The sequence below is a fragment of the Rhea pennata genome, chromosome 18, assembly GCF_028389875.1.
Source record: "Rhea pennata isolate bPtePen1 chromosome 18, bPtePen1.pri, whole genome shotgun sequence".
NCBI lineage: Eukaryota > Metazoa > Chordata > Aves > Rheiformes > Rheidae > Rhea > Rhea pennata.
In genome coordinates, this window is record NC_084680.1 from 977,301 (window position 1) to 1,115,252 (window position 137,952).

Genomic DNA, 137,952 nt, shown 5'->3' on the forward strand with positions numbered 1-137,952 from the left:
GCCACGGGGCTGCTTCTGAGCACGGAGGCACGCCTACAAGCCAGCTGAGATGGGCTTTGCCTAAGAGTCAGGGAAGTGGCGAGCGGAACAAGGGATGTGCTGCACAGCTTCCCTCGCAGGCAGATTCCCTCCTGGGGCTCTTAGTTCTCCTGCCTTAGTGCCCTGCTTTGTTTGGAGGCTGTTTGCAGACAGCAGCACACACAGCGGGAAGGTGTGCGCTGACCAGCTCCAAGTCTCGGCACATAGAAGCGCAAGCCAGGCACCTGCTCGCAGTTTGTCCCGGGCATGGGAAGCAGCATGCTGCGTGCCCAGAAGACATCCCGCACTGTCCTGCCTGCCACGGGGCTGCTTCTGAGCACGGAGGCACGCCTACAAGCCAGCTGAGATGGGCTTTGCCTAAGAGTCAGGGAAGTGGCGAGCGGAACAAGGGATGTGCTGCACAGCTTCCCTCGCAGGCAGATTCCCTCCTGGGGCTCTTAGTTCTCCTGCCTTTGTGCCCTGCTTTGTTTGGAGGCTGTTTGCGGAGAGCAGAACACACAGCGGGAAGGTGCGCGGTGGCCAGCTCCAAGTCTCGGCAGATAGAAGCGCAAGCGAGGCACCTGCTCGCGGTTTGTCCCGGGCATGGGAAACAGCATGCTGCATGCCCAAAAGACATCCCGCACTGTCCTGCCTGCCACGGGGCTGCTTCTGAGCACGGAGGCACGCCTACAAGCCAGCTGAGATGGGCTTTGCCTAAGAGTCAGGGAAGTGGCGAGCGGAACAAGGGATGTGCTGCACAGCTTCCCTCGCAGGCAGATTCCCTCCTGGGGCTCTTAGTTCTCCTGCCTTAGTGCCCTGCTTTGTTTGGAGGCTGTTTGCAGACAGCAGCACACACAGCGGGAAGGTGTGCGCTGACCAGCTCCAAGTCTCGGCACATAGAAGCGCAAGCCAGGCACCTGCTCGCAGTTTGTCCCGGGCGTGGGAAGCAGCATGCTGCGTGCCCAGAAGACATCCCGCACTGTCCTGCCTGCCACGTGGCTGCTTCTGAGCACGGAGGCACGCCTACAAGCCAGCTGAGATGGGCTTTGCCTAAGAGTCAGGGAAGTGGCGAGCGGAACAAGGGATGTGCTGCACAGCTTCCCTCGCAGGCAGATTCCCTCCTGGGGCTCTTAGTTCTCCTGCCTTAGTGCCCTGCTTTGTTTGGAGGCTGTTTGCAGACAGCAGCACACACAGCGGGAAGGTGAGCGCTGACCAGCTCCAACTCTCGGCACATAGAAGCGCAAGCCAGGCACCTGCTCGCAGTTTGTCCCGGGCGTGGGAAGCAGCATGCTGCGTGCCCAGAAGACATCCCGCACTGTCCTGCCTGCCACGGGGCTGCTTCTGAGCACGGAGGCACGCCTACAAGCCAGCTGAGATGGGCTTTGCCTAAGAGTCAGGGAAGTGGCGAGCGGAACAAGGGATGTGCTGCACAGCTTCCCTCGCAGGCAGATTCCCTCCTGGGGCTCTTAGTTATCCTGCCTTAGTGCCCTGCTTTGTTTGGAGGCTGTTTGCAGACAGCAGCACACACAGCGGGAAGGTGTGCGCTGACCAGCTCCAACTCTCGGCACATAGAAGCGCAAGCCAGGCACCTGCTCGCAGTTTGTCCCGGGCGTGGGAAGCAGCATGCTGCGTGCCCAGAAGACATCCCGCACTGTCCTGCCTGCCACGGGGCTGCTTCTGAGCACGGAGGCACGCCTACAAGCCAGCTGAGATGGGCTTTGCCTAAGAGTCAGGGAAGTGGCGAGCGGAACAAGGGATGTGCTGCACAGGTTCCCTCGCAGGCAGATTCCCTCCTGGGGCTCTTAGTTCTCCTGCCTTAGTGCCCTGCTTTGTTTGGAGGCTGTTTGCAGACAGCAGCACACACAGCGGGAAGGTGTGCGCTGACCAGCTCCAAGTCTCGGCACATAGAAGCGCAAGCCAGGCACCTGCTCGCGGTTTGTCCCGGGCGTGGGAAGCAGCATGCTGCGTGCCCAGAAGACATCCCGCACTGTCCTGCCTGCCACGGGGCTGCTTCTGAGCACGGAGGCACACCTACAAGCCAACTGAGATGGGCTTTGCCTAAGAGTCAGGGAAGTGGCGAGAGGAACAAGGGATGTGCTGCACAGCTTCCCTTTCAGGCAGATTCCCTCCTGGGGCTCTTAGTTCTCTTGCCTTAGTGCCCTGCTTTGTTTGGAGGCTCTTTGCGGACAGCAGCACACACAGCGGGAAGGTGTGCGCTGACCAGCTCCAAGTCTCGGCACATAGAAGCGCAAGCCAGGCACCTGCTCGCGGTTTGTCCCGGGCATGGGAAGCAGCATGCTGCGTGCCCAAAAGACATCCCGCACTGTCCTGCCTGCCACGGGGCTGCTTCTGAGCACGGAGGCACGCCTACAAGCCAGCTGAGATGGGCTTTGCCTAAGAGTCAGGGAAGTGGCGAGCGGAACAAGGGATGTGCTGCACAGCTTCCCTCGCAGGCAGATTCCCTCCTGGGGCTCTTAGTTCTCCTGCCTTAGTGCCCTGCTTTCTTTGGAGGCTGTTTGCAGACAGCAGCACACACAGCGGGAAGGTGTGCGCTGACCAGCTCCAAGTCTCGGCAGATAGAAGCGCAAGCGAGGCACCTGCTCGCGGTTTGTCCCGGGCATGGGAAGCAGCATGCTGCGTGCCCAGAAGACATCCCGCACTGTCCTGCCTGCCACGGGGCTGCTTCTGAGCACGGAGGCACGCCTACAAGCCAGCTGAGATGGGCTTTGCCTAAGAGTCAGGGAAGTGGCGAGCGGAACAAGGGATGTGCTGCACAGCTTCCCTCGCAGGCAGATTCCCTCCTGGGGCTCTTACTTCTCCTGCCTTAGTGCCCTGCTTTGTTTGGAGGCTGTTTGCGGAGAGCAGCACACACAGCGGGAAGGTGCGCGCTGGCCAGCTCCAAGTCTCGGCAGATAGAAGCGCAAGCGAGGCACCTGCTCGCGGTTTGTCCCGGGCATGGGAAACAGCATGCTGCATGCCCAAAAGACATCCCGCACTGTCCTGCCTGCCACGGGGCTGCTTCTGAGCACGGAGGCACGCCTACAAGCCAGCTGAGATGGGCTTTGCCTAAGAGTCAGGGAAGTGGCGAGCGGAACAAGGGATGTGCTGCACAGGTTCCCTCGCAGGCAGATTCCCTCCTGGGGCTCTTAGTTCTCCTGCCTTAGTGCCCTGCTTTGTTTGGAGGCTGTTTGCAGACAGCAGCACACACAGCGGGAAGGTGTGCGCTGACCAGCTCCAACTCTCGGCACATAGAAGCGCAAGCCAGGCACCTGCTCGCAGTTTGTCCCGGGCGTGGGAAGCAGCATGCTGCGTGCCCAGAAGACATCCCGCACTGTCCTGCCTGCCACGGGGCTGCTTCTGAGCACGGAGGCACGCCTACAAGCCAGCTGAGATGGGCTTTGCCTAAGAGTCAGGGAAGTGGCGAGCGGAACAAGGGATGTGCTGCACAGGTTCCCTCGCAGGCAGATTCCCTCCTGGGGCTCTTAGTTCTCCTGCCTTAGTGCCCTGCTTTGTTTGGAGGCTGTTTGCAGACAGCAGCACACACAGCGGGAAGGTGTGCGCTGACCAGCTCCAACTCTCGGCACATAGAAGCGCAAGCCAGGCACCTGCTCGGAGTTTGTCCCGGGCGTGGGAAGCAGCATGCTGCGTGCCCAGAAGACATCCCGCACTGTCCTGCCTGCCACGGGGCTGCTTCTGAGCACGGAGGCACGCCTACAAGCCAGCTGAGATGGGCTTTGCCTAAGAGTCAGGGAAGTGGCGAGCGGAACAAGGGATGTGCTGCACAGCTTCCCTCGCAGGCAGATTCCCTCCTGGGGCTCTTAGTTCTCCTGCCTTAGTGCCCTGCTTTGTTTGGAGGCTGTTTGCAGACAGCAGCACACACAGCGGGAAGGTGTGCGCTGACCAGCTCCAACTCTCGGCACATAGAAGCGCAAGCCAGGCACCTGCTCGCAGTTTGTCCCGGGCGTGGGAAGCAGCATGCTGCGTGCCCAGAAGACATCCCGCACTGTCCTGCCTGCCACGGGGCTGCTTCTGAGCACGGAGGCACGCCTACAAGCCAGCTGAGATGGGCTTTGCCTAAGAGTCAGGGAAGTGGCGAGCGGAACAAGGGATGTGCTGCACAGCTTCCCTCGCAGGCAGATTCCCTCCTGGGGCTCTTAGTTCTCCTGCCTTAGTGCCCTGCTTTGTTTGGAGGCTGTTTGCAGACAGCAGCACACACAGCGGGAAGGTGTGCGCTGACCAGCTCCAACTCTCGGCACATAGAAGCGCAAGCCAGGCACCTGCTCGCAGTTTGTCCCGGGCATGGGAAGCAGCATGCTGCGTGCCCAGAAGACATCCCGCACTGTCCTGCCTGCCACGGGGCTGCTTCTGAGCACGGAGGCACGCCTACAAGCCAGCTGAGATGGGCTTTGCCTAAGAGTCAGGGAAGTGGCGAGCGGAACAAGGGATGTGCTGCACAGCTTCCCTCGCAGGCAGATTCCCTCCTGGGGCTCTTACTTCTCCTGCCTTAGTGCCCTGCTTTGTTTGGAGGCTGTTTGCGGAGAGCAGCACACACAGCGGGAAGGTGCGCGCTGGCCAGCTCCAAGTCTCGGCAGATAGAAGCGCAAGCGAGGCACCTGCTCGCGGTTTGTCCCGGGCATGGGAAACAGCATGCTGCATGCCCAAAAGACATCCCGCACTGTCCTGCCTGCCACGGGGCTGCTTCTGAGCACGGAGGCACGCCTACAAGCCAGCTGAGATGGGCTTTGCCTAAGAGTCAGGGAAGTGGCGAGCGGAACAAGGGATGTGCTGCACAGCTTCCCTCGCAGGCAGATTCCCTCCTGGGGCTCTTAGTTCTCCTGCCTTAGTGCCCTGCTTTGTTTGGAGGCTGTTTGCAGACAGCAGCACACACAGCGGGAAGGTGTGCGCTGACCAGCTCCAACTCTCGGCACATAGAAGCGCAAGCCAGGCACCTGCTCGCAGTTTGTCCCGGGCGTGGGAAGCAGCATGCTGCGTGCCCAGAAGACATCCCGCACTGTCCTGCCTGCCACGGGGCTGCTTCTGAGCACGGAGGCACGCCTACAAGCCAGCTGAGATGGGCTTTGCCTAAGAGTCAGGGAAGTGGCGAGCGGAACAAGGGATGTGCTGCACAGGTTCCCTCGCAGGCAGATTCCCTCCTGGGGCTCTTAGTTCTCCTGCCTTAGTGCCCTGCTTTGTTTGGAGGCTGTTTGCAGACAGCAGCACACACAGCGGGAAGGTGTGCGCTGACCAGCTCCAACTCTCGGCACATAGAAGCGCAAGCCAGGCACCTGCTCGGAGTTTGTCCCGGGCGTGGGAAGCAGCATGCTGCGTGCCCAGAAGACATCCCGCACTGTCCTGCCTGCCACGGGGCTGCTTCTGAGCACGGAGGCACGCCTACAAGCCAGCTGAGATGGGCTTTGCCTAAGAGTCAGGGAAGTGGCGAGCGGAACAAGGGATGTGCTGCACAGCTTCCCTCGCAGGCAGATTCCCTCCTGGGGCTCTTAGTTCTCCTGCCTTAGTGCCCTGCTTTGTTTGGAGGCTGTTTGCAGACAGCAGCACACACAGCGGGAAGGTGTGCGCTGACCAGCTCCAACTCTCGGCACATAGAAGCGCAAGCCAGGCACCTGCTCGCAGTTTGTCCCGGGCGTGGGAAGCAGCATGCTGCGTGCCCAGAAGACATCCCGCACTGTCCTGCCTGCCACGGGGCTGCTTCTGAGCACGGAGGCACGCCTACAAGCCAGCTGAGATGGGCTTTGCCTAAGAGTCAGGGAAGTGGCGAGCGGAACAAGGGATGTGCTGCACAGCTTCCCTCGCAGGCAGATTCCCTCCTGGGGCTCTTAGTTCTCCTGCCTTAGTGCCCTGCTTTGTTTGGAGGCTGTTTGCAGACAGCAGCACACACAGCGGGAAGGTGTGCGCTGACCAGCTCCAAGTCTCGGCACATAGAAGCGCAAGCCAGGCACCTGCTCGCAGTTTGTCCCGGGCATGGGAAGCAGCATGCTGCGTGCCCAGAAGACATCCCGCACTGTCCTGCCTGCCACGGGGCTGCTTCTGAGCACGGAGGCACGCCTACAAGCCAGCTGAGATGGGCTTTGCCTAAGAGTCAGGGAAGTGGCGAGCGGAACAAGGGATGTGCTGCACAGCTTCCCTCGCAGGCAGATTCCCTCCTGGGGCTCTTAGTTCTCCTGCCTTTGTGCCCTGCTTTGTTTGGAGGCTGTTTGCGGAGAGCAGAACACACAGCGGGAAGGTGCGCGCTGGCCAGCTCCAAGTCTCGGCAGATAGAAGCGCAAGCGAGGCACCTGCTCGCGGTTTGTCCCGGGCATGGGAAACAGCATGCTGCATGCCCAAAAGACATCCCGCACTGTCCTGCCTGCCACGGGGCTGCTTCTGAGCACGGAGGCACGCCTACAAGCCAGCTGAGATGGGCTTTGCCTAAGAGTCAGGGAAGTGGCGAGCGGAACAAGGGATGTGCTGCACAGCTTCCCTCGCAGGCAGATTCCCTCCTGGGGCTCTTAGTTCTCCTGCCTTAGTGCCCTGCTTTGTTTGGAGGCTGTTTGCAGACAGCAGCACACACAGCGGGAAGGTGTGCGCTGACCAGCTCCAAGTCTCGGCACATAGAAGCGCAAGCCAGGCACCTGCTCGCAGTTTGTCCCGGGCGTGGGAAGCAGCATGCTGCGTGCCCAGAAGACATCCCGCACTGTCCTGCCTGCCACGTGGCTGCTTCTGAGCACGGAGGCACGCCTACAAGCCAGCTGAGATGGGCTTTGCCTAAGAGTCAGGGAAGTGGCGAGCGGAACAAGGGATGTGCTGCACAGCTTCCCTCGCAGGCAGATTCCCTCCTGGGGCTCTTAGTTCTCCTGCCTTAGTGCCCTGCTTTGTTTGGAGGCTGTTTGCAGACAGCAGCACACACAGCGGGAAGGTGTGCGCTGACCAGCTCCAACTCTCGGCACATAGAAGCGCAAGCCAGGCACCTGCTCGCAGTTTGTCCCGGGCGTGGGAAGCAGCATGCTGCGTGCCCAGAAGACATCCCGCACTGTCCTGCCTGCCACGGGGCTGCTTCTGAGCACGGAGGCACGCCTACAAGCCAGCTGAGATGGGCTTTGCCTAAGAGTCAGGGAAGTGGCGAGCGGAACAAGGGATGTGCTGCACAGCTTCCCTCGCAGGCAGATTCCCTCCTGGGGCTCTTAGTTATCCTGCCTTAGTGCCCTGCTTTGTTTGGAGGCTGTTTGCAGACAGCAGCACACACAGCGGGAAGGTGTGCGCTGACCAGCTCCAACTCTCGGCACATAGAAGCGCAAGCCAGGCACCTGCTCGCAGTTTGTCCCGGGCGTGGGAAGCAGCATGCTGCGTGCCCAGAAGACATCCCGCACTGTCCTGCCTGCCACGGGGCTGCTTCTGAGCACGGAGGCACGCCTACAAGCCAGCTGAGATGGGCTTTGCCTAAGAGTCAGGGAAGTGGCGAGCGGAACAAGGGATGTGCTGCACAGGTTCCCTCGCAGGCAGATTCCCTCCTGGGGCTCTTAGTTCTCCTGCCTTAGTGCCCTGCTTTGTTTGGAGGCTGTTTGCAGACAGCAGCACACACAGCGGGAAGGTGTGCGCTGACCAGCTCCAACTCTCGGCACATAGAAGCGCAAGCCAGGCACCTGCTCGCAGTTTGTCCCGGGCGTGGGAAGCAGCATGCTGCGTGCCCAGAAGACATCCCGCACTGTCCTGCCTGCCACGGTGCTGCTTCTGAGCACGGAGGCACGCCTACAAGCCAGCTGAGATGGGCTTTGCCTAAGAGTCAGGCAAGTGGCGAGCGGAACAAGGGATGTGCTGCACAGGTTCCCTCGCAGGCAGATTCCCTCCTGGGGCTCTTAGTTCTCCTGCCTTTGTGCCCTGCTTTGTTTGGAGGCTGTTTGCGGAGAGCAGAACACACAGCGGGAAGGTGCGCGCTGGCCAGCTCCAAGTCTCGGCAGATAGAAGCGCAAGCGAGGCACCTGCTCGCGGTTTGTCCCGGGCATGGGAAGCAGCATGCTGCGTGCCCAAAAGACATCCCGCACTGTCCTGCCTGCCACGGGGCTGCTTCTGAGCACGGAGGCACGCCTACAAGCCAGCTGAGATGGGCTTTGCCTAAGAGTCAGGGAAGTGGCGAGCGGAACAAGGGATGTGCTGCACAGCTTCCCTCGCAGGCAGATTCCCTCCTGGGGCTCTTAGTTCTCCTGCCTTAGTGCCCTGCTTTGTTTGGAGGCTGTTTGCAGACAGCAGCACACACAGCGGGAAGGTGTGCGCTGACCAGCTCCAAGTCTCGGCACATAGAAGCGCAAGCCAGGCACCTGCTCGGAGTTTGTCCCGGGCGTGGGAAGCAGCATGCTGCGTGCCCAGAAGACATCCCGCACTGTCCTGCCTGCCACGGGGCTGCTTCTGAGCACGGAGGCACGCCTACAAGCCAGCTGAGATGGGCTTTGCCTAAGAGTCAGGGAAGTGGCGAGAGGAACAAGGGATGTGCTGCACAGCTTCCCTTTCAGGCAGATTCCCTCCTGGGGCTCTTAGTTCTCTTGCCTTAGTGCCCTGCTTTGTTTGGAGGCTCTTTGCGGACAGCAGCACACACAGCGGGAAGGTGCGCGCTGGCCAGCTCCAGGTCTCGGCACATGGAAGCGCAAGCAGGCACCTGCTCGCAGTTTGTCCCGGGTGTGGGAAGCAGCATGCTGCGTGCCCAGAAGATATCCCGCACTGTCCTGCCTGCCACGGGGCTGCTTCTGAGCACGGAGGCACACCTACAAGCCAGCTGAGATGGGCTTTGCCTAAGAGTCAGGGAAGTGGCGAGCGGAACAAGGGATGTGCTGCACAGCTTCCCTCGCAGGCAGATTCCCTCCTGGGGCTCTTAGTTCTCCTGCCTTAGTGCCCTGCTTTGTTTGGAGGCTGTTTGCGGAGAGCAGCACACACAGCGGGAAGGTGCGCGCTGGCCAGCTCCAAGTCTCGGCAGATAGAAGCGCAAGCGAGGCACCTGCTCGCGGTTTGTCCCGGGCATGGGAAACAGCATGCTGCATGCCCAAAAGACATCCCGCACTGTCCTGCCTGCCACGGGGCTGCTTCTGAACACGGAGGCACGCCTACAAGCCAGCTGAGATGGGCTTTGCCTAAGAGTCAGGGAAGTGGCGAGCGGAACAAGGGATGTGCTGCACAGCTTCCCTCGCAGGCAGATTCCCTCCTGGGGCTCTTAGTTCTCCTGCCTTAGTGCCCTGCTTTGTTTGGAGGCTGTTTGCAGACAGCAGCACACACAGCGGGAAGGTGTGCGCTGACCAGCTCCAAGTCTCGGCACATAGAAGCGCAAGCCAGGCACCTGCTCGCAGTTTGTCCCGGGCGTGGGAAGCAGCATGCTGCGTGCCCAGAAGACATCCCGCACTGTCCTGCATGCCACGGTGCTGCTTCTGAGCACGGAGGCACGCCTACAAGCCAGCTGAGATGGGCTTTGCCTAAGAGTCAGGGAAGTGTCGAGCGGAACAAGGGATGTGCTGCACAGCTTCCCTCGCAGGCAGATTCCCTCCTGGGGCTCTTAGTTCTCCTGCCTTTGTGCCCTGCTTTGTTTGGAGGCTGTTTGCGGAGAGCAGCACACACAGCGGGAAGGTGCGCGCTGGCCAGCTCCAAGTCTCGGCACATAGAAGCGCAAGCGAGGCACCTGCTCGCGGTTTGTCCCGGGCATGGGAAGTAGCATGCTGCGTGCCCAAAAGACATCCCGCACTGTCCTGCCTGCCACGGGGCTGCTTCTAAGCACGGAGCCACGCCTACAAGCCAGCTGAGATGGGCTTTGCCTAAGAGTCAGGGAAGTGGCGAGCGGAACAAGGGATGTGCTGCACAGCTTCCCTCGCAGGCAGATTCCCTCCTGGGGCTCTTAGTTCTCCTGCCTTAGTGCCCTGCTTTGTTTGGAGGCTGTTTGCAGACAGCAGCACACACAGCGGGAAGGTGTGCGCTGACCAGCTCCAAGTCTCGGCACATAGAAGCGCAAGCCAGGCACCTGCTCGCGGTTTGTCCCGGGCGTGGGAAGCAGCATGCTGCGTGCCCAGAAGACATCCCGCACTGTCCTGCCTGCCACGGGGCTGCTTCTGAGCACGGAGGCACACCTACAAGCCAACTGAGATGGGCTTTGCCTAAGAGTCAGGGAAGTGGCGAGAGGAACAAGGGATGTGCTGCACAGCTTCCCTTTCAGGCAGATTCCCTCCTGGGGCTCTTAGTTCTCTTGCCTTAGTGCCCTGCTTTGTTTGGAGGCTCTTTGCGGACAGCAGCACACACAGCGGGAAGGTGTGCGCTGACCAGCTCCAACTCTCGGCACATAGAAGCGCAAGCCAGGCACCTGCTCGCAGTTTGTCCCGGGCGTGGGAAGCAGCATGCTGCGTGCCCAGAAGACATCCCGCACTGTCCTGCCTGCCACGGGGCTGCTTCTGAGCACGGAGGCACGCCTACAAGCCAGCTGAGATGGGCTTTGCCTAAGAGTCAGGGAAGTGGCGAGCGGAACAAGGGATGTGCTGCACAGGTTCCCTCGCAGGCAGATTCCCTCCTGGGGCTCTTAGTTCTCCTGCCTTAGTGCCCTGCTTTGTTTGGAGGCTGTTTGCAGACAGCAGCACACACAGCGGGAAGGTGTGCGCTGACCAGCTCCAAGTCTCGGCACATAGAAGCGCAAGCCAGGCACCTGCTCGCAGTTTGTCCCGGGCGTGGGAAGCAGCATGCTGCGTGCCCAGAAGACATCCCGCACTGTCCTGCCTGCCACGGGGCTGCTTCTGAGCACGGAGGCACGCCTACAAGCCAGCTGAGATGGGCTTTGCCTAAGAGTCAGGGAAGTGGCGAGCGGAACAAGGGATGTGCTGCACAGCTTCCCTCGCAGGCAGATTCCCTCCTGGGGCTCTTAGTTCTCCTGCCTTAGTGCCCTGCTTTGTTTGGAGGCTGTTTGCAGACAGCAGCACACACAGCGGGAAGGTGTGCGCTGACCAGCTCCAAGTCTCGGCACATAGAAGCGCAAGCCAGGCACCTGCTCGCAGTTTGTCCCGGGCGTGGGAAGCAGCATGCTGCGTGCCCAGAAGACATCCCGCACTGTCCTGCCTGCCACGGGGCTGCTTCTGAGCACGGAGGCACGCCTACAAGCCAGCTGAGATGGGCTTTGCCTAAGAGTCAGGGAAGTGGCGAGCGGAACAAGGGATGTGCTGCACAGGTTCCCTCGCAGGCAGATTCCCTCCTGGGGCTCTTAGTTCTCCTGCCTTAGTGCCCTGCTTTGTTTGGAGGCTGTTTGCAGACAGCAGCACACACAGCGGGAAGGTGTGCGCTGACCAGCTCCAAGTCTCGGCACATAGAAGCGCAAGCCAGGCACCTGCTCGCAGTTTGTCCCGGGCGTGGGAAGCAGCATGCTGCGTGCCCAGAAGACATCCCGCACTGTCCTGCCTGCCACGGGGCTGCTTCTGAGCACGGAGGCACGCCTACAAGCCAGCTGAGATGGGCTTTGCCTAAGAGTCAGGGAAGTGGCGAGCGGAACAAGGGATGTGCTGCACAGCTTCCCTCGCAGGCAGATTCCCTCCTGGGGCTCTTAGTTCTCCTGCCTTTGTGCCCTGCTTTGTTTGGAGGCTGTTTGCGGAGAGCAGAACACACAGCGGGAAGGTGCGCGCTGGCCAGCTCCAAGTCTCGGCAGATAGAAGCGCAAGCGAGGCACCTGCTCGCGGTTTGTCCCGGGCATGGGAAGCAGCATGCTGCGTGCCCAAAAGACATCCCGCACTGTCCTGCCTGCCACGGGGCTGCTTCTGAACACGGAGGCACGCCTACAAGCCAGCTGAGATGGGCTTTGCCTAAGAATCAGGGAAGTGGCGAGCGGAACAAGGGATGTGCTGCACAGGTTCCCTCGCAGGCAGATTCCCTCCTGGGGCTCTTAGTTCTCCTGCCTTAGTGCCCTGCTTTGTTTGGAGGCTGTTTGCAGACAGCAGCACACACAGCGGGAAGGTGTGCGCTGACCAGCTCCAAGTCTCGGCACATAGAAGCGCAAGCCAGGCACCTGCTCGCAGTTTGTCCCGGGCGTGGGAAGCAGCATGCTGCGTGCCCAGAAGACATCCCGCACTGTCCTGCCTGCCACGGGGCTGCTTCTGAGCACGGAGGCACGCCTACAAGCCAGCTGAGATGGGCTTTGCCTAAGAGTCAGGGAAGTGGCGAGCGGAACAAGGGATGTGCTGCACAGCTTCCCTCGCAGGCAGATTCCCTCCTGGGGCTCTTAGTTCTCCTGCCTTTGTGCCCTGCTTTGTTTGGAGGCTGTTTGCGGAGAGCAGAACACACAGCGGGAAGGTGCGCGCTGGCCAGCTCCAAGTCTCGGCAGATAGAAGCGCAAGCGAGGCACCTGCTCGCGGTTTGTCCCGGGCATGGGAAGCAGCATGCTGCGTGCCCAAAAGACATCCCGCACTGTCCTGCCTGCCACGGGGCTGCTTCTGAACACGGAGGCACGCCTACAAGCCAGCTGAGATGGGCTTTGCCTAAGAGTCAGGGAAGTGGCGAGCGGAACAAGGGATGTGCTGCACAGGTTCCCTCGCAGGCAGATTCCCTCCTGGGGCTCTTAGTTCTCCTGCCTTAGTGCCCTGCTTTGTTTGGAGGCTGTTTGCAGACAGCAGCACACACAGCGGGAAGGTGTGCGCTGACCAGCTCCAAGTCTCGGCACATAGAAGCGCAAGCCAGGCACCTGCTCGCAGTTTGTCCCGGGCGTGGGAAGCAGCATGCTGCGTGCCCAGAAGACATCCCGCACTGTCCTGCCTGCCACGGGGCTGCTTCTGAGCACGGAGGCACGCCTACAAGCCAGCTGAGATGGGCTTTGCCTAAGAGTCAGGGAAGTGGCGAGCGGAACAAGGGATGTGCTGCACAGCTTCCCTCGCAGGCAGATTCCCTCCTGGGGCTCTTAGTTCTCTTGCCTTAGTGCCCTGCTTTGTTTGGAGGCTGTTTGCGGACAGCAGCACACACAGCGGGAAGGTGCGTGCTGGCCAGCTCCAACTCTCGGCACATAGAAGCGCAAGCGAGGCACCTGCTCGCGGTTTGTCCCGGGCATGGGAAGCAGTATGCTGCGTGCCCAGAAGACATCCCGCACTGTCCTGCCTGCCACGGGGCTGCTTCTGACCACGGAGGCACGCCTACAAGCCAGCTGAGATGGGCTTTGCCTAAGAGTCAGGGAAGTGGCGAGCGGAACAAGGGATGTGCTGCACAGCTTCCCTCGCAGGCAGATTCCCTCCTGGGGCTCTTAGTTCTCTTGCCTTAGTGCCCTGCTTTGTTTGGAGGCTGTTTGCAGACAGCAGCACACACAGCGGGAAGGTGCGTGCTGGCCAGCTCCAACTCTCGGCACATAGAAGCGCAAGCCAGGCACCTGCTCGCGGTTTGTCCCGGGCATGGGAAGCAGTATGCTGCGTGCCCAGAAGACATCCCGCACTGTCCTGCCTGCCACGGGGCTGCTTCTGAGCACGGAGGCACGCCTACAAGCCAGCTGAGATGGGCTTTGCCTAAGAGTCAGGGAAGTGGCGAGAGGAACAAGGGATGTGCTGCACAGCTTCCCTTTCAGGCAGATTCCCTCCTGGGGCTCTTAGTTCTCTTGCCTTAGTGCCCTGCTTTGTTTGGAGGCTCTTTGCGGACAGCAGCACACACAGCGGGAAGGTGCGCGCTGGCCAGCTCCAGGTCTCGGCACATGGAAGCGCAAGCGAGGCACCTGCTCGCAGTTTGTCCCGGGTGTGGGAAGCAGCATGCTGCGTGCCCAGAAGACATCTCGCACTGTCCTGCCTGCCACGGGGCTGCTTCTGAGCACGGAGGCACACCTACAAGCCAGCTGAGATGGGCTTTGCCTAAGAGTCAGGGAAGTGGCGAACGGAACAAGGGATGTGCTGCACAGCTTCCCTCGCAGGCAGATTCCCTCCTGGGGCTCTTAGTTCTCCTGCCTTAGTGCTCTGCTTTGTTTGGAGGCTGTTTGCGGAGAGCAGCACACACAGCGGGAAGGTGCGCGCTGGCCAGCTCCAAGTCTCGGCAGATAGAAGCGCAAGCCAGGCACCTGCTCGCGGTTTGTCCCGGGCATGGGAAACAGCATGCTGCATGCCCAAAAGACATCCCGCACTGTCCTGCCTGCCACGGGGCTGCTTCTGAACACGGAGGCACGCCTACAAGCCAGCTGAGATGGGCTTTGCCTAAGAGTCAGGGAAGTGGCGAGCGGAACAAGGGATGTGCTGCACAGCTTCCCTCGCAGGCAGATTCCCTCCTGGGGCTCTTAGTTCTCCTGCCTTAGTGCCCTGCTTTGTTTGGAGGCTGTTTGCAGACAGCAGCACACACAGCGGGAAGGTGTGCGCTGACCAGCTCCAAGTCTCGGCACATAGAAGCGCAAGCCAGGCACCTGCTCGCAGTTTGTCCCGGGCGTGGGAAGCAGCATGCTGCGTGCCCAGAAGACATCCCGCACTGTCCTGCCTGCCACGGTGCTGCTTCTGAGCACGGAGGCACGCCTACAAGCCAGCTGAGATGGGCTTTGCCTAAGAGTCAGGGAAGTGTCGAGCGGAACAAGGGATGTGCTGCACAGCTTCCCTCGCAGGCAGATTCCCTCCTGGGGCTCTTAGTTCTCCTGCCTTTGTGCCCTGCTTTGTTTGGAGGCTGTTTGCGGAGAGCAGCACACACAGCGGGAAGGTGCGCGCTGGCCAGCTCCAAGTCTCGGCAGATAGAAGCGCAAGCGAGGCACCTGCTCGCGGTTTGTCCCGGGCATGGGAAGTAGCATGCTGCGTGCCCAAAAGACATCCCGCACTGTCCTGCCTGCCACGGGGCTGCTTCTAAGCACGGAGGCACGCCTACAAGCCAGCTGAGATGGGCTTTGCCTAAGAGTCAGGGAAGTGGCGAGCGGAACAAGGGATGTGCTGCACAGCTTCCCTCGCAGGCAGATTCCCTCCTGGGGCTCTTAGTTCTCCTGCCTTAGTGCCCTGCTTTGTTTGGAGGCTGTTTGCAGACAGCAGCACACACAGCGGGAAGGTGTGCGCTGACCAGCTCCAAGTCTCGGCACATAGAAGCGCAAGCCAGGCACCTGCTCGCGGTTTGTCCCGGGCGTGGGAAGCAGCATGCTGCGTGCCCAGAAGACATCCCGCACTGTCCTGCCTGCCACGGGGCTGCTTCTGAGCACGGAGGCACGCCTACAAGCCAACTGAGATGGGCTTTGCCTAAGAGTCAGGGAAGTGGCGAGAGGAACAAGGGATGTGCTGCACAGCTTCCCTTTCAGGCAGATTCCCTCCTGGGGCTCTTAGTTCTCTTGCCTTAGTGCCCTGCTTTGTTTGGAGGCTGTTTGCGGACAGCAGCACACACAGCGGGAAGGTGTGCGCTGACCAGCTCCAAGTCTCGGCACATAGAAGCGCAAGCCAGGCACCTGCTCGCGGTTTGTCCCGGGCATGGGAAGCAGCATGCTGCGTGCCCAAAAGACATCCCGCACTGTCCTGCCTGCCACGGGGCTGCTTCTGAGCACGGAGGCACGCCTACAAGCCAGCTGAGATGGGCTTTGCCTAAGAGTCAGGGAAGTGGCGAGCGGAACAAGGGATGTGCTGCACAGCTTCCCTCGCAGGCAGATTCCCTCCTGGGGCTCTTAGTTCTCCTGCCTTTGTGCCCTGCTTTGTTTGGAGGCTGTTTGCGGAGAGCAGCACACACAGCGGGAAGGTGCGCGCTGGCCAGCTCCAAGTCTCGGCAGACAGAAGCGCAAGCGAGGCACCTGCTCGAGGTTTGTCCCGGGCATGGGAAGCAGCATGCTGCGTGCCCAGAAGACATCCCGCACTGTCCTGCCTGCCACGGGGCTGCTTCTGAGCACGGAGGCACGCCTACAAGCCAGCTGAGATGGGCTTTGCCTAAGAGTCAGGGAAGTGGCGAGCGGAACAAGGCATGTGCTGCACAGCTTCCCTCGCAGGCAGATTCCCTCCTGGGATGCTTAGTTCTCCTGCCTTAGTGCCCTGCTTTGTTTGGAGGCTGTTTGCAGACAGCAGCACACACAGCGGGAAGGTGTGCGCTGACCAGCTCCAAGTCTCGGCACATAGAAGCGCAAGCCAGGCACCTGCTCGCAGTTTGTCCCGGGCGTGGGAAGCAGCATGCTGCGTGCCCAGAAGACATCCCGCACTGTCCTGCCTGCCACGGGGCTGCTTCTGAGCACGGAGGCACGCCTACAAGCCAGCTGAGATGGGCTTTGCCTAAGAGTCAGGGAAGTGGCGAGCGGAACAAGGGATGTGCTGCACAGCTTCCCTCGCAGGCAGATTCCCTCCTGGGGCTCTTAGTTCTCCTGCCTTTGTGCCCTGCTTTGTTTGGAGGCTGTTTGCGGAGAGCAGCACACACAGCGGGAAGGTGCGCGCTGGCCAGCTCCAAGTCTCGGCACATAGAAGCGCAAGCGAGGCACCTGCTCGCGGTTTGTCCCGGGCATGGGAAGCAGCATGCTGCGTGCCCAGAAGACATCCCGCACTGTCCTGCCTGCCACGGGGCTGCTTCTGAGCACGGAGGCACGCCTACAAGCCAGCTGAGATGGGCTTTGCCTAAGAGTCAGGGAAGTGTTGAGCGGAACAAGGGATGTGCTGCACAGCTTCCCTCGCAGGCAGATTCCCTCCTGGGGCACTTACTTCTCCTGCCTTTGTGCCCTGCTTTGTTTGGAGGCTGTTTGCGGAGAGCAGCACACACAGCGGGAAGGTGCGCGCTGGCCAGCTCCAAGTCTCGGCACATAGAAGCGCAAGCGAGGCACCTGCTCGCGGTTTGTCCCGGGCATGGGAAGCAGCATGCTGCGTGCCCAGAAGACATCCCGCACTGTCCTGCCTGCCACGGGGCTGCTTCTGAGCACGGAGGCACGCCTACAAGCCAGCTGAGATGGGCTTTGCCTAAGAGTCAGGGAAGTGGCGAGAGGAACAAGGGATGTGCTGCACAGGTTCCCTCGCAGGCAGATTCCCTCCTGGGGCTCTTAGTTCTCCTGCCTTAGTGCCCTGCTTTGTTTGGAGGCTGTTTGCAGACAGCAGCACACACAGCGGGAAGGTGTGCGCTGGCCAGCTCCAAGTCTCGGCACATAGAAGCGCAAGCCAGGCACCTGCTCGCAGTTTGTCCCGGGCGTGGGAAGCAGCATGCTGCGTGCCCAGAAGACATCCCGCACTGTCCTGCCTGCCACGGGGCTGCTTCTGAGCACGGAGGCACGCCTACAAGCCAGCTGAGATGGGCTTTGCCTAAGAGTCAGGGAAGTGGCGAGCGGAACAAGGGATGTGCTGCACAGCTTCCCTCGCAGGCAGATTCCCTCCTGGGGCTCTTAGTTCTCCTGCCTTTGTGCCCTGCTTTGTTTGGAGGCTGTTTGCGGAGAGCAGCACACACAGCGGGAAGGTGCGCGCTGGCCAGCTCCAAGTCTCGGCAGATAGAAGCGCAAGCGAGGCACCTGCTCGCGGTTTGTCCCGGGCATGGGAAGCAGCATGCTGCGTGCCCAGAAGACATCCCGCACTGTCCTGCCTGCCACGGGGCTGCTTCTGAGCACGGAGGCACGCCTACAAGCCAGCTGAGATGGGCTTTGCCTAAGAGTCAGGGAAGTGGCGAGCGGAACAAGGGATGTGCTGCACAGCTTCCCTCGCAGGCAGATTCCCTCCTGGGGCTCTTAGTTCTCCTGCCTTAGTGCCCTGCTTTGTTTGGAGGCTGTTTGCAGACAGCAGCACACACAGCGGGAAGGTGTGCGCTGACCAGCTCCAAGTCTCGGCACATAGAAGCGCAAGCCAGGCACCTGCTCGCGGTTTGTCCCGGGCGTGGGAAGCAGCATGCTGCGTGCCCAGAAGACATCCCGCACTGTCCTGCCTGCCACGGGGCTGCTTCTGAGCACGGAGGCACGCCTACAAGCCAACTGAGATGGGCTTTGCCTAAGAGTCAGGGAAGTGGCGAGAGGAACAAGGGATGTGCTGCACAGCTTCCCTTTCAGGCAGATTCCCTCCTGGGGCTCTTAGTTCTCTTGCCTTAGTGCCCTGCTTTGTTTGGAGGCTCTTTGCGGACAGCAGCACACACAGCGGGAAGGTGCGCGCTGGCCAGCTCCAAGTCTCGGCAGACAGAAGCGCAAGCGAGGCACCTGCTCGAGGTTTGTCCCGGGCATGGGAAGCAGCATGCTGCGTGCCCAGAAGACATCCCGCACTGTCCTGCCTGCCACGGGGCTGCTTCTGAGCACGGAGGCACGCCTACAAGCAAGTTGAGATGGGCTTTGCCTAAGAGTCAGGGAAGTGGCGAGCGGAACAAGGCATGTGCTGCACAGCTTCCCTCGCAGGCAGATTCCCTCCTGGGATGCTTAGTTCTCCTGCCTTAGTGCCCTGCTTTGTTTGGAGGCTGTTTGCAGACAGCAGCACACACAGCGGGAAGGTGTGCGCTGACCAGCTCCAAGTCTCGGCACATAGAAGCGCAAGCCAGGCACCTGCTCGCAGTTTGTCCCGGGCGTGGGAAGCAGCATGCTGCGTGCCCAGAAGACATCCCGCACTGTCCTGCCTGCCACGGGGCTGCTTCTGAGCACGGAGGCACGCCTACAAGCCAGCTGAGATGGGCTTTGCCTAAGAGTCAGGGAAGTGGCGAGCGGAACAAGGGATGTGCTGCACAGCTTCCCTCGCAGGCAGATTCCCTCCTGGGGCTCTTAGTTCTCCTGCCTTTGTGCCCTGCTTTGTTTGGAGGCTGTTTGCGGAGAGCAGCACACACAGCGGGAAGGTGCGCGCTGGCCAGCTCCAAGTCTCGGCACATAGAAGCGCAAGCGAGGCACCTGCTCGCGGTTTGTCCCGGGCATGGGAAGCAGCATGCTGCGTGCCCAGAAGACATCCCGCACTGTCCTGCCTGCCACGGGGCTGCTTCTGAGCACGGAGGCACGCCTACAAGCCAGCTGAGATGGGCTTTGCCTAAGAGTCAGGGAAGTGTTGAGCGGAACAAGGGATGTGCTGCACAGCTTCCCTCGCAGGCAGATTCCCTCCTGGGGCACTTACTTCTCCTGCCTTTGTGCCCTGCTTTGTTTGGAGGCTGTTTGCGGAGAGCAGCACACACAGCGGGAAGGTGCGCGCTGGCCAGCTCCAAGTCTCGGCACATAGAAGCGCAAGCGAGGCACCTGCTCGCGGTTTGTCCCGGGCATGGGAAGCAGCATGCTGCGTGCCCAGAAGACATCCCGCACTGTCCTGCCTGCCACGGGGCTGCTTCTGAGCACGGAGGCACGCCTACAAGCCAGCTGAGATGGGCTTTGCCTAAGAGTCAGGGAAGTGGCGAGAGGAACAAGGGATGTGCTGCACAGGTTCCCTCGCAGGCAGATTCCCTCCTGGGGCTCTTAGTTCTCCTGCCTTAGTGCCCTGCTTTGTTTGGAGGCTGTTTGCAGACAGCAGCACACACAGCGGGAAGGTGTGCGCTGGCCAGCTCCAAGTCTCGGCACATAGAAGCGCAAGCCAGGCACCTGCTCGCAGTTTGTCCCGGGCGTGGGAAGCAGCATGCTGCGTGCCCAGAAGACATCCCGCACTGTCCTGCCTGCCACGGGGCTGCTTCTGAGCACGGAGGCACGCCTACAAGCCAGCTGAGATGGGCTTTGCCTAAGAGTCAGGGAAGTGGCGAGCGGAACAAGGGATGTGCTGCACAGCTTCCCTCGCAGGCAGATTCCCTCCTGGGGCTCTTAGTTCTCCTGCCTTTGTGCCCTGCTTTGTTTGGAGGCTGTTTGCGGAGAGCAGCACACACAGCGGGAAGGTGCGCGCTGGCCAGCTCCAAGTCTCGGCACATAGAAGCGCAAGCGAGGCACCTGCTCGCGGTTTGTCCCGGGCATGGGAAGCAGCATGCTGCGTGCCCAGAAGACATCCCGCACTGTCCTGCCTGCCACGGGGCTGCTTCTGAGCACGGAGGCACGCCTACAAGCCAGCTGAGATGGGCTTTGCCTAAGAGTCAGGGAAGTGGCGAGCGGAACAAGGGATGTGCTGCACAGCTTCCCTCGCAGGCAGATTCCCTCCTGGGGCTCTTAGTTCTCCTGCCTTAGTGCCCTGCTTTGTTTGGAGGCTGTTTGCAGACAGCAGCACACACAGCAGGAAGGTGTGCGCTGACCAGCTCCAAGTCTCGGCACATAGAAGCGCAAGCCAGGCACCTGCTCGCAGTTTGTCCCGGGCGTGGGAAGTAGCATGCTGCGTGCCCAGAAGACATCCCGCACTGTCCTGCCTGCCACGGGGCTGCTTCTGACCACGGAGGCACGCCTACAAGCCAGCTGAGATGGGCTTTGCCTAAGAGTCAGGGAAGTGGCGAGAGGAACAAGGGATGTGCTGCACAGGTTCCCTCGCAGGCAGATTCCCTCCTGGGGCTCTTAGTTCTCCTGCCTTTGTGCCCTGCTTTGTTTGGAGGCTGTTTGCGGAGAGCAGCACACACAGCGGGAAGGTGCGCGCTGGCCAGCTCCAAGTCTCGGCAGATAGAAGCGCAAGCGAGGCACCTGCTCGCGGTTTGTCCCGGGCATGGGAAGCAGCATGCTGCGTGCCCAGAAGACATCCCGCACTGTCCTGCCTGCCACGGGGCTGCTTCTGAGCACGGAGGCACGCCTACAAGCCAGCTGAGATGGGCTTTGCCTAAGAGTCAGGGAAGTGGCGAGCGGAACAAGGGATGTGCTGCACAGCTTCCCTCGCAGGCAGATTCCCTCCTGGGGCTCTTAGTTCTCCTGCCTTAGTGCCCTGCTTTGTTTGGAGGCTGTTTGCAGACAGCAGCACACACAGCGGGAAGGTGTGCGCTGACCAGCTCCAAGTCTCGGCACATAGAAGCGCAAGCCAGGCACCTGCTCCCAGTTTGTCCCGGGTGTGGGAAGCAGCATGCTGCGTGCCCAGAAGACATCCCGCACTGTCCTGCCTGCCACGGGGCTGCTTCTGAGCACGGAGGCACGCCTACAAGCCAGCTGAGATGGGCTTTGCCTAAGAGTCAGGGAAGTGGCGAGCGGAACAAGGGATGTGCTGCACAGCTTCCCTCGCAGGCAGATTCCCTCCTGGGGCTCTTAGTTCTCTTGCCTTAGTGCCCTGCTTTGTTTGGAGGCTGTTTGCGGACAGCAGCACACACAGCGGGAAGGTGCGCGCTGACCAGCTCCAAGTCTCGGCAGATGGAAGCACAAGCCAGGCACCTGCTCGGAGTTTGTCCCGGGCATGGGAAGCAGTATGCTGCGTGCCCAGAAGACATCCCGCACTGTCCTGCCTGCCACGGGGCTGCTTCTGAGCACGGAGGCACGCCTACAAGCCAGCTGAGATGGGCTTTGCCTAAGAGTCAGGGAAGTGGCGAGCGGAACAAGGGATGTGCTGCACAGCTTCCCTCGCAGGCAGATTCCCTCCTGGGGCTCTTAGTTCTCCTGCCTTTGTGCCCTGCTTTGTTTGGAGGCTGTTTGCGGAGAGCAGCACACACAGCGGGAAGGTGCGCGCTGGCCAGCTCCAAGTCTCGGCACATAGAAGCGCAAGCGAGGCACCTGCTCGCGGTTTGTCCCGGGCGTGGGAAGCAGCATGCTGCGTGCCCAGAAGACATCCCGCACTGTCCTGCCTGCCACGGGGCTGCTTCTGAGCACGGAGGCACGCCTACAAGCCAGCTGAGATGGGCTTTGCCTAAGAGTCAGGGAAGTGGCGAGCGGAACAAGGGATGTGCTGCACAGCTTCCCTCGCAGGCAGATTCCCTCCTTGGGCGCTTACTTCTCTTGCCTTAGTGCCCTGCTTTGTTTGGAGGCTGTTTGCGGACAGCAGCACACACAGCGGGAAGGTGCGCGCTGACCAGCTCCAAGTCTCGGCAGATGGAAACACAAGCCAGGCACCTGCTCGCAGTTTGTCCCGGGCATGGGAAGCAGCATGCTGCGTGCCCAGAGTACTTCTCGCACTGTCCTGCCTGCCACGGGGCTGCTTCTGAGCACGGAGGCACGCCTACAAGCCAGCTGAGATGGGCTTTGCCTAAGAGTCAGGGAAGTGGCGAGCGGAACAAGGGATGTGCTGCACAGCTTCCCTCGCAGGCAGATTCCCTCCTTGGGCGCTTACTTCTCTTGCCTTAGTGCCCTGCTTTGTTTGGAGGCTGTTTGCGGACAGCAGCACACACAGCGGGAAGGTGCGCGCTGACCAGCTCCAAGTCTCGGCAGATGGAAGCACAAGCCAGGCACCTGCTCGCAGTTTGTCCCGGGCATGGGAAGCAGCATGCTGCGTGCCCAGAGTACTTCTCGCACTGTCCTGCCTGCCACGGGGCTGCTTCTGAGCACGGAGGCACGCCTACAAGCCAGCTGAGATGGGCTTTGCCTAAGAGTCAGGGAAGTGGCGAGAGGAACAAGGGATGTGCTGCACAGCTTCCCTCGCAGGCAGATTCCCTCCTGGGGCTCTTAGTTCTCCTGCCTTAGTGCCCTGCTTTGTTTGGAGGCTGTTTGCGGACAGCAGCACACACAGCGGGAAGGTGTGCGCTGGCCAGCTCCAAGTCTCGGCACATAGAAGCGCAAGCCAGGCACCTGCTCGCAGTTTGTCCCGGGCGTGGGAAGCAGCATGCTGCGTGCCCAGAAGACATCCCGCACTGTCCTGCCTGCCACGGGGCTGCTTCTGAGCACGGAGGCACGCCTACAAGCCAGCTGAGATGGGCTTTGCCTAAGAGTCAGGGAAGTGGCGAGCGGAACAAGGGATGTGCTGCACAGCTTCCCTCGCAGGCAGATTCCCTCCTGGGGCTCTTAGTTCTCCTGCCTTTGTGCCCTGCTTTGTTTGGAGGCTGTTTGCGGAGAGCAGCACACACAGCGGGAAGGTGCGCGCTGGCCAGCTCCAAGTCTCGGCACATAGAAGCGCAAGCGAGGCACCTGCTCGCGGTTTGTCCCGGGCATGGGAAGCAGCATGCTGCGTGCCCAGAAGACATCCCGCACTGTCCTGCCTGCCACGGGGCTGCTTCTGAGCACGGAGGCACGCCTACAAGCCAGCTGAGATGGGCTTTGCCTAAGAGTCAGGGAAGTGGCGAGCGGAACAAGGGATGTGCTGCACAGCTTCCCTCGCAGGCAGATTCCCTCCTGGGGCTCTTAGTTCTCCTGCCTTAGTGCCCTGCTTTGTTTGGAGGCTGTTTGCAGATAGCAGCACACACAGCAGGAAGGTGTGCGCTGACCAGCTCCAAGTCTCGGCACATAGAAGCGCAAGCCAGGCACCTGCTCGCAGTTTGTCCCGGGCGTGGGAAGTAGCATGCTGCGTGCCCAGAAGACATCCCGCACTGTCCTGCCTGCCACGGGGCTGCTTCTGACCACGGAGGCACGCCTACAAGCCAGCTGAGATGGGCTTTGCCTAAGAGTCAGGGAAGTGGCGAGAGGAACAAGGGATGTGCTGCACAGGTTCCCTCGCAGGCAGATTCCCTCCTGGGGCTCTTAGTTCTCCTGCCTTTGTGCCCTGCTTTGTTTGGAGGCTGTTTGCGGAGAGCAGCACACACAGCGGGAAGGTGCGCGCTGGCCAGCTCCAAGTCTCGGCAGATAGAAGCGCAAGCGAGGCACCTGCTCGCGGTTTGTCCCGGGCATGGGAAGCAGCATGCTGCGTGCCCAGAAGACATCCCGCACTGTCCTGCCTGCCACGGGGCTGCTTCTGAGCACGGAGGCACGCCTACAAGCCAGCTGAGATGGGCTTTGCCTAAGAGTCAGGGAAGTGGCGAGCGGAACAAGGGATGTGCTGCACAGCTTCCCTCGCAGGCAGATTCCCTCCTGGGGCTCTTAGTTCTCCTGCCTTAGTGCCCTGCTTTGTTTGGAGGCTGTTTGCAGACAGCAGCACACACAGCGGGAAGGTGTGCGCTGACCAGCTCCAAGTCTCGGCACATAGAAGCGCAAGCCAGGCACCTGCTCGCGGTTTGTCCCGGGTGTGGGAAGCAGCATGCTGCGTGCCCAGAAGACATCCCGCACTGTCCTGCCTGCCACGGGGCTGCTTCTGACCACGGAGGCACGCCTACAAGCCAGCTGAGATGGGCTTTGCCTAAGAGTCAGGGAAGTGGCGAGCGGAACAAGGGATGTGCTGCACAGCTTCCCTCGCAGGCAGATTCCCTCCTGGGGCTCTTAGTTCTCTTGCCTTAGTGCCCTGCTTTGTTTGGAGGCTGTTTGCGGACAGCAGCACACACAGCGGGAAGGTGTGCGCTGACCAGCTCCAAGTCTCGGCAGATGGAAGCACAAGCCAGGCACCTGCTCGGAGTTTGTCCCGGGCATGGGAAGCAGTATGCTGCGTGCCCAGAAGACATCCCGCACTGTCCTGCCTGCCACGGGGCTGCTTCTGAGCACGGAGGCACGCCTACAAGCCAGCTGAGATGGGCTTTGCCTAAGAGTCAGGGAAGTGGCGAGCGGAACAAGGGATGTGCTGCACAGCTTCCCTCGCAGGCAGATTCCCTCCTGGGGCTCTTAGTTCTCCTGCCTTTGTGCCCTGCTTTGTTTGGAGGCTGTTTGCGGAGAGCAGCACACACAGCGGGAAGGTGCGCGCTGGCCAGCTCCAAGTCTCGGCACATAGAAGCGCAAGCGAGGCACCTGCTCGCGGTTTGTCCCGGGCGTGGGAAGCAGCATGCTGCGTGCCCAGAAGACATCCCGCACTGTCCTGCCTGCCACGGTGCTGCTTCTGAGCACGGAGGCACGCCTACAAGCCAGCTGAGATGGGCTTTGCCTAAGAGTCAGGGAAGTGGCGAGCGGAACAAGGGATGTGCTGCACAGCTTCCCTCGCAGGCAGATTCCCTCCTGGGGCGCTTAGTTCTCTTGCCTTAGTGCCCTGCTTTGTTTGGAGGCTGTTTGCGGACAGCAGCACACACAGCGGGAAGGTGCGCGCTGACCAGCTCCAAGTCTCGGCAGATGGAAACACAAGCCAGGCACCTGCTCGCAGTTTGTCCCGGGCATGGGAAGCAGCATGCTGCGTGCCCAGAGTACTTCTCGCACTGTCCTGCCTGCCACGGGGCTGCTTCTGAGCACGGAGGCACGCCTACAAGCCAGCTGAGATGGGCTTTGCCTAAGAGTCAGGGAAGTGGCGAGCGGAACAAGGGATGTGCTGCACAGCTTCCCTCGCAGGCAGATTCCCTCCTTGGGCGCTTACTTCTCTTGCCTTAGCGCCCTGCTTTGTTTGGAGGCTGTTTGCGGACAGCAGCACACACAGCGGGAAGGTGCGCGCTGACCAGCTCCAAGTCTCGGCAGATGGAAGCACAAGCCAGGCACCTGCTCGCAGTTTGTCCCGGGCATGGGAAGCAGCATGCTGCGTGCCCAGAGTACTTCTCGCACTGTCCTGCCTGCCACGGGGCTGCTTCTGAGCACGGAGGCACGCCTACAAGCCAGCTGAGATGGGCTTTGCCTAAGAGTCAGGGAAGTGGCGAGAGGAACAAGGGATGTGCTGCACAGCTTCCCTCGCAGGCAGATTCCCTCCTGGGGCTCTTAGTTCTCCTGCCTTAGTGCCCTGCTTTGTTTGGAGGCTGTTTGCGGACAGCAGCACACACAGCGGGAAGGTGCGCGCTGGCCAGCTCCAGGTCTCGGCACATAGAAGCGCAAGCCAGGTACCTACTCGCAGTTTGTCCCGGGCGTGGGAAGCAGCATGCTGCATGCCCAGAAGACATCCCGCACTGTCCTGCCTGCCACGGTGCTGCTTCTGAGCACGGAGGCACGCCTACAAGCCAGCTGAGATGGGCTTTGCCTAAGAGTCAGGGAAGTGGCGAGAGGAACAAGGGATGTGCTGCACAGCTTCCCTTTCAGGCAGATTCCCTCCTGGGGCTCTTAGTTCTCCTGCCTTAGTGCCCTGCTTTGTTTGGAGGCTCTTTGCGGACAGCAGCACACACAGCGGGAAGGTGTGCGCTGGCCAGCTCCAAGTCTCGGCACATAGAAGCGCAAGCGAGGCACCTGCTCGCAGTTTGTCCCGGGCATGGGAAGCAGCATGCTGCGTGCCCAGAAGACATCCCGCACTGTCCTGCCTGCCACGGGGCTGCTTCTGAGCACGGAGGCACGCCTACAAGCCAGCTGAGATGGGCTTTGCCTAAGAGTCAGGGAAGTGGCGAGCGGAACAAGGGATGTGCTGCACAGCTTCCCTCGCAGGCAGATTCCCTCCTGGGGCTCTTAGTTCTCCTGCCTTTGTGCCCTGCTTTGTTTGGAGGCTGTTTGCGGAGAGCAGCACACACAGCGGGAAGGTGCGCGCTGGCCAGCTCCAAGTCTCGGCAGATAGAAGCGCAAGCGAGGCACCTGCTCGCGGTTTGTCCCGGGCATGGGAAGCAGCATGCTGCGTGCCCAGAAGACATCCCGCACTGTCCTGCCTGCCACGGGGCTGCTTCTGAGCACGGAGGCACGCCTACAAGCCAGCTGAGATGGGCTTTGCCTAAGAGTCAGGGAAGTGGCGAGCGGAACAAGGGATGTGCTGCACAGGTTCCCTCGCAGGCAGATTCCCTCCTGGGGCTCTTAGTTCTCCTGCCTTAGTGCCCTGCTTTGTTTGGAGGCTGTTTGCAGACAGCAGCACACACAGCGGGAAGGTGTGCGCTGACCAGCTCCAAGTCTCGGCACATAGAAGCGCAAGCCAGGCACCTGCTCGCAGTTTGTCCCGGGCGTGGGAAGCAGCATGCTGCGTGCCCAGAAGACATCCCGCACTGTCCTGCCTGCCACGGGGCTGCTTCTGACCACGGAGGCACGCCTACAAGCCAGCTGAGATGGGCTTTGCCTAAGAGTCAGGGAAGTGGCGAGCGGAACAAGGGATGTGCTGCACAGCTTCCCTCGCAGGCAGATTCCCTCCTGGGGCTCTTAGTTCTCCTGCCTTAGTGCCCTGCTTTGTTTGGAGGCTGTTTGCAGACAGCAGCACACACAGCGGGAAGGTGTGCGCTGACCAGCTCCAAGTCTCGGCACATAGAAGCGCAAGCGAGGCACCTGCTCGCAGTTTGTCCCGGGCGTGGGAAGCAGCATGCTGCGTGCCCAGAAGACATCCCGCACTGTCCTGCCTGCCACGGGGCTGCTTCTGAGCACGGAGGCACGCCTACAAGCCAACTGAGATGGGCTTTGCCTAAGAGTCAGGGAAGTGGCGAGAGGAACAAGGGATGTGCTGCACAGGTTCCCTCGCAGGCAGATTCCCTCCTGGGGCTCTTAGTTCTCCTGCCTTAGTGCCCTGCTTTCTTTGGAGGCTGTTTGCAGACAGCAGCACACACAGCGGGAAGGTGCGCGCTGGCCAGCTCCAAGTCTCGGCACATAGAAGCGCAAGCCAGGCACCTGCTCGCAGTTTGTCCCGGGCATGGGAAGCAGCTTGCTGCGTGCCCAGAAGACATCCCGCACTGTCCTGCCTGCCACGGGGCTGCTTCTGAGCACGGAGGCACGCCTACAAGCCAGCTGAGATGGGCTTTGCCTAAGAGTCAGGGAAGTGGCGAGAGGAACAAGGGATGTGCTGCACAGCTTCCCTTTCAGGCAGATTCCCTCCTGGGGCTCTTAGTTCTCTTGCCTTAGTGCCCTGCTTTGTTTGGAGGCTCTTTGCGGACAGCAGCACACACAGCGGGAAGGTGTGCGCTGGCCAGCTCCAAGTCTCGGCACATAGAAGCGCAAGCGAGGCACCTGCTCGCAGTTTGTCCCGGGCATGGGAAGCAGCATGCTGCGTGCCCAGAAGACATCCCGCACTGTCCTGCCTGCCACGGGGCTGCTTCTGAGCACGGAGGCACACCTACAAGCCAGCTGAGATGGGCTTTGCCTAAGAGTCAGGGAAGTGGCGAGCGGAACAAGGGATGTGCTGCACAGCTTCCCTCGCAGGCAGATTCCCTCCTGGGGCTCTTAGTTCTCCTGCCTTAGTGCCCTGCTTTGTTTGGAGGCTGTTTGCAGACAGCAGCACACACAGCGGGAAGGTGTGCGCTGACCAGCTCCAAGTCTCGGCACATAGAAGCGCAAGCGAGGCACCTGCTCGCGGTTTGTCCCGGGCGTGGGAAGCAGCATGCTGCGTGCCCAGAAGACATCCCGCACTGTCCTGCCTGCCACGGGGCTGCTTCTGAGCACGGAGGCACGCCTACAAGCCAGCTGAGATGGGCTTTGCCTAAGAGTCAGGGAAGTGGCGAGAGGAACAAGGGATGTGCTGCACAGCTTCCCTCGCAGGCAGATTCCCTCCTGGGGCTCTTAGTTCTCCTGCCTTTGTGCCCTGCTTTGTTTGGAGGCTGTTTGCGGAGAGCAGCACACACAGCGGGAAGGTGCGCGCTGGCCAGCTCCAAGTCTCGGCAGATAGAAGCGCAAGCGAGGCACCTGCTCGCGGTTTGTCCCGGGCATGGGAAGCAGCATGCTGCGTGCCCAGAAGACATCCCGCACTGTCCTGCCTGCCACGGGGCTGCTTCTGAGCACGGAGGCACGCCTACAAGCCAGCTGAGATGGGCTTTGCCTAAGAGTCAGGGAAGTGGCGAGCGGAACAAGGGATGTGCTGCACAGGTTCCCTCGCAGGCAGATTCCCTCCTGGGGCTCTTAGTTCTCCTGCCTTAGTGCCCTGCTTTGTTTGGAGGCTGTTTGCAGACAGCAGCACACACAGCGGGAAGGTGTGCGCTGACCAGCTCCAAGTCTCGGCACATAGAAGCGCAAGCCAGGCACCTGCTCCCAGTTTGTCCCGGGTGTGGGAAGCAGCATGCTGCGTGCCCAGAAGACATCCCGCACTGTCCTGCCTGCCACGGGGCTGCTTCTGAGCACGGAGGCACGCCTACAAGCCAGCTGAGATGGGCTTTGCCTAAGAGTCAGGGAAGTGGCGAGCGGAACAAGGGATGTGCTGCACAGGTTCCCTCGCAGGCAGATTCCCTCCTGGGGCTCTTAGTTCTCTTGCCTTAGTGCCCTGCTTTGTTTGGAGGCTGTTTGCGGACAGCAGCACACACAGCGGGAAGGTGCGCGCTGACCAGCTCCAAGTCTCGGCAGATGGAAGCACAAGCCAGGCACCTGCTCGGAGTTTGTCCCGGGCATGGGAAGCAGTATGCTGCGTGCCCAGAAGACATCCCGCACTGTCCTGCCTGCCACGGGGCTGCTTCTGAGCACGGAGGCACGCCTACAAGCCAGCTGAGATGGGCTTTGCCTAAGAGTCAGGGAAGTGGCGAGCGGAACAAGGGATGTGCTGCACAGCTTCCCTCGCAGGCAGATTCCCTCCTGGGGCTCTTAGTTCTCCTGCCTTTGTGCCCTGCTTTGTTTGGAGGCTGTTTGCGGAGAGCAGCACACACAGCGGGAAGGTGCGCGCTGGCCAGCTCCAAGTCTCGGCACATAGAAGCGCAAGCGAGGCACCTGCTCGCGGTTTGTCCCGGGCGTGGGAAGCAGCATGCTGCGTGCCCAGAAGACATCCCGCACTGTCCTGCCTGCCACGGGGCTGCTTCTGAGCACGGAGGCACGCCTACAAGCCAGCTGAGATGGGCTTTGCCTAAGAGTCAGGGAAGTGGCGAGCGGAACAAGGGATGTGCTGCACAGCTTCCCTCGCAGGCAGATTCCCTCCTGGGGCGCTTAGTTCTCTTGCCTTAGTGCCCTGCTTTGTTTGGAGGCTGTTTGCGGACAGCAGCACACACAGCGGGAAGGTGCGCGCTGACCAGCTCCAAGTCTCGGCAGATGGAAACACAAGCCAGGCACCTGCTCGCAGTTTGTCCCGGGCATGGGAAGCAGCATGCTGCGTGCCCAGAGTACTTCTCGCACTGTCCTGCCTGCCACGGGGCTGCTTCTGAGCACGGAGGCACGCCTACAAGCCAGCTGAGATGGGCTTTGCCTAAGAGTCAGGGAAGTGGCGAGCGGAACAAGGGATGTGCTGCACAGCTTCCCTCGCAGGCAGATTCCCTCCTTGGGCGCTTACTTCTCTTGCCTTAGTGCCCTGCTTTGTTTGGAGGCTGTTTGCGGACAGCAGCACACACAGCGGGAAGGTGCGCGCTGACCAGCTCCAAGTCTCGGCAGATGGAAGCACAAGCCAGGCACCTGCTCGCAGTTTGTCCCGGGCATGGGAAGCAGCATGCTGCGTGCCCAGAGTACTTCTCGCACTGTCCTGCCTGCCACGGGGCTGCTTCTGAGCACGGAGGCACGCCTACAAGCCAGCTGAGATGGGCTTTGCCTAAGAGTCAGGGAAGTGGCGAGAGGAACAAGGGATGTGCTGCACAGATTCCCTCGCAGGCAGATTCCCTCCTGGGGCTCTTAGTTCTCCTGCCTTAGTGCCCTGCTTTGTTTGGAGGCTGTTTGCGGACAGCAGCACACACAGCGGGAAGGTGCGCGCTGGCCAGCTCCAGGTCTCGGCACATAGAAGCGCAAGCCAGGCACCTGCTCGCAGTTTGTCCCGGGCGTGGGAAGCAGCATGCTGCGTGCCCAGAAGACATCCCGCACTGTCCTGCCTGCCACGGGGCTGCTTCTGAGCACGGAGGCACGCCTACAAGCCAGCTGAGATGGGCTTTGCCTAAGAGTCAGGGAAGTGGCGAGCGGAACAAGGGATGTGCTGCACAGGTTCCCTCGCAGGCAGATTCCCTCCTGGGGCTCTTAGTTCTCTTGCCTTAGTGCCCTGCTTTGTTTGGAGGCTGTTTGCGGACAGCAGCACACACAGCGGGAAGGTGCGCGCTGGCCAGCTCCAAGTCTCGGCACATAGAAGCGCAAGCGAGGCACCTGCTCGCGGTTTGTCCCGGGCATGGGAAGCAGCATGCTGCGTGCCCAGAAGACATCCCGCACTGTCCTGCCTGCCACGGGGCTGCTTCTGAGCACGGAGGCACGCCTACAAGCCAGCTGAGATGGGCTTTGCCTAAGAGTCAGGGAAGTGGCGAGCGGAACAAGGGATGTGCTGCACAGCTTCCCTCGCAGGCAGATTCCCTCCTGGGGCTCTTAGTTCTCCTGCCTTTGTGCCCTGCTTTGTTTGGAGGCTGTTTGCGGACAGCAGCACACACAGCGGGAAGGTGCGCGCTGGCCAGCTCCAAGTCTCGGCACATAGAAGCGCAAGCGAGGCACCTGCTCGCAGTTTGTCCCGGGCATGGGAAGCAGCATGCTGCGTGCCCAGAAGACATCCCGCACTGTCCTGCCTGCCACGGGGCTGCTTCTGACCACGGAGGCACGCCTACAAGCCAGCTGAGATGGGCTTTGCCTAAGAGTCAGGGAAGTGGCGAGCGGAACAAGGGATGTGCTGCACAGCTTCCCTCGCAGGCAGATTCCCTCCTGGGGCTCTTAGTTCTCTTGCCTTAGTGCCCTGCTTTGTTTGGAGGCTGTTTGCGGAGAGCAGCACACACAGCGGGAAGGTGCGCGCTGGCCAGCTCCAAGTCTCGGCACATAGAAGCGCAAGCGAGGCACCTGCTCGCGGTTTGTCCCGGGCATGGGAAGCAGCATGCTGCGTGCCCAGAAGACATCCCGCACTGTCCTGCCTGCCACGGGGCTGCTTCTGAGCACGGAGGCACGCCTACAAGCCAGCTGAGATGGGCTTTGCCTAAGAGTCAGGGAAGTGGCGAGCGGAACAAGGGATGTGCTGCACAGCTTCCCTCGCAGGCAGATTCCCTCCTGGGGCTCTTAGTTCTCTTGCCTTAGTGCCCTGCTTTCTTTGGAGGCTGTTTGCAGACAGCAGCACACACAGCGGGAAGGTGTGCGCTGACCAGCTCCAAGTCTCGGCACATAGAAGCGCAAGCCAGGCACCTGCTCGCAGTTTGTCCCGGGCGTGGGAAGCAGCATGCTGCGTGCCCAGAAGACATCCCGCACTGTCCTGCCTGCCACGGGGCTGCTTCTGAGCACGGAGGCACGCCTACAAGCCAGCTGAGATGGGCTTTGCCTAAGAGTCAGGGAAGTGGCGAGCGGAACAAGGGATGTGCTGCACAGCTTCCCTCGCAGGCAGATTCCCTCCTGGGGCTCTTAGTTCTCTTGCCTTAGTGCCCTGCTTTGTTTGGAGGCTGTTTGCGGACAGCAGCACACACAGCGGGAAGGTGAGCGCTGGCCAGCTCCAAGTCTCGGCACATAGAAGCGCAAGCGAGGCACCTGCTCGCGGTTTGTCCCGGGCATGGGAAGCAGTATGCTGCGTGCCCAGAAGACATCCCGCACTGTCCTGCCTGCCACGGGGCTGCTTCTGAGCACGGAGGCACGCCTACAAGCCAGCTGAGATGGGCTTTGCCTAAGAGTCAGGGAAGTGGCGAGCGGAACAAGGGATGTGCTGCACAGCTTCCCTCGCAGGCAGATTCCCTCCTGGGGCGCTTAGTTCTCTTGCCTTAGTGCCCTGCTTTGTTTGGAGGCTGTTTGCGGACAGCAGCACACACAGCGGGAAGGTGCGCGCTGGCCAGCTCCAGGTCTCGGCACATAGAAGCGCAAGCCAGGCACCTGCTCGCAGTTTGTCCCGGGCATGGGAAGCAGCTTGCTGCGTGCCCAGAAGACATCCCGCACTGTCCTGCCTGCCACGGGGCTGCTTCTGAACACGGAGGCACGCCTACAAGCCAGCTGAGATGGGCTTTGCCTAAGAGTCAGGGAAGTGGCGAGCGGAACAAGGGATGTGCTGCACAGCTTCCCTTTCAGGCAGATTCCCTCCTGGGGCTCTTAGTTCTCTTGCCTTAGTGCCCTGCTTTGTTTGGAGGCTCTTTGCGGACAGCAGCACACACAGCGGGAAGGTGCGCGCTGGCCAGCTCCAAGTCTCGGCAGATAGAAGCGCAAGCGAGGCACCTGCTCGCGGTTTGTCCCGGGCATGGGAAGCAGCATGCTGCGTGCCCAGAAGACATCCCGCACTGTCCTGCCTGCCACGGGGCTGCTTCTGAGCACGGAGGCACTCCTACAAGCCAGCTGAGATGGGCTTTGCCTAAGAGTCAGGGAAGTGGCGAGCGGAACAAGGGATGTGCTGCACAGCTTCCCTCGCAGGCAGATTCCCTCCTGGGGCTCTTAGTTCTCCTGCCTTAGTGCCCTGCTTTGTTTGGAGGCTGTTTGCGGACAGCAGCACACACAGCGGGAAGGTGCGTGCTGGCCAGCTCCAACTCTCGGCACATAGAAGCGCAAGCGAGGCACCTGCTCGCGCTTTGTCCCGGGCATGGGAAGCAGTATGCTGCGTGCCCAGAAGACATCCCGCACTGTCCTGCCTGCCACGGGGCTGCTTCTGACCGCGGAGGCACGCCTACAAGCCAGCTGAGATGGGCTTTGCCTAAGAGTCAGGGAAGTGGCGAGCGGAACAAGGGATGTGCTGCACAGCTTCCCTCGCAGGCAGATTCCCTCCTGGGGCTCTTAGTTCTCCTGCCTTAGTGCCCTGCTTTGTTTGGAGGCTGTTTGCGGACAGCAGCACACACAGCGGGAAGGTGTGCGCTGACCAGCTCCAAGTCTCGGCACATAGAAGCGCAAGCGAGGCACCTGCTCGCAGTTTGTCCCGGGCGTGGGAAGCAGCATGCTGCGTGCCCAGAAGACATCCCGCACTGTCCTGCCTGCCACGGGGCTGCTTCTGACCACGGAGGCACGCCTACAAGCCAACTGAGATGGGCTTTGCCTAAGAGTCAGGGAAGTGGCGAGCGGAACAAGGGATGTGCTGCACAGCTTCCCTCGCAGGCAGATTCCCTCCTGGGGCTCTTAGTTCTCTTGCCTTAGTGCCCTGCTTTGTTTGGAGGCTGTTTGCGGACAGCAGCACACACAGCGGGAAGGTGCGTGCTGGCCAGCTCCAACTCTCGGCACATAGAAGCGCAAGCCAGGCACCTGCTCGCGGTTTGTCCCGGGCATGGGAAGCAGTATGCTGCGTGCCGAGAAGACATCCCGCACTGTCCTGCCTGCCACGGGGCTGCTTCTGAGCACGGAGGCACGCCTACAAGCCAGCTGAGATGGGCTTTGCCTAAGAGTCAGGGAAGTGTTGAGCGGAACAAGGGATGTGCTGCACAGCTTCCCTCGCAGGCAGATTCCCTCCTGGGGCTCTTAGTTCTCCTGCCTTAGTGCCCTGCTTTCTTTGGAGGCTGTTTGCGGACAGCAGCACACACAGCGGGAAGGTGCGCGCTGGCCAGCTCCAGGTCTCGGCACATAGAAGCGCAAGCCAGGCACCTGCTCGCAGTTTGTCCCGGGCATGGGAAGCAGCTTGCTGCGTGCCCAGAAGACATCCCGCACTGTCCTGCCTGCCACGGGGCTGCTTCTGACCACGGAGGCACGCCTACAAGCCAGCTGAGATGGGCTTTGCCTAAGAGTCAGGGAAGTGGCGAGAGGAACAAGGGATGTGCTGCACAGCTTCCCTTTCAGGCAGATTCCCTCCTGGGGCTCTTAGTTCTCTTGCCTTAGTGCCCTGCTTTGTTTGGAGGCTCTTTGCGGACAGCAGCACACACAGCGGGAAGGTGCGCGCTGGCCAGCTCCAAGTCTCGGCACATAGAAGCGCAAGCCAGGCACCTGCTCGCGGTTTGTCCCGGGCATGGGAAGCAGCATGCTGCGTGCCCAGAAGACATCCCGCACTGTCCTGCCTGCCACGGGGCTGCTTCTGAGTACGGAGGCACACCTACAAGCCAGCTGAGATGGGCTTTGCCTAAGAGTCAGGGAAGTGGCGAGCGGAACAAGGGATGTGCTGCACAGGTTCCCTCGCAGGCAGATTCCCTCCTGGGGCTCTTAGTTCTCCTGCCTTTGTGCCCTGCTTTGTTTGGAGGCTGTTTGCGGACAGCAGCACACACAGCGGGAAGGTGCGCGCTGGCCAGCTCCAAGTCTCGGCAGATAGAAGCGCAAGCGAGGCACCTGCTCGCGGTTTGTCCCGGGCATGGGAAGCAGCATGCTGCGTGCCCAGAAGACATCCCGCACTGTCCTGCCTGCCACGGGGCTGCTTCTGAGCACGGAGGCACGCCTACAAGCCAGCTGAGATGGGCTTTGCCTAAGAGTCAGGGAAGTGGCGAGCGGAACAAGGGATGTGCTGCACAGCTTCCCTCGCAGGCAGATTCCCTCCTGGGGCTCTTAGTTCTCCTGCCTTAGTGCCCTGCTTTGTTTGGAGGCTGTTTGCAGACAGCAGCACACACAGCGGGAAGGTGTGCGCTGACCAGCTCCAAGTCTCGGCACATAGAAGCGCAAGCGAGGCACCTGCTCGCGGTTTGTCCCGGGCATGGGAAGCAGCATGCTGCGTGCCCAGAAGACATCCCGCACTGTCCTGCCTGCCACGGGGCTGCTTCTGAGCACGGAGGCACGCCTACAAGCCAGCTGAGATGGGCTTTGCCTAAGAGTCAGGGAAGTGGCGAGCGGAACAAGGGATGTGCTGCACAGCTTCCCTCGCAGGCAGATTCCCTCCTGGGGCTCTTAGTTCTCCTGCCTTAGTGCCCTGCTTTGTTTGGAGGCTGTTTGCAGACAGCAGCACACACAGCGGGAAGGTGTGCGCTGACCAGCTCCAAGTCTCGGCACATAGAAGCGCAAGCCAGGCACCTGCTCGCAGTTTGTCCCGGGCGTGGGAAGCAGCATGCTGCGTGCCCAGAAGACATCCCGCACTGTCCTGCCTGCCACGGGGCTGCTTCTGAGCACGGAGGCACGCCTACAAGCCAGCTGAGATGGGCTTTGCCTAAGAGTCAGGGAAGTGGCGAGCGGAACAAGGGATGTGCTGCACAGCTTCCCTCGCAGGCAGATTCCCTCCTGGGGCTCTTAGTTCTCTTGCCTTAGTGCCCTGCTTTGTTTGGAGGCTGTTTGCGGACAGCAGCACACACAGCGGGAAGGTGCGCGCTGGCCAGCTCCAAGTCTCGGCAGATAGAAGCGCAAGCGAGGCACCTGCTCGCGGTTTGTCCCGGGCATGGGAAGCAGCATGCTGCGTGCCCAGAAGACATCCCGCACTGTCCTGCCTGCCACGGGGCTGCTTCTGAGCACGGAGGCACGCCTACAAGCCAGCTGAGATGGGCTTTGCCTAAGAGTCAGGGAAGTGGCGAGCGGAACAAGGGATGTGCTGCACAGCTTCCCTCGCAGGCAGATTCCCTCCTGGGGCTCTTAGTTCTCCTGCCTTAGTGCCCTGCTTTCTTTGGAGGCTGTTTGCGGAGAGCAGCACACACAGCGGGAAGGTGTGCGCTGACCAGCTCCAAGTCTCGGCACATAGAAGCGCAAGCCAGGCACCTGCTCGCAGTTTGTCCCGGGCGTGGGAAGCAGCATGCTGCGTGCCCAGAAGACATCCCGCACTGTCCTGCCTGCCACGGGGCTGCTTCTGAGCACGGAGGCACGCCTACAAGCCAGCTGAGATGGGCTTTGCCTAAGAGTCAGGGAAGTGGCGAGCGGAACAAGGGATGTGCTGCACAGCTTCCCTCGCAGGCAGATTCCCTCCTGGGGCTCTTAGTTCTCCTGCCTTTGTGCCCTGCTTTGTTTGGAGGCTGTTTGCGGAGAGCAGCACACACAGCGGGAAGGTGCGCGCTGGCCAGCTCCAAGTCTCGGCACATAGAAGCGCAAGCGAGGCACCTGCTCGCGGTTTGTCCCGGGCATGGGAAGCAGCATGCTGCCTGCCCAGAAGACATCCCGCACTGTCCTGCCTGCCACGGGGCTGCTTCTGAGCACGGAGGCACGCCTACAAGCCAGCTGAGATGGGCTTTGCCTAAGAGTCAGGGAAGTGGCGAGCGGAACAAGGGATGTGCTGCACAGCTTCCCTCGCAGGCAGATTCCCTCCTGGGGCTCTTAGTTCTCCTGCCTTAGTGCCCTGCTTTGTTTGGAGGCTGTTTGCAGACAGCAGCACACACAGCGGGAAGGTGTGCGCTGGCCAGCTCCAAGTCTCGGCACATAGAAGCGCAAGCCAGGCACCTGCTCGCAGTTTGTCCCGGGCATGGGAAGCAGCATGCTGCGTGCCCAGAAGACATCCCGCACTGTCCTGCCTGCCACGGGGCTGCTTCTGAGCACGGAGGCACGCCTACAAGCCAGCTGAGATGGGCTTTGCCTAAGAGTCAGGGAAGTGGCGAGCGGAACAAGGGATGTGCTGCACAGCTTCCCTCGCAGGCAGATTCCCTCCTGGGGCTCTTAGTTCTCCTGCCTTAGTGCCCTGCTTTGTTTGGAGGCTGTTTGCAGACAGCAGCACACACAGCGGGAAGGTGTGCGCTGGCCAGCTCCAAGTCTCGGCACATAGAAGCGCAAGCCAGGCACCTGCTCGCAGTTTGTCCCGGGCATGGGAAGCAGCATGCTGCGTGCCCAGAAGACATCCCGCACTGTCCTGCCTGCCACGGGGCTGCTTCTGAGCACGGAGGCACGCCTACAAGCCAGCTGAGATGGGCTTTGCCTAAGAGTCAGGGAAGTGGCGAGCGGAACAAGGGATGTGCTGCACAGCTTCCCTCGCAGGCAGATTCCCTCCTGGGGCTCTTAGTTCTCCTGCCTTTGTGCCCTGCTTTGTTTGGAGGCTGTTTGCGGACAGCAGCACACACAGCGGGAAGGTGCGCGCTGGCCAGCTCCAAGTCTCGGCAGATAGAAGCGCAAGCGAGGCACCTGCTCGCGGTTTGTCCCGGGCATGGGAAGCAGCATGCTGCGTGCCCAGAAGACATCCCGCACTGTCCTGCCTGCCACGGGGCTGCTTCTGAGCACGGAGGCACGCCTACAAGCCAGCTGAGATGGGCTTTGCCTAAGAGTCAGGGAAGTGGCGAGCGGAACAAGGGATGTGCTGCACAGCTTCCCTCGCAGGCAGATTCCCTCCTGGGGCTCTTAGTTCTCCTGCCTTAGTGCCCTGCTTTGTTTGGAGGCTGTTTGCAGACAGCAGCACACACAGCGGGAAGGTGTGCGCTGACCAGCTCCAAGTCTCGGCACATAGAAGCGCAAGCCAGGCACCTGCTCGCAGTTTGTCCCGGGCGTGGGAAGCAGCATGCTGCGTGCCCAGAAGACATCCCGCACTGTCCTGCCTGCCACGGGGCTGCTTCTGAGCACGGAGGCACGCCTACAAGCCAGCTGAGATGGGCTTTGCCTAAGAGTCAGGGAAGTGGCGAGCGGAACAAGGGATGTGCTGCACAGCTTCCCTCGCAGGCAGATTCCCTCCTGGGGCTCTTAGTTCTCTTGCCTTAGTGCCCTGCTTTGTTTGGAGGCTGTTTGCGGACAGCAGCACACACAGCGGGAAGGTGCGCGCTGGCCAGCTCCAAGTCTCGGCACATAGAAGCGCAAGCCAGGCACCTGCTCGCAGTTTGTCCCGGGCATGGGAAGCAGTATGCTGCGTGCCCAGAAGACATCCCGCACTGTCCTGCCTGCCACGGGGCTGCTTCTGAGCACGGAGGCACGCCTACAAGCCAGCTGAGATGGGCTTTGCCTAAGAGTCAGGGAAGTGGCGAGCGGAACAAGGGATGTGCTGCACAGCTTCCCTCGCAGGCAGATTCCCTCCTGGGGCTCTTAGTTCTCCTGCCTTTGTGCCCTGCTTTGTTTGGAGGCTGTTTGCGGAGAGCAGCACACACAGCGGGAAGGTGCGCGCTGGCCAGCTCCAAGTCTCGGCAGATAGAAGCGCAAGCGAGGCACCTGCTCGCGGTTTGTCCCGGGCATGGGAAGCAGCATGCTGCGTGCCCAGAAGACATCCCGCACTGTCCTGCCTGCCACGGGGCTGCTTCTGCGCACGGAGGCACGCCTACAAGCCAGCTGAGATGGGCTTTGCCTAAGAGTCAGGGAAGTGGCGAGCGGAACAAGGGATGTGCTGCACAGCTTCCCTCGCAGGCAGATTCCCTCCTGGGGCTCTTAGTTCTCCTGCCTTTGTGCCCTGCTTTGTTTGGAGGCTGTTTGCGGAGAGCAGCACACACAGCGGGAAGGTGCGCGCTGGCCAGCTCCAAGTCTCGGCAGATAGAAGCGCAAGCGAGGCACCTGCTCGCGGTTTGTCCCGGGCATGGGAAGCAGCATGCTGCGTGCCCAGAAGACATCCCGCACTGTCCTGCCTGCCACGGGGCTGCTTCTGAGCACGGAGGCACGCCTACAAGCCAGCTGAGATGGGCTTTGCCTAAGAGTCAGGGAAGTGGCGAGCGGAACAAGGGATGTGCTGCACAGCTTCCCTCGCAGGCAGATTCCCTCCTGGGGCGCTTACTTCTCTTGCCTTAGTGCCCTGCTTTGTTTGGAGGCTGTTTGCGGACAGCAGCACACACAGCGGGAAGGTGCGTGCTGGCCAGCTCCAAGTCTCGGCAGATAGAAGCGCAAGCGAGGCACCTGCTCGCGGTTTGTCCCGGGCATGGGAAGCAGCATGCTGCGTGCCCAGAAGACATCCCGCACTGTCCTGCCTGCCACGGGGCTGCTTCTGAGCACGGAGGCACGCCTACAAGCCAGCTGAGATGGGCTTTGCCTAAGAGTCAGGGAAGTGGCGAGCGGAACAAGGGATGTGCTGCACAGCTTCCCTCGCAGGCAGATTCCCTCCTGGGGCTCTTAGTTCTCTTGCCTTAGTGCCCTGCTTTGTTTGGAGGCTGTTTGCGGACAGCAGCACACACAGCGGGAAGGTGCGTGCTGGCCAGCTCCAACTCTCGGCAGATAGAAGCGCAAGCGAGGCACCTGCTCGCGGTTTGTCCCGGGCATGGGAAGCAGTATGCTGCGTGCCCAGAAGACATCCCGCACTGTCCTGCCTGCCACGGGGCTGCTTCTGAGCACGGAGGCACGCCTACAAGCCAGCTGAGATGGGCTTTGCCTAAGAGTCAGGGAAGTGGCGAGCGGAACAAGGGATGTGCTGCACAGCTTCCCTCGCAGGCAGATTCCCTCCTGGGGCTCTTAGTTCTCTTGCCTTAGTGCCCTGCTTTGTTTGGAGGCTGTTTGCGGACAGCAGCACACACAGCGGGAAGGTGCGCGCTGACCAGCTCCAAGTCTCGGCAGATGGAAGCAGAAGCCAGGCACCTGCTCGCAGTTTGTCCCGGGCATGGGAAGCAGTATGCTGCATGCCCAGAGTACTTCTCACACTGTCCTGCCTGCCACGGGGCTGCTTCTGAGCACGGAGGCACGCCTACAAGCCAACTGAGATGGGCTTTGCCTAAGAGTCAGGGAAGTGGCGAGCGGAACAAGGGATGTGCTGCACAGCTTCCCTTTCAGGCAGATTCCCTCCTGGGGTTCTTAGTTCTCTTGCCTTAGTGCCCTGCTTTGTTTGGAGGCTCTTTGCGGACAGCAGCACACACAGCGGGAAGGTGAGCGCTGGCCAGCTCCAAGTCTCGGCAGATAGAAGCGCAAGCCAGGCACCTGCTCGCAGTTTGTCCCGGGCGTGGGAAGCAGCATGCTGCGTGCCCAGAAGACATCCCGCACTGTCCTGCCTGCCACGGTGCTGCTTCTGAGCACGGAGGCACGCCTACAAGCCAGCTGAGATGGGCTTTGCCTAAGAGTCAGGGAAGTGGCGAGCGGAACAAGGGATGTGCTGCACAGGTTCCCTCGCAGGCAGATTCCCTCCTGGGGCGCTTCCTTCTCCTGCCTTAGTGCCCTGCTTTGTTTGGAGGCTGTTTGCGGACAGCAGCACACACAGCGGGAAGGTGCGCGCTGGCCAGCTCCAAGTCTCGGCACATAGAAGCGCAAGCGAGGCACCTGCTCGCGGTTTGTCCCGGGCATGGGAAGCAGTATGCTGTGTGCCCAGAAGACATCCCGCACTGTCCTGCCTGCCACGGGGCTGCTTCTGAGCACGGAGGCACGCCTACAAGCCAACTGAGATGGGCTTTGCCTAAGAGTCAGGGAAGTGGCGAGCGGAACAAGGGATGTGCTGCACAGGTTCCCTCGCAGGCAGATTCCCTCCTGGGGCTCTTAGTTCTCCTGCCTTAGTGCCCTGCTTTGTTTGGAGGCTGTTTGCGGAGAGCAGCACACACAGCGGGAAGGTGCGCGCTGGCCAGCTCCAGGTCTCGGCACATAGAAGCGCAAGCCAGGCACCTGCTCGCAGTTTGTCCCGGGCATGGGAAGCAGCTTGCTGCGTGCCCAGAAGACATCCCGCACTGTCCTGCCTGCCACGGGGCTGCTTCTGAACACGGAGGCACGCCTACAAGCCAGCTGAGATGGGCTTTGCCTAAGAGTCAGGGAAGTGGCGAGAGGAACAAGGGATGTGCTGCACAGCTTCCCTTTCAGGCAGATTCCCTCCTGGGGCTCTTAGTTCTCTTGCCTTAGTGCCCTGCTTTGTTTTGAGGCTCTTTGCGGACAGCAGCACACACAGCGGGAAGGTGCGCGCTGGCCAGCTCCAAGTCTCGGCACATAGAAGCGCAAGCGAGGCACCTGCTCGCGGTTTGTCCCGGGCATGGGAAGCAGTATGCTGCGTGCCCAGAAGACATCCCGCACTGTCCTGCCTGCCACGGGGCTGCTTCTGAGCACGGAGGCACGCCTACAAGCCAGCTGAGATGGGCTTTGCCTAAGAGTCAGGGAAGTGGCGAGCGGAACAAGGGATGTGCTGCACAGCTTCCCTCGCAGGCAGATTCCCTCCTGGGGCTCTTAGTTCTCTTGCCTTAGTGCCCTGCTTTGTTTGGAGGCTGTTTGCGGACAGCAGCACACACAGCGGGAAGGTGCGCGCTGACCAGCTCCAAGTCTCGGCAGATGGAAGCAGAAGCCAGGCACCTGCTCGCAGTTTGTCCCGGGCATGGGAAGCAGTATGCTGCATGCCCAGAGTACTTCTCACACTGTCCTGCCTGCCACGGGGCTGCTTCTGAGCACGGAGGCACGCCTACAAGCCAACTGAGATGGGCTTTGCCTAAGAGTCAGGGAAGTGGCGAGCGGAACAAGGGATGTGCTGCACAGCTTCCCTTTCAGGCAGATTCCCTCCTGGGGTTCTTAGTTCTCTTGCCTTAGTGCCCTGCTTTGTTTGGAGGCTCTTTGCGGACAGCAGCACACACAGCGGGAAGGTGAGCGCTGGCCAGCTCCAAGTCTCGGCAGATAGAAGCGCAAGCCAGGCACCTGCTCGCAGTTTGTCCCGGGCGTGGGAAGCAGCATGCTGCGTGCCCAGAAGACATCCCGCACTGTCCTGCCTGCCACGGTGCTGCTTCTGAGCACGGAGGCACGCCTACAAGCCAGCTGAGATGGGCTTTGCCTAAGAGTCAGGGAAGTGGCGAGCGGAACAAGGGATGTGCTGCACAGGTTCCCTCGCAGGCAGATTCCCTCCTGGGGCGCTTCCTTCTCCTGCCTTAGTGCCCTGCTTTGTTTGGAGGCTGTTTGCGGACAGCAGCACACACAGCGGGAAGGTGCGCGCTGGCCAGCTCCAAGTCTCGGCACATAGAAGCGCAAGCGAGGCACCTGCTCGCGGTTTGTCCCGGGCATGGGAAGCAGTATGCTGTGTGCCCAGAAGACATCCCGCACTGTCCTGCCTGCCACGGGGCTGCTTCTGAGCACGGAGGCACGCCTACAAGCCAACTGAGATGGGCTTTGCCTAAGAGTCAGGGAAGTGGCGAGCGGAACAAGGGATGTGCTGCACAGGTTCCCTCGCAGGCAGATTCCCTCCTGGGGCTCTTAGTTCTCCTGCCTTAGTGCCCTGCTTTGTTTGGAGGCTGTTTGCGGAGAGCAGCACACACAGCGGGAAGGTGCGCGCTGGCCAGCTCCAGGTCTCGGCACATAGAAGCGCAAGCCAGGCACCTGCTCGCAGTTTGTCCCGGGCATGGGAAGCAGCTTGCTGCGTGCCCAGAAGACATCCCGCACTGTCCTGCCTGCCACGGGGCTGCTTCTGAACACGGAGGCACGCCTACAAGCCAGCTGAGATGGGCTTTGCCTAAGAGTCAGGGAAGTGGCGAGAGGAACAAGGGATGTGCTGCACAGCTTCCCTCGCAGGCAGATTCCCTCCTGGGATGCTTAGTTCTCCTGCCTTAGTGCCCTGCTTTGTTTTGAGGCTCTTTGCGGACAGCAGCACACACAGCGGGAAGGTGCGCGCTGGCCAGCTCCAAGTCTCGGCACATAGAAGCGCAAGCGAGGCACCTGCTCGCGGTTTGTCCCGGGCATGGGAAGCAGCATGCTGCGTGCCCAGAACACATCCCGCACTGTCCTGCCTGCCACGGGGCTGCTTCTGAGCACGGAGGCACGCCTACAAGCCAGCTGAGATGGGCTTTGCCTAAGAGTCAGGGAAGTGGCGAGAGGAACAAGGGATGTGCTGCACAGGTTCCCTCGCAGGCAGATTCCCTCCTGGGGCTCTTAGTTCTCCTACCTTTGTGCCCTGCTTTGTTTGGAGGCTGTTTGCAGACAGCAGCACACACAGCGGGAAGGTGTGCGCTGACCAGCTCCAAGTCTCGGCACATAGAAGCGCAAGCCAGGCACCTGCTCGCGGTTTGTCCCGGGCGTGGGAAGCAGCATGCTGCGTGCCCAGAAGACATCCCGCACTGTCCTGCCTGCCACGGGGCTGCTTCTGAGCACGGAGGCACGCCTACAAGCCAACTGAGATGGGCTTTGCCTAAGAGTCAGGGAAGTGGCGAGCGGAACAAGGGATGTGCTGCACAGGTTCCCTCGCAGGCAGATTCCCTCCTGGGGCTCTTAGTTCTCTTGCCTTAGTGCCCTGCTTTGTTTGGAGGCTGTTTGCGGACAGCAGCACACACAGCGGGAAGGTGCGTGCTGGCCAGCTCCAACTCTCGGCACATAGAAGCGCAAGCCAGGCACCTGCTCGCGGTTTGTCCCGGGCATGGGAAGCAGTATGCTGCGTGCCCAGAAGACATCCCGCACTGTCCTGCCTGCCACGGGGCTGCTTCTGAGCACGGAGGCACGCCTACAAGCCAGCTGAGATGGGCTTTGCCTAAGAGTCAGGGAAGTGGCGAGCGGAACAAGGGATTTGCTGCACAGCTTCCCTCGCAGGCAGATTCCCTCCTGGGGCGCTTACTTCTCTTGCCTTAGTGCCCTGCTTTGTTTGGAGGCTGTTTGCGGACAGCAGCACACACAGCGGGAAGGTGCGCGCTGACCAGCTCCAAGTCTCGGCAGATGGAAGCACAAGCCAGGCACCTGCTCGCAGTTTGTCCCGGGCATGGGAAGCAGTATGCTGCGTGCCCAGAGTACTTCTCGCACTGTCCTGCCTGCCACGGGGCTGCTTCTGAGCACGGAGGCACGCCTACAAGCCAGCTGAGATGGGCTTTGCCTAAGAGTCAGGGAAGTGGCGAGCGGAACAAGGGATGTGCTGCACAGCTTCCCTTTCAGGCAGATTCCCTCCTGGGGCTCTTAGTTCTCTTGCCTTAGTGCCCTGCTTTGTTTGGAGGCTCTTTGCGGACAGCAGCACACACAGCGGGAAGGTGCGCGCTGGCCAGCTCCAAGTCTCGGCACATGGAAGCGCAAGCCAGGCACCTGCTCGCAGTTTGTCCCGGGTGTGGGAAGCAGCGTGCTGCGTGCCCAGAAGACATCCCGCACTGTCCTGCCTGCCACGGGGCTGCTTCTGCGCACGGAGGCACGCCTATAAGCCAGCTGAGATGGCTTTGCCTAAGAGTCAGGGAAGTGGCGAGCGGAACAAGGGATGTGCTGCACAGCTTCCCTCGCAGGCAGATTCCCTCCTGGGGCTCTTAGTTCTCTTGCCTTAGTGCCCTGCTTTGTTTGGAGGCTGTTTGCGGACAGCAGCACACACAGCGGGAAGGTGCGTGCTGGCCAGCTCCAACTCTCGGCACATAGAAGCGCAAGCCAGGCACCTGCTCGCGGTTTGTCCCGGGCATGGGAAGCAGTATGCTGCGTGCCCAGAAGACATCCCGCACTGTCCTGCCTGCCACGGGGCTGCTTCTGAGCACGGAGGCACGCCTACAAGCCAGCTGAGATGGGCTTTGCCTAAGAGTCAGGGAAGTGGCGAGCGGAACAAGGGATGTGCTGCACAGCTTCCCTCGCAGGCAGATTCCCTCCTGGGGCTCTTAGTTCTCCTGCCTTTGTGCCCTGCTTTGTTTGGAGGCTGTTTGCGGAGAGCAGCACACACAGCGGGAAGGTGCGCGCTGACCAGCTCCAAGTCTCGGCACATAGAAGCGCAAGCGAGGCACCTGCTCGCGGTTTGTCCCGGGCATGGGAAGCAGCATGCTGCGTGCCCAGAAGACATCCCGCACTGTCCTGCCTGCCACGGGGCTGCTTCTGAGCACGGAGGTACGCCTACAAGCCAACTGAGATGGGCTTTGCCTAAGAGTCAGGGAAGTGGCGAGCGGAACAAGGGATGTGCTGCACAGCTTCCCTCGCAGGCAGATTCCCTCCTGGGGCTCTTAGTTCTCCTGCCTTAGTGCCCTGCTTTGTTTGGAGGCTGTTTGCAGACAGCAGCACACACAGCGGGAAGGTGTGCGCTGACCAGCTCCAAGTCTCGGCACATAGAAGCGCAAGCCAGGCACCTGCTCGCGGTTTGTCCCGGAGTGGGAAGCAGCATTCTGCGTGCCCAGAAGACATCCCGCACTGTCCTGCCTGCCACGGGGCTGCTTCTGCGCACGGAGGCACGCCTACAAGCCAGCTGAGATGGGCTTTGCCTAAGAGTCAGGGAAGTGGCGAGCGGAACAAGGGATGTGCTGCACAGCTTCCCTCGCAGGCAGATTCCCTCCGGGGGCTCTTAGTTCTCCTACCTTTGTGCCCTGCTTTGTTTGGAGGCTGTTTGCGGAGAGCAGCACACACAGCGGGAAGGTGAGCGCTGGCCAGCTCCAAGTCTCGGCAGATAGAAGCGCAAGCGAGGCACCTGCTCGCGGTTTGTCCCGGGCATGGGAAGCAGCATGCTGCGTGCCCAGAAGACATCCCGCACTGTCCTGCCTGCCACGGGGCTGCTTCTGAGCACGGAGGCACGCCTACAAGCCAGCTGAGATGGGCTTTGCCTAAGAGTCAGGGAAGTGTCGAGCGGAACAAGGGATGTGCTGCACAGCTTCCCTCGCAGGCAGATTCCCTCCTGGGGCTCTTAGTTCTCCTGCCTTAGTGCCCTGCTTTCTTTGGAGGCTGTTTGCGGAGAGCAGCACACACAGCGGGAAGGTGCGCGCTGGCCAGCTCCAAGTCTCGGCACATAGAAGCGCAAGCGAGGCACCTGCTCGCAGTTTGTCCCGGGCATGGGAAGCAGCTTGCTGCGTGCCCAGAAGACATCCCGCACTGTCCTGCCTGCCACGGGGCTGCTTCTGAGCACGGAGGCACGCCTACAAGCCAGCTGAGATGGGCTTTGCCTAAGAGTCAGGGAAGTGGCGAGAGGAACAAGGGATGTGCTGCACAGCTTCCCTTTCAGGCAGATTCCCTCCTGGGGCTCTTAGTTCTCTTGCCTTAGTGCCCTGCTTTGTTTGGAGGCTCTTTGCGGACAGCAGCACACACAGCGGGAAGGTGCGCGCTGGCCAGCTCCAAGTCTCGGCAGATAGAAGCGCAAGCGAGGCACCTGCTCGCGGTTTGTCCCGGGCATGGGAAGCAGCATGCTGCGTGCCCAGAAGACATCCCGCACTGTCCTGCCTGCCACGGGGCTGCTTCTGAGCACGGAGGCACGCCTACAAGCCAGCTGAGATGGGCTTTGCCTAAGAGTCAGGGAAGTGGCGAGAGGAACAAGGGATGTGCTGCACAGCTTCCCTCGCAGGCAGATTCCCTCCTGGGGCTCTTAGTTCTCCTGCCTTAGTGCCCTGCTTTGTTTGGAGGCTGTTTGCAGACAGCAGCGCACACAGCGGGAAGGTGTGCGCTGACCAGCTCCAAGTCTCGGCACATAGAAGCGCAAGCCAGGCACCTGCTCGCAGTTTGTCCCGGGCGTGGGAAGCAGCATGCTGCGTGCCCAGAAGACATCCCGCACTGTCCTGCCTGCCACGGGGCTGCTTCTGAACACGGAGGCACGCCTACAAGCCAGCTGAGATGGGCTTTGCCTAAGAGTCAGGGAAGTGGCGAGCGGAACCAGGGATGTGCTGCACAGGTTCCCTCGCAGGCAGATTCCCTCCTGGGGCTCTTAGTTCTCTTGCCTTAGTGCCCTGCTTTGTTTGGAGGCTGTTTGCGGACAGCAGCACACACAGCGGGAAGGTGCGTGCTGGCCAGCTCCAACTCTCGGCACATAGAAGCGCAAGCGAGGCACCTGCTCGCGGTTTGTCCCGGGCATGGGAAGCAGCATGCTGCGTGCCCAGAAGACATCCCGCACTGTCCTGCCTGCCACGGGGCTGCTTCTGACCACGGAGGCACGCCTACAAGCCAGCTGAGATGGGCTTTGCCTAAGAGTCAGGGAAGTGGCGAGCGGAACAAGGGATGTGCTGCACAGCTTCCCTCGCAGGCAGATTCCCTCCTGGGGCGCTTACTTCTCTTGCCTTAGTGCCCTGCTTTGTTTGGAGGCTGTTTGCGGACAGCAGCACACACAGCGGGAAGGTGCGCGCTGACCAGCTCCAAGTCTCGGCAGATGGAAGCACAAGCCAGGCACCTGCTCGCAGTTTGTCCCGGGCATGGGAAGCAGTATGCTGCGTGCCCAGAGTACTTCTCGCACTGTCCTGCCTGCCACGGGGCTGCTTCTGAGCACGGAGGCACGCCTACAAGCCAACTGAGATGGGCTTTGCCTAAGAGTCAGGGAAGTGGCGAGCGGAACAAGGGATGTGCTGCACAGGTTCCCTCGCAGGCAGATTCCCTCCTGGGGCTCTTAGTTCTCTTGCCTTAGTGCCCTGCTTTGTTTGGAGGCTGTTTGCGGACAGCAGCACACACAGCGGGAAGGTGCGCGCTGGCCAGCTCCAAGTCTCGGCACATAGAAGCGCAAGCCAGGCACCTGCTCGCAGTTTGTCCCGGGCGTTGGAAGCAGCATGCTGCGTGCCCAGAAGACATCCCGCACTGTCCTGCCTGCCACGGTGCTGCTTCTGAGCACGGAGGCACGCCTACAAGCCAGCTGAGATGGGCTTTGCCTAAGAGTCAGGGAAGTGGCGAGCGGAACAAGGGATGTGCTGCACAGGTTCCCTTGCAGGCAGATTCCCTCCTGGGGCTCTTAGTTCTCTTGCCTTAGTGCCCTGCTTTGTTTGGAGGCTCTTTGCGGACAGCAGCACACAAAGCGGGAAGGTGCGTGCTGGCCAGCTCCAAGTCTCGGCACATGGAAGCGCAAGCGAGGCACCTGCTCGCAGTTTGTCCCGGGTGTGGGAAGCAGCATGCTGCGTGCCCAGAAGACATCCCGCACTGTCCTGCCTGCCACGGGGCTGCTTCTGAGCACGGAGGCACGCCTACAAGCCAGCTGAGATGGGCTTTGCCTAAGAGTCAGGGAAGTGGCGAGCGGAACAAGGGATGTGCTGCACAGGTTCCCTCGCAGGCAGATTCCCTCCTGGGGCTCTTAGTTCTCCTGCCTTAGTGCCCTGCTTTGTTTGGAGGCTCTTTGCGGACAGCAGCACACACAGCGGGAAGGTGAGCGCTGGCCAGCTCCAAGTCTCAGCACATAGAAGCGCAAGCCAGGCACCTGCTCGCGGTTTGTCCCGGGCATGGGAAGCAGCATGCTGCGTGCCCAGAAGACATCCCGCACTGTCCTGCCTGCCACGGGGCTGCTTCTGAGCACGGAGGCACGCCTACAAGCCAGCTGAGATGGGCTTTGCCTAAGAGTCAGGGAAGTGGCGAGCGGAACAAGGGATGTGCTGCACAGCTTCCCTTTCAGGCAGATTCCCTCCTGGGGCTCTTAGTTCTCTTGCCTTAGTGCCCTGCTTTGTTTGGAGGCTCTTTGCGGACAGCAGCACACACAGCGGGAAGGTGCGTGCTGGCCAGCTCCAACTCTCGGCAGATAGAAGCGCAAGCGAGGCACCTGCTCGCGGTTTGTCCCGGGCATGGGAAGCAGTATGCTGCGTGCCCAGAAGACATCCCGCACTGTCCTGCCTGCCACGGGGCTGCTTCTGAGCACGGAGGCACGCCTACAAGCCAGCTGAGATGGGCTTTGCCTAAGAGTCAGGGAAGTGGCGAGCGGAACAAGGGATGTGCTGCACAGCTTCCCTCGCAGGCAGATTCCCTCCTGGGGCTCTTAGTTCTCTTGCCTTAGTGCCCTGCTTTGTTTGGAGGCTGTTTGCGGACAGCAGCACACACAGCGGGAAGGTGCGCGCTGACCAGCTCCAAGTCTCGGCAGATGGAAGCAGAAGCCAGGCACCTGCTCGCAGTTTGTCCCGGGCATGGGAAGCAGTATGCTGCATGCCCAGAGTACTTCTCACACTGTCCTGCCTGCCACGGGGCTGCTTCTGAGCACGGAGGCACGCCTACAAGCCAACTGAGATGGGCTTTGCCTAAGAGTCAGGGAAGTGGCGAGCGGAACAAGGGATGTGCTGCACAGCTTCCCTTTCAGGCAGATTCCCTCCTGGGGCTCTTAGTTCTCTTGCCTTAGTGCCCTGCTTTGTTTGGAGGCTCTTTGCGGACAGCAGCACACACAGCGGGAAGGTGAGCGCTGGCCAGCTCCAAGTCTCGGCAGATAGAAGCGCAAGCCAGGCACCTGCTCGCAGTTTGTCCCGGGCGTGGGAAGCAGCATGCTGCGTGCCCAGAAGACATCCCGCACTGTCCTGCCTGCCACGGTGCTGCTTCTGAGCACGGAGGCACGCCTACAAGCCAGCTGAGATGGGCTTTGCCTAAGAGTCAGGGAAGTGGCGAGCGGAACAAGGGATGTGCTGCACAGGTTCCCTCGCAGGCAGATTCCCTCCTGGGGCGCTTCCTTCTCCTGCCTTAGTGCCCTGCTTTGTTTGGAGGCTGTTTGCGGACAGCAACACACACAGCGGGAAGGTGCGTGCTGGCCAGCTCCAACTCTCGGCACATAGAAGCGCAAGCCAGGCACCTGCTCGCGGTTTGTCCCGGGCATGGGAAGCAGTATGCTGCGTGCCCAGAAGACATCCCGCACTGTCCTGCCTGCCACGGGGCTGCTTCTGAGCACGGAGGCACGCCTACAAGCCAGCTGAGATGGGCTTTGCCTAAGAGTCAGGGAAGTGGCGAGAGGAACAAGGGATGTGCTGCACAGCTTCCCTCGCAGGCAGATTCCCTCCTGGGGCTCTTAGTTCTCCTGCCTTAGTGCCCTGCTTTGTTTGGAGGCTGTTTGCGGACAGCAGCACACACAGCGGGAAGGTGCGCGCTGGCCAGCTCCAAGTCTCGGCACATAGAAGCGCAAGCGAGGCACCTGCTCGCGGTTTGTCCCGGGCATGGGAAGCAGTATGCTGTGTGCCCAGAAGACATCCCGCACTGTCCTGCCTGCCACGGGGCTGCTTCTGAGCACGGAGGCACGCCTACAAGCCAACTGAGATGGGCTTTGCCTAAGAGTCAGGGAAGTGGCGAGCGGAACAAGGGATGTGCTGCACAGGTTCCCTCGCAGGCAGATTCCCTCCTGGGGCTCTTAGTTCTCCTGCCTTAGTGCCCTGCTTTGTTTGGAGGCTGTTTGCGGAGAGCAGCACACACAGCGGGAAGGTGCGCGCTGGCCAGCTCCAGGTCTCGGCACATAGAAGCGCAAGCCAGGCACCTGCTCGCAGTTTGTCCCGGGCATGGGAAGCAGCTTGCTGCGTGCCCAGAAGACATCCCGCACTGTCCTGCCTGCCACGGGGCTGCTTCTGAACACGGAGGCACGCCTACAAGCCAGCTGAGATGGGCTTTGCCTAAGAGTCAGGGAAGTGGCGAGCGGAACAAGGGATGTGCTGCACAGCTTCCCTTTCAGGCAGATTCCCTCCTGGGGCTCTTAGTTCTCTTGCCTTAGTGCCCTGCTTTGTTTGGAGGCTCTTTGCGGACAGCAGCACACACAGCGGGAAGGTGCGCGCTGGCCAGCTCCAAGTCTCGGCACATGGAAGCGCAAGCCAGGCACCTGCTCGCAGTTTGTCCCGGGTGTGGGAAGCAGCGTGCTGCGTGCCCAGAAGACATCCCGCACTGTCCTGCCTGCCACGGGGCTGCTTCTGCGCACGGAGGCACGCCTATAAGCCAGCTGAGATGGCTTTGCCTAAGAGTCAGGGAAGTGGCGAGCGGAACAAGGGATGTGCTGCACAGCTTCCCTCGCAGGCAGATTCCCTCCTGGGGCTCTTAGTTCTCTTGCCTTAGTGCCCTGCTTTGTTTGGAGGCTGTTTGCGGACAGCAGCACACACAGCGGGAAGGTGCGCGCTGGCCAGCTCCAAGTCTCGGCACATAGAAGCGCAAGCCAGGCACCTGCTCGCGGTTTGTCCCGGGCATGGGAAGCAGTATGCTGCGTGCCCAGAAGACATCCCGCACTGTCCTGCCTGCCACGGGGCTGCTTCTGAGCACGGAGGCACGCCTACAAGCCAGCTGAGATGGGCTTTGCCTAAGAGTCAGGGAAGTGGCGAGCGGAACAAGGGATGTGCTGCACAGCTTCCCTCGCAGGCAGATTCCCTCCTGGGGCTCTTAGTTCTCCTGCCTTTGTGCCCTGCTTTGTTTGGAGGCTGTTTGCGGAGAGCAGCACACACAGCGGGAAGGTGCGCGCTGACCAGCTCCAAGTCTCGGCACATAGAAGCGCAAGTGAGGCACCTGCTCGCGGTTTGTCCCGGGCATGGGAAGCAGCATGCTGCGTGCCCAGAAGACATCCCGCACTGTCCTGCCTGCCACGGGGCTGCTTCTGAGCACGGAGGTACGCCTACAAGCCAACTGAGATGGGCTTTGCCTAAGAGTCAGGGAAGTGGCGAGCGGAACAAGGCATGTGCTGCACAGCTTCCCTCGCAGGCAGATTCCCTCCTGGGGCTCTTAGTTCTCCTGCCTTAGTGCCCTGCTTTGTTTGGAGGCTGTTTGCAGACAGCAGCACACACAGCGGGAAGGTGTGCGCTGACCAGCTCCAAGTCTCGGCACATAGAAGCGCAAGCCAGGCACCTGCTCGCAGTTTGTCCCGGAGTGGGAAGCAGCATTCTGCGTGCCCAGAAGACATCCCGCACTGTCCTGCCTGCCACGGGGCTGCTTCTGCGCACGGAGGCACGCCTACAAGCCAGCTGAGATGGGCTTTGCCTAAGAGTCAGGGAAGTGGCGAGCGGAACAAGGGATGTGCTGCACAGCTTCCCTCGCAGGCAGATTCCCTCCGGGGGCTCTTAGTTCTCCTACCTTTGTGCCCTGCTTTGTTTGGAGGCTGTTTGCGGAGAGCAGCACACACAGCGGGAAGGTGAGCGCTGGCCAGCTCCAAGTCTCGGCAGATAGAAGCGCAAGCGAGGCACCTGCTCGCGGTTTGTCCCGGGCATGGGAAGCAGCATGCTGCGTGCCCAGAAGACATCCCGCACTGTCCTGCCTGCCACGGGGCTGCTTCTGAGCACGGAGGCACGCCTACAAGCCAGCTGAGATGGGCTTTGCCTAAGAGTCAGGGAAGTGGCGAGAGGAACAAGGGATGTGCTGCACAGCTTCCCTCGCAGGCAGATTCCCTCCTGGGGCTCTTAGTTCTCCTGCCTTAGTGCCCTGCTTTGTTTGGAGGCTGTTTGCAGACAGCAGCGCACACAGCGGGAAGGTGTGCGCTGACCAGCTCCAAGTCTCGGCACATAGAAGCGCAAGCCAGGCACCTGCTCGCAGTTTGTCCCGGGCGTGGGAAGCAGCATGCTGCGTGCCCAGAAGACATCCCGCACTGTCCTGCCTGCCACGGGGCTGCTTCTGAGCACGGAGGCACGCCTACAAGCCAGCTGAGATGGGCTTTGCCTAAGAGTCAGGGAAGTGGCGAGCGGAACCAGGGATGTGCTGCACAGGTTCCCTCGCAGGCAGATTCCCTCCTGGGGCTCTTAGTTCTCTTGCCTTAGTGCCCTGCTTTGTTTGGAGGCTGTTTGCGGACAGCAGCACACACAGCGGGAAGGTGCGTGCTGGCCAGCTCCAACTCTCGGCACATAGAAGCGCAAGCGAGGCACCTGCTCGCGGTTTGTCCCGGGCATGGGAAGCAGCATGCTGCGTGCCCAGAAGACATCCCGCACTGTCCTGCCTGCCACGGGGCTGCTTCTGACCACGGAGGCACGCCTACAAGCCAGCTGAGATGGGCTTTGCCTAAGAGTCAGGGAAGTGGCGAGCGGAACAAGGGATGTGCTGCACAGCTTCCCTCGCAGGCAGATTCCCTCCTGGGGCGCTTACTTCTCTTGCCTTAGTGCCCTGCTTTGTTTGGAGGCTGTTTGCGGACAGCAGCACACACAGCGGGAAGGTGCGCGCTGACCAGCTCCAAGTCTCGGCAGATGGAAGCACAAGCCAGGCACCTGCTCGCAGTTTGTCCCGGGCATGGGAAGCAGTATGCTGCGTGCCCAGAGTACTTCTCGCACTGTCCTGCCTGCCACGGGGCTGCTTCTGAGCACGGAGGCACGCCTACAAGCCAACTGAGATGGGCTTTGCCTAAGAGTCAGGGAAGTGGCGAGCGGAACAAGGGATGTGCTGCACAGGTTCCCTCGCAGGCAGATTCCCTCCTGGGGCTCTTAGTTCTCTTGCCTTAGTGCCCTGCTTTGTTTGGAGGCTGTTTGCGGACAGCAGCACACACAGCGGGAAGGTGCGCGCTGGCCAGCTCCAAGTCTCGGCACATAGAAGCGCAAGCCAGGCACCTGCTCGCAGTTTGTCCCGGGCGTTGGAAGCAGCATGCTGCGTGCCCAGAAGACATCCCGCACTGTCCTGCCTGCCACGGTGCTGCTTCTGAGCACGGAGGCACGCCTACAAGCCAGCTGAGATGGGCTTTGCCTAAGAGTCAGGGAAGTGGCGAGCGGAACAAGGGATGTGCTGCACAGGTTCCCTTGCAGGCAGATTCCCTCCTGGGGCTCTTAGTTCTCCTGCCTTAGTGCCCTGCTTTCTTTGGAGGCTGTTTGCGGAGAGCAGCACACACAGCGGGAAGGTGCGCGCTGGCCAGCTCCAAGTCTCGGCACATAGAAGCGCAAGCGAGGCACCTGCTCGCAGTTTGTCCCGGGCATGGGAAGCAGCTTGCTGCGTGCCCAGAAGACATCCCGCACTGTCCTGCCTGCCACGGGGCTGCTTCTGAGCACGGAGGCACGCCTACAAGCCAGCTGAGATGGGCTTTGCCTAAGAGTCAGGGAAGTGGCGAGAGGAACAAGGGATGTGCTGCACAGCTTCCCTTTCAGGCAGATTCCCTCCTGGGGCTCTTAGTTCTCTTGCCTTAGTGCCCTGCTTTGTTTGGAGGCTCTTTGCGGACAGCAGCACACACAGCGGGAAGGTGCGCGCTGGCCAGCTCCAAGTCTCGGCAGATAGAAGCGCAAGCGAGGCACCTGCTCGCGGTTTGTCCCGGGCATGGGAAGCAGCATGCTGCGTGCCCAGAAGACATCCCGCACTGTCCTGCCTGCCACGGGGCTGCTTCTGAGCACGGAGGCACGCCTACAAGCCAGCTGAGATGGGCTTTGCCTAAGAGTCAGGGAAGTGGCGAGAGGAACAAGGGATGTGCTGCACAGCTTCCCTCGCAGGCAGATTCCCTCCTGGGGCTCTTAGTTCTCCTGCCTTAGTGCCCTGCTTTGTTTGGAGGCTGTTTGCAGACAGCAGCGCACACAGCGGGAAGGTGTGCGCTGACCAGCTCCAAGTCTCGGCACATAGAAGCGCAAGCCAGGCACCTGCTCGCAGTTTGTCCCGGGCGTGGGAAGCAGCATGCTGCGTGCCCAGAAGACATCCCGCACTGTCCTGCCTGCCACGGGGCTGCTTCTGAGCACGGAGGCACGCCTACAAGCCAGCTGAGATGGGCTTTGCCTAAGAGTCAGGGAAGTGGCGAGCGGAACCAGGGATGTGCTGCACAGGTTCCCTCGCAGGCAGATTCCCTCCTGGGGCTCTTAGTTCTCTTGCCTTAGTGCCCTGCTTTGTTTGGAGGCTGTTTGCGGACAGCAGCACACACAGCGGGAAGGTGCGTGCTGGCCAGCTCCAACTCTCGGCACATAGAAGCGCAAGCGAGGCACCTGCTCGCGGTTTGTCCCGGGCATGGGAAGCAGCATGCTGCGTGCCCAGAAGACATCCCGCACTGTCCTGCCTGCCACGGGGCTGCTTCTGACCACGGAGGCACGCCTACAAGCCAGCTGAGATGGGCTTTGCCTAAGAGTCAGGGAAGTGGCGAGCGGAACAAGGGATGTGCTGCACAGCTTCCCTCGCAGGCAGATTCCCTCCTGGGGCGCTTACTTCTCTTGCCTTAGTGCCCTGCTTTGTTTGGAGGCTGTTTGCGGACAGCAGCACACACAGCGGGAAGGTGCGCGCTGACCAGCTCCAAGTCTCGGCAGATGGAAGCACAAGCCAGGCACCTGCTCGCAGTTTGTCCCGGGCATGGGAAGCAGTATGCTGCGTGCCCAGAGTACTTCTCGCACTGTCCTGCCTGCCACGGGGCTGCTTCTGAGCACGGAGGCACGCCTACAAGCCAACTGAGATGGGCTTTGCCTAAGAGTCAGGGAAGTGGCGAGCGGAACAAGGGATGTGCTGCACAGGTTCCCTCGCAGGCAGATTCCCTCCTGGGGCTCTTAGTTCTCCTGCCTTAGTGCCCTGCTTTGTTTCGAGGCTCTTTGCGGACAGCAGCACACACAGCGGGAAGGTGCGCGCTGGCCAGCTCCAGGTCTCGGCACATAGAAGCGCAAGCCAGGCACCTGCTCGCGGTTTGTCCCGGGCGTGGGAAGCAGCATGCTGCGTGCCCAGAAGACATCCCGCACTGTCCTGCCTGCCACGGGGCTGCTTCTGAGCACGGAGGCACGCCTACAAGCCAGCTGAGATGGGCTTTGCCTAAGAGTCAGGGAAGCGGCGAGCGGAACAAGGGATGTGCTGCACAGCTTCCCTCGCAGGCAGATTCCCTCCTGGGGCGCTTACTTCTCTTGCCTTAGTGCCCTGCTTTGTTTGGAGGCTGTTTGCGGACAGCAGCACACACAGCGGGAAGGTGCGCGCTGACCAGCTCCAAGTCTCGGCAGATGGAAGCACAAGCCAGGCACCTGCTCGCAGTTTGTCCCGGGCATGGGAAGCAGTATGCTGCGTGCCCAGAGTACTTCTCGCACTGTCCTGCCTGCCACGGGGCTGCTTCTGAGCACGGAGGCACGCCTACAAGCCAACTGAGATGGGCTTTGCCTAAGAGTCAGGGAAGTGGCGAGCGGAACAAGGGATGTGCTGCACAGGTTCCCTCGCAGGCAGATTCCCTCCTGGGGCTCTTAGTTCTCTTGCCTTAGTGCCCTGCTTTGTTTGGAGGCTGTTTGCGGACAGCAGCACACACAGCGGGAAGGTGCGCGCTGGCCAGCTCCAAGTCTCGGCACATAGAAGCGCAAGCCAGGCACCTGCTCGCAGTTTGTCCCGGGCGTTGGAAGCAGCATGCTGCGTGCCCAGAAGACATCCCGCACTGTCCTGCCTGCCACGGTGCTGCTTCTGAGCACGGAGGCACGCCTACAAGCCAGCTGAGATGGGCTTTGCCTAAGAGTCAGGGAAGTGGCGAGCGGAACAAGGGATGTGCTGCACAGGTTCCCTTGCAGGCAGATTCCCTCCTGGGGCTCTTAGTTCTCCTGCCTTAGTGCCCTGCTTTCTTTGGAGGCTGTTTGCGGAGAGCAGCACACACAGCGGGAAGGTGCGCGCTGGCCAGCTCCAAGTCTCGGCACATAGAAGCGCAAGCGAGGCACCTGCTCGCAGTTTGTCCCGGGCATGGGAAGCAGCTTGCTGCGTGCCCAGAAGACATCCCGCACTGTCCTGCCTGCCACGGGGCTGCTTCTGAGCACGGAGGCACGCCTACAAGCCAGCTGAGATGGGCTTTGCCTAAGAGTCAGGGAAGTGGCGAGAGGAACAAGGGATGTGCTGCACAGCTTCCCTTTCAGGCAGATTCCCTCCTGGGGCTCTTAGTTCTCTTGCCTTAGTGCCCTGCTTTGTTTGGAGGCTCTTTGCGGACAGCAGCACACACAGCGGGAAGGTGCGCGCTGGCCAGCTCCAAGTCTCGGCAGATAGAAGCGCAAGCGAGGCACCTGCTCGCGGTTTGTCCCGGGCATGGGAAGCAGCATGCTGCGTGCCCAGAAGACATCCCGCACTGTCCTGCCTGCCACGGGGCTGCTTCTGAGCACGGAGGCACGCCTACAAGCCAGCTGAGATGGGCTTTGCCTAAGAGTCAGGGAAGTGGCGAGAGGAACAAGGGATGTGCTGCACAGCTTCCCTCGCAGGCAGATTCCCTCCTGGGGCTCTTAGTTCTCCTGCCTTAGTGCCCTGCTTTGTTTGGAGGCTGTTTGCAGACAGCAGCGCACACAGCGGGAAGGTGTGCGCTGACCAGCTCCAAGTCTCGGCACATAGAAGCGCAAGCCAGGCACCTGCTCGCAGTTTGTCCCGGGCGTGGGAAGCAGCATGCTGCGTGCCCAGAAGACATCCCGCACTGTCCTGCCTGCCACGGGGCTGCTTCTGAGCACGGAGGCACGCCTACAAGCCAGCTGAGATGGGCTTTGCCTAAGAGTCAGGGAAGTGGCGAGCGGAACCAGGGATGTGCTGCACAGGTTCCCTCGCAGGCAGATTCCCTCCTGGGGCTCTTAGTTCTCTTGCCTTAGTGCCCTGCTTTGTTTGGAGGCTGTTTGCGGACAGCAGCACACACAGCGGGAAGGTGCGTGCTGGCCAGCTCCAACTCTCGGCACATAGAAGCGCAAGCGAGGCACCTGCTCGCGGTTTGTCCCGGGCATGGGAAGCAGCATGCTGCGTGCCCAGAAGACATCCCGCACTGTCCTGCCTGCCACGGGGCTGCTTCTGACCACGGAGGCACGCCTACAAGCCAGCTGAGATGGGCTTTGCCTAAGAGTCAGGGAAGTGGCGAGCGGAACAAGGGATGTGCTGCACAGCTTCCCTCGCAGGCAGATTCCCTCCTGGGGCGCTTACTTCTCTTGCCTTAGTGCCCTGCTTTGTTTGGAGGCTGTTTGCGGACAGCAGCACACACAGCGGGAAGGTGCGCGCTGACCAGCTCCAAGTCTCGGCAGATGGAAGCACAAGCCAGGCACCTGCTCGCAGTTTGTCCCGGGCATGGGAAGCAGTATGCTGCGTGCCCAGAGTACTTCTCGCACTGTCCTGCCTGCCACGGGGCTGCTTCTGAGCACGGAGGCACGCCTACAAGCCAACTGAGATGGGCTTTGCCTAAGAGTCAGGGAAGTGGCGAGCGGAACAAGGGATGTGCTGCACAGGTTCCCTCGCAGGCAGATTCCCTCCTGGGGCTCTTAGTTCTCCTGCCTTAGTGCCCTGCTTTGTTTCGAGGCTCTTTGCGGACAGCAGCACACACAGCGGGAAGGTGCGCGCTGGCCAGCTCCAGGTCTCGGCACATAGAAGCGCAAGCCAGGCACCTGCTCGCGGTTTGTCCCGGGCGTGGGAAGCAGCATGCTGCGTGCCCAGAAGACATCCCGCACTGTCCTGCCTGCCACGGGGCTGCTTCTGAGCACGGAGGCACGCCTACAAGCCAGCTGAGATGGGCTTTGCCTAAGAGTCAGGGAAGCGGCGAGCGGAACAAGGGATGTGCTGCACAGCTTCCCTCGCAGGCAGATTCCCTCCTGGGGCGCTTACTTCTCTTGCCTTAGTGCCCTGCTTTGTTTGGAGGCTGTTTGCGGACAGCAGCACACACAGCGGGAAGGTGCGCGCTGACCAGCTCCAAGTCTCGGCAGATGGAAGCACAAGCCAGGCACCTGCTCGCAGTTTGTCCCGGGCATGGGAAGCAGTATGCTGCGTGCTCAGAGTACTTCTCGCACTGTCCTGCCTGCCACGGGGCTGCTTCTGAGCACGGAGGCACGCCTACAAGCCAGCTGAGATGGGCTTTGCCTAAGAGTCAGGGAAGTGGCGAGCGGAACAAGGGATGTGCTGCACAGCTTCCCTCGCAGGCAGATTCCCTCCTGGGGCTCTTAGTTCTCTTGCCTTAGTGCCCTGCTTTGTTTGGAGGCTGTTTGCGGACAGCAGCACACACAGCGGGAAGGTGCGCGCTGGCCAGCTCCAACTCTCGGCACATAGAAGCGCAAGCCAGGCACCTGCTCGCAGTTTGTCCTGGGCGTGGGAAGCAGCATGCTGCGTGCCCAGAAGACATCCCGCACTGTCCTGCCTGCCACGGGGCTGCTTCTGAGCACGGAGGCACGCCTACAAGCCAGCTGAGATGGGCTTTGCCTAAGAGTCAGGGAAGTGGCGAGCGGAACAAGGGATGTGCTGCACAGCTTCCCTCGCAGGCAGATTCCCTCCTGGGGCTCTTAGTTCTCCTGCCTTTGTGCCCTGCTTTGTTTGGAGGCTGTTTGCGGAGAGCAGCACACACAGCGGGAAGGTGCGCGCTGGCCAGCTCCAAGTCTCGGCAGATAGAAGCGCAAGCGAGGCACCTGCTCGCCGTTTGTCCCGGGCATGGGAAGCAGCATGCTGCGTGCCCAGAAGACATCCCGCACTGTCCTGCCTGCCACGGGGCTGCTTCTGAGCACGGAGGCACGCCTACAAGCCAGCTGAGATGGGCTTTGCCTAAGAGTCAGGGAAGTGGCGAGCAGAACAAGGGATGTGCTGCACAGCTTCCCTCGCAGGCAGATTCCCTCCTGGGGTTCTTAGTTCTCCTGCCTTAGTGCCCTGCTTTGTTTGGAGGCTGTTTGCAGACAGCAGCACACACAGCGGGAAGGTGTGCGCTGACCAGCTCCAACTCTCGGCACATAGAAGCGCAAGCCAGGCACCTGCTCGCAGTTTGTCCCGGGCGTGGGAAGCAGCATGCTGCGTGCCCAGAAGACATCCCGCACTGTCCTGCCTGCCACGGGGCTGCTTCTGACCACGGAGGCACGCCTACAAGCCAGCTGAGATGGGCTTTGCCTAAGAGTCAGGGAAGTGGCGAGCGGAACAAGGGATGTGCTGCACAGCTTCCCTCGCAGGCAGATTCCCTCCTGGGGCTCTTAGTTCTCTTGCCTTAGTGCCCTGCTTTGTTTGGAGGCTCTTTGCGGACAGCAGCACACACAGCGGGAAGGTGCGCGCTGGCCAGCTCCAAGTCTCGGCAGATAGAAGCGCAAGCCAGGCACCTGCTCGCGGTTTGTCCCGGGCATGGGAAGCAGTATGCTGCGTGCCCAGAAGACATCCCGCACTGTCCTGCCTGCCACGGGGCTGCTTCTGAGCACGGAGGCACGCCTACAAGCCAGCTGAGATGGGCTTTGCCTAAGAGTCAGGGAAGTGGCGAGCGGAACAATGGATGTGCTGCACAGCTTCCCTCGCAGGCAGATTCCCTCCTGGGGCGCTTACTTCTCTTGCCTTAGTGCCCTGCTTTGTTTGGAGGCTGTTTGCGGACAGCAGCACACACAGCGGGAAGGTGCGCGCTGGCCAGCTCCAAGTCTCGGCAGATGGAAGCACAAGCCAGGCACCTGCTCGCAGTTTGTCCCGGGCATGGGAAGCAGTATGCTGCGTGCCCAGAGTACTTCTCGCACTGTCCTGCCTGCCACGGGCTGCTTCTGAGCACGGAGGCACGCCTACAAGCCAACTGAGATGGGCTTTGCCTAAGAGTCAGGGAAGTGGCGAGCGGAACAAGGGATGTGCTGCACAGGTTCCCTCGCAGGCAGATTCCCTCCTGGGGCTCTTAGTTCTCCTGCCTTAGTGCCCTGCTTTGTTTCGAGGCTCTTTGCGGACAGCAGCACACACAGCGGGAAGGTGCGCGCTGGCCAGCTCCAGGTCTCGGCACATAGAAGCGCAAGACAGGCACCTGCTCGCAGTTTGTCCCGGGCATGGGAAGCAGCTTGCTGCGTGCCCAGAAGACATCCCGCACTGTCCTGCCTGCCACGGGGCTGCTTCTGACCACGGAGGCACGCCTACAAGCCAGCTGAGATGGGCTTTGCCTAAGAGTCAGGGAAGTGGCGAGAGGAACAAGGGATGTGCTGCACAGGTTCCCTCGCAGGCAGATTCCCTCCTGGGGCTCTTAGTTCTCCTGCCTTTGTGCCCTGCTTTGTTTGGAGGCTGTTTGCAGACAGCAGCACACACAGCGGGAAGGTGTGCGCTGACCAGCTCCAAGTCTCGGCACATAGAAGCGCAAGCCAGGCACCTGCTCGCAGTTTGTCCCGGGCGTGGGAAGCAGCATGCTGCGTGCCCAGAAGACATCCCGCACTGTCCTGCCTGCCACGGGGCTGCTTCTGAGCACGGAGGCACGCCTACAAGCCAGCTGAGATGGGCTTTGCCTAAGAGTCAGGGAAGTGGCGAGCGGAACAAGGGATGTGCTGCACAGCTTCCCTCGCAGGCAGATTCCCTCCTGGGGCTCTTAGTTCTCTTGCCTTAGTGCCCTGCTTTGTTTGGAGGCTGTTTGCGGACAGCAGCACACACAGCGGGAAGGTGCGTGCTGGCCAGCTCCAAGTCTCGGCACATAGAAGCGCAAGCCAGGCACCTGCTCGCGGTTTGTCCCGGGCATGGGAAGCAGTATGCTGCGTGCCCAGAAGACATCCCGCACTGTCCTGCCTGCCACGGGGCTGCTTCTGAGCACGGAGGCACGCCTACAAGCCAGCTGAGATGGGCTTTGCCTAAGAGTCAGGGAAGTGGCGAGAGGAACAAGGGATGTGCTGCACAGCTTCCCTTTCAGGCAGATTGCCTCCTGGGGCTCTTAGTTCTCTTGCCTTAGTGCCCTGCTTTGTTTGGAGGCTGTTTGCGGACAGCAGCACACACAGCGGGAAGGTGCGTGCTGGCCAGCTCCAACTCTCAGCAGATGGAAGCACAAGCCAGGCACCTGCTCGCGGTTTGTCCCGGGCATGGGAAGCAGCATGCTGCGTGCCCAGAAGACATCCCGCACTGTCCTGCCTGCCACGGGGCTGCTTCTGACCACGGAGGCACGCCTACAAGCCAGCTGAGATGGGCTTTGCCTAAGAGTCAGGGAAGTGGCGAGCGGAACAAGGGATGTGCTGCACAGCTTCCCTCGCAGGCAGATTCCCTCCTGGGGCGCTTACTTCTCTTGCCTTAGTGCCCTGCTTTGTTTGGAGGCTGTTTGCGGACAGCAGCACACACAGCGGGAAGGTGCGCGCTGGCCAGCTCCAAGTCTCGGCACATAGAAGCGCAAGCGAGGCACCTGCTCGCAGTTTGTCCCGGGCGTGGGAAGCAGCATGCTGCGTGCCCAGAAGACATCCCGCACTGTCCTGCCTGCCTCGGGGCTGCTTCTGAGCACGGAGGCACGCCTACAAGCCAGCTGAGATGGGCTTTGCCTAAGAGTCAGGGAAGTGGCGAGCGGAACAAGGGATGTGCTGCACAGCTTCCCTCGCAGGCAGATTCCCTCCTGGGGCTCTTACTTCTCTTGCCTTAGTGCCCTGCTTTGTTTGGAGGCTGTTTGCGGACAGCAGCACACACAGCGGGAAGGTGCTCACTGGCCAGCTCCAAGTCTCGGCACATAGAAGCGCAAGCCAGGCACCTGCTCGGAGTTTGTCCCGGGCGTGGGAAGCAGCATGCTGCGTGCCCAGAAGACATCCCGCACTGTCCTGCCTGCCACGGGGCTGCTTCTGAGCACGGAGGCACGTCTACAAGCCAGCTGAGATGGGCTTTGCCTAAGAGTCAGGGAAGTGGCGAGCGGAACAAGGGATGTGCTGCACAGCTTCCCTCGCAGGCAGATTCCCTCCTGGGGCTCTTAGTTCTCTTGCCTTAGTGCCCTGCTTTGTTTGGAGGCTGTTTGCGGACAGCAGCACACACAGCGGGAAGGTGCGCGCTGACCAGCTCCAAGTCTCGGCACATAGAAGCGCAAGCGAGGCACCTGCTCGCGGTTTGTCCCGGGCGTGGGAAGCAGCATGCTGCGTGCCCAGAAGACATCCCGCACTGTCCTGCCTGCCACGGGGCTGCTTCTGAGCACGGAGGCACGCCTACAAGCCAGCTGAGATGGGCTTTGCCTAAGAGTCAGGGAAGTGGCGAGAGGAACAAGGGATGTGCTGCACAGCTTCCCTCGCAGGCAGATTCCCTCCTGGGGCTCTTAGTTCTCTTGCCTTAGTGCCCTGCTTTGTTTGGAGGCTGTTTGCGGAGAGCAGCACACACAGCGGGAAGGTGCGCGCTGGCCAGCTCCTAGTCTCGGCAGATGTTAGCACAAGCCAGGCACCTGCTCGCAGTTTGTCCCGGGCATGGGAAGCAGTATGCTGCGTGCCCAGAAGACATCCCGCACTGTCCTGCCTGCCACGGGGCTGCTTCTGAGCACGGAGGCACACCTACAAGCCAGCTGAGATGGGCTTTGCCTAAGAGTCAGGGAAGTGGCAAGCGGAACAAGGGATGTGCTGCACAGCTTCCCTCGCAGGCAGATTCCCTCCTGGGGCGCTTACTTCTCCTGCCTTAGTGCCCTGCTTTGTTTGGAGGCTGTTTGCGGACAGCAGCACACACAGCGGGAAGGTGCGCGCTGGCCAGCTCCAAGTCTCGGCACATAGAAGCGCAAGCGAGGCACCTGCTCGGAGTTTGTCCCGGGCATGGGAAGCAGCATGCTGCGTGCCCAGAAGACATCCCGCACTGTCCTGCCTGCCACGGGGCTGCTTCTGAGCACGGAGGCACACCTACAAGCCAGCTGAGATGGGCTTTGCCTAAGAGTCAGGGAAGTGTTGAGCGGAACAAGGGATGTGCTGCACAGCTTCCCTCGCAGGCAGATTCCCTCCTGGGGCGCTTACTTCTCCTGCCTTAGTGCCCTGCTTTGTTTGGAGGCTGTTTGCAGACAGCAGCACACACAGCGGGAAGGTGCGCGCTGGCCAGCTCCTAGTCTCGGCAGATGTTAGCACAAGCCAGGCACCTGCTCGCAGTTTGTCCCGGGCATGGGAAGCAGTATGCTGCGTGCCCAGAGTACTTCTCGCACTGTCCTGCCTGCCACGGGGCTGCTTCTGAGCACGGAGGCACGCCTACAAGCCAGCTGAGATGGGCTTTGCCTAAGAGTCAGGGAAGTGGCGAGCGGAACAAGGGATGTGCTGCACAGCTTCCCTCGCAGGCAGATTCCCTCCTGGGGCTCTTAGTTCTCTTGCCTTAGTGCCCTGCTTTGTTTGGAGGCTGTTTGCGGACAGCAGCACACACAGCGGGAAGGTGCGCGCTGGCCAGCTCCAAGTCTTGGCACATAGAAGCGCAAGCGAGGCACCTGCTCGGAGTTTGTCCCGGGCATGGGAAGCAGTATGCTGCGTGCCCAGAGTACTTCTCGCACTGTCCTGCCTGCCACGGGGCTGCTTCTGAGCACGGAGGCACACCTACAAGCCAGCTGAGATGGGCTTTGCCTAAGAGTCAGGGAAGTGGCAAGCGGAACAAGGGATGTGCTGCACAGCTTCCCTCGCAGGCAGATTCCCTCCTGGGGTGCTTACTTCTCCTGCCTTAGTGCCCTGCTTTCTTTGGAGGCTGTTTGCGGACAGCAGCACACACAGCGGGAAGGTGCGCGCTGGCCAGCTCCAAGTCTCGGCACATAGAAGCGCAAGCGAGGCACCTGCTCGGAGTTTGTCCCGGGCGTGGGAAGCAGCATGCTGCGTGCCCAGAAGACATCCCGCACTGTCCTGCCTGCCACGGGGCTGCTTCTGAGCACGGAGGCATGCCTACAAGCCAGCCGAGATGGGCTTTGCCTAAGAGTCAGGGAAGTGTTGAGCGGAACAAGGGATGTGCTGCACAGGTTCCCTCGCAGGCAGATTCCCTCCTGGGGCGTTTAGTTCTCCTGCCTTAGTGCCCTGCTTTGTTTGGAGGCTGTTTGCGGACAGCAGCACACACAGCGGGAAGGTGCGCGCTGGCCAGCTCCAAGTCTCGGCACATAGAAGCGCAAGCCAGGCACCTGCTCGCGGTTTGTCCCGGGCATGGGAAGCAGCATGCTGCGTGCTCAGAAGACATCCCGCACTGTCCTGCCTGCCACGGGGCTGCTTCTGAGCACGGAGGCACGCCTACAAGCCAGCTGAGATGGGCTTTGCCTAAGAGTCAGGGAAGTGGCGAGAGGAACAAGGGATGTGCTGCACAGCTTCCCTCGCAGGCAGATTCCCTCCTGGGGCTCTTAGTTCTCTTGCCTTAGTGCCCTGCTTTGTTTGGAGGCTGTTTGCGGACAGCAGCACACACAGCGGGAAGGTGCGCGCTGGCCAGCTCCTAGTCTCGGCAGATGTTAGCACAAGCGAGGCACCTGCTCGCGGTTTGTCCCGGGCATGGGAAGCAGTATGCTGCGTGCCCAGAAGACATCCCGCACTGTCCTGCCTGCCACGGGGCTGCTTCTGAGCACGGAGGCACACCTACAAGCCAGCTGAGATGGGCTTTGCCTAAGAGTCAGGGAAGTGGCAAGCGGAACAAGGGATGTGCTGCACAGCTTCCCTCGCAGGCAGATTCCCTCCTGGGGTGCTTACTTCTCCTGCCTTAGTGCCCTGCTTTCTTTGGAGGCTGTTTGCGGACAGCAGCACACACAGCGGGAAGGTGCGCGCTGGCCAGCTCCAAGTCTCGGCACATAGAAGCGCAAGCGAGGCACCTGCTCGGAGTTTGTCCCGGGCGTGGGAAGCAGCATGCTGCGTGCCCAGAAGACATCCCGCACTGTCCTGCCTGCCACGGGGCTGCTTCTGAACACGGAGGCACGCCTACAAGCCAGCCGAGATGGGCTTTGCCTAAGAGTCAGGGAAGTGTTGAGCGGAACAAGGGATGTGCTGCACAGATTCCCTCGCAGGCAGATTCCCTCCTGGGGCGTTTAGTTCTCCTGCCTTAGTGCCCTGCTTTGTTTGGAGGCTGTTTGCGGACAGCAGCACACACAGCGGGAAGGTGCGCGCTGGCCAGCTCCAAGTCTCGGCACATAGAAGCGCAAGCCAGGCACCTGCTCGCGGTTTGTCCCGGGCATGGGAAGCAGCATGCTGCGTGCTCAGAAGACATCCCGCACTGTCCTGCCTGCCACGGGGCTGCTTCTGAGCACGGAGGCACGCCTACAAGCCAGCTGAGATGGGCTTTGCCTAAGAGTCAGGGAAGTGTTGAGCGGAACAAGGGATGTGCTGCACAGCTTCCCTCGCAGGCAGATTCCCTCCTGGGGCGCTTACTTCTCCTGCCTTAGTGCCCTGCTTTGTTTGGAGGCTGTTTGAGGACAGCAGCACACACAGCGGGAAGGTGCGCGCTGGCCAGCTCCTAGTCTCGGCAGATGTTAGCACAAGCCAGGCACCTGCTCGCAGTTTGTCCCGGGCATGGGAAGCAGTATGCTGCGTGCCCAGAGTACTTCTCGCACTGTCCTGCCTGCCACGGGGCTGCTTCTGAGCACGGAGGCACGCCTACAAGCCAGCTGAGATGGGCTTTGCCTAAGAGTCAGGGAAGTGGCGAGCGGAACAAGGGATGTGCTGCACAGCTTCCCTCGCAGGCAGATTCCCTCCTGGGGCTCTTAGTTCTCTTGCCTTAGTGCCCTGCTTTGTTTGGAGGCTGTTTGCGGACAGCAGCACACACAGCGGGAAGGTGCGCGCTGGCCAGCTCCAAGTCTCGGCACATAGAAGCGCAAGCGAGGCACCTGCTCGCAGTTTGTCCCGGGCGTGTGAAGCAGCATGCTGCGTGCCCAGAAGACATCCCGCACTGTCCAGCCTGCCACGGGGCTGCTTCTGAGCACGGAGGCACGCCTACAAGCCAGCTGAGATGGGCTTTGCCTAAGAGTCAGGGAAGTGGCGAGCGGAACAAGGGATGTGCTGCACAGCTTCCCTTGCAGGCAGATTCCCTCCTGGGGCTCTTACTTCTCTTGCCTTAGTGCCCTGCTTTGTTTGGAGGCTGTTTGCGGACAGCAGCACACACAGCGGGAAGGTGCGCGCTGGCCAGCTCCAAGTCTCAGCACATAGAAGCGCAAGCCAGGCACCTGCTCGCAGTTTGTCCCGGGCATGGGAAGCAGCTTGCTGCGTGCCCAGAAGACATCCCGCACTGTCCTGCCTGCCACGGGGCTGCTTCTGAGCACGGAGGCACGCCTACAAGCCAGCTGAGATGGGCTTTGCCTAAGAGTCAGGGAAGTGGCAAGCGGAACAAGGGATGTGCTGCACAGCTTCCCTCGCAGGCAGATTCCCTCCTGGGGCGCTTACTTCTCCTGCCTTAGTGCCCTGCTTTGTTTGGAGGCTGTTTGCGGACAGCAGCACACACAGCGGGAAGGTGCGCGCTGGCCAGCTCCAGGTCTCGGCACATAGAAGCGCAAGCCAGGCACCTGCTCGCAGTTTGTCCCGGGCATGGGAAGCAGCATGCTGCGTGCCCAGAAGACATCCCGCACTGTCCTGCCTGCCACGGGGCTGCTTCTGAGCACGGAGGCACACCTACAAGCCAGCTGAGATGGGCTTTGCCTAAGAGTCAGGGAAGTGTTGAGCGGAACAAGGGATGTGCTGCACAGCTTCCCTCGCAGGCAGATTCCCTCCTGGGGCGCTTACTTCTCCTGCCTTAGTGCCCTGCTTTGTTTGGAGGCTGTTTGCGGACAGCAGCACACACAGCGGGAAGGTGCGCGCTGGCCAGCTCCTAGTCTCGGCAGATGTTAGCACAAGCCAGGCACCTGCTCGCAGTTTGTCCCGGGCATGGGAAGCAGTATGCTGCGTGCCCAGAGTACTTCTCGCACTGTCCTGCCTGCCACGGGGCTGCTTCTGAGCACGGAGGCACGCCTACAAGCCAGCTGAGATGGGCTTTGCCTAAGAGTCAGGGAAGTGGCGAGCGGAACAAGGGATGTGCTGCACAGCTTCCCTCGCAGGCAGATTCCCTCCTGGGGCTCTTAGATCTCCTGCCTTAGTGCCCTGCTTTGTTTGGAGGCTCTTTGCGGACAGCAGCACACACTGCGGGAAGGTGCGTGCTGGCCAGCTCCAACTCTCGGCACATAGAAGCGCAAGCCAGGCACCTGCTCGCGGTTTGTCCCGGGCATGGGAAGCAGTATGCTGCGTGCCCAGAAGACATCCCGCACTGTCCTGCCTGCCACGGGGCTGCTTCTGACCACGGAGGCACGCCTACAAGCCAGCTGAGATGGGCTTTGCCTAAGAGTCAGGGAAGTGGCGAGAGGAACAAGGGATGTGCTGCACAGCTTCCCTTTCAGGCAGATTCCCTCCTGGGGCTCTTAGTTCTCTTGCCTTAGTGCCCTGCTTTGTTTGGAGGCTCTTTGCGGGCAGCAGCACACACAGCGGGAAGGTGCGCGCTGGCCAGCTCCAACTCTCGGCACATAGAAGCGCAAGCGAGGCACCTGCTCGCAGTTTGTCCCGGGCATGGGAAGCAGCATGCTGCGTGCCCAGAAGACATCCCGCACTGTCCTGCCTGCCACGGGGCTGCTTCTGAGCACGGAGGCACACCTACAAGCCAGCTGAGATGGGCTTTGCCTAAGAGTCAGGGAAGTGGCGAGCGGAACAAGGGATGTGCTGCACAGCTTCCCTCGCAGGCAGATTCCCTCCTGGGGCGCTTACTTCTCTTGCCTTAGTGCCCTGCTTTGTTTGGAGGCTGTTTGCGGACAGCAGCACACACAGCGGGAAGGTGCGCGCTGGCCAGCTCCAAGTCTCGGCAGATGTTAGCACAAGCCAGGCACCTGCTCGCGGTTTGTCCCGGGCATGGGAAGCACCATGCTGCGTGCCCAGAAGACATCCCGCACTGTCCTGCCTGCCACGGGGCTGCTTCTGAGCACGGAGGCACGCCTACAAGCCAGCTGAGATGGGCTTTGCCTAAGAGTCAGGGAAGTGGCGAGCGGAACAAGGGATGTGCTGCACAGCTTCCCTCGCAGGCAGATTCCCTCCTGGGGCTCTTAGTTCTCCTGCCTTAGTGCCCTGCTTTGTTTGGAGGCTGTTTGCAGACAGCAGCACACACAGCGGGAAGGTGTGCGCTGACCAGCTCCAAGTCTCGGCACATAGAAGCGCAAGCCAGGCACCTGCTCGCGGTTTGTCCCGGGCGTTGGAAGCAGCATGCTGCGTGCCCAGAAGACATCCCGCACTGTCCTGCCTGCCACGGGGCTGCTTCTGAGCACGGAGGCACGCCTACAAGCCAGCTGAGATGGGCTTTGCCTAAGAGTCAGGGAAGTGGCGAGCGGAACAAGGGATGTGCTGCACAGCTTCCCTCGCAGGCAGATTCCCTCCTGGGGCTCTTAGTTCTCCTGCCTTAGTGCCCTGCTTTGTTTGGAGGCTGTTTGCAGACAGCAGCACACACAGCGGGAAGGTGCGCGCTGACCAGCTCCAAGTCTCGGCACATAGAAGCGCAAGCCAGGCACCTGCTCGCAGTTTGTCCCGGGCGTGGGAAGCAGCATGCTGCGTGCCCAGAAGACATCCCGCACTGTCCTGCCTGCCACGGGGCTGCTTCTGAGCACGGAGGCACGCCTACAAGCCAGCTGAGATGGGCTTTGCCTAAGAGTCAGGGAAGTGGCGAGCGGAACAAGGGATGTGCTGCACAGGTTCCCTCGCAGGCAGATTCCCTCCTGGGGCTCTTAGTTCTCTTGCCTTAGTGCCCTGCTTTGTTTGGAGGCTGTTTGCGGACAGCAGCACACACAGCGGGAAGGTGCGCGCTGGCCAGCTCCAAGTCTCGGCAGATAGAAGCGCAAGCCAGGCACCTGCTCGCAGTTTGTCCCGGGCGTGGGAAGCAGCTTGCTGCGTGCCCAGAAGACATCCCGCACTGTCCTGCCTGCCACGGTGCTGCTTCTGAGCACGGAGGCACTTCTACAAGCCAGCTGAGATGGGCTTTGCCTAAGAGTCAGGGAAGTGGCGAGCGGAACAAGGGATGTGCTGCACAGCTTCCCTTGCAGGCAGATTCCCTCCTGGGGCTCTTAGTTCTCCTGCCTTAGTGCCCTGCTTTGTTTCGAGGCTCTTTGCGGACAGCAGCACACAAAGCGGGAAGGTGCGCGCTGGCCAGCTCCAAGTCTCGGCACATGGAAGCGCAAGCGAGGCACCTGCTCGCAGTTTGTCCCGGGTGTGGGAAGCAGCATGCTGCGTGCCCAGAAGACATCCCGCACTGTCCTGCCTGCCACGGGGCTGCTTCTGAGCACGGAGGCACGCCTACAAGCCAGCTGAGATGGGCTTTGCCTAAGAGTCAGGGAAGTGGCGAGCGGAACAAGGGATGTGCTGCACAGCTTCCCTCGCAGGCAGATTCCCTCCTGGGGCTCTTAGTTCTCCTGCCTTTGTGCCCTGCTTTGTTTGGAGGCTGTTTGCAGACAGCAGCACACACAGCGGGAAGGTGTGCGCTGACCAGCTCCAAGTCTCGGCACATAGAAGCGCAAGCCAGGCACCTGCTCGCGGTTTGTCCCGGGCGTTGGAAGCAGCATGCTGCGTGCCCAGAAGACATCCCGCACTGTCCTGCCTGCCACGGGGCTGCTTCTGAGCACGGAGGCACGCCTACAAGCCAGCTGAGATGGGCTTTGCCTAAGAGTCAGGGAAGTGGCGAGCGGAACAAGGGATGTGCTGCACAGCTTCCCTCGCAGGCAGATTCCCTCCTGGGGCGCTTACTTCTCTTGCCTTAGTGCCCTGCTTTGTTTGGAGGCTGTTTGCGGACAGCAGCACACACAGCGGGAAGGTGCGCGCTGACCAGCTCCAAGTCTCGGCAGATGGAAGCACAAGCCAGGCACCTGCTCGCGGTTTGTCCCGGGCATGGGAAGCAGCATGCTGCGTGCTCAGAGTACTTCTCGCACTGTCCTGCCTGCCACGGGGCTGCTTCTGAGCACGGAGGCACGCCTACAAGCCAGCTGAGATGGGCTTTGCCTAAGAGTCAGGGAAGTGGCGAGCGGAACAAGGGATGTGCTGCACAGCTTCCCTCGCAGGCAGATTCCCTCCTGGGGCTCTTAGTTCTCTTGCCTTAGTGCCCTGCTTTGTTTGGAGGCTGTTTGCGGACAGCAGCACACACAGCGGGAAGGTGCGCGCTGGCCAGCTCCAACTCTCGGCACATAGAAGCGCAAGCCAGGCACCTGCTCGCAGTTTGTCCCGGGCGTGGGAAGCAGCATGCTGCATGCCCAGAAGACATCCCGCACTGTCCTGCCTGCCACGGTGCTGCTTCTGAGCACGGAGGCACGCCTACAAGCCAGCTGAGATGGGCTTTGCCTAAGAGTCAGGGAAGTGGCGAGCGGAACAAGGGATGTGCTGCACAGGTTCCCTTGCAGGCAGATTCCCTCCTGGGGCGCTTTCTTCTCCTGCCTTAGTGCCCTGCTTTGTTTGGAGGCTGTTTGCAGACAGCAGCACACACAGCGGGAAGGTGTGCGCTGACCAGCTCCAAGTCTCGGCACATAGAAGCGCAAGCCAGGCACCTGCTCGCAGTTTGTCCTGGGCGTGGGAAGCAGCATGCTGCGTGCCCAGAAGACATCCCGCACTGTCCTGCCTGCCACGGGGCTGCTTCTGAGCACGGAGGCACGCCTACAAGCCAGCTGAGATGGGCTTTGCCTAAGAGTCAGGGAAGTGGCGAGCGGAACAAGGGATGTGCTGCACAGCTTCCCTCGCAGGCAGATTCCCTCCTGGGGCTCTTAGTTCTCCTGCCTTTGTGCCCTGCTTTGTTTGGAGGCTGTTTGCGGAGAGCAGCACACACAGCGGGAAGGTGCGCGCTGGCCAGCTCCAAGTCTCGGCACATAGAAGCGCAAGCGAGGCACCTGCTCGCGGTTTGTCCCGGGCATGGGAAGCAGCATGCTGCGTGCCCAGAAGACATCCCGCACTGTCCTGCCTGCCACGGGGCTGCTTCTGAGCACGGAGGCACGCCTACAAGCCAGCTGAGATGGGCTTTGCCTAAGAGTCAGGGAAGTGGCGAGCGGAACAAGGGATGTGCTGCACAGGTTCCCTTGCAGGCAGATTCCCTCCTGGGGCGCTTTCTTCTCCTGCCTTAGTGCCCTGCTTTGTTTGGAGGCTGTTTGCAGACAGCAGCACACACAGCGGGAAGGTGTGCGCTGACCAGCTCCAAGTCTCGGCACATAGAAGCGCAAGCCAGGCACCTGCTCGCGGTTTGTCCCGGGCGTTGGAAGCAGCATGCTGCGTGCCCAGAAGACATCCCGCACTGTCCTGCCTGCCACGGGGCTGCTTCTGAGCACGGAGGCACGCCTACAAGCCAGCTGAGATGGGCTTTGCCTAAGAGTCAGGGAAGTGACGAGCGGAACAAGGGATGTGCTGCACAGCTTCCCTCGCAGGCAGATTCCCTCCTGGGGCGCTTACTTCTCTTGCCTTAGTGCCCTGCTTTGTTTGGAGGCTGTTTGCGGACAGCAGCACACACAGCGGGAAGGTGCGCGCTGACCAGCTCCAAGTCTCGGCAGATGGAAGCACAAGCCAGGCACCTGCTCGCGGTTTGTCCCGGGCATGGGAAGCAGTATGCTGCGTGCTCAGAGTACTTCTCGCACTGTCCTGCCTGCCACGGGGCTGCTTCTGAGCACGGAGGCACGCCTACAAGCCAGCTGAGATGGGCTTTGCCTAAGAGTCAGGGAAGTGGCGAGCGGAACAAGGGATGTGCTGCACAGCTTCCCTCGCAGGCAGATTCCCTCCTGGGGCTCTTAGTTCTCTTGCCTTAGTGCCCTGCTTTGTTTGGAGGCTGTTTGCGGACAGCAGCACACACAGCGGGAAGGTGCGCGCTGGCCAGCTCCAACTCTCGGCACATAGAAGCGCAAGCCAGGCACCTGCTCGCAGTTTGTCCCGGGCGTGGGAAGCAGCATGCTGCGTGCCCAGAAGACATCCCGCACTGTCCTGCCTGCCACGGGGCTGCTTCTGAGCACGGAGGCACTTCTACAAGCCAGCTGAGATGGGCTTTGCCTAAGAGTCAGGGAAGTGGCGAGCGGAACAAGGGATGTGCTGCACAGCTTCCCTTGCAGGCAGATTCCCTCCTGGGGCTCTTAGTTCTCCTGCCTTAGTGCCCTGCTTTGTTTGGAGGCTCTTTGCGGACAGCAGCACACAAAGCGGGAAGGTGCGCGCTGGCCAGCTCCAAGTCTCGGCACATGGAAGCGCAAGCGAGGCACCTGCTCGCAGTTTGTCCCGGGTGTGGGAAGCAGCATGCTGCGTGCCCAGAAGACATCCCGCACTGTCCTGCCTGCCACGGGGCTGCTTCTGAGCACGGAGGCACGTCTACAAGCCAGCTGAGATGGGCTTTGCCTAAGAGTCAGGGAAGTGGCGAGCGGAACAAGGGATGTGCTGCACAGCTTCCCTCGCAGGCAGATTCCCTCCTGGGGCTCTTAGTTCTCCTGCCTTTGTGCCCTGCTTTGTTTGGAGGCTGTTTGCGGAGAGCAGCACACACAGCGGGAAGGTGCGCGCTGGCCAGCTCCAAGTCTCGGCAGATAGAAGCGCAAGCGAGGCACCTGCTCGCGGTTTGTCCCGGGCATGGGAAGCAGCATGCTGCGTGCCCAGAAGACATCCCGCACTGTCCTGCCTGCCACGGGGCTGCTTCTGAGCACGGAGGCACGCCTACAAGCCAGCTGAGATGGGCTTTGCCTAAGAGTCAGGGAAGTGGCGAGCAGAACAAGGGATGTGCTGCACAGCTTCCCTCGCAGGCAGATTCCCTCCTGGGGCTCTTAGTTCTCTTGCCTTAGTGCCCTGCTTTGTTTGGAGGCTGTTTGCGGACAGCAGCACACACAGCGGGAAGGTGCGCGCTGACCAGCTCCAAGTCTCGGCACATAGAAGCGCAAGCGAGGCACCTGCTCGCGGTTTGTCCCGGGCATGGGAAGCAGCATGCTGCGTGCCCAGAAGACATCCCGCACTGTCCTGCCTGCCACGGGGCTGCTTCTGAGCACGGAGGCACGCCTACAAGCCAGCTGAGATGGGCTTTGCCTAAGAGTCAGGGAAGTGGCGAGAGGAACAAGGCATGTGCTGCACAGCTTCCCTCGCAGGCAGATTCCCTCCTGGGGCTCTTAGTTCTCCTGCCTTTGTGCCCTGCTTTGTTTGGAGGCTGTTTGCAGACAGCAGCACACACAGCGGGAAGGTGTGCGCTGACCAGCTCCAAGTCTCGGCACATAGAAGCGCAAGCCAGGCACCTGCTCGCGGTTTGTCCCGGGCGTTGGAAGCAGCATGCTGCGTGCCCAGAAGACATCCCGCACTGTCCTGCCTGCCACGGGGCTGCTTCTGAGCACGGAGGCACGCCTACAAGCCAGCTGAGATGGGCTTTGCCTAAGAGTCAGGGAAGTGGCGAGCGGAACAAGGGATGTGCTGCACAGCTTCCCTCGCAGGCAGATTCCCTCCTGGGGCGCTTACTTCTCTTGCCTTAGTGCCCTGCTTTGTTTGGAGGCTGTTTGCGGACAGCAGCACACACAGCGGGAAGGTGCGCGCTGACCAGCTCCAAGTCTCGGCAGATGGAAGCACAAGCCAGGCACCTGCTCGCGGTTTGTCCCGGGCATGGGAAGCAGTATGCTGCGTGCTCAGAGTACTTCTCGCACTGTCCTGCCTGCCACGGGGCTGCTTCTGAGCACGGAGGCATGCCTACAAGCCAGCTGAGATGGGCTTTGCCTAAGAGTCAGGGAAGTGGCGAGCGGAACAAGGGATGTGCTGCACAGCTTCCCTCGCAGGCAGATTCCCTCCTGGGGCTCTTAGTTCTCTTGCCTTAGTGCCCTGCTTTGTTTGGAGGCTGTTTGCGGACAGCAGCACACACAGCGGGAAGGTGCGCGCTGGCCAGCTCCAACTCTCGGCACATAGAAGCGCAAGCCAGGCACCTGCTCGCAGTTTGTCCCGGGCGTGGGAAGCAGCATGCTGCGTGCCCAGAAGACATCCCGCACTGTCCTGCCTGCCACGGGGCTGCTTCTGAGCACGGAGGCACGCCTACAAGCCAGCTGAGATGGGCTTTGCCTAAGAGTCAGGGAAGTGGCGAGCGGAACAAGGGATGTGCTGCACAGGTTCCCTTGCAGGCAGATTCCCTCCTGGGGCGCTTTCTTCTCCTGCCTTAGTGCCCTGCTTTGTTTGGAGGCTGTTTGCAGACAGCAGCACACACAGCGGGAAGGTGTGCGCTGACCAGCTCCAAGTCTCGGCACATAGAAGCGCAAGCCAGGCACCTGCTCGCAGTTTGTCCCGGGCGTGGGAAGCAGCATGCTGCGTGCCCAGAAGACATCCCGCACTGTCCTGCCTGCCACGGGGCTGCTTCTGAGCACGGAGGCACGCCTACAAGCCAGCTGAGATGGGCTTTGCCTAAGAGTCAGGGAAGTGGCGAGCGGAACAAGGGATGTGCTGCACAGCTTCCCTCGCAGGCAGATTCCCTCCTGGGGCTCTTAGTTCTCCTGCCTTTGTGCCCTGCTTTGTTTGGAGGCTGTTTGCGGAGAGCAGCACACACAGCGGGAAGGTGCGCGCTGGCCAGCTCCAAGTCTCGGCACATAGAAGCGCAAGCGAGGCACCTGCTCGCGGTTTGTCCCGGGCATGGGAAGCAGCATGCTGCGTGCCCAGAAGACATCCCGCACTGTCCTGCCTGCCACGGGGCTGCTTCTGAGCACGGAGGCACGCCTACAAGCCAGCTGAGATGGGCTTTGCCTAAGAGTCAGGGAAGTGGCGAGCAGAACAAGGGATGTGCTGCACAGCTTCCCTCGCAGGCAGATTCCCTCCTGGGGCTCTTAGTTCTCCTGCCTTAGTGCCCTGCTTTGTTTGGAGGCTGTTTGCAGACAGCAGCACACACAGCGGGAAGGTGTGCGCTGACCAGCTCCAAGTCTCGGCACATAGAAGCGCAAGCCAGGCACCTGCTCGCAGTTTGTCCCGGGCGTGGGAAGCAGCATGCTGCGTGCCCAGAAGACATCCCGCACTGTCCTGCCTGCCACGGGGCTGCTTCTGACCACGGAGGCACTTCTACAAGCCAGCTGAGATGGGCTTTGCCTAAGAGTCAGGGAAGTGGCGAGCGGAACAAGGGATGTGCTGCACAGGTTCCCTTGCAGGCAGATTCCCTCCTGGGGCGCTTTCTTCTCCTGCCTTAGTGCCCTGCTTTGTTTGGAGGCTGTTTGCAGACAGCAGCACACACAGCGGGAAGGTGCGCGCTGGCCAGCTCCAAGTCTCGGCACATAGAAGCGCAAGCCAGGCACCTGCTCGCAGTTTGTCCTGGGCGTGGGAAGCAGCATGCTGCGTGCCCAGAAGACATCCCGCACTGTCCTGCCTGCCACGGGGCTGCTTCTGAGCACAGAGGCACGCCTACAAGCCAGCTGAGATGGGCTTTGCCTAAGAGTCAGGGAAGTGGCGAGCGGAACAAGGGATGTGCTGCACAGCTTCCCTCGCAGGCAGATTCCCTCCTGGGGCTCTTAGTTCTCCTGCCTTTGTGCCCTGCTTTGTTTGGAGGCTGTTTGCGGAGAGCAGCACACACAGCGGGAAGGTGCGCGCTGGCCAGCTCCAAGTCTCGGCACATAGAAGCGCAAGCCAGGCACCTGCTCGCGGTTTGTCCCGGGCATGGGAAGCAGCATGCTGCGTGCCCAGAAGACATCCCGCACTGTCCTGCCTGCCACGGGGCTGCTTCTGAGCACGGAGGCACGCCTACAAGCCAGCTGAGATGGGCTTTGCCTAAGAGTCAGGGAAGTGGCGAGCAGAACAAGGGATGTGCTGCACAGCTTCCCTCGCAGGCAGATTCCCTCCTGGGGCTCTTAGTTCTCCTGCCTTAGTGCCCTGCTTTGTTTGGAGGCTGTTTGCAGACAGCAGCACACACAGCGGGAAGGTGCGCGCTGACCAGCTCCAAGTCTCGGCAGATAGAAGCGCAAGCGAGGCACCTGCTCGCGGTTTGTCCCGGGCATGGGAAGCAGCATGCTGCGTGCCCAGAAGACATCCCGCACTGTCCTGCCTGCCACGGGGCTGCTTCTGAGCACGGAGGCACGCCTACAAGCCAGCTGAGATGGGCTTTGCCTAAGAGTCAGGGAAGTGGCGAGAGGAACAAGGGATGTGCTGCACAGGTTCCCTCGCAGGCAGATTCCCTCCTGGGGCTCTTAGTTCTCCTGCCTTTGTGCCCTGCTTTGTTTGGAGGCTGTCTGCAGACAGCAGCACACACAGCGGGAAGGTGTGCGCTGACCAGCTCCAAGTCTCGGCACATAGAAGCGCAAGCCAGGCACCTGCTCGCGGTTTGTCCCGGGCGTGGGAAGCAGCATGCTGCGTGCCCAGAAGACATCCCGCACTGTCCTGCCTGCCACGGGGCTGCTTCTGAGCACGGAGGCACGCCTACAAGCCAGCTGAGATGGGCTTTGCCTAAGAGTCAGGGAAGTGGCGAGCGGAACAAGGGATGTGCTGCACAGCTTCCCTCGCAGGCAGATTCCCTCCTGGGGCGCTTACTTCTCTTGCCTTAGTGCCCTGCTTTGTTTGGAGGCTGTTTGCGGACAGCAGCACACACAGCGGGAAGGTGCGCGCTGACCAGCTCCAAGTCTCGGCAGATGGAAGCACAAGCCAGGCACCTGCTCGCAGTTTGTCCCGGGCATGGGAAGCAGTATGCTGCGTGCTCAGAGTACTTCTCGCACTGTCCTGCCTGCCACGGGGCTGCTTCTGAGCACGGAGGCACGCCTACAAGCCAGCTGAGATGGGCTTTGCCTAAGAGTCAGGGAAGTGGCGAGCGGAACAAGGGATGTGCTGCACAGCTTCCCTCGCAGGCAGATTCCCTCCTGGGGCTCTTAGTTCTCTTGCCTTAGTGCCCTGCTTTGTTTGGAGGCTGTTTGCGGACAGCAGCACACACAGCGGGAAGGTGCGCGCTGGCCAGCTCCAACTCTCGGCACATAGAAGCGCAAGCCAGGCACCTGCTCGCAGTTTGTCCCGGGCGTGGGAAGCAGCATGCTGCGTGCCCAGAAGACATCCCGCACTGTCCTGCCTGCCACGGTGCTGCTTATGAGCACGGAGGCACTTCTACAAGCCAGCTGAGATGGGCTTTGCCTAAGAGTCAGGGAAGTGGCGAGCGGAACAAGGGATGTGCTGCACAGGTTCCCTTGCAGGCAGATTCCCTCCTGGGGCGCTTTCTTCTCCTGCCTTAGTGCCCTGCTTTGTTTGGAGGCTGTTTGCAGACAGCAGCACACACAGCGGGAAGGTGTGCGCTGACCAGCTCCAAGTCTCGGCACATAGAAGCGCAAGCCAGGCACCTGCTCGCAGTTTGTCCTGGGCGTGGGAAGCAGCATGCTGCGTGCCCAGAAGACATCCCGCACTGTCCTGCCTGCCACGGGGCTGCTTCTGAGCACGGAGGCACGCCTACAAGCCAGCTGAGATGGGCTTTGCCTAAGAGTCAGGGAAGTGGCGAGCGGAACAAGGGATGTGCTGCACAGCTTCCCTCGCAGGCAGATTCCCTCCTGGGGCTCTTAGTTCTCCTGCCTTTGTGCCCTGCTTTGTTTGGAGGCTGTTTGCGGACAGCAGCACACACAGCGGGAAGGTGCGCGCTGGCCAGCTCCAAGTCTCGGCACATAGAAGCGCAAGCGAGGCACCTGCTCGCGGTTTGTCCCGGGCATGGGAAGCAGCATGCTGCGTGCCCAGAAGACATCCCGCACTGTCCTGCCTGCCACGGGGCTGCTTCTGAGCACGGAGGCACGCCTACAAGCCAGCTGAGATGGGCTTTGCCTAAGAGTCAGGGAAGTGGCGAGCAGAACAAGGGATGTGCTGCACAGCTTCCCTCGCAGGCAGATTCCCTCCTGGGGCTCTTAGTTCTCCTGCCTTAGTGCCCTGCTTTGTTTGGAGGCTGTTTGCAGACAGCAGCACACACAGCGGGAAGGTGTGCGCTGACCAGCTCCAAGTCTCGGCACATAGAAGCGCAAGCCAGGCACCTGCTCGCAGTTTGTCCCGGGCGTGGGAAGCAGCATGCTGCGTGCCCAGAAGACATCCCGCACTGTCCTGCCTGCCACGGGGCTGCTTCTGACCACGGAGGCACGCCTACAAGCCAGCTGAGATGGGCTTTGCCTAAGAGTCAGGGAAGTGGCGAGCGGAACAAGGGATGTGCTGCACAGCTTCCCTCGCAGGCAGATTCCCTCCTGGGGCTCTTAGTTCTCTTGCCTTAGTGCCCTGCTTTGTTTGGAGGCTGTTTGCGGACAGCAGCACACACAGCGGGAAGGTGCGTGCTGGCCAGCTCCAAGTCTCGGCAGATAGAAGCGCAAGCGAGGCACCTGCTCGCGGTTTGTCCCGGGCATGGGAAGCAGTATGCTGCGTGCCCAGAAGACATCCCGCACTGTCCTGCCTGCCACGGGGCTGCTTCTGAGCACGGAGGCACGCCTACAAGCCAGCTGAGATGGGCTTTGCCTAAGAGTCAGGGAAGTGGCGAGCGGAACAAGGGATGTGCTGCACAGCTTCCCTCGCAGGCAGATTCCCTCCTGGGGCGCTTACTTCTCTTGCCTTAGTGCCCTGCTTTGTTTGGAGGCTGTTTGCGGACAGCAGCACACACAGCGGGAAGGTGCGCGCTGGCCAGCTCCAAGTCTCGGCAGATGGAAGCACAAGCCAGGCACCTGCTCGCAGTTTGTCCCGGGCATGGGAAGCAGTATGCTGCGTGCCCAGAGTACTTCTCGCACTGTCCTGCCTGCCACGGGGCTGCTTCTGAGCACGGAGGCACGCCTACAAGCCAACTGAGATGGGCTTTGCCTAAGAGTCAGGGAAGTGGCGAGCGGAACAAGGGATGTGCTGCACAGGTTCCCTCGCAGGCAGATTCCCTCCTGGGGCTCTTAGTTCTCCTGCCTTAGTGCCCTGCTTTGTTTGGAGGCTGTTTGCAGACAGCAGCACACACAGCGGGAAGGTGCGCGCTGGCCAGCTCCAGGTCTCGGCACATAGAAGCGCAAGACAGGCACCTGCTCGCAGTTTGTCCCGGGCATGGGAAGCAGCTTGCTGCGTGCCCAGAAGACATCCCGCACTGTCCTGCCTGCCACGGGGCTGCTTCTGACCACGGAGGCACGCCTACAAGCCAGCTGAGATGGGCTTTGCCTAAGAGTCAGGGAAGTGGCGAGAGGAACAAGGGATGTGCTGCACAGGTTCCCTCGCAGGCAGATTCCCTCCTGGGGCTCTTAGTTCTCCTGCCTTTGTGCCCTGCTTTGTTTGGAGGCTGTTTGCGGACAGCAGCACACACAGCGGGAAGGTGCGTGCTGGCCAGCTCCAAGTCTCGGCAGATAGAAGCGCAAGCGAGGCACCTGCTCGCGGTTTGTCCCGGGCATGGGAAGCAGTATGCTGCGTGCCCAGAAGACATCCCGCACTGTCCTGCCTGCCACGGGGCTGCTTCTGAGCACGGAGGCACGCCTACAAGCCAGCTGAGATGGGCTTTGCCTAAGAGTCAGGGAAGTGGCGAGCGGAACAAGGGATGTGCTGCACAGCTTCCCTCGCAGGCAGATTGCCTCCTGGGGCGCTTACTTCTCTTGCCTTAGTGCCCTGCTTTGTTTGGAGGCTGTTTGCGGACAGCAGCACACACAGCGGGAAGGTGCGCGCTGGCCAGCTCCAAGTCTCGGCAGATGGAAGCACAAGCCAGGCACCTGCTCGCAGTTTGTCCCGGGCATGGGAAGCAGTATGCTGCGTGCCCAGAGTACTTCTCGCACTGTCCTGCCTGCCACGGGGCTGCTTCTGAACACGGAGGCACGCCTACAAGCCAACTGAGATGGGCTTTGCCTAAGAGTCAGGGAAGTGGCGAGCGGAACAAGGGATGTGCTGCACAGGTTCCCTCGCAGGCAGATTCCCTCCTGGGGCTCTTAGTTCTCCTGCCTTAGTGCCCTGCTTTGTTTGGAGGCTGTTTGCAGACAGCAGCACACACAGCGGGAAGGTGCGCGCTGGCCAGCTCCAGGTCTCGGCACATAGAAGCGCAAGACAGGCACCTGCTCGCAGTTTGTCCCGGGCATGGGAAGCAGCTTGCTGCGTGCCCAGAAGACATCCCGCACTGTCCTGCCTGCCACGGGGCTGCTTCTGACCACGGAGGCACGCCTACAAGCCAGCTGAGATGGGCTTTGCCTAAGAGTCAGGGAAGTGGCGAGAGGAACAAGGGATGTGCTGCACAGGTTCCCTCGCAGGCAGATTCCCTCCTGGGGCTCTTAGTTCTCCTGCCTTTGTGCCCTGCTTTGTTTGGAGGCTGTTTGCGGACAGCAGCACACACAGCGGGAAGGTTCGTGCTGGCCAGCTCCAAGTCTCGGCAGATAGAAGCGCAAGCGAGGCACCTGCTCGCGGTTTGTCCCGGGCATGGGAAGCAGTATGCTGCGTGCCCAGAAGACATCCCGCACTGTCCTGCCTGCCACGGGGCTGCTTCTGAGCACGGAGGCACGCCTACAAGCCAGCTGAGATGGGCTTTGCCTAAGAGTCAGGGAAGTGGCGAGCGGAACAAGGGATGTGCTGCACAGCTTCCCTCGCAGGCAGATTCCCTCCTGGGGCGCTTACTTCTCTTGCCTTAGTGCCCTGCTTTGTTTGGAGGCTGTTTGCGGACAGCAGCACACACAGCGGGAAGGTGCGCGCTGGCCAGCTCCAAGTCTCGGCAGATGGAAGCACAAGCCAGGCACCTGCTCGCAGTTTGTCCCGGGCATGGGAAGCAGTATGCTGCGTGCCCAGAGTACTTCTCGCACTGTCCTGCCTGCCACGGGGCTGCTTCTGAACACGGAGGCACGCCTACAAGCCAACTGAGATGGGCTTTGCCTAAGAGTCAGGGAAGTGGCGAGCGGAACAAGGGATGTGCTGCACAGGTTCCCTCGCAGGCAGATTCCCTCCTGGGGCTCTTAGTTCTCCTGCCTTAGTGCCCTGCTTTGTTTGGAGGCTGTTTGCGGACAGCAGCACACACAGCGGGAAGGTGCGCGCTGGCCAGCTCCAGGTCTCGGCACATAGAAGCGCAAGCCAGGCACCTGCTCGCAGTTTGTCCCGGGCATGGGAAGCAGCTTGCTGCGTGCCCAGAAGACATCCCGCACTGTCCTGCCTGCCACGGGGCTGCTTCTGAGCACGGAGGCACGCCTACAAGCCAGCTGAGATGGGCTTTGCCTAAGAGTCAGGGAAGTGGCGAGAGGAACAAGGGATGTGCTGCACAGCTTCCCTTTCAGGCAGATTCCCTCCTGGGGCTCTTAGTTCTCTTGCCTTAGTGCCCTGCTTTGTTTGGAGGCTCTTTGCGGGCAGCAGCACACACAGCGGGAAGGTGCGCGCTGGCCAGCTCCAAGTCTCGGCACATAGAAGCGCAAGCCAGGCACCTGCTCGCAGTTTGTCCCGGGCGTGGGAAGCAGCATGCTGCGTGCCCAGAAGACATCCCGCACTGTCCTGCCTGCCACGGGGCTGCTTCTGACCACGGAGGCACGCCTACAAGCCAGCTGAGATGGGCTTTGCCTAAGAGTCAGGGAAGTGGCGAGCGGAACAAGGGATGTGCTGCACAGCTTCCCTCGCAGGCAGATTCCCTCCTGGGGCTCTTAGTTCTCCTGCCTTAGTGCCCTGCTTTGTTTGGAGGCTGTTTGCAGACAGCAGCACACACAGCGGGAAGGTGTGCGCTGACCAGCTCCAAGTCTCGGCACATAGAAGCGCAAGCCAGGCACCTGCTCGCAGTTTGTCCCGGGCGTGGGAAGCAGCATGCTGCGTGCCCAGAAGACATCCCGCACTGTCCTGCCTGCCACGGGGCTGCTTCTGAGCACGGAGGCACGCCTACAAGCCAGCTGAGATGGGCTTTGCCTAAGAGTCAGGGAAGTGGCGAGCGGAACAAGGGATGTGCTGCACAGCTTCCCTCGCAGGCAGATTCCCTCCTGGGGCTCTTAGTTCTCCTGCCTTAGTGCCCTGCTTTGTTTGGAGGCTGTTTGCAGACAGCAGCACACACAGCGGGAAGGTGTGCGCTGACCAGCTCCAAGTCTCGGCACATAGAAGCGCAAGCCAGGCACCTGCTCGCAGTTTGTCCCGGGTGTGGGAAGCAGCATGCTGCGTGCCCAGAAGACATCCCGCACTGTCCTGCCTGCCACGGGGCTGCTTCTGAGCACGGAGGCACGCGTACAAGCCAGCTGAGATGGGCTTTGCCTAAGAGTCAGGGAAGTGGCGAGCGGAACAAGGGATGTGCTGCACAGCTTCCCTCGCAGGCAGATTCCCTCCTGGGGCTCTTAGTTCTCCTGCCTTTGTGCCCTGCTTTGTTTGGAGGCTGTTTGCAGACAGCAGCACACACAGCTGGAAGGTGCGCGCTGACCAGCTCCAAGTCTCGGCAGATGGAAGCACAAGCCAGGCACCTGCTCGCAGTTTGTCCCGAGCATGGGAAGCAGTATGCTGCGTGCCCAGAGTACTTCTCGCACTGTCCTGCCTGCCACGGGGCTGCTTCTGAGCACGGAGGCACGCCTACAAGCCAACTGAGATGGGCTTTGCCTAAGAGTCAGGGAAGTGGCGAGCGGAACAAGGGATGTGCTGCACAGGTTCCCTCGCAGGCAGATTCCCTCCTGGGGCTCTTAGATCTCCTGCCTTAGTGCCCTGCTTTGTTTGGAGGCTGTTTGCGGACAGCAGCACACACAGCGGGAAGGTGCGCGCTGGCCAGCTCCAAGTCTCGGCACATAGAAGCGCAAGCCAGGCACCTGCTCGGAGTTTGTCCCGGGCGTGGGAAGCAGCATGCTGCGTGCCCAGAAGACATCCCGCACTGTCCTGCCTGCCACGGTGCTGCTTCTGAGCACGGAGGCACTTCTACAAGCCAGCTGAGATGGGCTTTGCCTAAGAGTCAGGGAAGTGGCGAGCGGAACAAGGGATGTGCTGCACAGCTTCCCTTGCAGGCAGATTCCCTCCTGGGGCTCTTAGTTCTCCTGCCTTAGTGCCCTGCTTTGTTTGGAGGCTCTTTGCGGACAGCAGCACACAAAGCGGGAAGGTGCGCGCTGGCCAGCTCCAAGTCTCGGCACATGGAAGCGCAAGCGAGGCACCTGCTCGCAGTTTGTCCCGGGTGTGGGAAGCAGCATGCTGCGTGCCCAGAAGACATCCCGCACTGTCCTGCCTGCCACGGGGCTGCTTCTGAGCACGGAGGCACGCCTACAAGCCAGCTGAGATGGGCTTTGCCTAAGAGTCAGGGAAGTGGCGAGCGGAACAAGGGATGTGCTGCACAGCTTCCCTCGCAGGCAGATTCCCTCCTGGGGCTCTTAGTTCTCCTGCCTTTGTGCCCTGCTTTGTTTGGAGGCTGTTTGCGGAGAGCAGCACACACAGCGGGAAGGTGCGCGCTGGCCAGCTCCAAGTCTCGGCAGATAGAAGCGCAAGCGAAGCACCTGCTCGCGGTTTGTCCCGGGCATGGGAAGCAGCATGCTGCGTGCCCAGAAGACATCCCGCACTGTCCTGCCTGCCACGGGGCTGCTTCTGAGCACGGAGGCACGCCTACAAGCCAGCTGAGATGGGCTTTGCCTAAGAGTCAGGGAAGTGGCGAGAGGAACAAGGGATGTGCTGCACAGGTTCCCTCGCAGGCAGATTCCCTCCTGGGGCTCTTAGTTCTCCTGCCTTTGTGCCCTGCTTTGTTTGGAGGCTGTTTGCAGACAGCAGCACACACAGCGGGAAGGTGTGCGCTGACCAGCTCCAAGTCTCGGCACATAGAAGCGCAAGCCAGGCACCTGCTCGCGGTTTGTCCCGGGCGTTGGAAGCAGCATGCTGCGTGCCCAGAAGACATCCCGCACTGTCCTGCCTGCCACGGGGCTGCTTCTGAGCACGGAGGCACGCCTACAAGCCAGCTGAGATGGGCTTTGCCTAAGAGTCAGGGAAGTGGCGAGCGGAACAAGGGATGTGCTGCACAGGTTCCCTCGCAGGCAGATTCCCTCCTGGGGCGCTTACTTCTCTTGCCTTAGTGCCCTGCTTTGTTTGGAGGCTGTTTGCGGACAGCAGCACACACAGCGGGAAGGTGCGCGCTGACCAGCTCCAAGTCTCGGCAGATGGAAGCACAAGCCAGGCACCTGCTCGCAGTTTGTCCCGGGCATGGGAAGCAGTATGCTGCGTGCTCAGAGTACTTCTCGCACTGTCCTGCCTGCCACGGGGCTGCTTCTGAGCACGGAGGCACGCCTACAAGCCAGCTGAGATGGGCTTTGCCTAAGAGACAGGGAAGTGGCGAGCGGAACAAGGGATGTGCTGCACAGGTTCCCTTGCAGGCAGATTCCCTCCTGGGGCGCTTTCTTCTCCTGCCTTAGTGCCCTGCTTTGTTTGGAGGCTGTTTGCAGACAGCAGCACACACAGCGGGAAGGTGCGCGCTGGCCAGCTCCAAGTCTCGGCACATAGAAGCGCAAGCCAGGCACCTGCTCGCAGTTTGTCCTGGGCGTGGGAAGCAGCATGCTGCGTGCCCAGAAGACATCCCGCACTGTCCTGCCTGCCACGGGGCTGCTTCTGAGCACGGAGGCACGCCTACAAGCCAGCTGAGATGGGCTTTGCCTAAGAGTCAGGGAAGTGGCGAGCGGAACAAGGGATGTGCTGCACAGCTTCCCTCGCAGGCAGATTCCCTCCTGGGGCTCTTAGTTCTCCTGCCTTTGTGCCCTGCTTTGTTTGGAGGCTGTTTGCGGAGAGCAGCACACACAGCGGGAAGGTGCGCGCTGGCCAGCTCCAAGTCTCGGCACATAGAAGCGCAAGCCAGGCACCTGCTCGCGGTTTGTCCCGGGCATGGGAAGCAGCATGCTGCGTGCCCAGAAGACATCCCGCACTGTCCTGCCTGCCACGGGGCTGCTTCTGAGCACGGAGGCACGCCTACAAGCCAGCTGAGATGGGCTTTGCCTAAGAGTCAGGGAAGTGGCGAGCAGAACAAGGGATGTGCTGCACAGCTTCCCTCGCAGGCAGATTCCCTCCTGGGGCTCTTAGTTCTCCTGCCTTAGTGCCCTGCTTTGTTTGGAGGCTGTTTGCAGACAGCAGCACACACAGCGGGAAGGTGTGCGCTGACCAGCTCCAAGTCTCGGCACATAGAAGCGCAAGCCAGGCACCTGCTCGCAGTTTGTCCCGGGCGTGGGAAGCAGCATGCTGCGTGCCCAGAAGACATCCCGCACTGTCCTGCCTGCCACGGGGCTGCTTCTGACCACGGAGGCACGCCTACAAGCCAGCTGAGATGGGCTTTGCCTAAGAGTCAGGGAAGTGGCGAGCGGAACAAGGGATGTGCTGCACAGGTTCCCTTGCAGGCAGATTCCCTCCTGGGGCGCTTTCTTCTCCTGCCTTAGTGCCCTGCTTTGTTTGGAGGCTGTTTGCAGACAGCAGCACACACAGCGGGAAGGTGCGCGCTGGCCAGCTCCAAGTCTCGGCACATAGAAGCGCAAGCCAGGCACCTGCTCGCAGTTTGTCCCGGGCGTGGGAAGCAGCATGCTGCGTGCCCAGAAGACATCCCGCACTGTCCTGCCTGCCACGGGGCTGCTTCTGACCACGGAGGCACGCCTACAAGCCAGCTGAGATGGGCTTTGCCTAAGAGTCAGGGAAGTGGCGAGCGGAACAAGGGATGTGCTGCACAGCTTCCCTCGCAGGCAGATTCCCTCCTGGGGCTCTTAGTTCTCCTGCCTTTGTGCCCTGCTTTGTTTGGAGGCTGTTTGCGGAGAGCAGCACACACAGCGGGAAGGTGTGCGCTGGCCAGCTCCAAGTCTCGGCAGATAGAAGCGCAAGCGAGGCACCTGCTCGCGGTTTGTCCCGGGCATGGGAAGCAGCATGCTGCGTGCCCAGAAGACATCCCGCACTGTCCTGCCTGCCACGGGGCTGCTTCTGAGCACGGAGGCACGCCTACAAGCCAGCTGAGATGGGCTTTGCCTAAGAGTCAGGGAAGTGGCGAGCAGAACAAGGGATGTGCTGCACAGCTTCCCTCGCAGGCAGATTCCCTCCTGGGGCTCTTAGTTCTCCTGCCTTAGTGCCCTGCTTTGTTTGGAGGCTGTTTGCAGACAGCAGCACACACAGCGGGAAGGTGCGCGCTGACCAGCTCCAAGTCTCGGCAGATAGAAGCGCAAGCGAGGCACCTGCTCGCGGTTTGTCCCGGGCATGGGAAGCAGCATGCTGCGTGCCCAGAAGACATCCCGCACTGTCCTGCCTGCCACGGGGCTGCTTCTGAGCACGGAGGCACGCCTACAAGCCAGCTGAGATGGGCTTTGCCTAAGAGTCAGGGAAGTGGCGAGAGGAACAAGGGATGTGCTGCACAGGTTCCCTCGCAGGCAGATTCCCTCCTGGGGCTCTTAGTTCTCCTGCCTTTGTGCCCTGCTTTGTTTGGAGGCTGTTTGCAGACAGCAGCACACACAGCGGGAAGGTGTGCGCTGACCAGCTCCAAGTCTCGGCACATAGAAGCGCAAGCCAGGCACCTGCTCGCGGTTTGTCCCGGGCGTGGGAAGCAGCATGCTGCGTGCCCAGAAGACATCCCGCACTGTCCTGCCTGCCACGGGGCTGCTTCTGACCACGGAGGCACGCCTACAAGCCAGCTGAGATGGGCTTTGCCTAAGAGTCAGGGAAGTGGCGAGCGGAACAAGGGATGTGCTGCACAGCTTCCCTCGCAGGCAGATTCCCTCCTGGGGCGCTTACTTCTCTTGCCTTAGTGCCCTGCTTTGTTTGGAGGCTGTTTGCGGACAGCAGCACACACAGCGGGAAGGTGCGCGCTGACCAGCTCCAAGTCTCGGCAGATGGAAGCACAAGCCAGGCACCTGCTCGCAGTTTGTCCCGGGCATGGGAAGCAGTATGCTGCGTGCTCAGAGTACTTCTCGCACTGTCCTGCCTGCCACGGGGCTGCTTCTGAGCACGGAGGCACGCCTACAAGCCAGCTGAGATGGGCTTTGCCTAAGAGTCAGGGAAGTGGCGAGCGGAACAAGGGATGTGCTGCACAGGTTCCCTCGCAGGCAGATTCCCTCCTGGGGCTCTTAGTTCTCCTGCCTTAGTGCCCTGCTTTGTTTGGAGGCTGTTTGCAGACAGCAGCACACACAGCGGGAAGGTGTGCGCTGACCAGCTCCAAGTCTCGGCACATAGAAGCGCAAGCGAGGCACCTGCTCGCAGTTTGTCCCGGGCGTGGGAAGCAGCATGCTGCGTGCCCAGAAGACATCCCGCACTGTCCTGCCTGCCACGGGGCTGCTTCTGACCACGGAGGCACGCCTACAAGCCAGCTGAGATGGGCTTTGCCTAAGAGTCAGGGAAGTGGCGAGCGGAACAAGGGATGTGCTGCACAGCTTCCCTCGCAGGCAGATTCCCTCCTGGGGCTCTTAGTTCTCTTGCCTTAGTGCCCTGCTTTGTTTGGAGGCTGTTTGCGGACAGCAGCACACACAGCGGGAAGGTGCGTGCTGGCCAGCTCCAAGTCTCGGCAGATAGAAGCGCAAGCGAGGCACCTGCTCGCGGTTTGTCCCGGGCATGGGAAGCAGTATGCTGCGTGCCCAGAAGACATCCCGCACTGTCCTGCCTGCCACGGGGCTGCTTCTGAGCACGGAGGCACGCCTACAAGCCAGCTGAGATGGGCTTTGCCTAAGAGTCAGGGAAGTGGCGAGCGGAACAAGGGATGTGCTGCACAGCTTCCCTCGCAGGCAGATTCCCTCCTGGGGCGCTTACTTCTCTTGCCTTAGTGCCCTGCTTTGTTTGGAGGCTGTTTGCGGACAGCAGCACACACAGCGGGAAGGTGCGCGCTGGCCAGCTCCAAGTCTCGGCAGATGGAAGCACAAGCGAGGCACCTGCTCGCAGTTTGTCCCGGGCATGGGAAGCAGTATGCTGCGTGCCCAGAGTACTTCTCGCACTGTCCTGCCTGCCACGGGGCTGCTTCTGAGCACGGAGGCACGCCTACAAGCCAACTGAGATGGGCTTTGCCTAAGAGTCAGGGAAGTGGCGAGCGGAACAAGGGATGTGCTGCACAGGTTCCCTCGCAGGCAGATTCCCTCCTGGGGCTCTTAGTTCTCCTGCCTTAGTGCCCTGCTTTGTTTGGAGGCTGTTTGCAGACAGCAGCACACACAGCGGGAAGGTGTGCGCTGGCCAGCTCCAACTCTCGGCACATAGAAGCGCAAGACAGGCACCTGCTCGCAGTTTGTCCCGGGCATGGGAAGCAGCATGCTGCGTGCCCAGAAGACATCCCGCACTGTCCTGCCTGCCACGGGGCTGCTTCTGAGCACGGAGGCACGCCTACAAGCCAGCTGAGATGGGCTTTGCCTAAGAGTCAGGGAAGTGGCGACAGGAACAAGGGATGTGCTGCACAGCTTCCCTCGCAGGCAGATTCCCTCCTGGGGCTCTTAGTTCTCCTGCCTTAGTGCCCTGCTTTGTTTGGAGGCTCTTTGCGGACAGCAGCACACACAGCGGGAAGGTGCGCTCTGGCCAGCTCCAAGTCTCGGCACATAGAAGCGCAAGCGAGGCACCTGCTCGCAGTTTGTCCCGGGTGTGGGAAGCAGCATGCTGCGTGCCCAGAAGACATCCCGCACTGTCCTGCCTGCCACGGGGCTGCTTCTGAGCACGGAGGCACACCTACAAGCCAGCTGAGATGGGCTTTGCCTAAGAGTCAGGGAAGTGGCGAGCGGAACAAGGGATGTGCTGCACAGCTTCCCTCGCAGGCAGATTCCCTCCTGGGGCTCTTAGTTCTCTTGCCTTAGTGCCCTGCTTTGTTTGGAGGCTGTTTGCGGACAGCAGCACACACAGCGGGAAGGTGCGTGCTGGCCAGCTCCAAGTCTCGGCAGATAGAAGCGCAAGCGAGGCACCTGCTCGCGGTTTGTCCCGGGCATGGGAAGCAGTATGCTGCGTGCCCAGAAGACATCCCGCACTGTCCTGCCTGCCACGGGGCTGCTTCTGAGCACGGAGGCACGCCTACAAGCCAGCTGAGATGGGCTTTGCCTAAGAGTCAGGGAAGTGGCGAGCGGAACAAGGGATGTGCTGCACAGCTTCCCTCGCAGGCAGATTCCCTCCTGGGGCGCTTACTTCTCTTGCCTTAGTGCCCTGCTTTGTTTGGAGGCTTTTTGCGGACAGCAGCACACACAGCGGGAAGGTGCGCGCTGGCCAGCTCCAAGTCTCGGCAGATAGAAGCGCAAGCGAGGCACCTGCTCGCGGTTTGTCCAGGGCATGGGAAGCAGCATGCTGCGTGCCCAGAAGACATCCCGCACTGTCCTGCCTGCCACGGGGCTGCTTCTGAACACGGAGGCACGCCTACAAGCCAGCTGAGATGGGCTTTGCCTAAGAGTCAGGGAAGTGGCGAGCGGAACAAGGGATGTGCTGCACAGGTTCCCTCGCAGGCAGATTCCCTCCTGGGGCTCTTAGTTCTCCTGCCTTAGTGCCCTGCTTTGTTTGGAGGCTGTTTGCAGACAGCAGCACACACAGCGGGAAGGTGTGCGCTGACCAGCTCCAAGTCTCGGCACATAGAAGCGCAAGCCAGGCACCTGCTCGCAGTTTGTCCCGGGCGTGGGAAGCAGCATGCTGCGTGCCCAGAAGACATCCCGCACTGTCCTGCCTGCCACGGGGCTGCTTCTGAGCACGGAGGCACGCCTACAAGCCAGCTGAGATGGGCTTTGCCTAAGAGTCAGGGAAGTGGCGAGCGGAACAAGGGATGTGCTGCACAGCTTCCCTCGCAGGCAGATTCCCTCCTGGGGCTCTTAGTTCTCCTGCCTTAGTGCCCTGCTTTGTTTGGAGGCTGTTTGCGGACAGCAGCACACACAGCGGGAAGGTGCGTGCTGGCCAGCTCCAACTCTCGGCACATAGAAGCGCAAGCCAGGCACCTGCTCGCGGTTTGTCCCGGGCATGGGAAGCAGTATGCTGCGTGCCCAGAAGACATCCCGCACTGTCCTGCCTGCCACGGGGCTGCTTCTGAGCACGGAGGCACGCCTACAAGCCAGCTGAGATGGGCTTTGCCTAAGAGTCAGGGAAGTGGCGAGCGGAACAAGGGATGTGCTGCACAGCTTCCCTCGCAGGCAGATTCCCTCCTGGGGCTCTTAGTTCTCTTGCCTTAGTGCCCTGCTTTGTTTGGAGGCTGTTTGCGGACAGCAGCACACACAGCGGGAAGGTGCGTGCTGGCCAGCTCCAACTCTCGGCACATAGAAGCGCAAGCCAGGCACCTGCTCGCGGTTTGTCCCGGGCATGGGAAGCAGTATGTTGCGTGCCCAGAAGACATCCCGCACTGTCCTGCCTGCCACGGGGCTGCTTCTGAGCACGGAGGCACGCCTACAAGCCAGCTGAGATGGGCTTTGCCTAAGAGTCAGGGAAGTGGCGAGCGGAACAAGGGATGTGCTGCACAGCTTCCCTCGCAGGCAGATTCCCTCCTGGGGCTCTTAGTTCTCTTGCCTTAGTGCCCTGCTTTGTTTGGAGGCTCTTTGCGGGCAGCAGCACACACAGCGGGAAGGTGCGCGCTGGCCAGCTCCAAGTCTCGGCAGATAGAAGCGCAAGCGAGGCACCTGCTCGCGGTTTGTCCCGGGCATGGGAAGCAGCATGCTGCGTGCCCAAAAGACATCCCGCACTGTCCTGCCTGCCACGGGGCTGCTTCTGAGCACGGAGGCACGCCTACAAGCCAGCTGAGATGGGCTTTGCCTAAGAGTCAGGGAAGTGGCGAGAGGAACAAGGGATGTGCTGCACAGCTTCCCTCGCAGGCAGATTCCCTCCTGGGGCTCTTAGTTCTCCTGCCTTTGTGCCCTGCTTTGTTTGGAGGCTGTTTGCAGACAGCAGCACACACAGCGGGAAGGTGTGCGCTGACCAGCTCCAAGTCTCGGCACATAGAAGCGCAAGCGAGGCACCTGCTCGCGGTTTGTCCCGGGCGTGGGAAGCAGCATGCTGCGTGCCCAGAAGACATCCCGCACTGTCCTGCCTGCCACGGGGCTGCTTCTGAGCACGGAGGCACGCCTACAAGCCAGCTGAGATGGGCTTTGCCTAAGAGTCAGGGAAGTGGCGAGCGGAACAAGGGATGTGCTGCACAGCTTCCCTCGCAGGCAGATTCCCTCCTGGGCCTCTTAGTTCTCCTGCCTTTGTGCCCTGCTTTGTTTGGAGGCTGTTTGCGGAGAGCAGCACACACAGCGGGAAGGTGCGCGCTGGCCAGCTCCAAGTCTCGGCAGATAGAAGCGCAAGCGAGGCACCTGCTCGCGGTTTGTCCCGGGCATGGGAAGCAGCATGCTGCGTGCCCCTAAGACATCCCGCACTGTCCTGCCTGCCACGGGGCTGCTTCTGAACACGGAGGCACGCCTACAAGCCAGCTGAGATGGGCTTTGCCTAAGAGTCAGGGAAGTGGCGAGCGGAACAAGGGATGTGCTGCACAGGTTCCCTCGCAGGCAGATTCCCTCCTGGGGCTCTTAGTTCTCCTGCCTTAGTGCCCTGCTTTGTTTGGAGGCTGTTTGCAGACAGCAGCACACACAGTGGGAAGGTGTGCTCTGACCAGCTCCAAGTCTCGGCACATAGAAGCGCAAGCCAGGCACCTGCTCGCAGTTTGTCCCGGGCGTGGGAAGCAGCATGCTGCGTGCCCAGAAGACATCCCGCACTGTCCTGCCTGCCACGGGGCTGCTTCTGAGCACGGAGGCACGCCTACAAGCCAGCTGAGATGGGCTTTGCCTAAGAGTCAGGGAAGTGGCGAGCAGAACAAGGGATGTGCTGCACAGCTTCCCTCGCAGGCAGATTCCCTCCTGGGGCTCTTAGTTCTCCTGCCTTTGTGCCCTGCTTTGTTTGGAGGCTGTTTGCGGACAGCAGCACACACAGCGGGAAGGTGCGCGCTGGCCAGCTCCAAGTCTCGGCACATAGAAGCGCAAGCGAGGCACCTGCTCGCGGTTTGTCCCGGGCATGGGAAGCAGCATGCTGCGTGCCCAGAAGACATCCCGCACTGTCCTGCCTGCCACGGGGCTGCTTCTGAGCACGGAGGCACGCCTACAAGCCAGCTGAGATGGGCTTTGCCTAAGAGTCAGGGAAGTGGCGAGCGGAACAAGGGATGTGCTGCACAGCTTCCCTCGCAGGCAGATTCCCTCCTGGGGCTCTTAGTTCTCCTGCCTTAGTGCCCTGCTTTGTTTGGAGGCTGTTTGCAGACAGCAGCACACACAGCGGGAAGGTGCGTGCTGGCCAGCTCCAAGTCTCGGCACATAGAAGCGCAAGCCAGGCACCTGCTCGCAGTTTGTCCCGGGCGTGGGAAGCAGCATGCTGCGTGCCCAGAATACTTCTCGCACTGTCCTGCCTGCCACGGGGCTGCTTCTGAGCACGGAGGCACGCCTACAAGCCAGCTGAGATGGGCTTTGCCTAAGAGTCAGGGAAGTGGCGAGCGGAACAAGGGATGTGCTGCACAGCTTCCCTCGCAGGCAGATTCCCTCCTGGGGCGCTTAATTCTCCTGCCTTAGTGCCCTGCTTTGTTTGGAGGCTGTTTGCGGACAGCAGCACACAAGGCTGGAAGGTGCTCACTGGCCAGCTCCAAGTCTCGGTACATAGAAGCGCAAGCCAGGCACCTGCTCGCAATTTGTCCCGGGCATGGGAAGCAGCATGCTGCATGCCCCTAAGACATCCCGCACTGTCCTGCCTGCCACGGGGCTGCTTCTGAGCACGGAGGCACGCCTACAAGCCAGCTGAGATGGGCTTTGCCTAAGAGTCAGGGAAGTGGCGAGCGGAACAAGGGATGTGCTGCACAGCTTCCCTCGCAGGCAGATTCCCTCCTGGGGCGCTTACTTCTCTTGCCTTAGTGCCCTGCTTTGTTTGGAGGCTCTTTGCGGACAGCAGCACACACAGCGGGAAGGTGCGTGCTGGCCAGCTCCAAGTCTCGGCACATAGAAGCGCAAGCGAGGCACCTGCTCGCGGTTTGTCCCGGGCATGGGAAGCAGCATGCTGCATGCCCAGAAGACATCCCGCACTGTCCTGCCTGCCACGGGGCTGCTTCTGAGCACGGAGGCACACCTACAAGCCAGCTGAGATGGGCTTTGCCTAAGAGTCAGGGAAGTGGCGAGAGGAACAAGGGATGTGCTGCACAGCTTCCCTCGCAGGCAGATTCCCTCCTGGGGCTCTTAATTCTCTTGCCTTAGTGCCCTGCTTTGTTTGGAGGCTGTTTGCGGACAGCAGCACACACAGCGGGAAGGTGCGCGCTGGCCAGCTCCAAGTCTCGGCAGATGGAAGCACAAGCGAGGCACCTGCTCGCAGTTTGTCCCGGGCATGGGAAGCAGTATGCTGCGTGCCCAGAATACTTCTCGCACTGTCCTGCCTGCCACGGGGCTGCTTCTGAGCATGGAGGCACGCCTACAAGCCAGCTGAGATGGGCTTTGCCTAAGAGTCAGGGAAGTGGCGAGCGGAACAAGGGATGTGCTGCACAGCTTCCCTCGCAGGCAGATTCCCTCCTGGGCCTCTTAGTTCTCCTGCCTTTGTGCCCTGCTTTGTTTGGAGGCTGTTTGCGGAGAGCAGCACACACAGCGGGAAGGTGCGCGCTGGCCAGCTCCAAGTCTCGGCAGATAGAAGCGCAAGCGAGGCACCTGCTCGCGGTTTGTCCCGGGCATGGGAAGCAGCATGCTGCGTGCCCCTAAGACATCCCGCACTGTCCTGCCTGCCACGGGGCTGCTTCTGAACACGGAGGCACGCCTACAAGCCAGCTGAGATGGGCTTTGCCTAAGAGTCAGGGAAGTGGCGAGCGGAACAAGGGATGTGCTGCACAGGTTCCCTCGCAGGCAGATTCCCTCCTGGGGCTCTTAGTTCTCCTGCCTTAGTGCCCTGCTTTGTTTGGAGGCTGTTTGCAGACAGCAGCACACACAGTGGGAAGGTGTGCTCTGACCAGCTCCAAGTCTCGGCACATAGAAGCGCAAGCCAGGCACCTGCTCGCAGTTTGTCCCGGGCGTGGGAAGCAGCATGCTGCGTGCCCAGAAGACATCCCGCACTGTCCTGCCTGCCACGGGGCTGCTTCTGAGCACGGAGGCACGCCTACAAGCCAGCTGAGATGGGCTTTGCCTAAGAGTCAGGGAAGTGGCGAGCAGAACAAGGGATGTGCTGCACAGCTTCCCTCGCAGGCAGATTCCCTCCTGGGGCTCTTAGTTCTCCTGCCTTTGTGCCCTGCTTTGTTTGGAGGCTGTTTGCGGACAGCAGCACACACAGCGGGAAGGTGCGCGCTGGCCAGCTCCAAGTCTCGGCACATAGAAGCGCAAGCGAGGCACCTGCTCGCGGTTTGTCCCGGGCATGGGAAGCAGCATGCTGCGTGCCCAGAAGACATCCCGCACTGTCCTGCCTGCCACGGGGCTGCTTCTGAGCACGGAGGCACGCCTACAAGCCAGCTGAGATGGGCTTTGCCTAAGAGTCAGGGAAGTGGCGAGCGGAACAAGGGATGTGCTGCACAGCTTCCCTCGCAGGCAGATTCCCTCCTGGGGCTCTTAGTTCTCCTGCCTTAGTGCCCTGCTTTGTTTGGAGGCTGTTTGCAGACAGCAGCACACACAGCGGGAAGGTGCGTGCTGGCCAGCTCCAAGTCTCGGCACATAGAAGCGCAAGCCAGGCACCTGCTCGCAGTTTGTCCCGGGCGTGGGAAGCAGCATGCTGCGTGCCCAGAATACTTCTCGCACTGTCCTGCCTGCCACGGGGCTGCTTCTGAGCACGGAGGCACGCCTACAAGCCAGCTGAGATGGGCTTTGCCTAAGAGTCAGGGAAGTGGCGAGCGGAACAAGGGATGTGCTGCACAGCTTCCCTCGCAGGCAGATTCCCTCCTGGGGCGCTTAATTCTCCTGCCTTAGTGCCCTGCTTTGTTTGGAGGCTGTTTGCGGACAGCAGCACACAAGGCTGGAAGGTGCTCACTGGCCAGCTCCAAGTCTCGGTACATAGAAGCGCAAGCCAGGCACCTGCTCGCAATTTGTCCCGGGCATGGGAAGCAGCATGCTGCATGCCCCTAAGACATCCCGCACTGTCCTGCCTGCCACGGGGCTGCTTCTGAGCACGGAGGCACGCCTACAAGCCAGCTGAGATGGGCTTTGCCTAAGAGTCAGGGAAGTGGCGAGCGGAACAAGGGATGTGCTGCACAGCTTCCCTCGCAGGCAGATTCCCTCCTGGGGCGCTTACTTCTCTTGCCTTAGTGCCCTGCTTTGTTTGGAGGCTCTTTGCGGACAGCAGCACACACAGCGGGAAGGTGCGTGCTGGCCAGCTCCAAGTCTCGGCACATAGAAGCGCAAGCGAGGCACCTGCTCGCGGTTTGTCCCGGGCATGGGAAGCAGCATGCTGCATGCCCAGAAGACATCCCGCACTGTCCTGCCTGCCACGGGGCTGCTTCTGAGCACGGAGGCACACCTACAAGCCAGCTGAGATGGGCTTTGCCTAAGAGTCAGGGAAGTGGCGAGAGGAACAAGGGATGTGCTGCACAGCTTCCCTCGCAGGCAGATTCCCTCCTGGGGCTCTTAATTCTCTTGCCTTAGTGCCCTGCTTTGTTTGGAGGCTGTTTGCGGACAGCAGCACACACAGCGGGAAGGTGCGCGCTGGCCAGCTCCAAGTCTCGGCAGATGGAAGCACAAGCGAGGCACCTGCTCGCAGTTTGTCCCGGGCATGGGAAGCAGTATGCTGCGTGCCCAGAATACTTCTCGCACTGTCCTGCCTGCCACGGGGCTGCTTCTGAGCATGGAGGCACGCCTACAAGCCAGCTGAGATGGGCTTTGCCTAAGAGTCAGGGAAGTGGCGAGCGGAACAAGGGATGTGCTGCACAGCTTCCCTCGCAGGCAGATTCCCTCCTGGGGCTCTTAGTTCTCCTGCCTTTGTGCCCTGCTTTGTTTGGAGGCTGTTTGCGGACAGCAGCACACACAGCGGGAAGGTGCGCGCTGGCCAGCTCCAAGTCTCGGCACATAGAAGCGCAAGCGAGGCACCTGCTCGCGGTTTGTCCCGGGCATGGGAAGCAGCATGCTGCGTGCCCAGAAGACATCCCACACTGTCCTGCCTGCCACGGGGCTGCTTCTGAGCACGGAGGCACGCCTACAAGCCAGCTGAGATGGGCTTTGCCTAAGAGTCAGGGAAGTGGCGAGCGGAACAAGGGATGTGCTGCACAGCTTCCCTCGCAGGCAGATTCCCTCCTGGGGCTCTTAGTTCTCCTGCCTTTGTGCCCTGCTTTGTTTGGAGGCTGTTTGCAGACAGCAGCACACACAGCGGGAAGGTGCGTGCTGGCCAGCTCCAAGTCTCGGCACATAGAAGCGCAAGCCAGGCACCTGCTCGCAGTTTGTCCCGGGCGTGGGAAGCAGCATGCTGCGTGCCCAGAAGACATCCCGCACTGTCCTGCCTGCCACGGGGCTGCTTCTGACCACGGAGGCACGCCTACAAGCCAGCTGAGATGGGCTTTGCCTAAGAGTCAGGGAAGTGGCGAGCGGAACAAGGGATGTGCTGCACAGCTTCCCTCGCAGGCAGATTCCCTCCTGGGGCTCTTAGTTCTCCTGCCTTTGTGCCCTGCTTTGTTTGGAGGCTGTTTGCGGAGAGCAGCACACACAGCGGGAAGGTGCGCGCTGGCCAGCTCCAAGTCTCGGCAGATGGAAGCACAAGCCAGGCACCTGCTCGCAGTTTGTCCCGGGCATGGGAAGCAGTATGCTGCGTGCCCAGAATACTTCTCGCACTGTCCTGCCTGCCACGGGGCTGCTTCTGAGCACGGAGGCAAGCCTACAAGCCAGCTGAGATGGGCTTTGCCTAAGAGTCAGGGAAGTGGCGAGAGGGACAAGGGATGTGCTGCACAGCTTCCCTCGCAGGCAGATTCCCTCCTGGGGCGCTTAGTTCTCTTGCCTTAGTGCCCTGCTTTGTTTGGAGGCTGTTTGCGGACAGCAGCACACACAGCGGGAAGGTGCGCGCTGGCCAGCTCCAAGTCTCGGCAGATGGAAGCACAAGCCAGGCACCTGCTCGCAGTTTGTCCCGGGCATGGGAAGCAGTATGCTGCGTGCCCAGAATACTTCTCGCACTGTCCTGCCTGCCACGGGGCTGCTTCTGAGCACGGAGGCACGCCTACAAGCCAGCTGAGATGGGCTTTGCCTAAGAGTCAGGGAAGTGGCGAGCGGAACAAGGGATGTGCTGCACAGCTTCCCTCGCAGGCAGATTCCCTCCTGGGGCGCTTACTTCTCCTGCCTTAGTGCCCTGCTTTGTTTGGAGGCTGTTTGCGGACAGCAGCACACAAGGCTGGAAGGTGCTCACTGGCCAGCTCCAAGTCTCGGTACATAGAAGCGCAAGCCAGGCACCTGCTCGCAATTTGTCCCGGGCATGGGAAGCAGCATGCTGCATGCCCCTAAGACATCCCGCACTGTCCTGCCTGCCACGGGGCTGCTTCTGAGCACGGAGGCACGCCTACAAGCCAGCTGAGATGGGCTTTGCCTAAGAGTCAGGGAAGTGGCGAGCGGAACAAGGGATGTGCTGCACAGCTTCCCTCGCAGGCAGATTCCCTCCTGGGGCGCTTACTTCTCTTGCCTTAGTGCCCTGCTTTGTTTGGAGGCTCTTTGCGGACAGCAGCACACACAGCGGGAAGGTGCGTGCTGGCCAGCTCCAAGTCTCGGCACATAGAAGCGCAAGCGAGGCACCTGCTCGCGGTTTGTCCCGGGCATGGGAAGCAGCATGCTGCATGCCCAGAAGACATCCCGCACTGTCCTGCCTGCCACGGGGCTGCTTCTGAGCACGGAGGCACACCTACAAGCCAGCTGAGATGGGCTTTGCCTAAGAGTCAGGGAAGTGGCGAGAGGAACAAGGGATGTGCTGCACAGCTTCCCTCGCAGGCAGATTCCCTCCTGGGGCTCTTAATTCTCTTGCCTTAGTGCCCTGCTTTGTTTGGAGGCTGTTTGCGGACAGCAGCACACACAGCGGGAAGGTGCGCGCTGGCCAGCTCCAAGTCTCGGCAGATGGAAGCACAAGCCAGGCACCTGCTCGCAGTTTGTCCCGGGCATGGGAAGCAGTATGCTGCGTGCCCAGAATACTTCTCGCACTGTCCTGCCTGCCACGGGGCTGCTTCTGAGCACGGAGGCACGCCTACAAGCCAGCTGAGATGGGCTTTGCCTAAGAGTCAGGGAAGTGGCGAGCGGAACAAGGGATGTGCTGCACAGCTACCCTCGCAGGCAGATTCCCTCCTGGGGCGCTTACTTCTCTTGCCTTAGTGCCCTGCTTTGTTTGGAGGCTGTTTGCGGACAGCAGCACACACAGCGGGAAGGTGCGCGCTGGCCAGCTCCAAGTCTCGGCACATGGAAGCACAAGCCAGGCACCTGCTCGCAGTTTGTCCCGGGCATGGGAAGCAGTATGCTGCGTGCCCAGAAGACATCTCGCACTGTCCTGCCTGCCACGGGGCTGCTTCTGAGCACGGAGGCACGCCTACAAGCCAGCTGAGATGGGCTTTGCCTAAGAGTCAGGGAAGTGGCGAGAGGAACAAGGGATGTGCTGCACAGCTTCCCTTTCAGGCAGATTCCCTCCTGGGGCTCTTAGTTCTCCTGCCTTTGTGCCCTGCTTTGTTTGGAGGCTGTTTGCGGACAGCAGCACACACAGCGGGAAGGTGCGCGCTGTCCAGCTCCAAGTCTCGGCACATAGAAGCGCAAGCGAGGCACCTGCTCGCGGTTTGTCCCGGGCATGGGAAGCAGCATGCTGCGTGCCCAGAAGACATCCCACACTGTCCTGCCTGCCACGGGGCTGCTTCTGAGCACGGAGGCACGCCTACAAGCCAGCTGAGATGGGCTTTGCCTAAGAGTCAGGGAAGTGGCGAGCGGAACAAGGGATGTGCTGCACAGCTTCCCTCGCAGGCAGATTCCCTCCTGGGGCTCTTAGTTCTCCTGCCTTAGTGCCCTGCTTTGTTTGGAGGCTGTTTGCAGACAGCAGCACACACAGCGGGAAGGTGCGTGCTGGCCAGCTCCAAGTCTCGGCACATAGAAGCGCAAGCCAGGCACCTGCTCGCAGTTTGTCCCGGGCGTGGGAAGCAGCATGCTGCGTGCCCAGAAGACATCCCGCACTGTCCTGCCTGCCACGGGGCTGCTTCTGACCACGGAGGCACGCCTACAAGCCAGCTGAGATGGGCTTTGCCTAAGAGTCAGGGAAGTGGCGAGCGGAACAAGGGATGTGCTGCACAGCTTCCCTCGCAGGCAGATTCCCTCCTGGGGCTCTTAGTTCTCCTGCCTTTGTGCCCTGCTTTGTTTGGAGGCTGTTTGCGGAGAGCAGCACACACAGCGGGAAGGTGCGCGCTGGCCAGCTCCAAGTCTCGGCAGATGGAAGCACAAGCCAGGCACCTGCTCGCAGTTTGTCCCGGGCATGGGAAGCAGTATGCTGCGTGCCCAGAATACTTCTCGCACTGTCCTGCCTGCCACGGGGCTGCTTCTGAGCACGGAGGCAAGCCTACAAGCCAGCTGAGATGGGCTTTGCCTAAGAGTCAGGGAAGTGGCGAGAGGGACAAGGGATGTGCTGCACAGCTTCCCTCGCAGGCAGATTCCCTCCTGGGGCGCTTAGTTCTCTTGCCTTAGTGCCCTGCTTTGTTTGGAGGCTGTTTGCGGACAGCAGCACACACAGCGGGAAGGTGCGCGCTGGCCAGCTCCAAGTCTCGGCAGATGGAAGCACAAGCCAGGCACCTGCTCGCAGTTTGTCCCGGGCATGGGAAGCAGTATGCTGCGTGCCCAGAATACTTCTCGCACTGTCCTGCCTGCCACGGGGCTGCTTCTGAGCACGGAGGCACGCCTACAAGCCAGCTGAGATGGGCTTTGCCTAAGAGTCAGGGAAGTGGCGAGCGGAACAAGGGATGTGCTGCACAGCTTCCCTCGCAGGCAGATTCCCTCCTGGGGCGCTTAATTCTCCTGCCTTAGTGCCCTGCTTTGTTTGGAGGCTCTTTGCGGACAGCAGCACACAAGGCTGGAAGGTGCTCACTGGCCAGCTCCAAGTCTCGGCACATAGAAGCGCAAGCCAGGCACCTGCTCGCAATTTGTCCCGGGCATGGGAAGCAGCATGCTGCATGCCCCTAAGACATCCCGCACTGTCCTGCCTGCCACGGGGCTGCTTCTGAGCACGGAGGCACGCCTACAAGCCAGCTGAGATGGGCTTTGCCTAAGAGTCAGGGAAGTGGCGAGCGGAACAAGGGATGTGCTGCACAGCTTCCCTCGCAGGCAGATTCCCTCCTGGGGCGCTTACTTCTCTTGCCTTAGTGCCCTGCTTTGTTTGGAGGCTCTTTGCGGACAGCAGCACACACAGCGGGAAGGTGCGTGCTGGCCAGCTCCAAGTCTCGGCACATAGAAGCGCAAGCGAGGCACCTGCTCGCGGTTTGTCCCGGGCATGGGAAGCAGCATGCTGCATGCCCAGAAGACATCCCGCACTGTCCTGCCTGCCACGGGGCTGCTTCTGAGCACGGAGGCACACCTACAAGCCAGCTGAGATGGGCTTTGCCTAAGAGTCAGGGAAGTGGCGAGAGGAACAAGGGATGTGCTGCACAGCTTCCCTCGCAGGCAGATTCCCTCCTGGGGCTCTTAATTCTCTTGCCTTAGTGCCCTGCTTTGTTTGGAGGCTGTTTGCGGACAGCAGCACACACAGCGGGAAGGTGCGCGCTGGCCAGCTCCAAGTCTCGGCAGATGGAAGCACAAGCCAGGCACCTGCTCGCAGTTTGTCCCGGGCATGGGAAGCAGTATGCTGCGTGCCCAGAATACTTCTCGCACTGTCCTGCCTGCCACGGGGCTGCTTCTGAGCACGGAGGCACGCCTACAAGCCAGCTGAGATGGGCTTTGCCTAAGAGTCAGGGAAGTGGCGAGCGGAACAAGGGATGTGCTGCACAGCTACCCTCGCAGGCAGATTCCCTCCTGGGGCGCTTACTTCTCTTGCCTTAGTGCCCTGCTTTGTTTGGAGGCTGTTTGCGGACAGCAGCACACACAGCGGGAAGGTGCGCGCTGGCCAGCTCCAAGTCTCGGCAGATGGAAGCACAAGCCAGGCACCTGCTCGCAGTTTGTCCCGGGCATGGGAAGCAGTATGCTGCGTGCCCAGAAGACATCTCGCACTGTCCTGCCTGCCACGGGGCTGCTTCTGAGCACGGAGGCACGCCTACAAGCCAGCTGAGATGGGCTTTGCCTAAGAGTCAGGGAAGTGGCGAGAGGAACAAGGGATGTGCTGCACAGCTTCCCTTTCAGGCAGATTCCCTCCTGGGGCTCTTAGTTCTCTTGCCTTAGTGCCCTGCTTTGTTTGGAGGCTCTTTGCGGAGAGCAGCACACACAGCGGGAAGGTGCGCGCTGGCCAGCTCCAAGTCTCGGCACATAGAAGCGCAAGCGAGGCACCTGCTCGCAGTTTGTCCCGGGCATGGGAAGCAGCATGCTGCGTGCCCAGAAGACATCCCGCACTGTCCTGCCTGCCACGGGGCTGCTTCTGAGCACGGAGGCACGCCTACAAGCCAGCTGAGATGGGCTTTGCCTAAGAGTCAGGGAAGTGGCGAGAGGAACAAGGGATGTGCTGCACAGCTTCCCTCGCAGGCAGATTCCCTCCTGGGGCTCTTAGTTCTCTTGCCTTAGTGCCCTGCTTTGTTTGGAGGCTGTTTGCGGACAGCAGCACACACAGCGGGAAGGTGCGCGCTGGCCAGCTCCAAGTCTCGGCAGATGGAAGCACAAGCCAGGCACCTGCTCGCGGTTTGTCCCGGGCATGGGAAGCAGTATGCTGCGTGCCCAGAATACTTCTCGCACTGTCCTGCCTGCCACGGGGCTGCTTCTGAGCACGGAGGCACGCCTACAAGCCAGCTGAGATGGGCTTTGCCTAAGAGTCAGGGAAGTGGCGAGCGGAACAAGGGATGTGCTGCACAGCTTCCCTCGCAGGCAGATTCCCTCCTGGGGCGCTTAATTCTCCTGCCTTAGTGCCCTGCTTTGTTTGGAGGCTGTTTGCGGACAGCAGCACACAAGGCTGGAAGGTGCTCACTGGCCAGCTCCAAGTCTCGGTACATAGAAGCGCAAGCCAGGCACCTGCTCGCAATTTGTCCCGGGCATGGGAAGCAGCATGCTGCATGCCCAGAAGACATCCCGCACTGTCCTGCCTGCCACGGGGCTGCTTCTGAGCACGGAGGCACGCCTACAAGCCAGCTGAGATGGGCTTTGCCTAAGAGTCAGGGAAGTGGCGAGCGGAACAAGGGATGTGCTGCACAGCTTCCCTCGCAGGCAGATTCCCTCCTGGGGCGCTTACTTCTCCTGCCTTAGTGCCCTGCTTTGTTTGGAGGCTGTTTGTGGACAGCAGCACACAAGGCTGGAAGGTGCTCACTGGCCAGCTCCAAGTCTCGGCACATAGAAGCGCAAGCCAGGCACCTGCTCGCAATTTGTCCCGGGCATGGGAAGCAGCATGCTGCATGCCCCTAAGACATCCCGCACTGTCCTGCCTGCCACGGGGCTGCTTCTGAGCACGGAGGCACGCCTACAAGCCAGCTGAGATGGGCTTTGCCTAAGAGTCAGGGAAGTGGCGAGCGGAACAAGGGATGTGCTGCACAGCTTCCCTCGCAGGCAGATTCCCTCCTGGGGCGCTTACTTCTCTTGCCTTAGTGCCCTGCTTTGTTTGGAGGCTCTTTGCGGACAGCAGCACACACAGCGGGAAGGTGCGTGCTGGCCAGCTCCAAGTCTCGGCACATAGAAGCGCAAGCGAGGCACCTGCTCGCGGTTTGTCCCGGGCATGGGAAGCAGCATGCTGCATGCCCAGAAGACATCCCGCACTGTCCTGCCTGCCACGGGGCTGCTTCTGAGCACGGAGGCACACCTACAAGCCAGCTGAGATGGGCTTTGCCTAAGAGTCAGGGAAGTGGCGAGAGGAACAAGGGATGTGCTGCACAGCTTCCCTCGCAGGCAGATTCCCTCCTGGGGCTCTTAATTCTCTTGCCTTAGTGCCCTGCTTTGTTTGGAGGCTGTTTGCGGACAGCAGCACACACAGCGGGAAGGTGCGCGCTGGCCAGCTCCAAGTCTCGGCAGATGGAAGCACAAGCCAGGCACCTGCTCGCAGTTTGTCCCGGGCATGGGAAGCAGTATGCTGCGTGCCCAGAATACTTCTCGCACTGTCCTGCCTGCCACGGGGCTGCTTCTGAGCACGGAGGCACGCCTACAAGCCAGCTGAGATGGGCTTTGCCTAAGAGTCAGGGAAGTGGCGAGCGGAACAAGGGATGTGCTGCACAGCTTCCCTCGCAGGCAGATTCCCTCCTGGGGCGCTTAATTCTCCTGCCTTAGTGCCCTGCTTTGTTTGGAGGCTGTTTGCGGACAGCAGCACACAAGGCTGGAAGGTGCTCACTGGCCAGCTCCAAGTCTCGGTACATAGAAGCGCAAGCCAGGCACCTGCTCGCAATTTGTCCCGGGCATGGGAAGCAGCATGCTGCATGCCCAGAAGACATCCCGCACTGTCCTGCCTGCCACGGGGCTGCTTCTGAGCACGGAGGCACGCCTACAAGCCAGCTGAGATGGGCTTTGCCTAAGAGTCAGGGAAGTGGCGAGCGGAACAAGGGATGTGCTGCACAGCTTCCCTCGCAGGCAGATTCCCTCCTGGGGCGCTTACTTCTCCTGCCTTAGTGCCCTGCTTTGTTTGGAGGCTGTTTGCGGACAGCAGCACACAAGGCTGGAAGGTGCTCACTGGCCAGCTCCAAGTCTCGGCACATAGAAGCGCAAGCCAGGCACCTGCTCGCAATTTGTCCCGGGCATGGGAAGCAGCATGCTGCATGCCCCTAAGACATCCCGCACTGTCCTGCCTGCCACGGGGCTGCTTCTGAGCACGGAGGCACGCCTACAAGCCAGCTGAGATGGGCTTTGCCTAAGAGTCAGGGAAGTGGCGAGCGGAACAAGGGATGTGCTGCACAGCTTCCCTCGCAGGCAGATTCCCTCCTGGGGCGCTTACTTCTCTTGCCTTAGTGCCCTGCTTTGTTTGGAGGCTCTTTGCGGACAGCAGCACACACAGCGGGAAGGTGCGTGCTGGCCAGCTCCAAGTCTCGGCACATAGAAGCGCAAGCGAGGCACCTGCTCGCGGTTTGTCCCGGGCATGGGAAGCAGCATGCTGCATGCCCAGAAGACATCCCGCACTGTCCTGCCTGCCACGGGGCTGCTTCTGAGCACGGAGGCACACCTACAAGCCAGCTGAGATGGGCTTTGCCTAAGAGTCAGGGAAGTGGCGAGAGGAACAAGGGATGTGCTGCACAGCTTCCCTCGCAGGCAGATTCCCTCCTGGGGCTCTTAATTCTCTTGCCTTAGTGCCCTGCTTTGTTTGGAGGCTGTTTGCGGACAGCAGCACACACAGCGGGAAGGTGCGCGCTGGCCAGCTCCAAGTCTCGGCAGATGGAAGCACAAGCCAGGCACCTGCTCGCAGTTTGTCCCGGGCATGGGAAGCAGTATGCTGCGTGCCCAGAATACTTCTCGCACTGTCCTGCCTGCCACGGGGCTGCTTCTGAGCACGGAGGCACGCCTACAAGCCAGCTGAGATGGGCTTTGCCTAAGAGTCAGGGAAGTGGCGAGCGGAACAAGGGATGTGCTGCACAGCTACCCTCGCAGGCAGATTCCCTCCTGGGGCGCTTACTTCTCTTGCCTTAGTGCCCTGCTTTGTTTGGAGGCTGTTTGCGGACAGCAGCACACACAGCGGGAAGGTGCGCGCTGGCCAGCTCCAAGTCTCGGCAGATGGAAGCACAAGCCAGGCACCTGCTCGCAGTTTGTCCCGGGCATGGGAAGCAGTATGCTGCGTGCCCAGAAGACATCTCGCACTGTCCTGCCTGCCACGGGGCTGCTTCTGAGCACGGAGGCACGCCTACAAGCCAGCTGAGATGGGCTTTGCCTAAGAGTCAGGGAAGTGGCGAGAGGAACAAGGGATGTGCTGCACAGCTTCCCTTTCAGGCAGATTCCCTCCTGGGGCTCTTAGTTCTCTTGCCTTAGTGCCCTGCTTTGTTTGGAGGCTCTTTGCGGAGAGCAGCACACACAGCGGGAAGGTGCGCGCTGGCCAGCTCCAAGTCTCGGCACATAGAAGCGCAAGCGAGGCACCTGCTCGCAGTTTGTCCCGGGCATGGGAAGCAGCATGCTGCGTGCCCAGAAGACATCCCGCACTGTCCTGCCTGCCACGGGGCTGCTTCTGAGCACGGAGGCACGCCTACAAGCCAGCTGAGATGGGCTTTGCCTAAGAGTCAGGGAAGTGGCGAGAGGAACAAGGGATGTGCTGCACAGCTTCCCTCGCAGGCAGATTCCCTCCTGGGGCTCTTAGTTCTCTTGCCTTAGTGCCCTGCTTTGTTTGGAGGCTGTTTGCGGACAGCAGCACACACAGCGGGAAGGTGCGCGCTGGCCAGCTCCAAGTCTCGGCAGATGGAAGCACAAGCCAGGCACCTGCTCGCGGTTTGTCCCGGGCATGGGAAGCAGTATGCTGCGTGCCCAGAATACTTCTCGCACTGTCCTGCCTGCCACGGGGCTGCTTCTGAGCACGGAGGCACGCCTACAAGCCAGCTGAGATGGGCTTTGCCTAAGAGTCAGGGAAGTGGCGAGCGGAACAAGGGATGTGCTGCACAGCTTCCCTCGCAGGCAGATTCCCTCCTGGGGCGCTTAATTCTCCTGCCTTAGTGCCCTGCTTTGTTTGGAGGCTGTTTGCGGACAGCAGCACACAAGGCTGGAAGGTGCTCACTGGCCAGCTCCAAGTCTCGGTACATAGAAGCGCAAGCCAGGCACCTGCTCGCAATTTGTCCCGGGCATGGGAAGCAGCATGCTGCATGCCCAGAAGACATCCCGCACTGTCCTGCCTGCCACGGGGCTGCTTCTGAGCACGGAGGCACGCCTACAAGCCAGCTGAGATGGGCTTTGCCTAAGAGTCAGGGAAGTGGCGAGCGGAACAAGGGATGTGCTGCACAGCTTCCCTCGCAGGCAGATTCCCTCCTGGGGCGCTTACTTCTCCTGCCTTAGTGCCCTGCTTTGTTTGGAGGCTGTTTGTGGACAGCAGCACACAAGGCTGGAAGGTGCTCACTGGCCAGCTCCAAGTCTCGGCACATAGAAGCGCAAGCCAGGCACCTGCTCGCAATTTGTCCCGGGCATGGGAAGCAGCATGCTGCATGCCCCTAAGACATCCCGCACTGTCCTGCCTGCCACGGGGCTGCTTCTGAGCACGGAGGCACGCCTACAAGCCAGCTGAGATGGGCTTTGCCTAAGAGTCAGGGAAGTGGCGAGCGGAACAAGGGATGTGCTGCACAGCTTCCCTCGCAGGCAGATTCCCTCCTGGGGCGCTTACTTCTCTTGCCTTAGTGCCCTGCTTTGTTTGGAGGCTCTTTGCGGACAGCAGCACACACAGCGGGAAGGTGCGTGCTGGCCAGCTCCAAGTCTCGGCACATAGAAGCGCAAGCGAGGCACCTGCTCGCGGTTTGTCCCGGGCATGGGAAGCAGCATGCTGCATGCCCAGAAGACATCCCGCACTGTCCTGCCTGCCACGGGGCTGCTTCTGAGCACGGAGGCACACCTACAAGCCAGCTGAGATGGGCTTTGCCTAAGAGTCAGGGAAGTGGCGAGAGGAACAAGGGATGTGCTGCACAGCTTCCCTCGCAGGCAGATTCCCTCCTGGGGCTCTTAATTCTCTTGCCTTAGTGCCCTGCTTTGTTTGGAGGCTGTTTGCGGACAGCAGCACACACAGCGGGAAGGTGCGCGCTGGCCAGCTCCAAGTCTCGGCAGATGGAAGCACAAGCCAGGCACCTGCTCGCAGTTTGTCCCGGGCATGGGAAGCAGTATGCTGCGTGCCCAGAATACTTCTCGCACTGTCCTGCCTGCCACGGGGCTGCTTCTGAGCACGGAGGCACGCCTACAAGCCAGCTGAGATGGGCTTTGCCTAAGAGTCAGGGAAGTGGCGAGCGGAACAAGGGATGTGCTGCACAGCTTCCCTCGCAGGCAGATTCCCTCCTGGGGCGCTTAATTCTCCTGCCTTAGTGCCCTGCTTTGTTTGGAGGCTGTTTGCGGACAGCAGCACACAAGGCTGGAAGGTGCTCACTGGCCAGCTCCAAGTCTCGGTACATAGAAGCGCAAGCCAGGCACCTGCTCGCAATTTGTCCCGGGCATGGGAAGCAGCATGCTGCATGCCCAGAAGACATCCCGCACTGTCCTGCCTGCCACGGGGCTGCTTCTGAGCACGGAGGCACGCCTACAAGCCAGCTGAGATGGGCTTTGCCTAAGAGTCAGGGAAGTGGCGAGCGGAACAAGGGATGTGCTGCACAGCTTCCCTCGCAGGCAGATTCCCTCCTGGGGCGCTTACTTCTCCTGCCTTAGTGCCCTGCTTTGTTTGGAGGCTGTTTGCGGACAGCAGCACACAAGGCTGGAAGGTGCTCACTGGCCAGCTCCAAGTCTCGGCACATAGAAGCGCAAGCCAGGCACCTGCTCGCAATTTGTCCCGGGCATGGGAAGCAGCATGCTGCATGCCCCTAAGACATCCCGCACTGTCCTGCCTGCCACGGGGCTGCTTCTGAGCACGGAGGCACGCCTACAAGCCAGCTGAGATGGGCTTTGCCTAAGAGTCAGGGAAGTGGCGAGCGGAACAAGGGATGTGCTGCACAGCTTCCCTCGCAGGCAGATTCCCTCCTGGGGCGCTTACTTCTCTTGCCTTAGTGCCCTGCTTTGTTTGGAGGCTCTTTGCGGACAGCAGCACACACAGCGGGAAGGTGCGTGCTGGCCAGCTCCAAGTCTCGGCACATAGAAGCGCAAGCCAGGCACCTGCTCGCGGTTTGTCCCGGGCATGGGAAGCAGCATGCTGCATGCCCAGAAGACATCCCGCACTGTCCTGCCTGCCACGGGGCTGCTTCTGAGCACGGAGGCACACCTACAAGCCAGCTGAGATGGGCTTTGCCTAAGAGTCAGGGAAGTGGCGAGAGGAACAAGGGATGTGCTGCACAGCTTCCCTCGCAGGCAGATTCCCTCCTGGGGCTCTTAATTCTCTTGCCTTAGTGCCCTGCTTTGTTTGGAGGCTGTTTGCGGACAGCAGCACACACAGCGGGAAGGTGCGCGCTGGCCAGCTCCAAGTCTCGGCAGATGGAAGCACAAGCCAGGCACCTGCTCGCAGTTTGTCCCGGGCATGGGAAGCAGTATGCTGCGTGCCCAGAATACTTCTCGCACTGTCCTGCCTGCCACGGGGCTGCTTCTGAGCACGGAGGCACGCCTACAAGCCAGCTGAGATGGGCTTTGCCTAAGAGTCAGGGAAGTGGCGAGCGGAACAAGGGATGTGCTGCACAGCTACCCTCGCAGGCAGATTCCCTCCTGGGGCTCTTAGTTCTCTTGCCTTAGTGCCCTGCTTTGTTTGGAGGCTGTTTGCGGACAGCAGCACACACAGCGGGAAGGTGCGCGCTGGCCAGCTCCAAGTCTCGGCAGATGGAAGCACAAGCCAGGCACCTGCTCGCAGTTTGTCCCGGGCATGGGAAGCAGTATGCTGCGTGCCCAGAAGACATCTCGCACTGTCCTGCCTGCCACGGTGCTGCTTCTGAGCACGGAGGCACGCCTACAAGCCAGCTGAGATGGGCTTTGCCTAAGAGTCAGGGAAGTGGCGAGAGGAACAAGGGATGTGCTGCACAGCTTCCCTTTCAGGCAGATTCCCTCCTGGGGCTCTTAGTTCTCTTGCCTTAGTGCCCTGCTTTGTTTGGAGGCTCTTTGCGGAGAGCAGCACACACAGCGGGAAGGTGCGCGCTGGCCAGCTCCAAGTCTCGGCACATAGAAGCGCAAGCGAGGCACCTGCTCGCAGTTTGTCCCGGGCATGGGAAGCAGCATGCTGCGTGCCCAGAAGACATCCCGCACTGTCCTGCCTGCCACGGGGCTGCTTCTGAGCACGGAGGCACGCCTACAAGCCAGCTGAGATGGGCTTTGCCTAAGAGTCAGGGAAGTGGCGAGAGGAACAAGGGATGTGCTGCACAGCTTCCCTCGCAGGCAGATTCCCTCCTGGGGCTCTTAGTTCTCTTGCCTTAGTGCCCTGCTTTGTTTGGAGGCTGTTTGCGGACAGCAGCACACACAGCGGGAAGGTGCGCGCTGGCCAGCTCCAAGTCTCGGCAGATGGAAGCACAAGCCAGGCACCTGCTCGCAGTTTGTCCCGGGCATGGGAAGCAGTATGCTGCGTGCCCAGAATACTTCTCGCACTGTCCTGCCTGCCACGGGGCTGCTTCTGAGCACGGAGGCACGCCTACAAGCCAGCTGAGATGGGCTTTGCCTAAGAGTCAGGGAAGTGGCGAGCGGAACAAGGGATGTGCTGCACAGCTTCCCTTTCAGGCAGATTCCCTCCTGGGGCTCTTAGTTCTCTTGCCTTAGTGCCCTGCTTTGTTTGGAGGCTCTTTGCGGAGAGCAGCACACACAGCGGGAAGGTGCGCGCTGGCCAGCTCCAAGTCTCGGCACATAGAAGCGCAAGCGAGGCACCTGCTCGCAGTTTGTCCCGGGTGTGGGAAGCAGCATGCTGCGTGCCCAGAAGACATCCCGCACTGTCCTGCCTGCCACGGGGCTGCTTCTGAGCACGGAGGCACGCCTACAAGCCAGCTGAGATGGGCTTTGCCTAAGAGTCAGGGAAGTGGCGAGAGGAACAAGGGATGTGCTGCACAGCTTCCCTCGCAGGCAGATTCCCTCCTGGGGCTCTTAGTTCTCTTGCCTTAGTGCCCTGCTTTGTTTGGAGGCTGTTTGCGGACAGCAGCACACACAGCGGGAAGGTGCGTGCTGGCCAGCTCCAAGTCTCGGCACACAGAAGCGCAAGCGAGGCACCTGCTCGCGGTTTGTCCCGGGCATGGGAAGCAGCATGCTGCGTGCCCAGAAGACATCCCGCACTGTCCTGCCTGCCACGGGGCTGCTTCTGAGCACGGAGGCACACCTACAAGCCAGCTGAGATGGGCTTTGCCTAAGAGTCAGGGAAGTGGCGAGAGGAACAAGGGATGTGCTGCACAGCTTCCCTCGCAGGCAGATTCCCTCCTGGGGCGCTTACTTCTCTTGCCTTAGTGCCCTGCTTTGTTTGGAGGCTGTTTGCGGACAGCAGCACACACAGCGGAAAGGTGCGCGCTGGCCAGCTCCAAGTCTCGGTACATAGAAGCGCAAGCCAGGCACCTGCTCGCAGTTTGTCCCGGGCATGGGAAGCAGCATGCTGCATGCCCAGAAGACATCTCGCACTGTCCTGCCTGCCACGGGGCTGCTTCTGAGCATGGAGGCACGCCTACAAGCCAGCTGAGATGGGCTTTGCCTAAGAGTCAGGGAAGTGGCGAGAGGAACAAGGGATGTGCTGCACAGCTTCCCTCGCAGGCAGATTCCCTCCTGGGGCGCTTACTTCTCTTGCCTTAGTGCCCTGCTTTGTTTGGAGGCTGTTTGCGGACAGCAGCACACACAGCGGGAAGGTGCGCGCTGGCCAGCTCCAAGTCTCGGCAGATGGAAGCACAAGCCAGGCACCTGCTCGCAGTTTGTCCCGGGCATGGGAAGCAGTATGCTGCGTGCCCAGAAGACATCCCGCACTGTCCTGCCTGCCACGGTGCTGCTTCTGAGCACGGAGGCACGCCTACAAGCCAGCTGAGATGGGCTTTGCCTAAGAGTCAGGGAAGTGGCGAGCGGAACAAGGGATGTGCTGCACAGCTTCCCTCGCAGGCAGATTCCCTCCTGGGGCGCTTAATTGTCCTGCCTTAGTGCCCTGCTTTGTTTGGAGGCTCTTTGCGGAGAGCAGCACACACAGCGGGAAGGTGCGCGCTGGCCAGCTCCAAGTCTCGGCACATAGAAGCGCAAGCGAGGCACCTGCTCGCAGTTTGTCCCGGGCATGGGAAGCAGCATGCTGCGTGCCCAGAAGACATCCCGCACTGTCCTGCCTGCCACGGGGCTGCTTCTGAGCACGGAGGCACGCCTACAAGCCAGCTGAGATGGGCTTTGCCTAAGAGTCAGGGAAGTGGCGAGAGGAACAAGGGATGTGCTGCACAGCTTCCCTCGCAGGCAGATTCCCTCCTGGGGCTCTTAGTTCTCTTGCCTTAGTGCCCTGCTTTGTTTGGAGGCTGTTTGCGGACAGCAGCACACACAGCGGGAAGGTGCGTGCTGGCTAGCTCCAAGTCTCGGCACACAGAAGCGCAAGCGAGGCACCTGCTCGCGGTTTGTCCCGGGCATGGGAAGCAGCATGCTGCGTGCCCAGAAGACATCCCGCACTGTCCTGCCTGCCACGGGGCTGCTTCTGAGCACGGAGGCACACCTACAAGCCAGCTGAGATGGGCTTTGCCTAAGAGCCAGGGAAGTGGCGAGAGGAACAAGGGATGTGCTGCACAGCTTCCCTCGCAGGCAGATTCCCTCCTGGGGCGCTTACTTCTCTTGCCTTAGTGCCCTGCTTTGTTTGGAGGCTGTTTGCGGACAGCAGCACACACAGCGGAAAGGTGCGCGCTGGCCAGCTCCAAGTCTCGGCAGATGGAAGCACAAGCCAGGCACCTGCTCGCAGTTTGTCCCGGGCATGGGAAGCAGCATGCTGCATGCCCAGAAGACATCTCGCACTGTCCTGCCTGCCACGGGGCTGCTTCTGAGCATGGAGGCACGCCTACAAGCCAGCTGAGATGGGCTTTGCCTAAGAGTCAGGGAAGTGGCGAGCGGAACAAGGGATGTGCTGCACAGGTTCCCTCGCAGGCAGATTCCCTCCTGGGGCGCTTACTTCTCTTGCCTTAGTGCCCTGCTTTGTTTGGAGGCTGTTTGCGGACAGCAGCACACACAGCGGGAAGGTGCGCGCTGGCCAGCTCCAAGTCTCGGCACATAGAAGCGCAAGCGAGGCACCTGCTCGCGGTTTGTCCCGGGCATGGGAAGCAGCATGCTGCGTGCCCAGAAGACATCCCGCACTGTCCTGCCTGCCACGGGGCTGCTTCTGAGCACGGAGGCACACCTACAAGCCAGCTGAGATGGGCTTTGCCTAAGAGTCAGGGAAGTGGCGAGAGGAACAAGGGATGTGCTGCACAGCTTCCCTCGCAGGCAGATTCCCTCCTGGGGTGCTTAATTCTCTTGCCTTAGTGCCCTGCTTTGTTTGGAGGCTGTTTGCGGACAGCAGCACACACAGCGGGAAGGTGCGCGCTGGCCAGCTCCAAGTCTCGGCAGATGGAAGCACAAGCCAGGCACCTGCTCGCAGTTTGTCCCGGGCATGGGAAGCAGTATGCTGCGTGCCCAGAATACTTCTCGCACTGTCCTGCCTGCCACGGGGCTGCTTCTGAGCACAGAGGCACGCCTACAAGCCAGCTGAGATGGGCTTTGCCTAAGAGTCAGGGAAGTGGCGAGCGGAACAAGGGATGTGCTGCACAGCTTCCCTCGCAGGCAGATTCCCTCCTGGGGCGCTTAATTCTCCTGCCTTAGTGCCCTGCTTTGTTTGGAGGCTGTTTGCGGACAGCAGCACACAAGGCTGGAAGGTGCTCACTGGCCAGCTCCAAGTCTCGGCACATAGAAGCGCAAGCCAGGCACCTGCTCGCAATTTGTCCCGGGCATGGGAAGCAGCATGCTGCATGCCCAGAAGACATCTCACACTGTCCTGCCTGCCACGGGGCTGCTTCTGAGCACGGAGGCACGCCTACAAGCCAGCTGAGACGGGCTTTGCCTAAGAGTCAGGGAAGTGGCGAGCGGAACAAGGGATGTGCTGCACAGCTTCCCTCGCAGGCAGATTCCCTCCTGGGGCGCTTACTTCTCTTGCCTTAGTGCCCTGCTTTGTTTGGAGGCTGTTTGCGGACAGCAGCACACACAGCGGGAAGGTGCGCGCTGGCCAGCTCCAAGTCTCGGCAGATGGAAGCACAAGCGAGGCACCTGCTCGCAGTTTGTCCCGGGCATGGGAAGCAGTATGCTGTGTGCCCAGAATACTTCTCGCACTGTCCTGCCTGCCACGGGGCTGCTTCTGAGCACGGAGGCACACCTACAAGCCAGCTGAGATGGGCTTTGCCTAAGAGTCAGGGAAGTGGCGAGCGGAACAAGGGATGTGCTGCACAGCTTCCCTCGCAGGCAGATTCCCTCCTGGGGCGCTTACTTCTCTTGCCTTAGTGCCCTGCTTTGTTTGGAGGCTGTTTGCGGACAGCAGCACACACAGCGGGAAGGTGCGCGCTGGCCAGCTCCAAGTCTCGGCACATAGAAGCACAAGCCAGGCACCTGCTCGCAGTTTGTCCCGGGCATGGGAAGCAGTATGCTGCGTGCCCAGAAGACATCTCGCACTGTCCTGCCTGCCACGGTGCTGCTTCTGAGCACGGAGGCACGCCTACAAGCCAGCTGAGATGGGCTTTGCCTAAGAGTCAGGGAAGTGGCGAGAGGAACAAGGGATGTGCTGCACAGCTTCCCTTTCAGGCAGATTCCCTCCTGGGGCTCTTAGTTCTCTTGCCTTAGTGCCCTGCTTTGTTTGGAGGCTCTTTGCGGAGAGCAGCACACACAGCGGGAAGGTGCGCGCTGGCCAGCTCCAAGTCTCGGCACATAGAAGCGCAAGCGAGGCACCTGCTCGCAGTTTGTCCCGGGTGTGGGAAGCAGCATGCTGCGTGCCCAGAAGACATCCCGCACTGTCCTGCCTGCCACGGGGCTGCTTCTGAGCACGGAGGCACGCCTACAAGCCAGCTGAGATGGGCTTTGCCTAAGAGTCAGGGAAGTGGCGAGAGGAACAAGGGATGTGCTGCACAGCTTCCCTCGCAGGCAGATTCCCTCCTGGGGCTCTTAGTTCTCTTGCCTTAGTGCCCTGCTTTGTTTGGAGGCTGTTTGCGGACAGCAGCACACACAGCGGGAAGGTGCGTGCTGGCCAGCTCCAAGTCTCGGCACACAGAAGCGCAAGCGAGGCACCTGCTCGCGGTTTGTCCCGGGCATGGGAAGCAGCATGCTGCGTGCCCAGAAGACATCCCGCACTGTCCTGCCTGCCACGGGGCTGCTTCTGAGCACGGAGGCACACCTACAAGCCAGCTGAGATGGGCTTTGCCTAAGAGTCAGGGAAGTGGCGAGAGGAACAAGGGATGTGCTGCACAGCTTCCCTCGCAGGCAGATTCCCTCCTGGGGCGCTTACTTCTCTTGCCTTAGTGCCCTGCTTTGTTTGGAGGCTGTTTGCGGACAGCAGCACACACAGCGGAAAGGTGCGCGCTGGCCAGCTCCAAGTCTCGGTACATAGAAGCGCAAGCCAGGCACCTGCTCGCAGTTTGTCCCGGGCATGGGAAGCAGCATGCTGCATGCCCAGAAGACATCTCGCACTGTCCTGCCTGCCACGGGGCTGCTTCTGAGCATGGAGGCACGCCTACAAGCCAGCTGAGATGGGCTTTGCCTAAGAGTCAGGGAAGTGGCGAGAGGAACAAGGGATGTGCTGCACAGCTTCCCTCGCAGGCAGATTCCCTCCTGGGGCGCTTACTTCTCTTGCCTTAGTGCCCTGCTTTGTTTGGAGGCTGTTTGCGGACAGCAGCACACACAGCGGGAAGGTGCGCGCTGGCCAGCTCCAAGTCTCGGCAGATGGAAGCACAAGCCAGGCACCTGCTCGCAGTTTGTCCCGGGCATGGGAAGCAGTATGCTGCGTGCCCAGAAGACATCCCGCACTGTCCTGCCTGCCACGGTGCTGCTTCTGAGCACGGAGGCACGCCTACAAGCCAGCTGAGATGGGCTTTGCCTAAGAGTCAGGGAAGTGGCGAGCGGAACAAGGGATGTGCTGCACAGCTTCCCTCGCAGGCAGATTCCCTCCTGGGGCGCTTAATTGTCCTGCCTTAGTGCCCTGCTTTGTTTGGAGGCTCTTTGCGGAGAGCAGCACACACAGCGGGAAGGTGCGCGCTGGCCAGCTCCAAGTCTCGGCACATAGAAGCGCAAGCGAGGCACCTGCTCGCAGTTTGTCCCGGGCATGGGAAGCAGCATGCTGCGTGCCCAGAAGACATCCCGCACTGTCCTGCCTGCCACGGGGCTGCTTCTGAGCACGGAGGCACGCCTACAAGCCAGCTGAGATGGGCTTTGCCTAAGAGTCAGGGAAGTGGCGAGAGGAACAAGGGATGTGCTGCACAGCTTCCCTCGCAGGCAGATTCCCTCCTGGGGCTCTTAGTTCTCTTGCCTTAGTGCCCTGCTTTGTTTGGAGGCTGTTTGCGGACAGCAGCACACACAGCGGGAAGGTGCGTGCTGGCTAGCTCCAAGTCTCGGCACACAGAAGCGCAAGCGAGGCACCTGCTCGCGGTTTGTCCCGGGCATGGGAAGCAGCATGCTGCGTGCCCAGAAGACATCCCGCACTGTCCTGCCTGCCACGGGGCTGCTTCTGAGCACGGAGGCACACCTACAAGCCAGCTGAGATGGGCTTTGCCTAAGAGCCAGGGAAGTGGCGAGAGGAACAAGGGATGTGCTGCACAGCTTCCCTCGCAGGCAGATTCCCTCCTGGGGCGCTTACTTCTCTTGCCTTAGTGCCCTGCTTTGTTTGGAGGCTGTTTGCGGACAGCAGCACACACAGCGGAAAGGTGCGCGCTGGCCAGCTCCAAGTCTCGGCAGATGGAAGCACAAGCCAGGCACCTGCTCGCAGTTTGTCCCGGGCATGGGAAGCAGCATGCTGCATGCCCAGAAGACATCTCGCACTGTCCTGCCTGCCACGGGGCTGCTTCTGAGCATGGAGGCACGCCTACAAGCCAGCTGAGATGGGCTTTGCCTAAGAGTCAGGGAAGTGGCGAGCGGAACAAGGGATGTGCTGCACAGCTTCCCTCGCAGGCAGATTCCCTCCTGGGGCGCTTACTTCTCTTGCCTTAGTGCCCTGCTTTGTTTGGAGGCTGTTTGCGGACAGCAGCACACACAGCGGGAAGGTGCGCGCTGGCCAGCTCCAAGTCTCGGCACATAGAAGCGCAAGCGAGGCACCTGCTCGCGGTTTGTCCCGGGCATGGGAAGCAGCATGCTGCGTGCCCAGAAGACATCCCGCACTGTCCTGCCTGCCACGGGGCTGCTTCTGAGCACGGAGGCACACCTACAAGCCAGCTGAGATGGGCTTTGCCTAAGAGTCAGGGAAGTGGCGAGAGGAACAAGGGATGTGCTGCACAGCTTCCCTCGCAGGCAGATTCCCTCCTGGGGTGCTTAATTCTCTTGCCTTAGTGCCCTGCTTTGTTTGGAGGCTGTTTGCGGACAGCAGCACACACAGCGGGAAGGTGCGCGCTGGCCAGCTCCAAGTCTCGGCAGATGGAAGCACAAGCCAGGCACCTGCTCGCAGTTTGTCCCGGGCATGGGAAGCAGTATGCTGCGTGCCCAGAATACTTCTCGCACTGTCCTGCCTGCCACGGGGCTGCTTCTGAGCACAGAGGCACGCCTACAAGCCAGCTGAGATGGGCTTTGCCTAAGAGTCAGGGAAGTGGCGAGCGGAACAAGGGATGTGCTGCACAGCTTCCCTCGCAGGCAGATTCCCTCCTGGGGCGCTTAATTCTCCTGCCTTAGTGCCCTGCTTTGTTTGGAGGCTGTTTGCGGACAGCAGCACACAAGGCTGGAAGGTGCTCACTGGCCAGCTCCAAGTCTCGGCACATAGAAGCGCAAGCCAGGCACCTGCTCGCAATTTGTCCCGGGCATGGGAAGCAGCATGCTGCATGCCCAGAAGACATCTCACACTGTCCTGCCTGCCACGGGGCTGCTTCTGAGCACGGAGGCACGCCTACAAGCCAGCTGAGACGGGCTTTGCCTAAGAGTCAGGGAAGTGGCGAGCGGAACAAGGGATGTGCTGCACAGCTTCCCTCGCAGGCAGATTCCCTCCTGGGGCGCTTACTTCTCTTGCCTTAGTGCCCTGCTTTGTTTGGAGGCTGTTTGCGGACAGCAGCACACACAGCGGGAAGGTGCGCGCTGGCCAGCTCCAAGTCTCGGCAGATGGAAGCACAAGCGAGGCACCTGCTCGCAGTTTGTCCCGGGCATGGGAAGCAGTATGCTGTGTGCCCAGAATACTTCTCGCACTGTCCTGCCTGCCACGGGGCTGCTTCTGAGCACGGAGGCACACCTACAAGCCAGCTGAGATGGGCTTTGCCTAAGAGTCAGGGAAGTGGCGAGCGGAACAAGGGATGTGCTGCACAGCTTCCCTCGCAGGCAGATTCCCTCCTGGGGCGCTTACTTCTCTTGCCTTAGTGCCCTGCTTTGTTTGGAGGCTGTTTGCGGACAGCAGCACACACAGCGGGAAGGTGCGCGCTGGCCAGCTCCAAGTCTCGGCACATAGAAGCACAAGCCAGGCACCTGCTCGCAGTTTGTCCCGGGCATGGGAAGCAGTATGCTGCGTGCCCAGAAGACATCTCGCACTGTCCTGCCTGCCACGGTGCTGCTTCTGAGCACGGAGGCACGCCTACAAGCCAGCTGAGATGGGCTTTGCCTAAGAGTCAGGGAAGTGGCGAGAGGAACAAGGGATGTGCTGCACAGCTTCCCTTTCAGGCAGATTCCCTCCTGGGGCTCTTAGTTCTCTTGCCTTAGTGCCCTGCTTTGTTTGGAGGCTCTTTGCGGAGAGCAGCACACACAGCGGGAAGGTGCGCGCTGGCCAGCTCCAAGTCTCGGCACATAGAAGCGCAAGCGAGGCACCTGCTCGCAGTTTGTCCCGGGTGTGGGAAGCAGCATGCTGCGTGCCCAGAAGACATCCCGCACTGTCCTGCCTGCCACGGGGCTGCTTCTGAGCACGGAGGCACGCCTACAAGCCAGCTGAGATGGGCTTTGCCTAAGAGTCAGGGAAGTGGCGAGAGGAACAAGGGATGTGCTGCACAGCTTCCCTCGCAGGCAGATTCCCTCCTGGGGCTCTTAGTTCTCTTGCCTTAGTGCCCTGCTTTGTTTGGAGGCTGTTTGCGGACAGCAGCACACACAGCGGGAAGGTGCGTGCTGGCCAGCTCCAAGTCTCGGCACACAGAAGCGCAAGCGAGGCACCTGCTCGCGGTTTGTCCCGGGCATGGGAAGCAGCATGCTGCGTGCCCAGAAGACATCCCGCACTGTCCTGCCTGCCACGGGGCTGCTTCTGAGCACGGAGGCACACCTACAAGCCAGCTGAGATGGGCTTTGCCTAAGAGTCAGGGAAGTGGCGAGAGGAACAAGGGATGTGCTGCACAGCTTCCCTCGCAGGCAGATTCCCTCCTGGGGCGCTTACTTCTCTTGCCTTAGTGCCCTGCTTTGTTTGGAGGCTGTTTGCGGACAGCAGCACACACAGCGGAAAGGTGCGCGCTGGCCAGCTCCAAGTCTCGGTACATAGAAGCGCAAGCCAGGCACCTGCTCGCAGTTTGTCCCGGGCATGGGAAGCAGCATGCTGCATGCCCAGAAGACATCTCGCACTGTCCTGCCTGCCACGGGGCTGCTTCTGAGCATGGAGGCACGCCTACAAGCCAGCTGAGATGGGCTTTGCCTAAGAGTCAGGGAAGTGGCGAGAGGAACAAGGGATGTGCTGCACAGCTTCCCTCGCAGGCAGATTCCCTCCTGGGGCGCTTACTTCTCTTGCCTTAGTGCCCTGCTTTGTTTGGAGGCTGTTTGCGGACAGCAGCACACACAGCGGGAAGGTGCGCGCTGGCCAGCTCCAAGTCTCGGCAGATGGAAGCACAAGCCAGGCACCTGCTCGCAGTTTGTCCCGGGCATGGGAAGCAGTATGCTGCGTGCCCAGAATACTTCTCGCACTGTCCTGCCTGCCACGGGGCTGCTTCTGAGCACGGAGGCACGCCTACAAGCCAGCTGAGATGGGCTTTGCCTAAGAGTCAGGGAAGTGGCGAGCGGAACAAGGGATGTGCTGCACAGCTTCCCTCGCAGGCAGATTCCCTCCTGGGGCGCTTAATTCTCCTGCCTTAGTGCCCTGCTTTGTTTGGAGGCTGTTTGCGGACAGCAGCACACAAGGCTGGAAGGTGCTCACTGGCCAGCTCCAAGTCTCGGCACATAGAAGCGCAAGCGAGGCACCTGCTCGCGGTTTGTCCCGGGCATGGGAAGCAGCATGCTGCATGCCCAGAAGACATCCCGCACTGTCCTGCCTGCCACGGGGCTGCTTCTGAGCACGGAGGCACACCTACAAGCCAGCTGAGATGGGCTTTGCCTAAGAGTCAGGGAAGTGGCGAGAGGAACAAGGGATGTGCTGCACAGCTTCCCTCGCAGGCAGATTCCCTCCTGGGGCTCTTAGTTCTCTTGCCTTAGTGCCCTGCTTTGTTTGGAGGCTGTTTGCGGACAGCAGCACACACAGCGGGAAGGTGCGCGCTGGCCAGCTCCAAGTCTCGGCAGATGGAAGCACAAGCGAGGCACCTGCTCGCAGTTTGTCCCGGGCATGGGAAGCAGTATGCTGTGTGCCCAGAATACTTCTCGCACTGTCCTGCCTGCCACGGGGCTGCTTCTGAGCACGGAGGCACACCTACAAGCCAGCTGAGATGGGCTTTGCCTAAGAGTCAGGGAAGTGGCGAGCGGAACAAGGGATGTGCTGCACAGCTTCCCTCGCAGGCAGATTCCCTCCTGGGGCGCTTACTTCTCTTGCCTTAGTGCCCTGCTTTGTTTGGAGGCTGTTTGCGGACAGCAGCACACACAGCGGGAAGGTGCGCGCTGGCCAGCTCCAAGTCTCGGCACATAGAAGCACAAGCCAGGCACCTGCTCGCAGTTTGTCCCGGGCATGGGAAGCAGTATGCTGCGTGCCCAGAAGACATCTCGCACTGTCCTGCCTGCCACGGTGCTGCTTCTGAGCACGGAGGCACGCCTACAAGCCAGCTGAGATGGGCTTTGCCTAAGAGTCAGGGAAGTGGCGAGAGGAACAAGGGATGTGCTGCACAGCTTCCCTTTCAGGCAGATTCCCTCCTGGGGCTCTTAGTTCTCTTGCCTTAGTGCCCTGCTTTGTTTGGAGGCTCTTTGCGGAGAGCAGCACACACAGCGGGAAGGTGCGCGCTGGCCAGCTCCAAGTCTCGGCACATAGAAGCGCAAGCGAGGCACCTGCTCGCAGTTTGTCCCGGGTGTGGGAAGCAGCATGCTGCGTGCCCAGAAGACATCCCGCACTGTCCTGCCTGCCACGGGGCTGCTTCTGAGCACGGAGGCACACCTACAAGCCAGCTGAGATGGGCTTTGCCTAAGAGTCAGGGAAGTGGCGAGAGGAACAAGGGATGTGCTGCACAGCTTCCCTCGCAGGCAGATTCCCTCCTGGGGCGCTTACTTCTCTTGCCTTAGTGCCCTGCTTTGTTTGGAGGCTGTTTGCGGACAGCAGCACACACAGCGGGAAGGTGCGCGCTGGCCAGCTCCAAGTCTCGGCAGATGGAAGCACAAGCCAGGCACCTGCTCGCAGTTTGTCCCGGGCATGGGAAGCAGTATGCTGCGTGCCCAGAATACTTCTCGCACTGTCCTGCCTGCCACGGGGCTGCTTCTGAACACGGAGGCACGCCTACAAGCCAGCTGAGATGGGCTTTGCCTAAGAGTCAGGGAAGTGGCGAGAGGAACAAGGGATGTGCTGCACAGCTTCCCTCGCAGGCAGATTCCCTCCTGGGGCTCTTAGTTCTCTTGCCTTAGTGCCCTGCTTTGTTTGGAGGCTCTTTGCGGACAGCAGCACACACAGCGGGAAGGTGCGCGCTGGCCAGCTCCAAGTCTCGGCACATAGAAGCGCAAGCGAGGCACCTGCTCGCAGTTTGTCCCGGGTGTGGGAAGCAGCATGCTGCGTGCCCAGAAGACATCCCGCACTGTCCTGCCTGCCACGGGGCTGCTTCTGAGCACGGAGGCACACCTACAAGCCAGCTGAGATGGGCTTTGCCTAAGAGTCAGGGAAGTGGCGAGCGGAAAAAGGGATGTGCTGCACAGCTTCCCTCGCAGGCAGATTCCCTCCTGGGGCTCTTAGTTCTCCTGCCTTTGTGCCCTGCTTTGTTTGGAGGCTGTTTGCGGACAGCAGCACACACAGCGGGAAGGTGCGCGCTGGCCAGCTCCAAGTCTCGGCAGATGGAAGCACAAGCCAGGCACCTGCTCGCGGTTTGTCCCGGGCATGGGAAGCAGCATGCTGCGTGCCCAGAAGACATCCCGCACTGTCCTGCCTGCCACGGGGCTGCTTCTGAGCACGGAGGCACGCCTACAAGCCAACTGAGATGGGCTTTGCCTAAGAGTCAGGGAAGTGGCGAGCGGAACAAGGGATGTGCTGCACAGGTTCCCTCGCAGGCAGATTCCCTCCTGGGGCTCTTAGTTCTCCTGCCTTAGTGCCCTGCTTTCTTTGGAGGCTGTTTGCAGACAGCAGCACACACAGCGGGAAGGTGCGCGCTGGCCAGCTCCAGGTCTCGGCACATAGAAGCGCAAGCCAGGCACCTGCTCGCAGTTTGTCCCGGGCATGGGAAGCAGCTTGCTGCGTGCCCAGAAGACATCCCGCACTGTCCTGCCTGCCACGGGGCTGCTTCTGAACACGGAGGCACGCCTACAAGCCAACTGAGATGGGCTTTGCCTAAGAGTCAGGGAAGTGGCGAGCGGAACAAGGGATGTGCTGCACAGGTTCCCTCGCAGGCAGATTCCCTCCTGGGGCTCTTAGTTCTCTTGCCTTAGTGCCCTGCTTTGTTTGGAGGCTGTTTGCGGACAGCAGCACACACAGCGGGAAGGTGCGCGCTGGCCAGCTCCAAGTCTCGGCAGATGGAAGCGCAAGCGAGGCACCTGCTCGCAGTTTGTCCCGGGCATGGGAAGCAGTATGCTGCGTGCCCAGAAGACATCTCGCACTGTCCTGCCTGCCACGGTGCTGCTTCTGAGCACGGAGGCACGCCTACAAGCCAGCTGAGATGGGCTTTGCCTAAGAGTCAGGGAAGTGGCGAGCGGAACAAGGGATGTGCTGCACAGGTTCCCTCGCAGGCAGATTCCCTCCTGGGGCTCTTAGTTCTCCTGCCTTAGTGCCCTGCTTTGTTTGGAGGCTGTTTGCGGACAGCAGCACACACAGCGGGAAGGTGCGCGCTGGCCAGCTCCAGGTCTCGGCACATAGAAGCGCAAGCGAGGCACCTGCTCGCAGTTTGTCCCGGGCATGGGAAGCAGCATGCTGCGTGCCCAGAAGACATCCCGCACTGTCCTGCCTGCCACGGGGCTGCTTCTGAACACGGAGGCACGCCTACAAGCCAGCTGAGATGGGCTTTGCCTAAGAGTCAGGGAAGTGGCGAGAGGAACAAGGGATGTGCTGCACAGCTTCCCTTTCAGGCAGATTCCCTCCTGGGGCTCTTAGTTCTCTTGCCTTAGTGCCCTGCTTTGTTTGGAGGCTCTTTGCGGAGAGCAGCACACACAGCGGGAAGGTGCGCGCTGGCCAGCTCCAAGTCTCGGCACATAGAAGCGCAAGCGAGGCACCTGCTCGCAGTTTGTCCCGGGTGTGGGAAGCAGCATGCTGCGTGCCCAGAAGACATCCCGCACTGTCCTGCCTGCCACGGGGCTGCTTCTGAGCACGGAGGCACGCCTACAAGCCAGCTGAGATGGGCTTTGCCTAAGAGTCAGGGAAGTGGCGAGAGGAACAAGGGATGTGCTGCACAGCTTCCCTCGCAGGCAGATTCCCTCCTGGGGCTCTTAGTTCTCTTGCCTTAGTGCCCTGCTTTGTTTGGAGGCTGTTTGCGGACAGCAGCACACACAGCGGGAAGGTGCGTGCTGGCCAGCTCCAAGTCTCGGCACACAGAAGCGCAAGCGAGGCACCTGCTCGCGGTTTGTCCCGGGCATGGGAAGCAGCATGCTGCGTGCCCAGAAGACATCCCGCACTGTCCTGCCTGCCACGGGGCTGCTTCTGAGCACGGAGGCACACCTACAAGCCAGCTGAGATGGGCTTTGCCTAAGAGTCAGGGAAGTGGCGAGAGGAACAAGGGATGTGCTGCACAGCTTCCCTCGCAGGCAGATTCCCTCCTGGGGCGCTTACTTCTCTTGCCTTAGTGCCCTGCTTTGTTTGGAGGCTGTTTGCGGACAGCAGCACACACAGCGGGAAGGTGCTCACTGGCCAGCTCCAAGTCTCGGCACATAGAAGCGCAAGCCAGGCACCTGCTCGCAATTTGTCCCGGGCATGGGAAGCAGCATGCTGCATGCCCAGAAGACATCTCGCACTGTCCTGCCTGCCACGGGGCTGCTTCTGAGCACGGAGGCACGCCTACAAGCCAGCTGAGATGGGCTTTGCCTAAGAGTCAGGGAAGTGGCGAGCGGAACAAGGGATGTGCTGCACAGCTTCCCTCGCAGGCAGATTCCCTCCTGGGGCGCTTACTTCTCTTGCCTTAGTGCCCTGCTTTGTTTGGAGGCTGTTTGCGGACAGCAGCACACACAGCGGGAAGGTGCGTGCTGGCCAGCTCCAAGTCTCGGCACATAGAAGCGCAAGCGAGGCACCTGCTCGCGGTTTGTCCCGGGCATGGGAAGCAGCATGCTGCGTGCCCAGAAGACATCCCGCACTGTCCTGCCTGCCACGGGGCTGCTTCTGAGCACGGAGGCACACCTACAAGCCAGCTGAGATGGGCTTTGCCTAAGAGTCAGGGAAGTGGCGAGAGGAACAAGGGATGTGCTGCACAGCTTCCCTCGCAGGCAGATTCCCTCCTGGGGCGCTTAATTCTCTTGCCTTAGTGCCCTGCTTTGTTTGGAGGCTGTTTGCGGACAGCAGCACACACAGCGGGAAGGTGCGCGCTGGCCAGCTCCAAGTCTCGGCAGATGGAAGCACAAGCGAGGCACCTGCTCGCAGTTTGTCCCGGGCATGGGAAGCAGTATGCTGCGTGCCCAGAATACTTCTCGCACTGTCCTGCCTGCCACGGGGCTGCTTCTTAGCACGGAGGCAAGCCTACAAGCCAGCTGAGATGGGCTTTGCCTAAGAGTCAGGGAAGTGGCGAGCGGAACAAGGGATGTGCTGCACAGCTTCCCTCGCAGGCAGATTCCCTCCTGGGGCGCTTACTTCTCTTGCCTTAGTGCCCTGCTTTGTTTGGAGGCTGTTTGTGGACAGCAGCACACACAGCGGGAAGGTGCGCTCTGGCCAGCTCCAAGTCTCGGCAGATGGAAGCACAAGCCAGGCACCTGCTCGCAGTTTGTCCCGGGCATGGGAAGCAGTATGCTGCGTGCCCAGAATACTTCTCGCACTGTCCTGCCTGCCACGGGGCTGCTTCTGAGCACGGAGGCACGCCTACAAGCCAGCTGAGATGGGCTTTGCCTAAGAGTCAGGGAAGTGGCGAGCGGAACAAGGGATGTGCTGCACAGCTTCCCTCGCAGGCAGATTCCCTCCTGGGGCGCTTAATTCTCCTGCCTTAGTGCCCTGCTTTGTTTGGAGGCTGTTTGCGGACAGCAGCACACAAGGCTGGAAGGTGCTCACTGGCCAGCTCCAAGTCTCGGCACATAGAAGCGCAAGCCAGGCACCTGCTCGCAATTTGTCCCGGGCATGGGAAGCAGCATGCTGCATGACCAGAAGACATCTCGCACTGTCCTGCCTGCCACGGGGCTGCTTCTGAGCACGGAGGCACGCCTACAAGCCAGCTGAGATGGGCTTTGCCTAAGAGTCAGGGAAGTGGTGAGCGGAACAAGGGATGTGCTGCACAGCTTCCCTCGCAGGCAGATTCCCTCCTGGGGCGCTTACTTCTCTTGCCTTAGTGCCCTGCTTTGTTTGGAGGCTGTTTGCGGACAGCAGCACACACAGCGGGAAGGTGCGTGCTGGCCAGCTCCAAGTCTCGGCACATAGAAGCGCAAGCGAGGCACCTGCTCGCGGTTTGTCCCGGGCATGGGAAGCAGCATGCTGCGTGCCCAGAAGACATCCCGCACTGTCCTGCCTGCCACGGGGCTGCTTCTGAGCACGGAGGCACGCCTACAAGCCAGCTGAGATGGGCTTTGCCTAAGAGTCAGGGAAGTGGCGAGAGGAACAAGGGATGTGCTGCACAGCTTCCCTCGCAGGCAGATTCCCTCCTGGGGCCCTTAGTTCTCCTGCCTTAGTGCCCTGCTTTGTTTGGAGGCTGTTTGCGGACAGCAGCACACAAGGCGGGAAGGTGCGCGCTGGCCAGCTCCAAGTCTCGGCACATAGAAGCGCAAGCGAGGCACCTGCTCGCAGTTTGTCCCGGGCGTGGGAAGCAGCATGCTGCATGCCCAGAAGACATCTCGCACTGTCCTGCCTGCCACGGGGCTGCTTCTGAACACGGAGGCACGCCTACAAGCCAGCTGAGATGGGCTTTGCCTAAGAGTCAGGGAAGTGGCGAGCGGAACAAGGGATGTGCTGCACAGGTTCCCTCGCAGGCAGATTCCCTCCTGGGGCGCTTACTTCTCTTGCCTTAGTGCCCTGCTTTGTTTGGAGGCTGTTTGCGGACAGCAGCACACACATCGGGAAGGTGCGCGCTGGCCAGCTCCAAGTCTCGGCAGATGGAAGCACAAGCCAGGCACCTGCTCGCAGTTTGTCCCGGGCATGGGAAGCAGTATGCTGCGTGCCCAGAATACTTCTCGCACTGTCCTGCCTGCCACGGGGCTGCTTCTGACCACGGAGGCACGCCTACAAGCCAGCTGAGATGGGCTTTGCCTAAGAGTCAGGGAAGTGGCGAGCGGAACAAGGGATGTGCTGCACAGCTTCCCTCGCAGGCAGATTCCCTCCTGGGGCGCTTACTTCTCTTGCCTTAGTGCCCTGCTTTGTTTGGAGGCTGTTTGCGGACAGCAGCACACACAGCGGGAAGGTGCGCGCTGGCCAGCTCCAAGTCTCGGCACATAGAAGCGCAAGCGAGGCACCTGCTCGCGGTTTGTCCCGGGCATGGGAAGCAGCATGCTGCGTGCCCAGAAGACATCCCGCACTGTCCTGCCTGCCACGGGGCTGCTTCTGAGCACGGAGGCACACCTACAAGCCAGCTGAGATGGGCTTTGCCTAAGAGTCAGGGAAGTGGCGAGAGGAACAAGGGATGTGCTGCACAGCTTCCCTCGCAGGCAGATTCCCTCCTGGGGCGCTTAATTCTCTTGCCTTAGTGCCCTGCTTTGTTTGGAGGCTGTTTGCGGACAGCAGCACACACAGCGGGAAGGTGCGCGCTGGCCAGCTCCAAGTCTCGGCAGATGGAAGCACAAGCGAGGCACCTGCTCGCAGTTTGTCCCGGGCATGGGAAGCAGTATGCTGCGTGCCCAGAATACTTCTCGCACTGTCCTGCCTGCCACGGGGCTGCTTCTGAGCACGGAGGCACGCCTACAAGCCAGCTGAGATGGGCTTTGCCTAAGAGTCAGGGAAGTGGCGAGCGGAACAAGGGATGTGCTGCACAGGTTCCCTCGCAGGCAGATTCCCTCCTGGGGCGCTTAGTTCTCTTGCCTTAGTGCCCTGCTTTGTTTGGAGGCTCTTTGCGGACAGCAGCACACAAGGCTGGAAGGTGCTCACTGGCCAGCTCCAAGTCTCGGCACATAGAAGCGCAAGCGAGGCACCTGCTCGCAATTTGTCCCGGGCATGGGAAGCAGCATGCTGCATGCCCAGAAGACATCTCGCACTGTCCTGCCTGCCACGGGGCTGCTTCTGAGCACGGAGGCACGCCTACAAGCCAGCTGAGATGGGCTTTGCCTAAGAGTCAGGGAAGTGGCGAGAGGAACAAGGGATGTGCTGCACAGCTTCCCTCGCAGGCAGATTCCCTCCTGGGGCTCTTAGTTCTCTTGCCTTAGTGCCCTGCTTTGTTTGGAGGCTCTTTGCGGACAGCAGCACACACAGCGGGAAGGTGCGCGCTGGCCAGCTCCAAGTCTCGGCACATAGAAGCGCAAGCGAGGCACCTGCTCGCAGTTTGTCCCGGGTGTGGGAAGCAGCATGCTGCGTGCCCAGAAGACATCCCGCACTGTCCTGCCTGCCACGGGGCTGCTTCTGAGCACGGAGGCACACCTACAAGCCAGCTGAGATGGGCTTTGCCTAAGAGTCAGGGAAGTGGCGAGCGGAAAAAGGGATGTGCTGCACAGCTTCCCTCGCAGGCAGATTCCCTCCTGGGGCTCTTAGTTCTCCTGCCTTTGTGCCCTGCTTTGTTTGGAGGCTGTTTGCGGACAGCAGCACACACAGCGGGAAGGTGCGCGCTGGCCAGCTCCAAGTCTCGGCAGATGGAAGCACAAGCCAGGCACCTGCTCGCGGTTTGTCCCGGGCATGGGAAGCAGCATGCTGCGTGCCCAGAAGACATCCCGCACTGTCCTGCCTGCCACGGGGCTGCTTCTGAGCACGGAGGCACGCCTACAAGCCAACTGAGATGGGCTTTGCCTAAGAGTCAGGGAAGTGGCGAGCGGAACAAGGGATGTGCTGCACAGGTTCCCTCGCAGGCAGATTCCCTCCTGGGGCTCTTAGTTCTCCTGCCTTAGTGCCCTGCTTTCTTTGGAGGCTGTTTGCAGACAGCAGCACACACAGCGGGAAGGTGCGCGCTGGCAAGCTCCAGGTCTCGGCACATAGAAGCGCAAGCCAGGCACCTGCTCGCAGTTTGTCCCGGGCATGGGAAGCAGCTTGCTGCGTGCCCAGAAGACATCCCGCACTGTCCTGCCTGCCACGGGGCTGCTTCTGAACACGGAGGCACGCCTACAAGCCAACTGAGATGGGCTTTGCCTAAGAGTCAGGGAAGTGGCGAGCGGAACAAGGGATGTGCTGCACAGGTTCCCTCGCAGGCAGATTCCCTCCTGGGGCTCTTAGTTCTCTTGCCTTAGTGCCCTGCTTTGTTTGGAGGCTGTTTGCGGACAGCAGCACACACAGCGGGAAGGTGCGCGCTGGCCAGCTCCAAGTCTCGGCACATAGAAGCGCAAGCCAGGCACCTGCTCGCAGTTTGTCCCGGGCGTGGGAAGCAGCATGCTGCGTGCCCAGAAGACATCCCGCACTGTCCTGCCTGCCACGGTGCTGCTTCTGACCACGGAGGAACTCCTACAAGCCAGCTGAGATGGGCTTTGCCTAAGAGTCAGGGAAGTGGCGAGCGGAACAAGGGATGTGCTGCACAGGTTCCCTTGCAGGCAGATTCCCTCCTGGGGCTCTTAGTTCTCCTGCCTTAGTGCCCTGCTTTGTTTGGAGGCTGTTTACAGACAGCAGCACACACAGCGGGCAGGTGTGCGCTGACCAGCTCCAAGTCTCGGCACATAGAAGGGCAAGCCAGGCACCTGCTCGCAGTTTGTCCCGGGCGTGGGAGGCAGCATGCTGCGTGCCCAGAAGACATCCCGCACTGTCCTGCCTGCCACGGGGCTGCTTCTGAGCACGGAGGCACGCCTACAAGCCAGCTGAGATGGGCTTTGCCTAAGAGTCAGGGAAGTGGCGAGAGGAACAAGGGATGTGCTGCACAGGTTCCCTCGCAGGCAGATTCCCTCCTGGGGCTCTTAGTTCTCTTGCCTTAGTTCCCTGCTTTGTTTGGAGGCTGTTTGCGGACAGCAGCACACACAGCGGGAAGGTGCGCGCTGGCCAGCTCCAACTCTCGGCACATAGAAGCGCAAGCCAGGCACCTGCTCGCGGTTTGTCCCGGGCATGGGAAGCAGTATGCTGCGTGCCCAGAAGACATCCCGCACTGTCCTGCCTGCCACGGGGCTGCTTCTGAGCACGGAGGCACGCCTACAAGCCAGCTGAGATGGGCTTTGCCTAAGAGTCAGGGAAGTGGCGAGCGGAACAAGGGATGTGCTGCACAGCTTCCCTCGCAGGCAGATTCCCTCCTGGGGCTCTTAGTTCTCTTGCCTTAGTGCCCTGCTTTGTTTGGAGGCTGTTTGCGGAGAGCAGCACACACAGCGGGAAGGTGCGCGCTGACCAGCTCCAAGTCTCGGCAGATGGAAGCACAAGCCAGGCACCTGCTCGCAGTTTGTCCCGGGCATGGGAAGCAGCTTGCTGCGTGCCCAGAAGACATCCCACACTGTCCTGCCTGCCACGGGGCTGCTTCTGAACACGGAGGCACGCCTACAAGCCAGCTGAGATGGGCTTTGCCTAAGAGTCAGGGAAGTGGCGAGCGGAACAAGGGATGTGCTGCACAGCTTCCCTTTCAGGCAGATTCCCTCCTGGGGCTCTTAGTTCTCTTGCCTTAGTGCCCTGCTTTGTTTGGAGGCTGTTTGCGGACAGCAGCACAAACAGTGGGAAGGTGCGCGCTGGCCAGCTCCAAGTCTCGGCAGATAGAAGCGCAAGCGAGGCACCTGCTCGCGGTTTGTCCCGGGCATGGGAAGCAGTATGCTGCGTGCCCAGAAGACATCCCGCACTGTCCTGCCTGCCACGGGGCTGCTTCTGAGCACGGAGGCACGCCTACAAGCCAGCTGAGATGGGCTTTGCCTAAGAGTCAGGGAAGTGGCGAGAGGAACAAGGGATGTGCTGCACAGGTTCCCTCGCAGGCAGATTCCCTCCTGGGGCTCTTAGTTCTCCTGCCTTAGTGCCCTGCTTTGTTTGGAGGCTGTTTGCAGACAGCAGCACACACAGCGGGAAGGTGTGCGCTGACCAGCTCCAAGTCTCGGCACATAGAAGCGCAAGCGAGGCACCTGCTCGCGGTTTGTCCCGGGCATGGGAAGCAGTATGCTGCGTGCCCAGAAGACATCCCGCACTGTCCTGCCTGCCACGGGGCTGCTTCTGAGCACGGAGGCACGCCTACAAGCCAGCTGAGATGGGCTTTGCCTAAGAGTCAGGGAAGTGGCGAGCGGAACAAGGGATGTGCTGCACAGGTTCCCTCGCAGGCAGATTCCCTCCTGGGGCGCTTACTTCTCTTGCCTTAGTGCCCTGCTTTGTTTGGAGGCTGTTTGCGGACAGCAGCACACACAGCGGGAAGGTGCGCGCTGACCAGCTCCAAGTCTCGCCAGATGGAAGCACAAGCCAGGCACCTGCTCGCAGTTTGTCCCGGGCATGGGAAGCAGTATGCTGCGTGCCCAGAGTACTTCTCGCACTGTCCTGCCTGCCACGGGGCTGCTTCTGAGCACGGAGGCACGCCTACAAGCCAGCTGAGATGGGCTTTGCCTAAGAGTCAGGGAAGTGGCGAGCGGAACAAGGGATGTGCTGCACAGCTTCCCTCGCAGGCAGATTCCCTCCTGGGGCTCTTAGTTCTCCTGCCTTAGTGCCCTGCTTTGTTTGGAGGCTGTTTGCGGACAGCAGCACACACAGCGGGAAGGTGCGCGCTGGCCAGCTCCAGGTCTCGGCACATAGAAGCGCAAGCCAGGCACCTGCTCGCAGTTTGTCCCGGGCATGGGAAGCAGCATGCTGCGTGCCCAGAAGACATCCCGCACTGTCCTGCCTGCCACGGGGCTGCTTCTGAGCACGGAGGCACGCCTACAAGCCAGCTGAGATGGGCTTTGCCTAAGAGTCAGGGAAGTGGCGAGAGGAACAAGGGATGTGCTGCACAGCTTCCCTCGCAGGCAGATTCCCTCCTGGGGCGCTTAATTCTCCTGCCTTAGTGCCCTGCTTTGTTTGGAGGCTGTTTGCGGACAGCAGCACACAAGGCTGGAAGGCGCTCACTGGCCAGCTCCAAGTCTCGGCACATAGAAGCGCAAGCCAGGCACCTGCTCGCAATTTGTCCCGGGCATGGGAAGCAGCATGCTGCATGCCCAGAAGACATCTCGCACTGTCCTGCCTGCCACGGGGCTGCTTCTGAGCACGGAGGCACGCCTACAAGCCAGCTGAGATGGGCTTTGCCTAAGAGTCAGGGAAGTGGCGAGTGGAACAAGGGATGTGCTGCACAGCTTCCCTCGCAGGCAGATTCCCTCCTGGGGCGCTTACTTCTCTTGCCTTAGTGCCCTGCTTTGTTTGGAGGCTGTTTGCGGACAGCAGCACACACAGCGGGAAGGTGCGTGCTGGCCAGCTCCAAGTCTCGGCACATAGAAGCGCAAGCGAGGCACCTGCTCGCGGTTTGTCCCGGGCATGGGAAGCAGCATGCTGCGTGCCCAGAAGACATCCCGCACTGTCCTGCCTGCCACGGGGCTGCTTCTGAGCACGGAGGCACACCTACAAGCCAGCTGAGATGGGCTTTGCCTAAGAGTCAGGGAAGTGGCGAGAGGAACAAGGGATGTGCTGCACAGCTTCCCTCGCAGGCAGATTCCCTCCTGGGGCGCTTAATTCTCTTGCCTTAGTGCCCTGCTTTGTTTGGAGGCTGTTTGCGGACAGCAGCACACACAGCGGGAAGGTGCGCGCTGGCCAGCTCCAAGTCTCGGCAGATGGAAGCACAAGCGAGGCACCTGCTCGCAGTTTGTCCCGGGCATGGGAAGCAGTATGCTGCGTGCCCAGAATACTTCTCGCACTGTCCTGCCTGCCACGGGGCTGCTTCTTAGCACGGAGGCAAGCCTACAAGCCAGCTGAGATGGGCTTTGCCTAAGAGTCAGGGAAGTGGCGAGCGGAACAAGGGATGTGCTGCACAGCTTCCCTCGCAGGCAGATTCCCTCCTGGGGCGCTTAATTCTCCTGCCTTAGTGCCCTGCTTTGTTTGGAGGCTGTTTGCGGACAGCAGCACACAAGGCTGGAAGGTGCTCACTGGCCAGCTCCAAGTCTCGGCACATAGAAGCGCAAGCCAGGCACCTGCTCGCAATTTGTCCCGGGCATGGGAAGCAGCATGCTGCATGCCCAGAAGACATCTCGCACTGTCCTGCCTGCCACGGGGCTGCTTCTGAACACGGAGGCACGCCTACAAGCCAGCTGAGATGGGCTTTGCCTAAGAGTCAGGGAAGTGTCGAGCGGAACAAGGGATGTGCTGCACAGGTTCCCTCGCAGGCAGATTCCCTCCTGGGGCGCTTACTTCTCTTGCCTTAGTGCCCTGCTTTGTTTGGAGGCTGTTTGCGGACAGCAGCACACACATCGGGAAGGTGCGCGCTGGCCAGCTCCAAGTCTCGGCAGATGGAAGCACAAGCCAGGCACCTGCTCGCAGTTTGTCCCGGGCATGGGAAGCAGTATGCTGCGTGCCCAGAATACTTCTCGCACTGTCCTGCCTGCCACGGGGCTGCTTCTGAGCACGGAGGCACGCCTACAAGCCAGCTGAGATGGGCTTTGCCTAAGAGTCAGGGAAGTGGCGAGCGGAACAAGGGATGTGCTGCACAGCTTCCCTCGCAGGCAGATTCCCTCCTGGGGCGCTTACTTCTCTTGCCTTAGTGCCCTGCTTTGTTTGGAGGCTGTTTGCGGACAGCAGCACACACAGCGGGAAGGTGCGCGCTGGCCAGCTCCAAGTCTCGGCACATAGAAGCGCAAGCGAGGCACCTGCTCGCGGTTTGTCCCGGGCATGGGAAGCAGCATGCTGCGTGCCCAGAAGACATCCCGCACTGTCCTGCCTGCCACGGGGCTGCTTCTGAGCACGGAGGCACACCTACAAGCCAGCTGAGATGGGCTTTGCCTAAGAGTCAGGGAAGTGGCGAGAGGAACAAAGGATGTGCTGCACAGCTTCCCTCGCAGGCAGATTCCCTCCTGGGGCGCTTACTTCTCCTGCCTTAGTGCCCTGCTTTGTTTGGAGGCTGTTTGCGGACAGCAGCGCACACAGCGGGAAGGTGCGCGCTGGCCAGCTCCAAGTCTCGGCAGATGGAAGCACAAGCGAGGCACCTGCTCGCAGTTTGTCCCGGGCATGGGAAGCAGTATGCTGCGTGCCCAGAAGACATCTCGCACTGTCCTGCCTGCCACGGTGCTGCTTCTGAGCACGGAGGCACGCCTACAAGCCAGCTGAGATGGGCTTTGCCTAAGAGTCAGGGAAGTGGCGAGCGGAACAAGGGATGTGCTGCACAGGTTCCCTCGCAGGCAGATTCCCTCCTGGGGCTCTTAGTTCTCCTGCCTTAGTGCCCTGCTTTGTTTGGAGGCTGTTTGCGGACAGCAGCACACACAGCGGGAAGGTGCGCGCTGGCCAGCTCCAGGTCTCGGCACATAGAAGCGCAAGCCAGGCACCTGCTCGCAGTTTGTCCCGGGCATGGGAAGCAGTATGCTGCGTGCCCAGAAGACATCCCGCACTGTCCTGCCTGCCACGGGGCTGCTTCTGAGCACGGAGGCACGCCTACAAGCCAGCTGAGATGGGCTTTGCCTAAGAGTCAGGGAAGTGGCGAGAGGAACAAGGGATGTGCTGCACAGGTTCCCTTTCAGGCAGATTCCCTCCTGGGGCTCTTAGTTCTCTTGCCTTAGTGCCCTGCTTTGTTTGGAGGCTCTTTGCGGACAGCAGCACACACAGCGGGAAGGTGCGCGCTGGCCAGCTCCAAGTCTCGGCACATAGAAGCGCAAGCGAGGCACCTGCTCGCAGTTTGTCCCGGGTGTGGGAAGCAGCATGCTGCGTGCCCAGAAGACATCCCGCACTGTCCTGCCTGCCACGGGGCTGCTTCTGAGCACGGAGGCACACCTACAAGCCAGCTGAGATGGGCTTTGCCTAAGAGTCAGGGAAGTGGCGAGCGGAACAAGGGATGTGCTGCACAGCTTCCCTCGCAGGCAGATTCCCTCCTGGGGCTCTTAGTTCTCCTGCCTTTGTGCCCTGCTTTGTTTGGAGGCTGTTTGCGGACAGCAGCACACACAGCGGGAAGGTGCGCGCTGGCCAGCTCCAAGTCTCGGCAGATGGAAGCACAAGCCAGGCACCTGCTCGCGGTTTGTCCCGGGCATGGGAAGCAGCATGCTGCGTGCCCAGAAGACATCCCGCACTGTCCTGCCTGCCACGGGGCTGCTTCTGAGCACGGAGGCACGCCTACAAGCCAACTGAGATGGGCTTTGCCTAAGAGTCAGGGAAGTGGCGAGCGGAACAAGGGATGTGCTGCACAGGTTCCCTCGCAGGCAGATTCCCTCCTGGGGCTCTTAGTTCTCCTGCCTTAGTGCCCTGCTTTGTTTGGAGGCTGTTTGCAGACAGCAGCACACACAGCGGGAAGGTGCGCGCTGGCCAGCTCCAGGTCTCGGCACATAGAAGCGCAAGCCAGGCACCTGCTCGCAGTTTGTCCCGGGCATGGGAAGCAGCTTGCTGCGTGCCCAGAAGACATCCCGCACTGTCCTGCCTGCCACGGGGCTGCTTCTGAACACGGAGGCACGCCTACAAGCCAACTGAGATGGGCTTTGCCTAAGAGTCAGGGAAGTGGCGAGCGGAACAAGGGATGTGCTGCACAGGTTCCCTCGCAGGCAGATTCCCTCCTGGGGCTCTTAGTTCTCTTGCCTTAGTTCCCTGCTTTGTTTGGAGGCTGTTTGCGGACAGCAGCACACACAGCGGGAAGGTGCGCGCTGGCCAGCTCCAACTCTCGGCACATAGAAGCGCAAGCGAGGCACCTGCTCGCGGTTTGTCCCGGGCATGGGAAGCAGTATGCTGCGTGCCCAGAAGACATCCCGCACTGTCCTGCCTGCCACGGGGCTGCTTCTGAGCACGGAGGCACGCCTACAAGCCAGCTGAGATGGGCTTTGCCTAAGAGTCAGGGAAGTGGCGAGCGGAACAAGGGATGTGCTGCACAGCTTCCCTCGCAGGCAGATTCCCTCCTGGGGCTCTTAGTTCTCTTGCCTTAGTGCCCTGCTTTGTTTGGAGGCTGTTTGCGGAGAGCAGCACACACAGCGGGAAGGTGCGCGCTGACCAGCTCCAAGTCTCGGCAGATGGAAGCACAAGCCAGGCACCTGCTCGCAGTTTGTCCCGGGCATGGGAAGCAGCTTGCTGCGTGCCCAGAAGACATCCCACACTGTCCTGCCTGCCACGGGGCTGCTTCTGAACACGGAGGCACGCCTACAAGCCAGCTGAGATGGGCTTTGCCTAAGAGTCAGGGAAGTGGCGAGCGGAACAAGGGATGTGCTGCACAGCTTCCCTTTCAGGCAGATTCCCTCCTGGGGCTCTTAGTTCTCTTGCCTTAGTGCCCTGCTTTGTTTGGAGGCTGTTTGCGGACAGCAGCACAAACAGTGGGAAGGTGCGCGCTGGCCAGCTCCAAGTCTCGGCAGATAGAAGCGCAAGCGAGGCACCTGCTCGCAGTTTGTCCCGGGCATGGGAAGCAGTATGCTGCGTGCCCAGAAGACATCCCGCACTGTCCTGCCTGCCACGGGGCTGCTTCTGAGCACGGAGGCACGCCTACAAGCCAGCTGAGATGGGCTTTGCCTAAGAGTCAGGGAAGTGGCGAGAGGAACAAGGGATGTGCTGCACAGGTTCCCTCGCAGGCAGATTCCCTCCTGGGGCTCTTAGTTCTCCTGCCTTAGTGCCCTGCTTTGTTTGGAGGCTGTTTGCAGACAGCAGCACACACAGCGGGAAGGTGTGCGCTGACCAGCTCCAAGTCTCGGCACATAGAAGCGCAAGCGAGGCACCTGCTCGCGGTTTGTCCCGGGCATGGGAAGCAGTATGCTGCGTGCCCAGAAGACATCCCGCACTGTCCTGCCTGCCACGGGGCTGCTTCTGAGCACGGAGGCACGCCTACAAGCCAGCTGAGATGGGCTTTGCCTAAGAGTCAGGGAAGTGGCGAGCGGAACAAGGGATGTGCTGCACAGCTTCCCTCGCAGGCAGATTCCCTCCTGGGGCGCTTAGTTCTCTTGCCTTAGTGCCCTGCTTTGTTTGGAGGCTGTTTGCGGACAGCAGCACACACAGCGGGAAGGTGCGCGCTGACCAGCTCCAAGTCTCGCCAGATGGAAGCACAAGCCAGGCACCTGCTCGCAGTTTGTCCCGGGCATGGGAAGCAGTATGCTGCGTGCCCAGAGTACTTCTCGCACTGTCCTGCCTGCCACGGGGCTGCTTCTGAGCACGGAGGCATGCCTACAAGCCAGCTGAGATGGGCTTTGCCTAAGAGTCAGGGAAGTGGTGAGCGGAACAAGGGATGTGCTGCACAGGTTCCCTCGCAGGCAGATTCCCTCCTGGGGCTCTTAGTTCTCTTGCCTTAGTGCCCTGCTTTGTTTGGAGGCTGTTTGCGGACAGCAGCACACACAGCGGGAAGGTGCGCGCTGGCCAGCTCCAAGTCTCGGCACATAGAAGCGCAAGCCAGGCACCTGCTCGCAGTTTGTCCCGGGCGTGGGAAGCAGCATGCTGCATGCCCAGAAGACATCCCGCACTGTCCTGCCTGCCACGGGGCTGCTTCTGAGCACGGAGGCACTCCTACAAGCCAGCTGAGATGGGCTTTGCCTAAGAGTCAGGGAAGTGGCGAGAGGAACAAGGGATGTGCTGCACAGCTTCCCTCGCAGGCAGATTCCCTCCTGGGGCTCTTAGTTCTCCTGCCTTAGTGCCCTGCTTTGTTTGGAGGCTGTTTACAGACAGCAGCACACACAGCGGGACGGTGTGCGCTGACCAGCTCCAAGTCTCGGCACATAGAAGGGCAAGCCAGGCACCTGCTCGCAGTTTGTCCCGGGCGTGGGAAGCAGCATGCTGCGTGCCCAGAAGACATCCCGCACTGTCCTGCCTGCCACGGGGCTGCTTCTGAGCACGGAGGCACGCCTACAAGCCAGCTGAGATGGGCTTTGCCTAAGAGTCAGGGAAGTGGCGAGCGGAACAAGGGATGTGCTGCACAGGTTCCCTTGCAGGCAGATTCCCTCCTGGGGCTCTTAGTTCTCCTGCCTTAGTGCCCTGCTTTGTTTGGAGGCTGTTTACAGACAGCAGCACACACAGCGGGCAGGTGTGCGCTGACCAGCTCCAAGTCTCGGCACATAGAAGGGCAAGCCAGGCACCTGCTCGCAGTTTGTCCCGGGCGTGGGAAGCAGCATGCTGCGTGCCCAGAAGACATCCCGCACTGTCCTGCCTGCCACGGGGCTGCTTCTGAGCACGGAGGCACGCCTACAAGCCAGCTGAGATGGGCTTTGCCTAAGAGTCAGGGAAGTGGCGAGAGGAACAAGGGATGTGCTGCACAGGTTCCCTCGCAGGCAGATTCCCTCCTGGGGCTCTTAGTTCTCTTGCCTTAGTTCCCTGCTTTGTTTGGAGGCTGTTTGCGGACAGCAGCACACACAGCGGGAAGGTGCGTGCTGGCCAGCTCCAACTCTCGGCACATAGAAGCGCAAGCCAGGCACCTGCTCGCAGTTTGTCCCGGGCATGGGAAGCAGTATGCTGCGTGCCCAGAAGACATCCCGCACTGTCCTGCCTGCCACGGGGCTGCTTCTGAGCACGGAGGCACGCCTACAAGCCAGCTGAGATGGGCTTTGCCTAAGAGTCAGGGAAGTGGCGAGCGGAACAAGGGATGTGCTGCACAGCTTTCCTCGCAGGCAGATTCCCTCCTGGGGCTCTTAGTTCTCCTGCCTTAGTGCCCTGCTTTGTTTGGAGGCTGTTTGCAGACAGCAGCACACACAGCGGGAAGGTGTGCGCTGACCAGCTCCAAGTCTCGGCACATAGAAGCGCAAGCGAGGCACCTGCTCGCGGTTTGTCCCGGGCATGGGAAGCAGTATGCTGCGTGCCCAGAAGACATCCCGCACTGTCCTGCCTGCCACGGGGCTGCTTCTGAGCACGGAGGCACGCCTACAAGCCAGCTGAGATGGGCTTTGCCTAAGAGTCAGGGAAGTGGCGAGCGGAACAAGGGATGTGCTGCACAGCTTCCCTCGCAGGCAGATTCCCTCCTGGGGCGCTTAGTTCTCTTGCCTTAGTGCCCTGCTTTGTTTGGAGGCTGTTTGCGGACAGCAGCACACACAGCGGGAAGGTGCGCGCTGACCAGCTCCAAGTCTCGCCAGATGGAAGCACAAGCCAGGCACCTGCTCGCAGTTTGTCCCGGGCATGGGAAGCAGTATGCTGCGTGCCCAGAGTACTTCTCGCACTGTCCTGCCTGCCACGGGGCTGCTTCTGAGCACGGAGGCATGCCTACAAGCCAGCTGAGATGGGCTTTGCCTAAGAGTCAGGGAAGTGGTGAGCGGAACAAGGGATGTGCTGCACAGGTTCCCTCGCAGGCAGATTCCCTCCTGGGGCTCTTAGTTCTCTTGCCTTAGTGCCCTGCTTTGTTTGGAGGCTGTTTGCGGACAGCAGCACACACAGCGGGAAGGTGCGCGCTGGCCAGCTCCAAGTCTCGGCACATAGAAGCGCAAGCCAGGCACCTGCTCGCAGTTTGTCCCGGGCGTGGGAAGCAGCATGCTGCATGCCCAGAAGACATCCCGCACTGTCCTGCCTGCCACGGGGCTGCTTCTGAGCACGGAGGCACTCCTACAAGCCAGCTGAGATGGGCTTTGCCTAAGAGTCAGGGAAGTGGCGAGAGGAACAAGGGATGTGCTGCACAGCTTCCCTCGCAGGCAGATTCCCTCCTGGGGCTCTTAGTTCTCCTGCCTTAGTGCCCTGCTTTGTTTGGAGGCTGTTTACAGACAGCAGCACACACAGCGGGACGGTGTGCGCTGACCAGCTCCAAGTCTCGGCACATAGAAGGGCAAGCCAGGCACCTGCTCGCAGTTTGTCCCGGGCGTGGGAAGCAGCATGCTGCGTGCCCAGAAGACATCCCGCACTGTCCTGCCTGCCACGGGGCTGCTTCTGAGCACGGAGGCACGCCTACAAGCCAGCTGAGATGGGCTTTGCCTAAGAGTCAGGGAAGTGGCGAGCGGAACAAGGGATGTGCTGCACAGGTTCCCTTGCAGGCAGATTCCCTCCTGGGGCTCTTAGTTCTCCTGCCTTAGTGCCCTGCTTTGTTTGGAGGCTGTTTACAGACAGCAGCAC